This window comes from Rhineura floridana, chromosome 5 (genome assembly GCF_030035675.1).
Source record: "Rhineura floridana isolate rRhiFlo1 chromosome 5, rRhiFlo1.hap2, whole genome shotgun sequence".
NCBI lineage: Eukaryota > Metazoa > Chordata > Lepidosauria > Squamata > Rhineuridae > Rhineura > Rhineura floridana.
This window is the reverse complement of record NC_084484.1, coordinates 180,311,493-180,430,622: the sequence shown is the minus strand read 5'-3', so window position 1 is coordinate 180,430,622 and position 119,130 is coordinate 180,311,493. Positions and strand designations below refer to the sequence as shown.

Below are 119,130 nucleotides of genomic sequence, written 5' to 3'. Positions count from 1 at the left end.
TCAGTGGCAGAGCCTCTGCTTCGCACCCCAGGTTCACTCCCCGGCATCTCCGAGTAGGGCTGAGAGAGACCCCTGCCTGAAACCCTAGAGAGCTGCTGCCATTCAGTGTAGGAAGACTGCGCTCAATGGGCCGATGGTCTGACTCAGTAAAAGGCAGCTTCCTATGTTGATCATTCATTTCTGAATTCTACCCATCTGTGCCATCTAAAAAGAAGCAGGGATACCTAGCTGCTTGGTATTGTTCTGGGACTGAGGGTTGAGATAGATGGTTTCTGTGAGTCCCCTTCCAGCCTGTGATCTTGTATCTGAAGTTGGGATATGCAAACAAGAAACCTGCTCTACCGGTCAGACTAGTTTCCTTTGTTAAGCTAGCCAGAGAGTTGATGGACTTATTGAATGGTAAATCTGCATATCCGAAGGGATGTGGCCAAGAGAGATCCTGGGGCTACTAGAATTCTTTTCTGGAGAGGCCCCCTCCTCCCCCATCACCTGGCTGTAGGCCCCCCCTTCCTGGAGCCAAGGAGAGACTTGTGTGTTTTTTATTCTAGACTTGAGGAAAGGCTGGGAACTGGAGAGGCTTGCTTGCTCTCTGGACCCCCAAATGGGGTGCAAGTTCCAATAGACTGATAATGTTATGAACCCTTGCAATGTAAGCGCAGGTTGGATTGTGTGTAAATAAGAACCATATATCCTATAAGACACCATAGTTTCTGCTGACCTTTTTTCCAAGGAAACCAAACCCTGGGAAAGAGCAGGAACCATTGTAAGTCTTGCACCTCTCAGAGATTGGGGTGGTGCGCAAATGTAATTATATTCTATTTGCTTCCAGGAATCAGCTGCTGATGTTCATAGCTTTCAGTGTTTGAAGAAGTTCTCCTATTACCAAAAATTGCCCAGAGATCATTCCACCCCATGAAGCTGTAATGTCCAAGGAGCGTCCAGATGCCAATTTTCTGAGCTGTCTCCTTGCTCACAATGGACTGTTTGCTGCTGAGAACTGCCTGCTTCGAATCCTGGAATAAGCTGGTCATTTCTTGTTCCTTACCCGGAGAGCTATAGTGGGAGGGAGAGTTGCTGCCAAGGCTGGATCCCCAGGGTGGGGTGGGGGAGGGCAGCAACAAGAGGAAGCTTCTGTGCCCTTAAGAGTTGCTCAAATTGGGGGGGGAGAATCCCACTCTGGTCTGGTTTCTCCCCTCACTGCAGAAGTTCTGATCAGGAAAAGACACGCTCTGCAAAATACTCACTTCTTTGCAAAGGGCGTGTTGGACAGTGCTGCATTTGATTTGAATTGCTGGTTTTTTAAAATAATTATGATTCTCTTTGTTGTTTTAACCACCACCACCCCGTGCTCTGTTTTGGAGAAAGGCAAGATACAGATCTATCAAATCAGTGCAGTTTTTCCACATTAATAGGCTATGTCTCACATCCAGTAAAAGCAAGCTCTCTGCATCATGTCATACAGTGGCCCCAATTCTATGCAGGCTTACTTGGGAGCAAGCCTCAGCACTGAACCTATCTTAATAGTTAGTTTTAACTGATTTTATCATTACTGTATCTTTTTTAACCCTACTGTACACCACTTAGAGACTCTGGTATTAAACGGTATATAAATTGCTGAAATAAAAACAAAAAACTCTGGTTTCCTGAGTAAAGCACAGCCTCGCCTGTCCAGTGACACCAAAATGCTATTCACAAGGTTGCCAACTTCGTTACCATACCTTGCTCCTGTGCTTTTAACAGCAGATTTGTCTCCTGGTTTTAATCAGGTGATGGTGCTTGCTTACTTCCATGCCCTGAAAATACTTTGCTTGTCAATTTATCCTGATCAAGATATTCTTAAATGTAAAGGAGTCAACTGGCAACCATATTTGAAGAAAGGCCAAAAAACAGAACTGCCCAGGTTATGATCTGATTCCCTACAGTGTTTGCGTTTGTTGAAGGAAATGCTTTGCTGCGAACCCACAGTTGCACATTGGCCCATGCACTGAATTATTTCTGTATGTAGTTTTTCTCCCTGGCCTTGCAGATGAACTCTTGCAGTGCTTGTCTCTCCTACCATAAAGAGATCTGCCACATTCTAGCCATAAACACATGACCTCACCTCAAGGTCTTCTAGCACTGTTCTTCAGATGGATTATAAACCATGCATATATAACAAACGTTTAGCTCCCTGTTATTTATTATTTAATTTGTATCCCGCCCTTCCTCCCAGCAGGAGCCCAGGGCGGCAAGCAACGTGCTAAAAACACTTTAAAACATCATCAAAACAGATCTTAAAATACATTAAAACAAAACAGCGTTAAAAACATTTTAAAAACTTTTTTAAAGAGTTAAAGACATTATTAAAAAACATATTAAGCAATTCTAACACAGACGCAGACTGGGATAGGTCTCAACTTAAAAGGCTTGTTGAATGAGGAAAGTCTTCAAAAGGTGCCGAAAAGATAGCAGAGATGCTGTTTGCCTAATATTCAAAGGGAGGGAATTCCACAGGGTAGGTGCTGCCACACTAAAGGTCCGTTTCCTATATTGTGCAGAATGAACCTCCTGATAAGACGGTATCTGCAGGAGGCCCTCAGCTGCATAGCACAGTGATCGACTGAGTATATAAGGGGTGAGACGGTCTTTCAGGTATCCTGGTCCCAAGCTGTATAGGGCTTTGTACATCAAGACTAGAACCTTGAACTTGGCCCAGTAGCAAGTGGGCAGCCAGTTAGGAATTAAAACACACAAACTGAAGGAGAACTCTTCAGTTTGGAGGAAAGAAAATAACGTTGCCCAAACTCCAGTCTCTGAACAGTGCGAGACTTCCAAGGGTTATTGTGCTTACCTAGGGTTTGGTTTTCTTGGAATGATGCTCAGCGAAAACTGTGGTATCTTTAGAATATATGGTTTTATTTACACATATATACCACCTGGAAGGGCTCATAGCATTAACAGTCCAACAGATCCTGCTTCCCTATCATGCTTTTCGGGAGGTACCCAAAAGCCACGGCTTGAGATTCAGGCACAGAGAACAAGCCAGGCTCTCTGTCTGTTTTCAGTTCCCAGCTTTTCCCTCAGACTAACTCTAAATATGCAGAGAAACTGCTTACTTAGTGGGGTGGGGGGGATCACTTTCTTGCCAGAATTTCTATGACAAGCATTGCTCTCCTACTGAAAACCTTACACATGTTAATGGGAGCCACTTGACAAACTTGGCTGTACTCATTAGCTTAACAAAGGAAACTAGTATGACCCGTAGGGTTGCCAGGTTCATGGCCTGAGACTGAACCTGTATCTTTAGGAGAAGAGAAAGTCAGCCAAGTGCAGGTGTTCTTGCAACCCTGTAATGGGAAAAACCACAAGGTGGAATTCTCCCTTCCCCCTGCACAACTTTTAAAGATACAGAAGTCCTCTTGGAGGCTGGGCCTGGCAACCCACTGCAGATTCCAAATCAGAGGCTGGAAAGGGAACTCAAAGACACCATCCATCTCAACCCCCCAGTCCTATCACAATAACCTGTACTGGGGTGAATTACCATCCTAGTAAACAGGCTTGCCAACTGATCAGGGGAAAAGAACTGCCCTGGCCTGCTCCTGTGTCCTTAGCAGCAACTTGATCATCAGAAAAAAAGGTAAAACATTTCCATGGTTTGATCCCCTGCAGATCAAGCTGCTGTTTAAAGGCACAGAAGCAGACCCATTAAAAGAGGGGCGGGGGCAGGCAGCCTTAATGGTAGGGCTGTAGCCTGCTACCTTTGTGACTGGCTCTGCGCCTGTGTTTTAAGAGCAGCTTGATGTACACAAATTTAGAAGTGAGGTTTTTCCTCCCTCCACTCACATCTCTCCATGCCAGGAAAAGGCTTCATCTGGAGCAGCCTTTGCCAAGGTGGCGCCCTCACAGTTGTGCTGCCTGTGGCTGATGGGAGTTGTTGTCCAACTAGGGTTGCCAGGCTCAGGGCCTGAGACTGATCCTGTATCTTTAGGAGAAGAGAAAGTCAGCCAAGTGCAGGTGTTCTTGCAACGCTGTAATGGGAAAAACTACAAGGTGGAATTCTCCCTTCCCCCTGCACAACTTTTAAAGATACAGAAGACCTCTTGGTTGCCAGGCCTGGCCTCCAAGAGGATCTTTAAAAGTTATGCAGGGGGAAGGGAGAATTCCACCTTGTGGTTTTTCCCATTACACCTGCACTTGGCTGACCTTCTCTTCCCCTAAAGATACAGGATCAGTCTCAGGCCCTGAGCCTGGCAACCCTAAGTCCAGCACATCCAAAGGGCACCAAGGTGGCAAAGGCTAACCTACAGAATTTGTGTGTGTTCTGCTGTAGCCACAGGCACAAGAGAGGAAGAAGTCCCAAAAGATATGGCTGTATGATATCTTTGTTCATAGAATCAGAGTTGGAAGGGGCCTTGTAGGCCATCGAGTCCAACCCCCTGCTCACAGCAGGAAATCCACAGCTAGAGCATCTCCCGCAGATAGCTGTCCAGCCTCTGCTTGAAGACATCCACCGAAGGGGATCCCACTACCTCCCTAGGCAGTCGGTTCCATTGCCAAATTGCCCTTACTGTCAAGAAGTTCCTTCTAATGTCCAATCTGAATCTACACTCCTGCAACTTAAAACCATTAGACCTAGTCCTACCCTCTGGGGCAGCAGAGAACAAATCTGTACCCTCCTCTATGTGACAGCCCTTCAGGTACTTAAAGAGTGCAATCATGTCACCCCTCAACCTTCTCTTCACCAGACTGAACATGCCAAGTTCCTTCAACCTTTCCTCATAAGACTTGTTCTCCATACCGGCTATCATCCTCGTCACCCTCTTCTGAACCCGCTCCAACTTGTCTATATCTTTCTTAAAATGAGGCGCCCAGAACTGAATGCAGTATTCCAGATGAGGCCTGACTAATGCAGAATATAGTGGGACTATTACTTCCCTCAACCTGGAAACTATAGCTCTGTTTATGCATCCCAAAACCGCATTTGCCTTTTTTGCCACAGCATCACACTGCTGGGTCATGTTCAACTTGCGATCCACTACAATTCCAAGGTCCTTCTCACACGCACTACTGCTAAGCCGGGTATTTCCCATCCTGTACCCGTGCATTTTGTTTTTGTGGCATAAATGCAGAATCTTGCATTTGTCTTTATTGAATTTCATTTTATTAATTTCAGCCCAATTTTCTAGTCTATCCAGGTCCCTTTGGATTTTATTCCTGTCTTCCATTGTGTTAGCTATCCCTCCCAGTTTCGTATTATCCACAGACTTCATAAGGCTTCACTCCACCCCGTCATCTAAGTCATTGATAAAAATGTTGAAGAGTATCGGCCCCAGGACAGAACCCTGTGGCACTCCACTCGAAACCTCCTTCCAGTCCGAAGCAGAGCCACCGACGACCACTCTTTGAGTACGGTTTTCCAACCAGTTGTGAATCCACCTGACAGTATTTCCATCTAGTCTGCATTTGACCAGTTTGCTAATCAAAAGGTCGTGGGGGACTTTGTCAAACGCTTTGCTGAAATCTAGATAGATGACATCTACAGCATTTGCACCATCTACTAAGCTAGTGACCCGATCAAAAAAAGAGATGAGTTTGACAGGATTTTTTTTTGACAAACCCATGCTGGCTCCTACTAATCACAGCATTGTCATCTAGATAGTTGCCAATGGACTCTTTTATTATCCGTTCTAATATCTTTCCCAGTATTGAAGTCAGACTAACCGGCCTGGAATTCCCCGGATCTTCTTTTTTACCCTTTTTAAAGAGCGGGACGACGTTTGCCCGTCTCCAATCCTCCGGCACCTCTCCCATTCTCCAGGATTTCTCAAAGATGATGGCAAGAGGTTCCTGTTGGCAGGTTGCTTCAGAAAGTGATACGGTCATTTGAATCAATGCAATGAGGAAGAAAAAACCACTTCCTGGTGCATTACAAACAAAAGAAAGTCACTCAGTAGTATTAATATTAACCTGGCACTGTCTGGGACATCCAAGGGAGCATTTACCCTAGTAGTTTAGTGTTGGCACGTGTGATTTTTGTAAAAAAGAGTAGATTTAGTTTTTAAACTTAGCATTTATACAGCAGTTTTGAGCGTTCAACATGCTTCACTAAGGTAGGGTACGACTTTCATCCGCAAATTAGATCGGGGCTGAGAGACTGAAGGTCCCTCTAGAGTAGTTTGTCTGTATTTTATGGGAGGGATTCAAGTGCATACCGGATGTTCAGGTTTGCGCAAGTAAAGTGGATTAAAAGACTCTGCTCACTCTGGCGCAACAAATCCACTTGAAAACAACAGACTTTTTATGGTTTGGAAAGCAATGGGAATACGTTGAAAAGTGTGAATCACTAATGGGAAGACGTCTAAACACCCCACAAGCAATTCAGAATGAATGCTCATTATTGTATAACTTCCTTGTAAACCAATCAGAATGAATGGTCAATAAATAGATAACCTGGAGAAGTCCTGAGAGGATGGGGGTTTGCCTAAGATCAACTTCTGAATTCATGGCCTTAGGAATTGAAACTAGAATTTCGTGGCCCATCGCTTGTTTCTTTCTAAATTCATGCTGTGCATCAAGAAGGTAGTGCTATTTGGTTTGCTCTCTGAACTGACTTGCAGATGAACTCCTGCAGTCAGGTCCAGTGCCAAAGGGCGGCCAGGTTGGGTCCTGGCCAAGGGCCCCTGGGTTACAGGGGCCCCTGAGGGGTCTCTTGATAGGGTGGGGGAGGAGGAGCACTCCCCTTCCGCAATTCGCAGCAGAGTAGCCGCCTGTTCGCTGGCTCTACTGACCTGTCTCTCCTGTCTTTTGCGGCTGCGTGTGCTGAGCGCACAAGACCGCCATTATTTATTTATTTATTTATTTATTTCATTAAACTTATAGACCGCCCCATAGCCGAAGCTCTCTGGGCGGTTTACAAGAACAAGAACAGCATCAGAAATACAATATACATATGACATTAACCAAGATGGCGGCCATTCCCTAGGATGCTGATGCCCTTGCTGCCATCTTGGTTGATGGCAAGGATGCACGCACATAGCATGGATGTGTGCCATCTGCTAAGACGGAGGCAGAGGCTTCAGCCCCTTAAGGGAACCTCGGCCTCCACCTTGGTTAATGGCAGCCCTGCATGCACAGCACATGCAGCCACAAAAGACAGGAGAGACAGGTAGGTGGGGCATACGTGTGTGCATCTGGGGCGGGCTGGTGTCCAAGGGCCCTGGCATGCCTGGCGCCGGCCCTGCTTGCAGTGGTTATCTCTCCTCCTATAACTGGATTGCAGCTGGTATCTGTCATACTGATCTTGTTACCTAAACAATAGCAATATTTAAAAACCCTAGTAGAAAAATGGATTTCTACTCCGTTTCAGTTTTGATTGTAAATGTTAATCTTAAATGTTGTGCAAAGCCTGTCTGACTTATCTTAATTAGTTTGCAGCTTGATTTCAATAAGACCAGATTCCAAGTAAATATTTTCAGGATCGAATAGGTAAATCCTTGCAACAGTGGCAGAGCCTCAGTAGTTTTGCATGCAGAACGTTCCAGGTTCAATCCCCGGCATCTCCAGGTAGGACTAGGGGCCGGGGGGGGGCAGTAGGATCCTGAGCTCCTGCTGGGAGGAAGGGTGGGATATAAATCAAATAATAAATAAATAAATAAAATTCTGTCTGAAATCCTGGAGAGCTGCTGAGAGTCAATGTAGGCAATACTGAGCTAAATGGATGAATGGCCAGACTCAGTAGAAGGCAGCCTCCCTATGGTTTCATATTGGTCATTCTGTTTTATATCACCATATGCCTAGGCGGTCTTGAACTCTGAGATTCTGCAACAGTTGCAAAGTTCTTTATGTTTCTTGTGTAACCCACACAAACACAGCAATCTGGAAACCACACGAGTGACACTATAATTCAAAGTAAGCTGCTTTTCTACTGCCAAAGTCGACACAGCACAAATATTTTGGCTTAAGTGGTTTGTGGGCCACAGCCAAAATGACACTCTTGGATCCTAAAACATTTAATAGTCCAACAACCTGTCCAAACTGCTCAGATTTTACGATATACAAAAGGGGATTGAATGAACTACATTGTGCTAATATCAAGCAGGTGAAAGAATTTGACCTCTTCAGGGTCTGTTCAATAATATCCCAAAATCAAAGACTAGCCTTTTTTGTAAGCCTGAGGGCTACATTCTTCCTTAGCCAATCCTCTGGGACCAGTGTACACTATTGCCCTGTCTCCGACCATCAAGTGGTCATTCTCTCAACTAGGGAGGAAACTATTTGTATTCACATCAGAGATGCTGTGGTTGCATCCTGCATAGCAGCTTTTTGATTGGGTTGGACTAGATGACCTCTGAGGTTTGTTGCCTGGCGTCTCCAGGTAGGGCTAAGAATGTTCCCTGCCTGAATCCACAGAGAGCTGCTGCCAGTCAGTGTTGACAGTACTGAGTTAGATGGGCCAATGTTCTGACTTGGTAAAAGGCAGCTTACTACATTCCACGGCCGCCTCTCCTTTCTGGCAGGGGTCCTTTACCACAGGCACAAAGTATTGTACGACAAGCAGAAAATCAATGGGGAAAGCTATTCCGCAGCATGGAAAATGGATGCTGGATTTGATCTCTTCCAGTAAAACTCGTCTCGTGTCCCATACCAGAACAGATGAAGGCCACCATCTATTTTCCTACAATAGCCAACCACATGCCTCCAGGAAGTCTACCTAGGAAAGCTTCACCTACTGAATTTCTGTCTGTTGTGCAAGTGCAAAAAGCACAAAACGAGTCTTGCCAGGAACAATATGGAACGGGTAGAACCTATGTTCCTATGACCTGCAACAAAATGTTGCAGAGAGGAGTGCTGCTAATCAAGATCCTAACTACTCCATTCCATTCCCCGCTCCCCATCTTCGGTTTCTCCCTCAGGCCTTATTGGATTGTTTGGGGAGGGGGGTTGCCTCTTTGGATTTTCCCCAAAGATTTTGTAATTCTGCAAAAATTGAGCCCACCCCTCCTCCCAGTCTACTGATACCTGTTGTGGCTATTAACAACTGCACTTACAGCCTGAGCCCTGGAAATTCAAGGGAGTGACGATAAAGGTAGGGAGGCTGTACTATAGTCTAAGTCCAGGAACGGTGCAGTTTGTCTACACACTGAACATCAGACTCAGTGCAATTAATTCCTGAGTAATTACGTCTCAGTTTGCACTGTAAGCCACTAGATGTGCAAACCAGTTCCCTTAAGGCTGCACTCCTGTGTAGTTATTAGTGTTATTTATTTATTTTATTTATTATTATTAAATTTCTATCCCACCCTTTCTTCCAGAAGGAGGCCTCAGCAGCAAACAACAAAGTGTTAAAAGAATACAATAAAAAATTAAAATTCATAAACATTTAAAGACACAGCTAATAATTTCAAGGTTGCCAGGAACAGTCTCTTTCAGCCATCAAAGGAATAGAAATGTTTTACAGGCTTCCTGAACGTTAATAACGAGGGAGACTGATGCATCTCACCAGGGAGGGCATTCTACAAATGGAGAACCACCACCAAGAAGGCCCTGTCATGGGTCAACGCCAGCTGGGCACACACACCCCAGCAGTGGCGCCACCAACAGGGCCCTCCCCTGCTGAATGTAGAGCCCAAGATGGTTGATATGTTTCCCTGTGAGTAAGCCTCCCTTCTCTGAACACAACGGGCTTTACTCCTGAGAGTAAATATGTCTGGATCACAAGAGCACATTCTTTGGCTTTGGCTTGATGCTGAGGTCCCTATGTATGTTTACTGGGAAGCAAGTCTCACTGTGTTCAGTGAAGCTTCAGGAGGAAAGAGTTATCAAAGGGCCCTTCAGGAATCCTTTGTATTGTCAGTTCATGACCATTTGTGCTCATGATGGGGTCAGGAAGCTTATAGGAAATCCCACTTTCAATACTGTTTTCAATACTGCTGAAATCCTCCAGTTTTGCATGCCACAAATGTTCCTCTCCCTCCCCCTTTGGTTGCACTGTGCCACAAGTGTGCCCCTTCAGACAGCAACAATGTAATAACACTGGAGAAGCGTCAACCAACAACTAATAAAGTGGAATGATGTGTGGACAATCCAGTACAAATCCACCACTAATTCACCATTGTCAATGACACATTGCAGAAGACACCCGCAGTCAGGAGGGGTCCTAAGACTGCAGCTTTAATTTGACGGCAACCCCCTCTCCTCTTTCCAAGAGGTCAGATCCACTGGTCTAAGCGGGGCTTACTCCTGAGTAAAAACAGGATGAGAATCAGGCTGTTAAGAGTCACTGGCAGCCCACTCTCACATGGGTCTACTTGCTAGTAAAATCCCAGAGTGTCCAATGGGCAGGGATGTAGTCGTCCAGGGTCTCAGGAGGTCTTAGACACTTTACTTTTCTGGGAGCAGGGTCCCTATGTCTCCAGCATCCTGCAAGCCAATCAGCATGAAAGGGGAGTGTGCTAGCTACTGAGAAGAGTCTTCTAACACACTTCCTTGTCCTTTCCTGCTGATTGGAGCCAATCAGAGTGAAAGGAGGCGTGTCAGCCATTGAGAAGACTCTTTTTAGTAGCTAACGCTCTCCTCTTTCTTGGTTATTGGCTCCTAGGGACATATGTTGTTGTGGGAGAAGGCATTTTGGTATGTGACTAACATGACGGTACCCTGTTCTTCTGAATTTGCCACTACACGATTGCCAATGGGGCTTCCCTTCCAGGTAAAGGATCGCAACCAACAGACCCTTCCGCTCCCCGGAGACTCAGTGAGGGAAGTCTATGAATTTAAAAGAAAGGGTCTCTACGGTCCCCCTCCACAGCGGCGCCGTGCCTCAGGCGCATGCGCCCATTGTTGCCCCACCCCTGGCCTAAGCCCCGCCCCCGTTGCCTCCCGAAGCCCCGCCCCAATCAAGCAAAGTCCTGAAGAGCGGAGCAGGCTCCGAAGAGGGACCGAAGTCTGGAGCTGCATTCATATCCGTTGGAAGGTAAGCCGTGGAGCTGGGCAGGAGGGAGCGATGCGAAGCCGGTTTCTCTCTGGCGCCCGGAGCGTTCCAGAGCCCCGGGAGATGCCTTGCAGCTGGAGATCCAGCTGGAAAACCGCTGCTGCTTTTCCTCTGGTATCAGCTGGCTCTGCTGGAATTCGCGCGTCCCTCCTGCATCTGCAACCCGCTGCATGCTTGCTTGCTTGCTTGCATGCAGAGGAAGCGGATTAAAAGCCTATGGGGTTGGGAGGGTATCTGGCTGTTGCTTTCGGTTATTTAAAAGAGGGGGAATGCAGATGTTGGGCTCATGATCCTCCCTGTGGAGAGATTTCCTTGTCCTCAAAAACCTTCTTCCCTTTTTTCTGCCTTGTGACTAAGATGTCTGTGTATGTTTGTATTTCTCTTTTTTTGGGGGGGGGGGAGCCATCCTACTACTTGGAGTAAGCCCCACTGGGTGTAATAGAGCTTATTCCAAGTAAATGTGCAGGACAGCCTTAGGAAAAAGTCGATATTGTGGCACTAGGCTTGTTGTCGGTTTGCTCTCGTGCACCAATGCACACACCTGTGTTTTTGGAAGCAGCTTCCTTTCTCCCCCTCCCTGCGGCTCTCGGGACTGTTGCGTGCTCTGCGCTTCCTTGAAGCGTAAGGAGTTTTCAGGGTGAATTCACTTCCTCCCCAACAGAGAGAGTACTATAGTCTGGTGGTGCATTATGCAATAGTGATTTCCAGGTGGACAGGTTGAGTAGGTGGGCAGCAAGCACACATGTGGACGGTATTAGTCCCCAGGCAACTTCAGTTTTGTGTCATTTTATTGGAAAGCATTTTTGTACAACTTCTTATATGCAATATCCAAAGGGTGTGTGTGATATGATTAAGACACAACATAAACGATAAAATCATATCCTAGCAACTTCTGCTAGCTAGACAACTTTTAGCAATATTTTCTGTGCAAGCTTGCTTGCCTGTCCTCTGTACTTGTGCCACAAATTGTGTTTTTTGGGGGAAGGGGTAAGCCAGTACTTACTCAAGCGTATGAGTATGTGAACCAAATTTTTGTAGCCAGGGCTGTGGAGTCGGTATGTCAAACCTTTGACTCCGACTCCTCTGTTTTTCTGCTGTCCAACTCCGACTCCTTCATAAATGGTAAACGTATATTAATTTATTAATATTAATAAGTTAATATTAATTTTATTTTGAAGCCGGAGTTGGAGTTGGTACATTTCTGCTGACTCCGACTTAACCCAAAATTGCTTCCGACTCCAGGACTCCAATAGTGATCCCATTGTTTGCCCATTACTATGGGTTATGCAAAACCGTAGGAAACCAGTGGGTCACTTTTAGCATGGACAAAGGGTGTGTTTTGATAAGAACATGACTGAAGGGGGCTGAGATGATTGAATTCGCAGCATTAAGTCATAATGCTCCCTATTTAATAAATACTTCCTGTGGATCAAACCTCCTTGCTGTTCTTTACCAGTCCTGGCATTCAAGTGTCTAGTAGTCCATGGGATAAAGGTATTTTCATCTTTGCCCTGAACAGGGATTGTTTCCAGCCATTGTGTCTCTGGGACCCTTTCTCTAACAGCAGGACTCAGTCTCTGGCCATGAAGATAAAGGGAGTGTGTCTCTGAGTATGTATGCTATAGAAAGGAATCCTCCACACAGAGAGATGTGTTGATTTAAACTAAATGGTGGCTGGATTGTGGAAGGCTCTCCTGTAGGGCAAAAAGTGGAACTTCATAAAATTAAGCACTGGCGTTTACTGTGCCTTTCTGCTTAACAGCTGTTTGTGGTTTCTTAACAGCTCTTTGTGGCAATCTTGATCAATTACCAACTCCCTGCTTCCTTTCTCTTTTGATCAGTTATCAATTCCTTGCTTGGAGCTTTCTTGATGGTTTTCTCTAAAAACCATCAGGCCACTTCCTGTTCCTTCACATGACTCGAGTATGCAGTAAGTTTTGTTTCCAAAGCAAGTGGGGCCCTGGGGGAGGGCAGCTAGGAGAGAAGTAGAAAAGGTCCTCAAATGCAAAGATGTATCGCTGAACACCAAAGTCAGGATCATTCAGACCATGGTATTCCTGATCTCTATGTATGCATGTGAAAGTTGGACAGTGAAAAAAGCAGGTAAGAGAAAATCAACTCATTTGAAATGTGTTCTTGGAGGAGAGCTTTGCGCATACCATGGACCGTGAAACAGACAAATAATTGGGTGTTAGAACTTATTAAACCAGAACTGTCACTAGAAGCTAAAATGATGAAACTGAGGTTATCATACTTTGGACACATCATGAGAAGACATGATTCAATGGAAAAGACAATAATGCTGGGAAAAACAGAAGGGAGTAGAAAAAGAGGAAGGCCAAACAAGAGATGGATTGATTCCATCAAGGAATCCACAGATCTGAACTTACAAGATCTGAACAGGGTGGTTCATGACAGATGCTCTTGGAGGTCACTGATTCATAGGGTCGCCATAAGTCGTAATCGACTTGAAGGCACATAACACACACACACATGACTGCCATTTTGAAGGTCCCTTATGCCTTGCCAAAGAGGAGATCCATCACTGTAAGTTGCTGTCTACTTCATGCCTCCCCTTTAAATTAATTGTTGTGCCAGGCATCTGGGTCATTTTGGAAAATTAAGATGGCAGCCCCAATGGGTGTCTCGGAGCCATCATTTAAATTTCCCACAATCATTCAGAGAGTGATTCTACATCAGGAGGGTTATATGAAATTTAAAAGTGGCTCCTCTGGAGCACTGCTGCTGTGCAGTGATCTTACTACTTCAGATGAATGTGTGGTATGGGAGCCAGTGGGCGCAGTTCTGTTCCCCCCCATCCAGATCTTTACAGGGTGGTTCATGACAGATGCTACTGGAGGTCACTGATTCATAGGGTCGACTTGAAGGCATATAACTACTACAACAAAATACCTTTGGTAAAGCACCTAACATAAGAAGAGCCCAGCAGCAGGATGAGGCCAATGGCCCATCTAGTCCAGCATCCTGTTCTCAGTCCGGTTTCAGACTGTCTGCATTCTAAAACTGGGAGAAGCAATTGACACGACTCTTACCCTTGTCTCAGAAGACTGCATTCTAGTCAGGGAGGTTTTTACATTTGCACAATGCTCCATCTAATTCAGGCAAGCAGGAGGTGTCCCCGCAGCCCAAGGACTCGCTCCAGCCAGGCACAAGCACTTGTGGAGAGTGCAGAGCGGTCCCCGTGAGGGGGTGTGGCCTGAGGAGACTTCTCAGGGCCAGGAAGAGAGGAGGGGTTGCGTACGGCCCCCACCTTTGAGGCTTCCTACCCCTGCCCTAGAAAGCAGCTGCCAGTCGGAATAGGCAGTTTAGGTCTGGATGCACAAAAAAACTGACCTGGTATGGGGTAGATTTCTATGTCTGCTCTGTTCCATAGGAGGGTGTGGGAGCAATCTTCTGGCTGGTGGGTCACCTCCCCAACACACAGAGCATTCTGTGTGAGCTGAAACCGATGCGTGAAATCTGTGGTTGTAAATGTGCCCCTTCCACCTGTTTTTCTTTTTTATGGTGAATGGAAGGTGTGGACAGGGTCTCTTCATGCGTGACTGGGCACCTCTAAGACAGTGCTGGCTGGTGGCTCTGTGTCAGTGGGGCAGTGGAATCCGCTCTGGGTTTTAGTCCAAACTTTAGTCCAAGGTGCAGAATACCTTGAAAGTTTGGAGTAAAACACAGAACGGATTCCACTGCCTCACTGGCATGGAGCCACCACTGACTTTCAAAAAGCATTTGACAAGGTACCTCACCAAAGACTTCTGAGGAAGCTTAGCAGTCATGGAATAAGAGGAGAGGTCCTCTTGTGGATAAGGAATTGGTTAAGAAGCAGAAAGCAGAGAGTAGGAATCAACGGACAGTTCTCCCAATGGAGGGCTGTAGAAAGTGGAGTCCCTCAAGGATCGGTATTGGGACCTGTACTTTTCAACTTGTTCATTAATGACCTAGAATGAGGAGTGAGCAGTGAAGTGGCCAAGTTTGCTGATGACACTAAATTGTTCAGGGTTGTTAAAACAAAAAGGGATTGCGAAAAGCTCCAAAAAGACCTCTCCAAACTGAGTGAATGGGCAGAAAAATGGCAAATGCAATTCAATATAAACAAGTGTAAAATTATGCATATTGGAGCAAAAAATCTTAATTTCACATATACGCTTATGGGGTCTGAACTGGTGGTGACCGACCAGGAGAGAGACCTCGGGGTTGTAGTGGACAGCACGATGAAAATGTCGACCCAGTGTGCGGCAGCTGTGAAAAAGGCAAATTCCATGCTAGGGATAATTAGGGAGGGTATTGAAAATAAAACAGCCAATATCATAATGCCGTTGTATAAATCTATGGTGCGGCTGCATTTGGAATACTGTGTACAGTTCTGGTCGCCTCATCTCAAAAAGGATATTATAGAGTTGGAAAAGGTTCAGAAGAGGGCAACCAGAATGATCAAGGGGATGGAGCGACTCCCTTACGAGGAAAGGTTGCAGCATTTGGGGCTTTTTAGTTTAGAGAAAAGGCAGGTCAGAGGAGACATGATAGAAGTGTATAAAATTATGCATGGCATTGAGAAAGTGGATAGAGAAAAGTTCTTCTCCCTCTCTCATAATACTAGAACTCGTGGACATTCAAAGAAGCTGAATGTTGGAAGATTCAGGACAGACAAAAGGAAGTACTTCTTTACTCAGCGCATAGTTAAACTATGGAATTTGCTCCCACAAGATGCAGTCATGGCCACCAGCTTGGATGGCTTTAAAAGAAGATTAGACAAATTCATGGAGGACAGGGCTATCAATGGCTACTAGCCATGATGGCTGTGCTCTGTCATTCTAGTCAGAGGCAGCATGCTTCTGAAAACCAGTTGCCGGAAGCCTCAGGAGGGGAGAGTGTTCTTGCACTCGGGTCCTGCTTGCGGGCTTCCCCCAGGCACCTGGTTGGCCACTGTGAGAACAGGATGCTGGACTAGATGGGCCACTGGCCTGATCCAGCAGGCTCTTCTTACGTTCTTATGATAAGCCCTGGTTCCCTAGACAACACATGTGTATGTATACGTAACCCAGATTGCAACCTGTGACCCTTCAGATGTTGATTGTCTACAACCCCCATCATCCCTGACCATTGGCCGTGCTGGCCAGAGCTTGGAGCCCCGCAACATCTAGAGGGCCACAAGTTCTTCATCCCTGATGTGTGTGTGTATGTATGTGTGGGATATATGAACGCAGCTGGGTCTTCTTCCTCTCTCTGTCTTGCCCCATGTAAGTCACTAGACAGAGCCACGAGGGTGTTGTGAGACGTGGATCTAATTAAAGGCTCTTGGGGGATTATGTGAGCACTCCTGTTTCTACTCAGCCCTTATGAGTGCAAGTAATTGTGTTGGTAATGATGGATCCAATTGCAGCAATGACAGGAGTGCGCCAGATGACCTACTCTCAGAACTTGCTGTTCTGGGTATGTTTTTTTCCATCCTCTCTGAGAGTAAGTGTGCCTCCAATTTTAATTTGTAAACCCCTGCCTTGATGTACAGCTTTCAAATGGTTTTTTTTTTGAGGGGGCGGGAGGCGCCAGTCCCCAGTGTGGCTTCCACAGGGTCCTCTCCCCTTACTTTTGCCTCTCCCCTTACTTTTGCCTCTCCCCGCCTGCTGAAATTGGCCTTGAAAGAAGAGTTCAATTGTAGCCAACAGAATAGGTTTTTTGTGGCTATGTGGATATTCTCTGGATAGCAAATTTGTTCCTGCGCCCTAAACGTTTGGCAACCCCACTGCTAAAGCCGTCTCAAGGGGAAAAACCGGCAGACTCCTTGGTCCTTATGTTCGTAGCAGCTTTGCTATGTCAGAGGTGGAAAAACTATTGTGCCTCTAAAGTTCAACCGTTTTGCATTTTTTTGGTAATTGATGGACAAAAGATCAGGGCACTGGAAGGAGAACACTGTATGATGGGGATATGCAGTGTGTAGCTGAAACTAAGGCATTTTATTGCAGGGAATTAGGCAAGGGTGAAGGGTTTGGAAATGCTGCTTCCTGACTGCAGGAGATCCTTCTTGGCTACTTCTGAAATTTGGTGTGGGACTTAAGCTGCAATCCAATACATGTCTACTCAGGAGGAAGCTCCATTGGGTTCAATGGGACTTATTCCCAGGTAAGCGTGTATTGGATTGCAGCCTAGAAGCTTTGTCTCTGTTCATAAGGGCTAGAAACTTGTTGATCATGGAAACTTTCAGGATTCCAGATTCCATGTCATGGAATATTAATTGTCTCTGGCTGTGTCCTCCGGGGCAAAAGCAGAGACAAGGCATAGAATCATGGAATCATAGAATAGTAGAGTTGGAAGGGGCCTGTAAGGCCATCAAGTCCAACCCCCTGCTCAATGCAGGAATCCAAATCAAAGCATTCCTGACAGATGGCTGTCCAGCTGCCTCTTGAAGGCCTCCAGTGTCGGAGAGCCCACTACCTCTCTAGGTAATTTGTTCCATTGTTGTATGGCTCTAACAGGAAGTTTTTCTTGATGTCCAGTCGAAATCTGGCTTCCTGCAACTTGAGCCCATTATTCCATGTCCTACACTTTGGGACGATCGAGAAGAGATCCCGGCCCTCCTCTATGTGACAACCTTTCATGTACTTGAAGAGTGCTATCATATCTCCCCTCAGTCTTCTCTTTTCCAGGCTAAACATGCCCAGTTCTTTCAGTCTCTCCTCATAGGGCTTGGTTTCTAAAACACCTATTATTCTGTTATTATTTATCATACCCATCTTCATTAATTCATCACCTTATTCTACAAAAGGTCTCAAGCCAACTTGAGAAATACAAGGAATACCAAAATAAAATTACATACAGATTTGAAAATGGAAATGGACTGCCTTCAAGTTGATCCCGACTTATGGCGACCCTATGAATAGGGTGTTCATGGTAAGCGGTATTCAGAGGGGCTTTACCATTGCCTCCCTCTGAGGCTAGTCCTCCCCAGCTGGCTAGGGCTTGCTCAGCTTGCCACAGCTGCACAAGCCAGCCCCTTCCTTGTCCGCAAGTGCCAGCTGGGGGGAACTGGGCTCCTTGGGACTCTGCAGCTTGCCCACAGCTGCACAGGTGGCAGGGCACGTCACCCCTGAGCCACTCACTGGGGGGTGATCTTTAACTGGCCTTTGACACCCAGGAGACACGAGCGGGGATTTGAACTCACAGACTCTGGACTCTCAGCCAGACTCTCCTCCCCACTTTGCTATACCAGCTACATACAGATTTAAATGACATAAAAGGATACTGAAAGTGGTCATACAACAATTCCCAACCATGACTCTTCCCAACAGCATCAGCATGATCGCTATTAAGATACCAGACAGCAGGAAAAAGATTAATAATCAAATGCCTGGGAGAAAAGGAAAGGCTTTGCTTGGGGCTGAAAAGATGGTTATATATGTTTGTTTATTTATTAAATTTATATCCCACCGTTTTCCCAGTAGGAGCCCAGAGCTGCAAACAGAAACACTCTAAAACATCATAAAAACAGACTTTAAAATATATTGAAAAGAAAAGTCTTAAAAAATATATCAAAACAAAACATCTTTAAAGGCATCTTAAAAACAGCCCCAATACAGATGCAGACTGGGATAAGGTCTCTACCTAAAAGGCTTGTTGAAAGAGATGGCTCCTCTCTAATATTAAAAGGAAAGGGAATTCCAAAGGGTGGGTGCCACTACACTAAGTTGAGCTTCCCTTGGGACAGCATGTCGCATACAGGGAGCTACTAGTGGAAAAGCCCCTCCTTTTTTCATCATTGTCAGAACATCATAGCTTTAAAAATGCAAATATACTGCCTATTCCGACTTATGGCGACCCTATGAATAGGGTTTTCATGAGGCTGAGAGGCTGTGACTGGCCCAAGGTCACCCAGTGCGCATCATGGCTATGTGGGGCTTCGAACCCTGGTCTCCCAGGTCGTATTCCAACACCTTAACCACTGTACCACACTGGCTCTCATAAATTAAAAGCTACCTTAATACTAGGCGGGCCATTGATTCACCTAGCCTGGTACTATTCTTTCTGTCTGGCAGTCACTTTCCAGGATCTCAGAGAGGGGAGATGGCAGGGGACTGTCTGCATATAAAAAGAGGATAGTCAATGTGGTGGCCACCTGCCGTTGTTGGTCTGCAACTCCCATCAGCCACATGGTCAATTGTGATAGCTGATGAAAATTGTAGTCCGGCAACATCTGGAGGGTGCTGCATTGGCTATTTCTAATGTGCAGAATATGTGCTCTGCTCTTCAGAAGTCTCACCCAAAAGGATGTTGCTGAATCTCTGAGCTATCTTGGGTTGCCGAGTTCTGTTAAGTCTGCTACAATGTGCAAACTATGATCATGTTTATTTCCATGCCATGAAATGCCTCTCTTGCTTGTTCTGGCCTGCTACTCTGAAATCCAGGCTCTTGGAGGCTGGTGGGGTACCTTCTCTGCAGTTCACCTGCTCTGGACAGATGGGCTCCCTGGAGTCTGAACTGCACAGGCTGTGTTTTGGAGAGGGTGTGCGTTCAGGAGTTGCCAGCCTTCCTGGACCAGTGGGTGCCGCTTTTGATGCCAATCCAAGTGCTCAGAAATGTCTAGAAGCAAAGGCTGCAGTTACTGCGTGGACTTTTATTCTCACAAGGTGAAAAATTGAAAATGTTGTGGGCACCAGTCACAAAATGACTACTGTGGGGGCAATGCAAAAAGGCTGCCACATCTAAAAGATCGGAAAAAGAGACAGGGCTACAACTGGTAATGGGCATGCCCCCACATCAGCTTCCCCATCAGTGGAAAAAGGCACCTACATCAGTGGGAAAAAGGCACTGTTATCCTGCCTCTCAGAGAGAAGCTCTTTGCACCTCTCCTCTATTCAGAACAGAAGGGTTGATGGGTTTTCAATCCTGGCATCCAATGAAATGTGGCTTAAGAGGGCATGTTCAACATAGGAGAGGTTGAGCCAGTGCAAACAGGAACTGAGCAGGCAGAGCAGGCAGCCTCTCTGATGCACTGTGGATTTTTGAGGAGACATTTACTGAGACCTTTTGCGGGTGCCATAGGAGGTTGGTGGGCACCATGGCACCGGTGGGCACCACATTGGCAACCCCTGGTACCCCTTGTGCAAACCAAAGTAGCTTTGGATCCCAGTCCAAGTGCTCAGAACTTTCTAGAAGGAAGGGCCGCAGTTACTGGGCAGACCTTTATTCTCGCAAGGTGAAAGATAAATCTCTTGCGTTGTTGCCAGCGTCATAAATATTCATCACTTGCCACTATAATAAAATTCAGTACATGACCTGTTCTATTGTATTTTTAATGCTTGACTTCAAGTCAGATATCCCCTTCCCTTTCCAATAGTTTCAATCTTTTATGCAGGAAGGAGGCTTCAGCTAAATATCTTGATAGAAGGATCCTTGACTCAGTTTGAAAAGGTTGTGTGTGCACTCTAAAATAAATCCTCAATACAGTATAGACAAATGCAAATCAAAGTGTTTCTATGGGGGGGGGAGGAGTTGTTTTAAAGAGGCACTTAATGTAATTAACTTTTTTTTTTTTAAAAAAGGTTAATTTAAAAAATCCTATCCCCCTCCATCCCTATTGTAAATTCATCAGGAAAGATAGTTGCACCACAGGTTGCACACCAGGAAGCCTAGCCTACTGTTTATGGAAGTATAGCTTTGTTTTTTGGAAACATAGCCACCTCAGTGATTGCGGATTATGATTTGTTCAGCCTCCGCCAAAGTGATGGATCCCTACTTTGCATCATGTTCCTTTAAACTGAACACATTACCTTTGGCCATAGGTCAGTGTACATAATATTAAAGAAAAATCTGCCAAGATCAATACGCTATTGAGATATCCAGATGAGGAAACACATCCTGGACTGCCCGCACCTTTGCCAAACAGTTCTCTTGCTTTGTCCTTCTCCAGAAAACGTCACCACTTGGGCACGGCAGGGTTAGTTTCCAAGCTGGCTGGCAAGCCTCTTGCAGGACAGAAATGATGGGTTGCTGTCTTTTATGCCTAAACACAGAAATAAAACCAGCCTAAAACAGGTAAACTTTGTTCCCAGCTGAAAGATACAGTGATTTATTTATTTTTTTGCAGGGGCTTCAACTGGCAATTTCTCCCAGTTATGCACATGTTAAGAATACAGGGCTTCTGTTTCATAGAACAGGTCCCAATATAAGAAGTCCACAGTCTAGACTGCAATTGTTAGAGGGCAAACAATAAGGATCCTGAGCACCCGTATAGAACTGGTTCAGAAAGAGACAGTTTGGATGTAATGCTCAACCCTATCCCTTCTGGAAAATGGCTCTTTTAAGGACATAAGAGCCCTGCTGGACAGGTCAGTGGCCCATCCAGTCCAGCATCATGTTCTTACAGTGGCCAACCCGTTGCCCATTGGTAGCCCGCAAGCAGGACCTGAGCACAAAGATCACTCTCCCCTCCTGCGGTTTCCGGTAACTGGCATTCAGAAGTATACTGTCTCTGACTGTGGAGATAGCCTTATACCCCCCTCCCCGAAAATGTTGTTGCGCTATGTGGTGTCAAATACGCGGTTTGGCATTTGAGGCTCAGGCTGAATCTCTGCCTTGTTCTCAGTTTCAGGGGCAACATACTTCCCTTTTGCGACCAATTGGGCCCTCACGGAAGCCACATTGTGATTAGCTATACTCCTGTGACTGCCATAGCATTACGATGTCCGCAGCAGTTCTTTGAACTTTAAAAAGCATGTCCACGAGCCCAAAAGGGTTGGAGACCCCTGCATTAGCCCGTGGGACACCGATTCTCTGCCCCAAATACTCACTGCTTTTAAAATCTTATTTTCAAAAGTGGCTCATAGAATCATAAGAGTTGGGAGGGGGCTATAAGGCCATGGTGGAAGGGCACATTCCAACCAGTAAAAGGACTTGAAGGTGCAGAGCAAAGCCAGTGAAGGGTATGGCCTGGGGAAGAGATGTGGCCTTAAAGTTCTGAGGGTCAGACAGAGAGGTCTGGAGGGCCACATTTGACCCTCGGAGCTATTTTTTCCTGCCCAGGCATACAAGTGATAAAACACTAAGAACATCTTAAAAATCTCAAGGAACAATTCCAGTACAGATGCAGCCTCTCTACTTAAGGTCTCTACTTAAAAGGCTTGTTGAAAGAGGAAGGCCTTCTTCAGTAGGTGCTGAAATGACAACAGAGACGGCGTTTGTCTAATATTTGAGGGGAGTGATTATGAGCCAAACCTCTGCCATGAACTGCCGAGGTGGTGATGGACTAAGCCAGGGGTGGGGAACCTGTGGCCCTCCAGCTGTTGCCTGGAATACAGCTCCCACTGGCCTTGCTGACAGGGGTTGATGGAGTCGAATATCTAGAGGGCCACAGGTTTCCCATCTCTGGGCAAGGATCCTCTTTCATCTTCTGCCCTCTCCCACTCCAATAAAGTGGAAGTGGGTGTAACTGACTTACCTGAGAGGTGCCTCCCGCAACCTCCAGATGCTGCTGGACAATTTCTCCCATCTGTAATCAGAGTGGAAGTCCAAAACATCTGGACAGCACCACGTTGCAGAAAGCAACTTTTGAGTAACTGTGTAAGGATTGCTGAGTGTGAACTGTATTTTTGTGGACTCTTCTGCCTGGCTGAAATCTTTAGTTTTATTTCTCAAGCGTGCTGATTTGCCCTGGCAGGTCATGTGTGGGAATCGCTTCTGTGAGGACTTGATTTGAAGGTAACAGCTAGTTGCAATTATTGTCCAAACTCTGCTAAAAAGAAGAAGCAAAAACCTACTTTAGGATTTCAGGGGGAACTCTTAAGCTTATTCTGGGCTTTTTCGGAGACTTCTTTGATGAAGCTCATCGTTCTTTGATGAACATCCCGTTTTTAGCAACGAATGGGGGGGCCTTGGCGATTGGCTTCTGAAATCCAAGGGATCCCTTTGTGTATGTGTGCTTTGTTCTGTTTGGAAACAGGGTGATGCGAGTTTGTTCAGTGTAGTTTTTATTGCTCTGGAACCGCCCTGAGCTCTGTGTGCTTTTACGAATGTTGCATTTCCCATGAACAGGTGAGAGAATGTGGTGACTCACTGTTTTTCATTGTCCTGTGTTTTAAACTGGGGGGGGACACACATAGAAAACTAGTCCCTCTTTGTACACACTAGGTCTCCACCTTTGTTGACCTGGGTTTGGCTAGAAGGAGGGCACAGGGCTGCATGGTTTCAGCAATCCTGAGCAGTTTCTGCTTCAGCTGTGCAGATCAACGCAGTGATATTTGCAAGCGTGGCTGAGCATATCAATAAAAAAGAGGCTGCATTTCTCTCCCCCCCCCCCGTCAAACAGTGTCTCTTGGGGTGAGGCAGTGCAGGTATATTATGCAGGGAAAGGAACAGATATGTTGCATTGCAGAAGTCTTAGCTAGTTCCACTTATTTCTGTGGGACATGTTAGGACCAAAGCTGGTTTAGTTTGGATCCAGCCTGTAGACATCTTCCAAATCATCCCAGCCAAGACACAACTGTCTACAAATTCTCATGGAAAATCCTAGGATTCCTAACTTTTCTCTGCCAGAAAGTTCGGTGCTTTGCCCCCGAGATGTAAGGGTCTCTGAACATCTTCAGAATTTTTCTCTCCCTGGGAGCAAATTATTCCAGCAAATCACTCCGATCATATGCAGACTTTGGTTTGTCCAGTGTGGGGTGGTTTCTTCTTGATTAGCAGTTGTCTTGGATTTCAGGGGTTGCTTAATGTTTGAATCCATGGAACAAAGGAGAAAATTGGGAGTGCATTCTTAAGTGTGCAGTTCTGATTCTTTCCTTTTGAAGTTAGGTCACCTGATATCAACTCATTTGAAATGTGGTGCTGGAGGAGAGCTTTGCACATACCATGGACTGAGAAAAAGACCAATAATTGGGTGTTAGAACAAATTAAACCAGAACTGTCACTAGAAGCTAAAATGATGAAACTGAGGTTATCATACTTTGGACTCATCGTGAGAAGACATGATTCACTAGAAAAGACAATATTGCTGGGAAAAACAGCAGGGAGTAGAAAAAGAGGAAGGCCAAACAAGAGATGGATTGATTCCATCAAGGAAGCCACAGACCTGAACTTACAAGATCTGGACAGGGTGGTTCATGACAGATGCTCTTGGAGGTCGCTGCTTCATAGGGTCGCCATAAAAACAGATGCCAATGCAGGGTAAATTTATTTTGCAGAGATTACTGCCCAGGAAAGCAAGACAGGATGTTACACTAAAGAGAACCAAGAAGTCACTTTTGCACTCCTCTCCTGCTGTGTCACTTTTTTACAAAAAAAAAAAGGTTTCTTTTTAATTCAAGAAAATCTATACACCCTGACCTTCCGGTTTAAACACATTGTTCAAAATGGTGGCTTATGACACACTTGAAACAACCAATGCCATAAAACTTAGAAACAATAAAATAATAAACCTGACAACAGGCATAAAAGTTAAAAATAACCTTTTTTTAGAAAAGGGGGAGAGTCTATTTAAAAATTCCTCAACCCATCAAGTCAAACGCCTGCCAGAATAAAAACAGCTTAAGGAGGTGGCAGAAACCTTAGAAGATGGAAGCCACCCAGACTTCCCAGGGTAAGGTGTTCATAAGCTAGGTGCAGCCACAGAGAAGGCCCTGTCCTGCATCCTAATTGGTTGTGCCACTGACACCGTAGCTATGGCTTTCTCCACGGCCTAGATTCTTCTGTGTCTACTCACAAGGTCCCATCCACATCTTACATTAAAAGCACTTTTACGCCACTTTAGCAGTCATGGCTTCCCCCCAAAGAATCCTGGGAACTGTAGTTTGTTAAAGGTGCTGAGAGTTGTTAGGAAACCTCACAAAGCTACAATTCTCAGCATCTCCCAGGTAGAGGGAAGTGATGCTGCCTCTGAAGATGGTGGCTCTGTTTAGCTAGTGAGGCTAATAGCTTTTTCTGCGTGAGACCCTTTGGGTTCAAAAGCAGCATCTTTCAGAACAGTAGTTATTAGGGACGGGGGTGGTGGAAATCATTTAGCACTAGCATTACTTTGGGTGCCGCATAAGAAATAGAACTGATAGAAGACTTCGAGAGCAGATCCACACCATACATTTAAAAATGCATCCAATGCACATTCAAAGCACATGACTTTCCCAAAGAATCCTGGGAATTGTGGTTTGCCCCTTGCAGAGCTTATACATTCCCAGCACTCTTAGCATACTACTGTTCCCAGGATTCTTTGGAGGAAGCCATGTGCTTTAAAGGTGTTGCATGTGGTTTAAATGTATGGTGTGTGAATGTGCTACACACTCAAGAAAAATAACTTCTTGTTCTAAGAAAAGTAAAATTCTGTAGCTAGCATCGGCTTGAATCGACAGCTGTAAACCCCCCCCCCCCACGGCCTAGTATATTTGAGATTGCAAGCCAGCAACCCTGAGTGGAGAGTCTGCAATCCAAGGGCAGAAAAGTGAAGACGTAATCATGATGAGATGGTTAAAAAAAGAGAAAAGGGTCGGTGAACTTGATGTTTATTGTGGATCAGGGCTTGATGATGTTGTCATGGTCTCATCTGGTCCTACATAACTGTAGTTACAACAGATGGTCAATAAGTGAAGCTACTTAATGCTTCAAGCCATGACACTCTTATATTCTTAAGAGTAGAATGGCTTTATATTGATGGAGTAAAGACGGGGTGTTCTTTATTTTTCTGTTGATGTGAGCTGTGCTGGAATTAAGTTCAAGTCTGTGGGGGTATATGTTAAATAATAAAAATTGATACTTTTTTTGGCGGTTGTTGCAAACTGGGAGTTCTTTCCAATAGTTTTCTTCTTGGTTTTTGCAGTACTCATATGATCAGGAGCCTTCATAAAACAGGGAAGTGATTCTGGCCAGGGTTTTAAACTTTCTAGTTATTAAAATCTGTATTCACTTAATGCAACAGTTTAAGAAGTATCCAAGAGATTTTATCCAAGGGCTTTGCAGAACCATTTCTGCTGTTCTGTTGGCTCTCTCTCCCCGCACACACACTTCCCCATTTCTCCTTCAGAACTTGTGAACTTTTTGAATTTGCTGCATGGAGCCTGCACAGTCCTTCTTATTCTCTCAAATTTGCAATTCCGGTGTCGTCCCCCTTTTTTGTGAGGCAGAAATACATTCAGAGAGGACTTTTCATATCTGGAAATGGAAAGCAACTTATTTCTATGTAAATGAATGATGTTTGTAGTTTTTATGTACAACCTATTTTTATAGAGAGGAAGTCTAATACTTAAGACAGGATATTCACAGCAGGCGTTTGACTGGTTTGCTTCAAATCAGTGTGAGAATTTCAGATTCCTTGCATCAGCCCTCTTGCCCTCTTATCCTAAGGCTGTCTCCAAACCTCTTTGAGCATCCCCTCCTGCTGTTACCTCTTAGGTCTATGCTTCTCCCTCCTGTATCTTGAGCAATGCTTGCTTTACCCCTTTGCCCTTCAAAATGGGGGACTTTAATTTTTTTAATTTGGAACCAGAAAATTGCAGGTCTCATGTCAAACTGTCAAGTGTCTTGCCAGTAAAAATAGCAGTGATTTTTAAGCAGCTGGACTGGTGGCACAATCCAGATGATGATTTAGCTAAATTAACATTAAAATACCAGAAAGGATAGCCATGAAATCAGAAGAAGGCTAGGTCTGGGTAGAGCAGCTGGGAGAGAACTAGAAAAAGTCCTCAAATGCAAAGATGTATCACTGAACACCAAAGTCAGGATCATTCAGACCATGGTATTTCCAATCTCTATGTATGGATGTGAAAGTTGGACAGTGAAAAAAGCGGATAAGAGAAAAATCAACTCATTTGAAATGTGGTGCTGGAGGAGAGCTTTGCGCATACCATGGACTGCAAAAATGACAAATAATTGGGTGTTAGAACAAATTAAACCAGAACTGTCATTAGAAGCTAAAATGATGAAACTGAGGTTATCATACTTTGGACACATCATGACATGATTCACTAGAAAAGACAATAATGCTGGGAAAAACAGAAGGGAGTAGAAAAAGAGGAAGGCCAAACAAGAGATGGATTGATTCCAACAAGGAAGCCACAGACCTGAACTTACAAGATCTGAACAGGGTGGTTCATGACAGATGCTCTTGGAGGTCACTGATTCATAGGGTCGCCATAAGTTGTGATTGACTTGAGGGCACATAACAACAACAAACCAAAAAGGAACGGGAGGAAAAGGAAAATGCAGAATACCAAAGTATAGATATTTATACTATTTTCCTAAGTGGTTGGTCTGTTTGCTGTGCTTTTTGACACCGCATAAGATATTGTAACCAATTTTTACACAAATCGTTTCTTGGATCAAAGAGCGGGGTTTCATCTGTTTGGATACAGTTGGACGCCATTTTGAATCAAGATGGCAGACTGAACCTTTCAAAACTGCACTTTTGTGGGGTTCTTCCTGAATTCCTGAGCGACACTGGATACAAGACTGCTAATAATATTGTAAAAACAATTGAAAACAAAATTCACACGAATCAAGTGTTGTTTACACAACCAGGGCCGGCCCTAGCCTTAGACAGGGTGAGGCAGCCTCACAGAGTTGTATGTGGCTATTGGCCTGCCCTACTGCCCCCTACCCTACCCTGCTACCCTCGGGTCTGTTCCGTGGTATTTTATTTATTTATCTGTTAGATTTATATTCCACCCTTCCTCCCAGTAAGAGTCTAGGGTGGCAAGTATGATTCAACTGCCTGTCTAATCAGCCTCTCTATCTGGAAGAACACAGAAGGTGGCCTTTGCCTGCCGGCCCTGTACACAGCACAATGTAACTTTTATGCGTTGTTTTCTGGGTGCTACGTACAACACCCTTTGCCCAAAGCCAAGTGTAAACCTTTAAGGAGTTGTGGATGGAACTAGTTGAGGAGGAAGACCTAGTTCAGGGGTGGGGAGCCTTTTTCAGACCGAGGGCCACATACCCTCATGGATGACCTTCTGGGGGCCACATACAAGTTATGGGCGGGGGCAGAGGCAAAAGTGGGTGGAGAAATGTAGTCTTTTACCTTTGTACAGTAGACTATATTCCAGCCATGCGGTCAGAGGTTTCTACACACCCTCACTTACCCACATGTCTCCATCTGGGGAAGCAAGAGGCATTATTGCAATTCAGGGCAGAGCTTGGAAAAGTTACTTTTTTGAACTATAACTCCCACCAGCCCAATCCAGTGGCCATGCTGGCTGGGGCTGATGGGAGTTGTAGTTTTAAAAAAGTAACTTTTCCAAGCTCTGTGGTGAACAGTGGGGGGAGTCTTGAGGGCCAAATACAGTCTCAGAGGGCCACATTTGGTATCCAGGCCTGAAGTTCTCCATCCCGGCCTACAGCACCCATGTTCTTTATGTGCCTCTTTTTCTCTGTAACAAGGCCTTCAGAGGGGGGTGCCATTTTGTCCTTTGCCTCAGGCAGCAAAATATTTTGGGCCAGCCCTGCCATTTGAGCTAGAAACTATGCCTCTGCTTGTTCTTGCCAAAAAGAAATAAATGAATAAAAGCAACAGGAGGCCAGGTGAGGTCTGGGCTTCTTGGTATTGATAGAGAAACCACAGGCCTTTTGATTTCCTCTGTGCTGTGTAAGGTCCTGTCTGTGTCTGCAGTGCCAGCTGCTATTGAGAGAAAGTGATTAATCAGGCAGTCCTTGGCTCGAATCCAAGAAGCCTTTTTAATTAAATGGGGGGGGGGAAGAGCAGCTTGTTCAAGGACTGCCACTAAATCCTGGTGTCATCTGTGCAGAGCACAATGACTACATCTGGGGTCACAAAGTGGCATTTCTCTCTCTTGGTGGAAGAGACCCACTTTCCTTCTGTTTGTACTAAAGGCCTTTGATCCTTGCAGTTCCTCCATAAATCCTGTGCAGTTGGTCAGCAGGACCACGTGGTAGAACATAAGAAGAGCCTGGCTGCTGGATCAGGCCAGAAGTCCACCTAGTCCAGCATCCTGTTTTCACAAAATCCCCAAGCAGGCCCTGAGCGCAAAAGCACTCTACCCACCTGCCGTTCCCAGCAGCTGGAATTCCAAGGCAGACTGCCTCCAACATTGGGGGCAGAGCACAGCCGTCGTGTCTGGTAGCTGTTGATAGCCGTTATCCTCCATGAATTTGTCTGACCTTCTTTGAAAGCCATTCATGTTGGTGGCCATCTCGTGGGCATAATTTAGATATGCGCTGTGTGAAGAAAGTCCTTTTTTCTGTCCTGAATAATTTATTTATTTATTTGATTTATATCCTGCCTTTCCTCCCAGCCACGAGCCCAGGGTAGCAAACAAAAGCACTAAAAACACTTTGTTGTTGTTGTTATGTGCCTTAAAGTCAACTACGACTTATGGCGACCCTATGAATCAGTGATCTCCAAGAGCATCTGTCATGAAACACTCTGTTCAGATCTTGTAAGTTCAGGTCTGTGGCTTCCTTTATGGAATCAATCCATCTCTTGTTTGGTCTTCTGGTTTAATTTCTTCTAACACCCAATTATTTGTCTTTTTTGCAGTCCATGGTATGCACAAAGCTCTCCTCCGACACCACATTTCAAATGAGTTCATTTTTCTCTTATCCGTTTTTTCACTGTCCAACTTTTTTCACTGTCCAACTTTAAAAACACTTTAAAACATCATAAAAACAGACTTTAAAATATATTAAAACAAAACATCTTTTAAAACTTCTTTTAAAGAAAGCTTTCGAAACATCTTTTTAAAGGTTAAAAACATTTTTTTTAAAGGTTAAAAACATTTTTAAAAGGTTTAAAAACATATTAAAAAGCATATTAAAAATCTTCCAACACTTAGTTTCATTGGATGGCTCCAAGTTTTAGAATTATGAGAGGACACAGAGAAAAACCCCTCTCCCTATCCACTTTCTTTGCACCATGAATAATTTTATGCACCTCTCTCATGGCCCCTCCTTAATCACATTTTTTCTTAACTAAAGCCCCAAATATTCTTCATCATGACTTCATTTGTATGCTGCCTGTCCACAGACACACACGCGCACACAAATGCTCAAAGCAACGTACAATGAGAACAATACATCAGCAACAGTTTCAAGAATAATTTCAGAACGGCAATAATAAAATGGCAGTGTATAGGAAATGTAACAGCAGTGTAACCTTTCCTCATAGGGGAGTCACTCCAACCCCTTGAGCGTGGTAGCTATATGCCACTTTGAGGATCAGAAGCTCCCTGCCTCTGAATACCACGGTATTTTGGACTATGACCTGGGAGACCAGGGTTCGAATCCACTCACAGCCATGAAGCTCCCTGGGTTACCTTGGGCCAGTCACTGCCTCTCAGCATCATGAAAACCCTATTCATAGGGTCACCATGAGTCGGAATCGACTTGAAGGCAGTACATTTGCATTTGGGGAACAACAGCACCAGAGGGCGATTGTGCTCCCATTCTGCTATACGGAATTGGCCACTGTGGAAAGCACGAGAGGTGAGCCTTGTGGTGTGATCTAGCCTGCTTCCCTTGTGGATACACAGACACAAAAAGAAGAGGCAAAGGATGTGCCATTTTAGTGTAAGGTCCAACTTCTCAAGAATCTCAGCTTCTCTCCCTGGAAAACAACACAAAATCTCTCACTGGGCTTGTCAAAGCTTGTGGACTATTGCAGTCGTGGGAAAGATAACATATCAGTTTGAAAGTCTCCCAAGAACAAGAACCTCCAGATTCCTTTTATTTCATTTGGTCCCCTTTTATTACTTACACAATGAATACAACTTTTACACAGAAGCCATCACCTCATTACTAGGACATTTGGGCAACATCTTGTAATCTGGACGCCCTACTCCATATAACTGTTTACTAACTGCACATTGAAACTTCCTTTTTCCGATGCTTACTGCTGGTAATAATGTCTGCTTCTGAACTCTTTGGGGGGGGGATTCGTGGCTGGTAAAGTGGTATAAAAGTGCTTTAAATGGATGGTGTGGATGTGACCCCTGTGGAAGAGGGGGTTAAAGCGCCCTTTGTCTAGGTCTGGGCTCCTGATAAGCGGAGTCAGTGTTTTTGGCTCTCTGGACATAATTTGAACTAGTTGCTGATCAGGGCTCTACTCTGGCGCAGAGATGTGAAGGCTCAGGAAAAAAACAAAAAAATTGAAAAACAACCTGGATTTTTTCCAACCCCCCCCCCCCCGGCCTTCAGATCTTTACACCAGCTTTCCAACATCTTGGACAGATGCCTCTGTCACACTAACTATCAGAGTACATGCTTAACTGCAGCTGCTGGGAACTTCTGTTCCCTTCTGTATGCAAGACGTGTGCTGTACCACTGAGCTGTGACTGCTCCTTCATCTCTAACTAAACGGTGGTGTCTCTTTTCCTTCTGTCCCTCCAGAGGCTGCCAGGAAGGATGTTCTCGTCGGTGAAGCCATATGAAAACCAGCGGTACTCTGCCTTAAAGAGAGACTGCCAGCGGAGGAAAATACTTTTTGAGGACCCATTGTTCCCAGCCAATGATGACTCCCTCTTCTACAAATCACGGATTCAGGGTGTCCAGTGGAAACGACCCAAGGTAGGAGGAACCTCTGTGGCTGATTCTTTTCTTTTTTTGTAAATAGCTCCAAGGCCACATCCACACCATACATTTAAAGCACTATTATACCACTTTAACAGCCCTGGCTTTCCCCAGAGAATCTTGGGAATTGCAGTTTGCCCCTCACAGAGTTACAATTCCCAACACCTTTAACAACTACAGTTCCCAGGATTTTGGAGGGGGAAGTACCATGGGCAGTCCTGATCTCTTCTTCATCAAAAAATGCTCTGTCTCTGACCTTCATCACTTTGATAATATGCGCCCAAACATGGCCTCCAATTTTTTTGACCGAGTTTTTATTCCCCTATAAAGCGGAAAGCAGGATTGGACCAAGATGAAGGAAGTGTGAAACTTGGAGGGACAAATATCAATAATTTAAGATATATAGATGATACCATACTATTAGCAGAAACCAGTAATGAATTGAAACGATTGCTGGTGAAAGTTAAAGAGGAAAGCACAAAAGCAGGACTACAGCTGAACGTCAAGAAGACTAAAGTAATGATAACAGAAGATTTATGTAACTTTAAAGTTGACAATGAGGACATTGAACTTGTCAAGGATTATCAATACCTTGGCACAGTCATTAACCAAAATGGAGACAATAGTCAAGAAATTAGAAGAAGGCTAAGATTGGGGAGGGTAGCTATGAGAAAACTAGAAAAGGTCCTCAAATGCAAAGATGTATCACTGAACACTAAAGTCAGGATCATTCAGACCATGGTATTTCCAATCTGTATGTATGGATGTGAAAGTTGGACAGTGAAAAGGCGGATAAGAGAAAAATCAACTCATTTGAAATGTGGTGTTGAAGCAGAGCTTTGCGGATACCATGGACAGCAAAAAAGACAAATAATTGGGTGTTAGAACAGATTAACCTAGAACTCACACTAGAAGCTAAAATTATGAAACTGAGGTTATCATACTTTGAACATATAATGAGAAGACATGATTCACTAGAAAAGACAATAATGCTGGGAAAAACAGAAGGGAGTAGAAAAAGAGGAAGGCCAAACAAGAGATGGATTGATTCCACAAAGGAAGCCACAGACCTGAACTTACAAGATCTGAACAGGGTGGTTCATGACAGATGCTCTTGGAGGTCGCTGATTCACAGGGTCGCCATAAGTCGTAATTGACTTGAAGCTACATACCAACAAACAAAAGAGGGTTCCATTTTTCTACATCATTTGCTTCTAGTGGATGTAGAGTTGAGCTTATCCTATACAGTTGCAAGGTGGCTTTACTCAATCAGTGATGCAACTGGTGCAAGACCGCAGTGGGAAAGCTGATCTGGCCAGCCAGCCGTGTCCTTATCTCCCTTACCGCTTGCAGGCCAAGCCACTCACCTGTCAATCACCTGGCATCGCAGTGGAGTCCGATGGTTATCATTGGGACGTTGAAGCACCACACAAGGCACCGCTGACCCTATAGGCTTGAAGTCACCACCAGTCAGCTCATGCCAAGGCAATAGTGGCTGGCTGGGCAAACTGATTGTTGGAAAGGTGCAGTGGGCTCTGACCACCTCTTCCACACAGTAGTAGCCCTTTGGGGCCAAGTGGATGGTCTGCAAAAGATCAGGCTCTGTGTAAAAGGGAAAAAAACCCAGTTGCTTTTCTGGAAACTGGTGGGCCAAACCTGGGAAGGTTTCTTTTTTTTTCCCCCAGGCCCGCTTGGCAACTCTGGGCAATCTTGTTTCTACTTGGGCTGTGCAGTCCAGCTTCTTTCCTGCCATACAAGGAAGAGAGTCCTGCTTTGGTCTGTTGCATGTCCGATTTTTATCATTGTTGGCTGTACCTTACGTTCCACAAGTCTTTTTTTGGGGGGGGGGTAGGGGCTTGCATCTTGTCCTCATCGAGATGTCCTGTAATTAGTAAAAATGTGTTCGTTCCGATCTGATGGTCACTTGTCTTCACTGATATCCAAATTTAATACGCTGTGCTTAGGCACCAAGCTAGGGTGTGATGATGGCTTGTTAGGGCTCTCTCCCCCCCCCCCCGGCTCATGGCTTATGGGATAACTTTCTGCTTTCTTTCTGCTTAGACATGCAGGCTCTAAAGAGAGGGGAGAGAATCTCACGAGGCAGAGATCCACTATCTGGCACGAAGCTCCTGTTTCAATCCCCAGTAGTAGCTTTAGGCAAACTGTTGTTCTTTTGGCCTCAGTCTTGCAATCTGCAGTATGGGGGTAATTGGTGCTTTTTTATGATAGTACTCATGGTAAGGTGTACAGGCACCTTTTTTGTTTTTGTTTTGCTGCCCATGGCCTCATTTTTTTTACCAAAAAAAGCACTGGGGGTAATACTGACCTATCTTGCAAGGTTGTATGTATTACTGAGAATGTGAGAATGCATGTCGGTCTCTTCCAGCATTTTGCAGTGTGCTGTAGAGTTCTTCAACAATTGCTTTTGTCCACAATGTGGATATGATGATGCATCGTAACTATGACAACTCATAACCATAGAGCAGCCTTTCCTAACCCGGTGCCCTTCTGGTGTTTGGGTCTACAGCTTCCATCACCCCTGACCTTTGGCCATGCCCGAGGCTGATGGGAGTTGTTTTCCAAAATATGTGGTGGGCACCAAGTTGGGGAAGGCAGGGCTGCCATAGAAGATAATTTCTCACATTTGCAGGCAGTCTTTTAGGCCTAAGGGCAAAAACATTTTGCTATCCCTTGGGTGCCTCCAAACAAGCTTAGTGCTTTAATTTAATCTCTGAATTTCTGTGCTCTCTCTGGAGAACTATATAAATGTGCATTTCTGAGGAGAGACTCTATTTTCCCTTCCTCCTCCGCCCTCCTTCCTCGGCTGCAAAATTCATTCAGATAAAAAAAAAAAGCATTTGAATTTCAAGAAGGACAATGAAATAATTGTCTGGCTTGATCAAGGATGGGAGAGGGGCGAGAGTCAGCGCTGATGGAAGAGAAGGCTCTGAGTGAATGGATTCACTCTTGCCTCAGTGTTTACTGGAGGAGCTAATGCATCGGACCATTCCATGTGGCTGTAGAATAGCTTTTTTCTTTTTGCAAAGGATTATTTTCATTTCGGAGAGAGTTTACTGCATTGAGCTGCCCCCCCCCCCGGTCACAACATCTCCCCCTCCCTGGATGTTGCAAAAGTCTCGGAAAGGGTTCAGTGGGAGAACCATAGCGAAAGAGAGGCCTAGGTCAGCCTTCCCCATCCTCTGGCTTCCCCAGAGTTCAAGACTACAACTCCCATCAACCCCTGTCAGCGCAGGTGACTGATGGGAGTTGTAGTGCAGAATATCTGGAGGGCCTCAGGGTGCTGGGAAAGGCTAACCTAGAAGATAAATTAATGAGATTTTTTTTAAAGAGCCATGTGTTAGCCCAAAGACAAGAAGGTTATTATTTGAGGTTGGGGTGAGATTAAATATGATGGCAGTTCTGAAACATTTGATATCTGGACAAGGGGGTGAGGACAAATTGAAGCCAAATTGGTAGAACAATTTATTCCACTGTGGGCTTAATAACACTGTATTCTAAAGAGATGAGGAGGAAGTGAGGGTTTGTCTTCATTTCTCCCACACAACAGCACTGTGGGGTAGGTTATGCTAAGAGACAGCAAGTGGCTACAAGGTGATTTTTGAACCTGGTTTTCCAAGTCTGCCACTCTACTCATTCCACCATACTGGCTACAGTATTTTGTGACATTGCTGGGATTACTGATAATTTGCCTCCAAAAACTGGCATTCAGGGTGGAGTGCCTCTGAGCATGTGTTGAGAGTCAGAAGGCAGCACTCTGCAATGACAGGTATTCAGCAACATGGGATCTCTGATGCTGGAGGGTAATAGACAGCCGCTAGCAGCCATTGATAGCCTTCATGAATTTGTTTTAAAATTCAGCTGTGGCAGCCCAGGTAAAGAAGCCCTGCCTTCTGAGGGGACTTACTTTGGCTTCTCGGGGCCATCCGATGAAGCTGAACGTTGGAAGAATCAGGACAGACAAAAGAAAATGCTTGTTCATACATCACATAGTGAAACTATGGAATTTGCTTGCACAAGAGGCAGTGGTGGTCACCAACTTGGATGGCCTTAAAAAGAGGTTTAAACAAATCCATGGAAGGTAAGGCTATCGATGGCTACTAACCATGATGACTGTGTTCTACCCCTCCACTGTTGGAAGCAGGATGCTTCTGAGCACCAGTTGCTAGAAACCACAGGAGCGGGGAGTACCTCTTGCACTCGGGTCCTGCTTGCGGGCTTCCCATAATGGGCATCTGGTTGCAGGGCAGGATTTAAACGCGTTGTGGCCATTAGCTATAACATGAGTGAGGCCCTTCCCTCTTCAACAGATAATAAAAAAATTAAATGCAAAATACGGGCTGTACAATTAAACAGAATTTGACAGTTGTGTAATAAAATCAATTTCACGACAAAATTGCTTCAAAAACGGTGTAATAGGTACATGAGCATCGCAGTCACTGGTTTAATTTGTATAATAAGAATATAATACTAATTCTAACTACAAAAAATAAGATAAAGAATGTACCTTTTTACTTTTATTGGAAGATGCAAAGCTCGTCAATACTTCACAACAACAGTTCACGTTTGGAAATAAAGTAAATCGTTATCATAATGGATTCGGATTTTTTCTTTCTAACGCGAGGCCCCTCGTAATGTGAGGCCCTAAACGGTAGCTTGTTTAGCTTGTACGTAAATCTGGCCCTGTCTGGTTGGCCACTGTGAGAACAGGATACTGGACTAGATGGGCCATTGGTCCAATCCAGCAGGGCTGCTTTTACATATATTCTTACTCTCACAACCATTTCTGGGCCAGTGCTGGATCCTCTGAGATCTGCCATGGCCTACAGAGTCAAAAGCAGGGTAGCAGCGGGGTGGGTAGGTTGGGGACTGGGTCTGATGTATACTTTTGTTATGTTATGGTTTATTTCTAGGCCGCCTTTTGGCCAAAAAGGCCTCCAAGGCGAAGAATACACACAGATGCAAAATGCAAGCAAGGAAAAAAAGCTCACTTTACAAAAATTTAAGACAACAAAATCTTAACACTTTAAAAAGCAGCAACCTTTTTGCCCCTCCCTAGTGACTTTGTCTGTTGTGTCTTCAATATATTGTGAGAGGCCTTGAACTGTGGTTAATAGATAGGATTTAAAATACTCCCATTAAATAATTAAGGCCCTTGGCGATGCCTAAGCTTCCTTTGCACAGGACTCTGCATTAATTTAATTTTTTTTATATATTTATAAAGTACTTCTATACTGCCTTATAAAATTTCAGGGCAAAGTAAAATGTTAAAACATAAAGCACCATTTAAAAATAAAAATATAGGTAAATCATTAAGGCGACTGACTTATCAAAATTAGACATGGCTGTAAAGGCCTGCCAGCATAAACAGTTCTTCAAGAGATGCTTGAAAGTCAAAAGAGAGGGCGCCTGCCGAATCTCTGCTGGAGAAGTGTTCTACAGCATGAGACCAGTGACACTGAATGCCCAACTTCTACTTAAGGCCAGCCGGGCCTCTGTAACAGGGGTGTGGTGGGGACAACTAACAGCACTCCTCTGGATAGTGGGAGTGAAGACATAGCCCTGTAAAGCAAGGATGGGAACCTGTGGCCCTCCAGATGTTTATGAACTCCCTCTCCCATCATCCCAGAACATTGGCCATGCTGGCTGAAAATAATGTGAACTGGTGCCCAACAGCTTCTGGATGGCTGAAGCCTCAGGTTCCCACCCCTGCCCTAAACATTTGGCAAGTTTGCATGTCCCAGATGTGAACTATAGATTTTTGAGGCAATAAATGAATATTTTCAGTAGGACCAACCAATGCTTCAAATACAGACCATAAACTTTGCATGTTTCTCTCTCAGGCTGCATGTAAAAATGAGAAAGGAAAGAGGTTTCTAGGAACATAAGCTTATATTATTCCGTTGGTCTGTGTAGCTCAGCATTGCATGCACTGGCTGGCAGCGGCTCTCCAAGATGTCTGACTGGGGACAATTTCCAGCCTTTCTTGGCCCTTCTGCATGGAAGCCAGATGTGCTGCTATGGCCCATCACTTTCTTGAAGGTGATGCACTGTTTGGGACCGCTGGGCTCAGGGTGACAAGTGGACAGTAATGGAGGAAGTTCTTGGTGACTGATGTGGCTGGGCAAGAACTAAAATAGACACTTTCCATTTTTGGAATACAAAAAATATATAGATTAGCAGACCCACAGGGGTTCACTCCAACAAGAACGTTAGCACCTCCTTCAGGCCTCCTCACCCACAATGGTCATCTGGGAGTAGCCATTCCACCAGACCACCTCAGTGGAAGAGATGAGAAGCAGGCCTGATCCTATCGGCTTTCCCTAAACACCAGCTCCATCAGGCATGTCCTACCCCTGAACTTTTTCTGTGCCACCAGGTCATTATAAGAACGATTGAAGAATAGGTACCCGAGATTGCTTTTTTCCTCTTCCCTCCCTGACCTGACCGTTTCTCCTTGTGTGTCGTGTTCGTTAGGTTGTAAACCTGCAGGCAGGGACCATCTTGTATTAATTGATTGTATGTAAGCCACTCTGGGAGCCTTTTTGGCTGAAGAGTGGGGTACAAATACAATAAATAAATAAACAGAAGCTCCCTTCATACACCGTCCTCCACGTAACACATCCAAGGACTTTTTATAAATAAAGGAAAGCTGATTCCTGCAATAGACCTAGGCGTGGAAACCCTGTTTGTGGGCTTCTCACAATGGGCATCTGGTTGGCCACTGTGAGAACAGGAGTCTTGATTAGATGGGCCTTTGGCCTGGTTCAGCTTCAAGGTTCTTCTCATGTTCATAATCATGTTAGCAGTAGAGCAGAGTGTTTTCCTCCCTCTGTGACTACTTGTATTGATAGCAGTTTTGGTCACCGTGCTCTCAACTTTTAAAATTAATCTTCCAGGGTCAGTTGCGCAGCATGAGGTCTCCCAACAAAAGAAAGTCAACTGCTTTTGTGGTCCATAGCAACCCGCCCTCCTCCCACAGCTGTGGAAAACTTGAACTATGAAAAATGTGTTTTGCTCCTTGCCGCAGGGCAAAAGCAGTTTTTTGTTTGTCAGCTGAGTTTCCTAGGACGGCGTAGGCTCTATATTCTCAGGTATGTTGAAAATCCTGTTAAACCTGCAGCAAGATAGAATCAGCAAAGAGTGAGCATAATAAACTGACCCTTGAGATGCCCCATTTCCACCAGATGTGTTTCTGTGTTGTTTGTGTGTTTTGGTCGTTTTCTTCTTTGTTTCATCGCTTGCTGTTGTTGTTATGTGCCTTCAAGTCAACTACGACTTATGGCGACCCTATGAATCAGTGACCTCCAAGAGCATCTGTCGTGAATCACCCTGTTCAGATCGTGTAAGTTCAGGTCTGTGGCTTCCTTTATGGAATCAATCCATCTCTTGTTTGGCCTTCCTCTTTTTCTACTCCCTTCTGTTTTTCCCAGCATTATTGTCTTTTCTAGTGAATCATGTGTTCTCATTACATCGCTAGTATTGACAAAAGCAATAGAAAGTCAGACTGTGGATACATCTCAGTGTTTTCTCTTGACTAGCAGGGGCTGTCCAAGGTTTGGGGCAAAACAAGGGGTTTTTTTTGCATCACCTGCTACCTGACCCTTTTAATCTGGAGATGCCAAGGTTAAGATCCGAGGCATTCTGGATGAAAAGTATGGGCTCTACTACCCCTGACCTATGATCAGATGGTTTTTTATATATATAAAAAGATTTTGCAGAAGGATGGATTGTTTAAATGCCATTGGAAAATCTTTAGTGTTTACTTTAGGATCTCTGCTCCGTACTGGAAGCAGATGGATGACAAATTTTGGGGGAAACACATATTGCTGTTCCTTCACTTTTCAGGCCAGAGTGGGTTTTGGCTTCCTTCCTTCCAAAATAAGGTTAGCTGTACTAAAGGCAGCTCTCCACCCAGCCCAACTTGATTAGAAAAAACCTGGCTTTATATCCGCTCTGAACCACAGACTCAGAGAATCGACACTGAAATGTAAAGTGGTGAAAAGCAACATGGCATAGCATGCCAGAACTCTCTACATAGCTTTATCACAAGCACAATGAACTGTATTTAATCAATCATCATTATTTAAATATTAATAAGTAATTTAGAGTTGCCATCCTCTTGCTAGCATCAAGGTCTTGGAGGAACCGTTCTCATGGCGCGAAGACATGAGCGGGGAGTTACCTGGGCAATAAGGAACAAATTATTTCTTTCACCAAAGGTGATGTTTACTACAAATAGCCCCCCCTGGGGTCAAATAGTAGCAGGGAAATGGGACAGGGAGAGAAGGGTTACAACCCACACACCACCCTCCTGATGCACATCTGGGTCCTGTGCACCTACTGTTTCTATCCCCCCTCCCAAAAAAAGAAAGAAGGGGGGGGGAGGGAGAGAAAAAAGGCCAGCATTAAGCATGCTTCCAGAAGGCCTCCCTTACCAGATCTCTAGTTTGATCCTGGCTGTGTAGTTTTGTCTATATGCAAGTTGTGTGCTAGTTCAGCTTTTGGCAACCCGGTGCCCTCCAGTTGATTCAGACTGTGCCGGCTGGGAATGATGTGAGTCTGAATCAGCTGGGGGGCATTTTCATTCATTCATTCATTCATTGGCAATCACTCGTGGCCGAGTAAGATTGTCTTCCAAGATAAGGTCTTTAACGGTGGGTCCGTAAGTGACTGTGGAGGCCAATTCTGGATCCACACAGCCTCCCACAGTGAGGACATCGGTTTCCAGATGGAAGATGGTCACGATGAGGATTTGCTTGACGTGCCTTCCGCTTAACTCGTTTGTCCCTTTCGCCCTGTACTCGTGCTTCTTCAAAGTCCATAGCACCTTTGATAATGGCCGACCTCCAATTGGGATGCTCATGGGCCAAGGCTTCCCCGTTATTGATGGTTATGTTACATATTTTAGATTAGCTTTGAGAACATCTTTAAACCTGTTTTGCTGTCCACCGATATTCCGTTTTCCATCCTTAAGTTGGGAGTAAATTAGCTGCTTTGGAAAACGGTGATCAGGCATTCGAACAACATGGCCGGTCCAGCGAAGTTGATGTTGGAGGATCATTGTTTCAACACTGGTGGTCTATGCTTCTTCCAATACGCTAACATTAGTCCACCAGGTTGCTGAAAGATGTGGTAGGTAATTGGTGTTGTCCCCTGAGCTGCTCTTCTTTGCATCAGGCTCTGGCTGGTTGGTCTTGAGGTTCTAAAACAAACAGAAAACAAAAGTAGATTCTCACAAGCCTGACATCTGCCCATCTTGGCACCCCTGCATTCTGTGCTCCCACTGCCCTGTACAGCATGTACACACAGTTCGATTCTGCATTTATCATCTCTTTTATCTTTAGCAAAACATACCCAGTTCCTTTAAGCTCCCATCATAGGATTCATTGGCTAGGCCTCCTTACCATCCTTGTGGCTCTCTTATGAATGCTTTCCATCTTCGAGAACACTCTGTTATGTATGTGCGTGACTGAACCATGACCTGCAGAATTCTGGGACAGTTTCACCTTTTATAGACTGAGCTAGTTATTTTGCACAGCCAAAGGCACAACACAGGCTTGTTTGATGTTGCGAGGAGATAACTAGTTCATTTAAGGGACATATGGAAAACAGCTGCAAAAAACGGTTTAGATTGTATCCACTAACTAAGCAGTGTGGTTATATGCACACAAACAGAGTTTTCTTATTTTCTTTAAGTGTTCTTAACTCCCTTCTTTCCCTCCCATTAAAGGCATGCATCTTATAAGTCCCACCAGAGTTTTAGGATCGTTTGGGGTGCCACACATGCTAGTCTGATTTAGCTTTTAGTCCAGGGTTTCCCAAATGATTGAGTTTGCTGAGACCTTGATGAGCTTATAGAACCCTGGTCCAGTGCCTAGACGGTGGTGGGCTGGATGAGAGCCAATAAACTGAGTCTGAATCCTAGCAAGATGGAGATTCTGTGGGTTGATGGTTCCCTAGTGCGGGTAATTGGTCAATTGCCTGCTTTGGACGGAGTTGTATTCCCTCTGAAAGACCAGGTCTGTAGTCTGAGGGTGCTCCTGGATACATCTTTGTCGCTAGAGGCCCAGGTGACCTCAGTGGCTAGGAGTGCCTTTTACCAGCTTTGGTTGGTAAGATAACTGTGGCCATTTCTGGAGCAGGATAGCCTGACCACTGTTATCCATGCACTGGTAATCTCCAGGAGGGATTACTGTATTGCACTCTATGTGGGGCTGCCCTTGAGGTTGGTCCAGAAATTGCAGCTGGTGCAAAATGCGGCAGCTCACTGGGGCAGGGTATTGCCAACATGTCACCCCACTGCCCTTTAGCTACCAGGCCAAGTTCTAGTTTTGGTGTACAAAGCCCTATGCACCTTGGGACCAAGATGCCTGAAATATCATCTTACCCCTTATACCCAGTTGATCATTGCACTCCGCAGGTGAGGGCTTCTTGCAGATACCATCTTATCAGGAGGTCCATTCTGCACAACATAGGAAGCAGACCTTTAGTGTGGTGGCACCTACCCTGTGGAATTCCCTCCCCTTAAATATTAGACAGACACCATCTCTGTTATCTTTTCAGTTGATAGAGTCCTCTACTGTGCTATAGGCAGCAAACTAGTTCTGGGAGTCCAGAACAAGCTGTGTAGTATAAACACCTCCAAGAGAAAGGAGTAGTAGGGGGACTTAGGAGGGACAGCAAGTTGACTGCTATTGCTACCGCCCCACAGTGTCCGCTGCCTAAGGCAGGTGCCTCACTTTGCCTAATGGTAAGGCCGGCCCTCCTCGGGAAGCTTGGATCATACCGCACTTGACACTGGCCACATCTTTGTATTCCATAATTAAGATTCTCCTGCTCTTTAAACAAAAAAAAAAAAACTCGCAGCAGCCACAGGGGTTCTCCAACCCGGTGGAGGACTTTAACTGGGTCTTTTTTTTAATATAAATGTAACTTTTTTGCATAACTAGACATTAACAAACATGAATATATGTAGAGTGCAATCTTGTCCAAATCAAGTAATGGTTGCCTTTTAATATATTTTATTAACCTCTCCCCCATCCCAATTGGTTTCCTGCTGAAGATCCACCCCCCAATCCCGAATCTGCTGTGTTTGGTCCAAATAGTAGTTTGGGGAGGGAGTTTTGCGTGGGGGTGGTGCTGCTGATGGAAGATAGGAAACGCTTCCTGTGTGCTGTGGCCCCAGTCTGGATTTGAGACCCCTCCCTCCAGGTGGCTGCTGGCATTGTGTGTGTGTGTGTATGTGTGTTTAAAAATAGAGGAGGGTTATTCTGGTGATGGGGTTCAACGGGGTAGCCTTTGAGCTTGCAGATAAGATTGTTTTGAAGCAAAAAGCCCAGGACAGTTCAGATTTGTACCTCCTTGAGCTGCCCTTGCTGACCAGGAACAGCCTCTTACTTCTAGGTTGCCTATCGCCAATTTTTGGTTTTTTGTCTTCAAAAGTGTTTAGTGTATATGCACCCATGCACTAGATTTCTTCCAGTTCCAGCCCCGTTCCCTCTGGTCTCCAGAGCACATCCATGCACCTGGGGACACAATGTCAATTTACTGCTTCTTTTCCATAAGTAAATGTGCCTTAACCAAGACTCTGTCGGGACACAGGTAGCCTTGCAACAGTTATCTATATACTGGTAACTCCCCTGTTGGATTATTGCAATGTATAGGAGCACAGGAAGCTGCCTTATACTGGGTCAGACCCTTGCTGCATCTAGCTTAGTATTGCCTACACTGACTGGCAACATCCCTCTGGGGCTTCAGGCAGGGAGTCTTTCCCACCCTATCTGGAGATGGCGGGAATTGAACCGGAGACCTTCTGCATGCGAAGTAGATGCTCCACCATGGAGCTCTGTGAAGCTTCCTCTGAAGATGCTCTTGCACCCAGCAAAGACCTATTTATTTTCCCAAGCCTTCAAGTCTCCAATTTTAATTTTTTAGAAGTGTGTTTTAGAATGTTTCCACGATTCTCTATCTGCCATTGGTTTTACTCTGGTTTTATTCTATTGGTTTTAGATGTTATATTCTTATGTCCTCTTTTTACACAGCTGGTATAGTACAGTGAGGAGGAGAGCCTGGCTGGGAGTTCAGAGTCTGTGAGTTCAAATCCCCGCTCTTGTCTCCTGGGTGTGAAGGGCCAGCTAAAGATCACCCCACAGTGAGTGGCTCAGGGGTTACGTGCTCTGCCACCTGTGCAGCCGTGGGCAAGCTGCATAGTCCCAAGGAGCCCAGTTGCCCCCCAGCTGGCAGTTGCGGACAAGGCAGGGCCTGGTTTGTGCAGCTGTGGCAAGCTGAGCAGGCCGTAGCCAGCTGGGGAGGACTAGCCTCAGAGGGAGGCGATGGGAAACCCCCTCTGAATACCGCTCACCATGAAATCCCAATTCATAGGGTCGCCATAAGTTGGGAGAGACTTGAAGGCAGGCCATCCATATAGCTCCATCCATGTCCTCTTTTTATACCCTTATGCTCTTAATTTTACTTGTAAGCTGTCTGGACAACCTTTATAGTTGGGTGGTATATAAATATTTCAAATAAATAAGCTGATCAAAGCCATTGTGAGGTCAATAATTCTACTTTAAATGCCCATGCCCCCCCAATTTCCATGGAAGGGCAAAACAGGAAATAGTTGTGGCCAGTCTGCTGGCACCTACTGCTTCAGAAGCTAGTACGGGACAAGCTGTTACTGTATAAAATCAACTCGGCGGGCAGGGGACAGCCTTTTGTGTGGTGATTTGGCAGGAGTACAGAATGTGATAGTAGATGCAGCATTCAGATTTCTAAGAATCTTGGCTTTCATTTTCTTTTCATTTTTCATTTTAAAAAAGTTCCTAGCCTTCGTGATTGACGATGGGCTTAAGAGTGTTGTGTGGTCCCTGCCTGCTGAAAACTTGGGACCAAGCTAGAGAAGAACTTAGAGCTCTGTAAATCGGTTCTCTCTGTCTCTTAAATACGATCTTTTTTAGGGGGGCTGCAGGGAGGTGATTGTTTGTCAATCAAGACAACAGTGAGGGCAAGATTTGTTCATCTACAGCAGGTGTGGGGAACCATTGGCCCTCCAGATGTTGCTGAACGACAACTCCCATAATCCTTGGCAGGGCTGATGGGAGTTGTATTTCAGCAGCATCTGGAGGGTCAACGGTTCCCCACACCTGATCTAGAAACTTTAAATACGTTTTAATGTTGTTGGCAAAAACTCCTAAGCATTTTAGAGAAATTATTTTTATTGTATTGTGATTTTTATAAACATCAAAATACCATTGTTATATGCCTTCAAGTCTATTTCAACTTATGGTGAGCCTATGAATCAGCGACCTCCAATAGCATCTGTCATGAACCACCCTGTTCAGATCTTGGAAGTTCAGGTCTGTGGCTTCCTTTATGGAATCAATCCATCTCTTCTTTGGCCTTCCTCTTTTTTTACTCCCTTCTGTTTTTTCCAGCATTATTATCTTTTCCAGTGAATCAGGTCTTCTCATGATGTGTCCAAAGTATGATAACCTCAGTTTCATCATTTTGGCTTCTAGTGACAGTTCTGGTTTAATTTGTTCTAACACCCAATTATTGGTCTTTTTTGCAGTCCATGGTGTACGCAAAGCTCTCCTCCAACGCCATGTTTCAAATGAGTTGATTTTTCTCTTATCCGCTTTTTTCACTGTCCAACTTTCACATCCATACATAGAGATTGGAAATACCATGGTCTGAATGATCCTGACTTTAGTGTTCAGTGATGCATCTTTGCATTTGAGGACCTTTTCTAGTTCTCTCACAGCTGCCCTCCCCAGTCCTAGCCTTCTTCTGATTTCTTGAAGACTATTGTCTCCATTTTGGTTAATGACTGTGCCAAAGTACTGATAACCCTTGACAAGTTAAGTGTCCATATTGTCAACTTAAACGTTACATAAATCTTCTGTTGTCATTACTTTAGTCTTCCTGACATTCAACTGTAGTCCTGCTTTTGTGCTTTCCTCTTTAACTTTCATCAGCATTTGTTTCAAATCATTACTGGTTTCTGCTAGTAGTATGGTATCGTCTGCATATCTTAAATTATTGATATTTCTCCCTCCAATTTTCACACCTCCTTCATCTTGGTCCAATCCCGCTTTCCGTATGATATGTTTTGCGTATAGATTAAACAAATAGGGTGATAAAATACACCCATGTCTCTCACCCTTTCCAGTTGGAAACCAGTCGATTTCTCCTTATTCCGTCCTCACAGTAGGCTCTTGCCCAGAGTATAGGTTGCGCATCAGGGTAGTCAGATGCTTTGGCACCCCCATTTCTTTTAGAGCATTCCATAGTTTTTCATGATCTACACAATCAAAGTCTTTGCTGTAATCTATAAAGCACAGGGTGATTTTCTTCTGAAATTCCTTGGTCTGTTATCCAACGTATGTTTGCGATATAATCTCTGGTACCTCTTCCCTTTCTAAATCCAGCTTGGACATATGGCATTTCCCTCTCCATATATGGTAAGAGCCTTTGTTGTAGAGTCTTGAGCATTACTTTACTTGCATGGGATATTAAGGCAATAGTTCGATAATCACTGCATTCCCTGAGATCCCCTTTCTTTGGAATTGGGATATATATTGACCACTTCCAGTCTGTGGGCCATTGTTTAGTTTTCCATATTTCTTAACAAATGTTTGTCAAAATTTGGACAGATTCAGTCTCAGTAGCTTGTAGCAACTCTATTGGTATGCCATCTGTTCCTGGTGATTTGTTTCTTCCAAGTATTTTAAGAGCAGCATTCACCTCACATTCTAAAATTTCTGGTACTTCATCATACAGTTACACCATGAATGAATCTGTCATCCTTGCATCTGTCATCCTTACATAGAGTTCTTCAGTGTATAGCTTCCATCTTCCTTTCATTTTATCTTGGTCAGTCAGTGTGTTCTCTTGTTAATTATTCATCATCCCTACTCTTGGTTTAAATTTCCCTTTCATTTCTCTAATCTTTTGGAATAGGGCTCTTGTTCTTCCCATTTTGTTGTCCTTTTCTATTTCTATACAGTAACTATTGTAATAGTTCTCTTTGTCCCTACATACTATTATGATGTATTATTTCATTTAGGGTTCTAACCGTGTTTTTATCTCCTTTTGGTGTTGCTTTCCTTCTTTAACCAATTTAAGAGTTTCTTCAGTCATCCATTGAGGTCTTTCTCTTTTTTTAACTAGAGGTATTGCCTTTTTGCATTCTTTCCTGATAATGTCTCTGACTTCAATCCACGGTTCTTCTGGTTCACTCTCAACAAAGGTTAAAGCCTCAAATCTGCACCTTATTTGATCTTTATATTCTTCTGGGATGTTATTTAAATTGTATTTTGGCATTGTGATTGCTTTGTTGTTGTTCTTTAGCTTTACTCTGATTTTCAATATTATCAGTTCATGGTCTGTACCGCAGTCTGCTCCTGGTCTTGCTTTCACAGAAAGTGTGGAACTTCTCCATCTTCTGCTACCGGTTATATAATCAATTTGATTCCTATATTGACCATTTGGTGATGTCCATGTGTACAGTCGTCTTTTCGGTTGTTCAAAAAATGTGTTTGCAAGAAACAGATTATTGGCTTCACAGAATTCAGTAAGTCTTTCTCCTGCTTCGTTTCTGTCTCCTAGGTCCCATCTCCCCAGAATTCCTAATTCTTCTCTGTTCCCTACTTTTGGATTCCAGTCCCCCATGATTATCATAACATCTTGTTTTGGTGTGTGGTCAATTTCTTCCTGTACTTCTGCGTAAAATTTCTCCTCTTCTGTGTTCGCTGTTGGAGCATAGACTTGATGGTTATGTTCATAGATTTCCTATTAAATCTCATTGAAATCACTTGCTCAGACCTTGCATTGTAGCTCCTAATTGCTCTTGCTACATCACTTCTCACTATTAAAGCAACCCCATTTCTTCTTAATTTTTCATTTCCTGCATAAAATATTTTGTAGTTGCCGGATTGAAAGTGTCTCATTCCCATCCATTTTAATTCACTCACGCCAAGTATTGTAATATTGATGCGTTCCATTTCTTGCTTGACAATTTCTAACTTTCCCTGGTTCATGATTTTCTCATTCCATGTTCCTATTGTGTATGTTGTACAACTCCAGGCTCTCCTTTTGCATCTGTGCTCATCAGCCTCTGGGCTTCCATTTGGCTTTGACCCAGTGGCATCATTAGTCACAGCTCAACTTGTACTTGTCTGTTGTTCTTCCTCGGTAGCTTGGTGAATGCCATCTCACTTGGGGGTCTCATCTTCTAGCACTATCTCGTGTTGCATTTTAGATACTCTGTTCATAGGGTTCTCGTGGTAAGAGGTATTCAGAGATGACTTATCATTGCCTTCCTCTGAGTCTGGACGCATCTTAGTCTGGTGTCTCAGCGTTGACCATTCCACCTTCGGTGCCCCTGCTAGGAGTCTAGCCTCTTGGTCTAGACTCCTGATGTCATTGCTCTCAGCTTTTTCAACACACTAAAATCCCTCACTATGTTAAGGTGTGCGTCCTAGAGGAGGGAAAATATCAAATGGATTTAAAATCCATCATTTTAAAGCAGCAAGTCAGCAACTGAACAGGATAACACTCTCAAAGACCTGGGTAAAAAATTGAGTTTTTAGGAGATATTTGACACATCCAAAATAATGAGCTTCCAGAATCTCTTTTGGGAGAGTATTCCAGAGGACTGAAAAGACCATGACTCCCTCAGTTTAGTTGAAAAGAGTTTTTAAAAAGAATGGGAGGTCCAGTTTCAGATCTGCAGTGTCTTGCCATCCAGAAGCAAGAGATGTAGTTGAATAACATTATTTCAAGATTATTTTAAGATCTGTTTTTATGATGTTTTAAAGTGCTTTTAGCGCTTTGTTTGCCGCCCTGGGCTTCTGCTGGGACGAAGGGCGGGACACAAATTAAATAATTAATAAATAAATAAATTATGGGGAGATGTTCAGTGGTGTTTGCACCTTCTGGAAGTGGAATGTGTTGTACAAGGCAGCGCCCTTCCCAAAAAAAGATAGAATTAATGCTACAATTTACATGAAGTTTTAAAGAAGAGGTCAATTCAGTTCAGCCGTTCTTGGTGCAAGAGTTTAGAGTGCTTGTATGCCAAGTCTTTATGTTTGTTTAGAGCAAGATATACGCAGCACTGCCCATAAGACGGCGCTGTAATTTTGCTGCACTTCAGGGACAACTAGGTGCAAGCCCACTGGGTTGAACCTGATGTAAACCAGAGCCGGGTCAACAGCGGCTCGCACACCTGCTGCAGTTGCATTTACTGACAAGACGAGGTCTGTGTCCTGACCACGAAGGTCATCAGAGGGTCCCGGTGCAAGGAGGGACACTGCTGCTAATCGGTCTGTGTTGAACATCCTTTTGTTGTTCAGGTTGCCGTGCTTTACCTGCAAATGAGGAGCCAAGGTTAGGTTCACGAGCATCAAAGCAGAGCAACGTTATCAGCAAAGCCACACAGCTCAGCAGAGCAAAGGGACGCACAGGATGTTAATTTGACCGGTTTCATGCATGGATTAAAGCGAATAAGACGATCAGAGGCCTGAAGCAAAATGAGTTCCTGCATTTCACACCCACAGTGCATCTGACTTGATCGTGGGCAGAGGAGCACAATTACAGCAGATTAAGAAAGCATACCTTAAAATAAGACAGGTATTCATGGTTGGGGTGGGCAGAAATTGTGTGTTTGTGTGTGTGTGTATGTATATGTATATATATTTGCTAGGAGTGCCTTTCAGGTATGCCCTTCCTGGTCAGGGATAGCCTAACCACTTTAGTCCATGCATTGTTAACCTCCGGTCTGGATTACTGCAACTTGCTTTATGTGGGGCTCCTCCTGGGCCTTGTCTGGAAGATCCAGTTGGTGCAGAATGGGATGGCTAGTTTGCAGGTGGGGGCACATGGTTGACAACATGCAACGCCTTTGTTAAAACATCTGTATTGGCTGCCTGTCTACTACCAAGCCAGAAGCTCCTGGTATTAACTTACAAAGCCCTGAACAACTTAGGTCCAGGGTACGGTAAGGACTGCCTATATCCTTATACCCTAGCTCGATCGCTGAGATCAGCTGGAGGAGCATCATTGGCTCATTTGACAGCAACACGAAGCCAAGCCTTTAGAGTCATCGGCCCAGTATTGTAGGATATTCTTCCAACAGAGATTCAGCAGGTGCTTTCTGTTTTGACCTTTTAAGAGTCTGTTGAAACCTTTTCTGTGCCACCAGGCATATGCAGGCAATTAAGAAACCATCCTTCTGTAATAAATAAATACACCTGATATGAACCCACCCGTACAATACGTTCAAGATCAAAGGCCCTCCTCTGGGTGCCTACTCCGAGGGAAGCTGGGAGTCTGGCAACAAGGGAGAGGGCCTTCTCAGTGGTGGCCCCCAAATTATGGAATGATCTCCCTGATGAGGTGCACCTGGCACCAACACTGTTATCTTTTCGGCGCCAGGTCAAGACTTTCCTCTTCTCCCAGGCATTTTAGCATGTGTTTTCAAATTGTTTTAAAAATTTTAATTGTGTTTTAAATTGTTTTTAAAAGATGTGTTTTTAAATTTGTATATTTGTTTTTAATGTTTTTAGCTACTGTAAAACGCCCAGAGAGCTTTGGCTATGGGGCAGTATATAAATACAATAAATAAATGTTAGTTGATGATCTCTGATTTTAAATGTTTATGTGTTTTTTATCATGCACATATATGTGTGTGTGTGTGTGTGTGATTGTTGTAAACCACTTTGATTTTTTTTTAATGATAAAGCAGTACAGAAATATTTGCACGAATAAACTTGATTTGTAGCCTTGGAACAGGTCCTAAAAGCAGCTGCAACAGCCACTTCAGAAGACCGCTCTCCTAGCAAAACAAGATAAAAAAATCCTTTCGAAAGTCCCTTATCCTTTGCCAATGCAGTCACAAGAATGTAAGAAGAGCCTGCCGGATCAGACCACTAGCCAATCTAGTCCTCACAGTGGCCAGCTTATTGGCAACCCTGCAAGAAGGACGTGAGCCCAGCATTAAGCTGTTGGTAGTGCAGTGTGTGTTTGCAAACAACTCTGGCCAAAATCACCGAAGTATTTGGCTGGCAGAGCGGCTTGCATTGGTTTAACTTCAGATCGCTTCTTGGGCCTGCTTCAGCTTGGGCTGGCAGACAGCCATTTGCTAGGTCAGCTAGGGCAAGTGGGAATCTTCTCCCAACGGACCATGCATAGGAGCTGTTTGCAGACAGGGCAAAGGGTTGAGTCTCTCAGGCTGCTTATGACCTGAAAGGCCGAAGTAGGAGTTTGGCAGGCTGCCAGGCGAGAGAAAAGAAATAAAACGAAACCATGGGCTGGTTGCTTCGGAGGACTTGTGTGCGAGCAGAGAAATTATGAATGCAAAATGCCAGGACCGCTCTGTTCTTGTGAATACAGGGCCTGCGTGCCTCCCTCTCTGTAGGTCTCGGGACAGCTGTCAGACAGAGAGAGCTATCCATCTGATCTGTGTTGCTCTGCAGCGCCCATATAGTGGCCAGAAAGGAGTACTGCTCCTCTTCAGCCCAAGCAGATGGCGAAGAGGGAACCCAAAAGAGGTCAGAGGAATTTCTCTGCAGAGCCTTCTGCCTTGTCTGGGTCACTGCCTGCATTGAACTTTGCCATCTGCCCCTGGTGAACTTTTGCAGTCCTGGTATCTCCAGTTACAAGGGGCCTGGGTGGAACTGGGGATGGTTTCTGCATAAGGCAGCCCCCCCAGCCCAGGGCCACATTTTGGTAATCTGTCACTTATGCCCATTTCACAGAATTAAAACTGGTGATGCTCAGAAGTCTTCCCCCCATCCCCACCCCCCAAAAAAGAAGGCAGAAGACCTATATTCTCCCTCCCCCAAAAGGGCAGGCAACTATCCCAATCAAGGAACCCAGCCCCAAACACCCCACCCCTCATTCAAATGGGAGGGGTGCAGGGGGGCTGGTCACATGCCAAAGCCAGTATTTTGACAGTACTGTGGTGCTACATTGGGGGATCTTGGCAAGCTGGTATCAGTTAGCACTGCAGTAGATGGACTAATGCTTTGACTCCTGCCTTGAGCAGGGGGTTGGACTCGATGGCCTTATAGGCCCCTTCCAACTCTACTATTCTATGATTCTATGACTCTCTCTGCTTAAACCCACCACCAGTGGAATCTGTGATCAGTGGAACTGATGGGCAGCAGGTTCAGGAGAGAGGAAAGGAAGTTTGTCTTCGCAGAGCACATGCGGTTAACTCACGGAATTCACTGCCACAACAATTGGTAGTGCCCACTTGATCCCTTAAAAATAAAACCATGGAGATTTGTCAGTGGCTGTTGACCATGCCCAATGTGGTGCTCTCTAGATGTTCTTGGTAGCGACAGTTCCCAACACCCCTAGTCAGTGTGGACAGAGATTATGGGAGTTGTAATCCAAGAATGTTTGGAAGGGGTCATGTTGGCTGTCCCTGAAATAGAGCCTCCAGCTGCAGAGGTAGTATGCCTCTGAATACCAGTTGCTGGCTGGCAACTGTGGCAGAGAGCTCTTGCACATGGGCTTCCTGGTGGCATCTGGCTGGGACATGAGAGTTGGAGAGTTTGTTGGAGATGAGAGTCAAGACTTTTGGACTCACCCAGCTGGGCTGTTGTGTACCCATTAGTGCATGATATTTATTTATTACATTTATGTACTGCCCCATAGCCAAAGCTCTCTGGGCGGTTTACAGCATATTAGTAATAAGCAGCTCTTACCAGCCTCTACTTGACTCTGGGCCCCTTCAGATGGCTGGGGTTTGTTGGTTTTTTTGCAGGTATGTGCAACATGTCCTTGACACAATAATGTTGCATTAGTGCTGGATTTATACTGGACCGTCCACACATAAGTCCGGTTTATTAGTAGTTCTGCGACGCTTCCCCTATGTTACCACATTATTGCTGGCTGGAGGGACACTCTTTTACTACAGTGCAGCAAAAGCACAATATTTTTCCAGGCTATCAGTGGCTACTGGCCATGATGGCTGTGCTCCCTCTCTGCTGTCGGGGGCAATGTGCCCCTGAATGACAGCTGGTGGGCATCACAAGCGAGGAGAATGCTGTTGCGCTCAGGTCCTGCTTGGGGGCTTCCCACTGGGGCATCTTGTTGGCCCCTGTGAGATCAGGATCCAGCAAGTGGTTCTTACATTATTAAAAAATAAACTGGAACATTTGTGGTACAGCAGTATTTCAGCAGAAAGTTGCAGGACGTGCGCTGTTTGGAAATGAAGCAAGTTGTCTGCCCCAAAACCTTTGCAGGCAGAAACAGTATTGAAAGTGGGTTTGTGTATAACCACTGTGATATCATGAATGCAAAATAAAAGGGATGTCTGGAGGGGGCCCTGGGTAGAGACTTTAAAACTACAGGCACAAATGACTGGTAGGTCCCTAATGCACATCCTTTGGCATCGAGTAGGAGGAATTGGCTCTTGGCTTAAACATTTTTTTTCCTTCCCCCCCCCCACTTATTGCAGTTCCTCCACGTGGCTTTCCATTAACTTTAAAACTGATGTGGTCACTAGAGACACACATACACCCTTCAGCATCTTTTCCACATGCAATTACTTTAATGGATGTTTTCCAATACAAAATGAAAACAAAAAACCAAGGCATAATCTTTTCAGTTGCTTGCAGTGTTAAGTTACAGAGCGTGAACCAACCTCTGTGTGTGTGTGTGTGTGTGTGTGTGTGTGTGTGTGTGTGTGTGTGTGTGTGTGTGTGTGTGTGTGTGTGTGTGTGTGTGAGAGAGAGAGAGAGAGAGAGAGAGAGAGAGAGAAATCCTTTGCCAAATGAATTTTGGACCCTCTTTTATACAGAGCACATTTCTTCCAACCTGGTGCCCTCCAGATATTTAGGATGACAGGTCCTATCAGCCCTGGCCAGGACACTTGGTACAATAAACACATGAACAAGCAAACAAAATATCTGTTTTACATGCAGAAGGTCCCAGGTTGAGTCTTAGGCATCTTCAGGTTGGATTAGGAGAAGACTCCTGCCTGAAACCTTGGAGAGCTGCTGTCAGTCAGTGTAGGCAATACTGAGGTAGATGCACCAAGGGTCTGACTCTGTGTAAAGAAGCTTACATCTTTAAGGAACGATGGTAGCTCACTGGTATGCAGCTTCCAATTTACTGTATATATTCACTTCCTGTTTCAGTAGAAACCCCTAAGCAGTTGACAAAACCCAACAAAAAGGAATCAATGTAAGAAATATGATACAAATTTCACACTCAAAACCAAACAGTGCTGCTACTACTAGTAGTAATAATATTCCCACATTTTAAGTATCATAATTAAGTAACTCTAAATAGATGGATATGGTGTGAGGGGGAAGTGTAGGGGAGCAAGGTCATATGAATTTTTCATTTTTATCTTATTCTCTTATCCCCCATTCCCCAAATGCTTTATTAATGTTCAGTAGCCAGTGGGGGAATATTTCAGCCTTTCAGGATGTTCTGTCAGTGGCCTTAAGGTAGCTATCCGGGAGCAAAGGAACTTCAAAGGGAGTCTGAAAAGTGAAACCACTGAACTAAAATTAATCGGGGCTTTCAGTGTTATCACGCGTGGATTGAACCAAGACAAAGGAATTTCAGCACATTTGTATGTGTTAATTGGCGTACGTGATGCCAGGATGTCTGTGTCATCAAGAACTATTTTGAGAATTACCACTGCTAAGTACACAACTATCACTGTATGTCCTTTTCTATATTTCATTGCCCTCTGACCTCACTTTTTACAATCCTACCCAACCAACCGTGTGTGTGTGTGTATACATATCTTCCTATATATATATATATATATATATATATATATATACACACACACACATATATATACACACACACACATTATATCTACATCTATATGTACATCTATATTTGTTGTTATGTGCCTTCAAGTCGATTTCGACTTATGGCAACCCTATGAATCAGCGACCTCCAAGAGCATCTGTCATGAACCACCCTGTTCAGATCCTGTAAGTTCAGGTCTGTGGCTTCCTTTATGGAATCAATCCATCTCTTGTTTGGCCTTCCTCTTTTTCTACTCCCTTCTGTTTTTCCCAGCATTATTGTCTTTTCTAGTGAATCATGTCTTTTCATTATGTGTCCAAAGTATGATAACCTCAGTTTCATCATTTTAGCGTCTAGTGATAGTTCTGGTTTAATTTGTTCTAGCCCCCAATTATTTGTCTTTTTTGCAGTCCATGGTATGCACCAAGCTCTCTAATGCCACATTTCAAATGAGTTGATTTTGCTCTTACCCGCTTTTTTCACTGTCCAACTTTCACATTCATACATAGAGATCGGGAATACCATGGTCTGAATGATCCTGACTTTAGTGTTCAGTGATACATTTTTGCATTTGAGGACCTTTTCTAGTTCTCTCATAGCTGCCCTCCCCAGTCCTAGCCTTCTGTTTTCTTGACTAAGAACATAAGAACATAAGAAGAGCCTCCTGGATCAGGCCAGTGGCCCATCTAGTCCAGCATCCTGTTCTCACAGTGGCCCACCAGGTGCCTGGGGGGTATGGTAACCTGGCGACTGTGAAGTCACAAGTTAGCAAGCACGAGACGGAGTAGATTTCAGGGGCAGAAGATGGACAGGACAGACTCAGGAGGGGCAGAAAAGAACATGCTGCTTTGCATTGTGCCTGATTCACTTGTGGAATTCTCCGCCACAAGATGTTTGTCGGCTTAGATGGCTTTAAAAGGGGATCCTATGATTCAGAGAAGTCTGGTTTGTCCTCCAAGGAACCAATGCAACAGAGCCTGTCCTGGCTCCTAGCTGGCAAAAAGTACAACTACTACCCAAGAACATAAGAACATAAGAACATAAGAAGAGGCTGCTGGATCAGGCCAGTGGCCCATCTAGTCCAGCATCCTGTTCTCACAGTGGCCAACCAGGCGCCTGGGGGAAGCCCGCAAGCAGGACCCGAGTGCAAGAACACTCTCCCCTCCTGAGGCTTCCGGCAACTGGTTTTCAGAAGCATGCTGCCTCTGACTAGGGTGGCAGAGCACAGCCATCACAGCTAGTAGCCATTGATAGCCCTGTCCTCCATGAATTTGTCTAATCTTCTTTTAAAGCCGTCCAAGCTGGTGGCCATGACTGCATCTTGTGGGAGCAAATTCCATATTTTAACTATGCGCTGAGTAAAGAAGTACTTCCCTTTGTCTATCCTGAATCTTCCAACATTCAGCTTCTTTGAATGTCCACAAGTTCTAGTATTATGAGAGAGGGAGAAGAACTTTTCTCTATCCACTTTCTCAATGCCATGCATAATTTTATACACTTCTATCATGTCTCCTCTGACCCGCCTTTTCTCTAAACTAAAAAGCCGTAAATGCTGCAACCTTTCCTCATAAGGGAGTTGCTCCATCCCCTTGATCATTCTGGTTGCCCTCTTCTGAATCTTTTCCAACTCTATAATATCCTTTTTGAGATGAGGCGACCAGAACTGTACACAGTATTCCAAATGCGGCCGCACCATAGATTTATACAACAGCATTATGATATCGGCTGTTTTATTTTCAATACCTTTCCTAATTATCGCTAGCATGGAATTTGCCTTTTTCACAGCTGCCGCACACTGGGTCGACATTTTCATCGTGCTGTCCACTACAACCCCGAGGTCTCTCTCCTGGTCGGTCACCGCCAGTTCAGACCCCATGAGCGTATATGTGAAATTCAGATTTTTTGCTCCAATATGCATAATTTTACACTTGTTTATATTGAATTGCATTTGCCATTTTTCCGCCCATTCACTCAGTTTGGAAAGGTCTTTTTGGAGCTCTTCACAATCCCTTTTTGTTTTAACAACCCTGAACAATTTAGTGTCGTCAGCAAACTTGGCCACTTGACTGCTCACTCCTAATTCTAGGTCATTAATGAACAAGTTGAAAAGTACAGGTCCCAATACCGATCCTTGAGGGACTCCACTTTCTACAGCCCTCCATTGGGAGAACTGCCCGTTTATTCCTACTCTCTGCTTTCTGCTTCTTAACCAATTCCTTATCCACAAGAGGACCTCTCCTCTTATTCCATGACTGCTAAGCTTCCTCAGAAGTCTTTGGTGAGGTACCTTGTCAAACGCTTTTTGAAAGTCTAAGTACACTATGTCCACTGGATCACCTCTATCTATATGCTTGTTGACACTCTCAAAGAATTCTAATAGGTTACTGAGACAGGACTTGTTGCGCTGCAGCCAACTCAGAAGGGACAGGAAGGGGGGAGGCATGAGTTTCAGGCACCTCCGCAGCCAGAAGAAGCAGAGTTGGGGATTGTTGTGTCTGAGCAGGATCGTGCGGGAGGGGGGCAGCCTGCTCTCCAGCCAGTTTCCACGAGTAACGCCCTTTCCAAGCAGCCGAGCGCACCGCCCCCAGTTGATGCAGAGGACTTGTGGGGGGAAGCCTCAGAGTCAGTGCCAGCTCCTCCTTTACCAAGCAGTTCCCAGGAGGATTCCAGTGTGGCACCGCCCCCTGACCTCGAGCCCGTTGCTCGGGAGCAGGTGTCTTCAGATGAGCTGTTGGATGCACATCCCCTGTCTCCTCGTTCCCATCGCCGCGAGAAACGGACAGGGCAAAGACAGGAATTATGAAGGAGTCAGAGATTACGTTCAAAAACATTTCCTATATAAGCCTGCCGCTCCCAGTGGGGGGGTCGTTGAGTCAACTTCCTTCACACGCTGCAGAGCATGTCTAGAGTATAGTTAGGGACTCTAGTGAGTTAGTGTAGGGTTTCCTATGAAGCGCAATGCCTTTGATGTATCCATTACTCTAATAAAACGAGATTTACTTGCACACACACTCCGGCCTCATTCTTTCGGCTCTGGACGGGACAGGACTTTCCCTTGCAGAAGCCATGCTGGCTCTGCTTCAGCAAAGCTTGTTCTTCTATGTGCTTAGTTAATCTAGCTTTAATAATACTTTCTACCAGTTTGTCTCCATTTTGGTTAATGACTGTGCTAAGGTATTGATAATCCTTGACAAGTTCAATGTCCTTGTTGTCAGCTTTAAAGTTACGTAAATCTTCTGTTGTCATTACTTTAGTCTTTTTGACGTTCAGCTGTAGCCCTATATATATACGTAGTAAATGTCACACCTGCCGTGAACGCTTCAGTTCAGGGGTGTGGCTGCTGAACTGTTCAGAGCAAGTGGAGTGGGCAGGGCAGGCGGGTGGCTGAAGCGAGGGAACAGCAGAGTGAATGCTTCAGAGGCCTGTGTTGATTGCAGCCGTGGCAGCAGGTGAAGGGGGGACTGTGATGTTCCTGCTTATAGTGTAAATATGGTAAGTGCTGTTTATATAGAAGACATATGGTAAGTGGAGTGAAAGAGGAGGGGGGAGTACATGAGCAGTAGAATGCTGGATGATTGGCTGAGCGTTTGAATGGCTGAGAGTATAAATGGAAGAATGACAGTTGAATCGGGGTGGGTGTTAGTTGGTGGATGTGAGAGGAAGAAGGTATTTGGGGTTGGATGTCAGGAGAGTGTGGTGAAAGAGGGAGTGAGAGTTTGGATTAATAATAAGTCAAGTACCTCAGGAATAGATGAAACCATACGCTTATGTAACATTATAAAAGTAGTCTTGTTATTTCTGTTATTTAATAAATACTATTTTGGTTTACCGAAGGCCTGATCCTTGGCTGGGGAATGTACAGACCAGAAGGGAGGGCAAGGTAATTACCAAGGCTGAAGGGAAACAGTAACGAATGGTGGCAGCAGCGAAGGGAGGAATAATAACATAGCAAGTATCCAGAGCAACCCAGAGTTATATGTGTAATCTATATAGATACAAAAGGAGTTGGGGACAGCATATGCACGCAGTCATAAGAGTAACCAGATAGAGAGAGACTCAGGCAAAGTCTCTGGGAATATTGGTTACAGGACGTGACTGGTGGTGCTGCCTATCAGGGGGATCTGGTGAGATCTGTGCTAGAGCGGAGAGAGAAACCATATAAAGGACAGTCCGGACTGGTGGAGTCCCTGGTGGTGCCTAGTGAAAGGCAGTAGCCACGAGCAGGTAGGAACCTGACAGGGAGAGCCAGGGAAGGGCGTCACAGGGACCAGAGGCAAACTGCAGCTGCACTGGGCTCATGGCAGGGGGCAAGAGGGAAGGAAGGAAGGAAGGCTGAGCCATGCTGGGCTCAGGGGCAGGGGGAGAGGCTGGTAAGTGGCTCATGTGGTGGGGGTAACAGCAGCACCAACAGCCGCCTCAGTAAGAGGCCGGTAAGTGGCTCAGGTGGTGTAGCAGTGGGTTCTGCCCGTGTGTGTGTGTGTGTGTGTGTGTGTGTGTGTGTGTGTGTGTGTGTGTGTGTGTGTGTGTGTGTGTGTGTGTGTGTGTGTGTGTGTGTGTGTGTGTGTGTGTGTGTGTGTGTGTGTGTGTGTGTGTGTGTGTGTGTGTGTGTGTGTGTGTGTGTGTGTGTGTGTGTGTGTGTGTGTGTGTGTGTGTGTGTGTGTGTGTGTGTGTGTGTGTGTGTGTGTGTGTGTGTGTGTGTGTGTGTGTGTGTGTGTGTGTGTGTGTGTGTGTGTGTGTGTGTGTGTGTGTACCCTTGTGCTGTCACAACACCATAGCATGGGGGCAGGGCAAGCTGGTGAGTTGCCTGGCCTGGGCCTGCAGCCACAACCTAGGCTAGACGCCAAGTGTAAAAGGCTGGGCAGGTCAGTGGCGGTGTCTGCACCCTGGGCAGGAGGCCGGGTGGGACCAGCAGTGGCGGCAGCAGCAGCCTGTGGGGGGAGGGGGACTTTGGCGATGGTAGGCGGGAGGGGGACTTTGGCGATGGTAGGCGAGTGAAGCGAGCCGCAGCAGAGCCCCTAGTGCATGCGTGCGCGCGCACGCGTGTACCCATGCCGCCCACTCAGGATAACACTTTGTGCTTTGCTGAAGTGGACTGTTCTCCACGAAACTTATACTTTTGTTAATTTTAAACATGGCTCAAGATGCTTTGTTGTTTTTGCTGCAAAAGTCTAACATGGCTACTTCTCTGAAAATATTGATGCTATTATTAATAATGCCTGTTGTAGATTTAGCATCCCCACTCATTGACTTGGGCTTGCAAAGCACGGGTATGGGCTAATAAGTAAATTTTGGAGACATGGTCCCTTCTTCCCAGGCTGTACAACTCTGCTGCTGCGAGATAATAACATCTCTCCTTTAAGCTGTCTGATTTATGTGGCTCCAGGGAGATCCAGCTTGGCTGTGGTGCATGAACAGTTTGTGTCTTATAATGCCTGCTTAATGCAAAACAGGCCTGTCGTTCCGAGCATCCCAAACTTAATATACCGACTGCTCTCTCTGTGTTCATCTTCTGCTGTGACTTGTGGCTTTGACACGAACCAGCAAGCCCCTGATTGAATGGGACTGGGGGTGTTTTCTGCTTGAAGGGAATATCCCAGAGGGGTACATTTGCTCCTCTGCTATTCACAGTGCTTGTCTGGGTTGTGGCAATAGCTATTGTTGCATTCAAAAAGAGCCTTTTCTGGCATGGCAAGCCAGTGTGGCCTAGAGTGGGATTTAATTCATCCCATTTGCTCTCCTGGACTTACTGTGTGGCCTTGGAATCAACATACGCTCCCAGCCTCAGTTTTCCATCTGTAAGACAGGGGAAACAGTGACCCATCTTGCAGGTTCATTGTAAGTTGAACACTGCTAAGAGGTGTGTCCGTTATTAGGGGCTGCGAGTTTTAATTGGTGGGGAAATGCTCTTTAATGCTACAAAATGAGCCTGGGGTGGCTCCCTTGATGTTGAGCCTCTGCTTGCTTATGTGATTTGTCAAAGCGGAGCATTGTTCGGAAAGTGGAGGAGGAGAGGTCAAAATGGTGACTCCAGTTCCCTCGCCGGCATTTTCCTAAGCAGATGTTCCCTGCTCCGTGCCGAGAAGATACTTTTTACTGCACACAAATCTGGCTTTTGGCACAGAATTTTTCAGGGTCTTCCAAATATTTTTTGGGATGTTTATAGGGATGCTCAGGCAATTTAGGTTGGAGGGGATGGATAAGCTGATCCTTGGCACTTGACAGAGTTTGTACTGTAAGCGGTATCAGTAGTATTTTATTTATTTACTTATTTACTTACTTAGTCCATTTATATCCCACCCTTCGTCCCAGAATGAGCCCAGGGTGGCAAACAAAAACACTAAAAGCCCATTAAAACATATTAAAAACAAAACATCTTTAAAAACATATTAAAATAAAACATCTTAAACATATCTTTTAAAAAAAACACTTTATAAACATCTTAAAAAGCAACCCCAGCACCAACGCAGACTGGGATGAGGCCCCTATTTAAAAGGCTTGTTGAAAGAGGAAGGTGTCCAAATGCACAGAGAACAAACAACTTCCCAAAATATGTAGTGGATCAACCCTCTCTCTCACTTCCTCCGCTCCACTTACTTGAGTGCCCATCTTCATTTTCATCAAGAGTTTTGCTTTTCTCTCTCTCTCCATGCAGGACATCTGTGAAGATCCCCACCTCTTTGTGGATGGAATCAGCTCTCACGACTTGCACCAGGGCCAAGTGGGAAACTGCTGGTTTGTGGCTGCCTGCTCCTCCCTAGCATCGAGAGAAGCCTTGTGGCAAAAGGTAAAGACGGCCCTTGGAAAAATTGGTTTCCTTTCCCCGCTCCCGTTGTGGCCATTTACTTTATGAGCATCGTCAAGATGTATTTCACTCTTTGCAAAGCTGACCCAGCTTAAGTAAAATGGTGTAAAATAGTCATTAAAAGTAGCAATAAAAAAAAGACTTTTTTTAACAAGAGATCTATCTATAGATAAAATCAACAGATTTTTAAGGACAAATGGGACAAAGGACGTTTTCATGCAACCTTGGCCAGCCTGGGGCTGATGGGAGTTGTAGTCCCAAATATTTGGAGGATACCAGGCTGACAGAGGCTGTTTTAATGGGAACAAGAACACAGATGCAAAGGGTTTAGCCTTCCTTCCTCCTTGCCATGGTCCCAATCGGATTCAGACTCTGCTGTGGTTTCAGTTAAATTTCTATAGTTCCTACCCTTCTTGCAATGCTATCCAAGCCAGGATTTCTGCTTTGTCCTTGCTCTGCAATATCTGCCTGAATCCCATCAGTTAGATTATGCTGGCTAGCTGTTGGCTGTCTGCCCAGCCCTGCCCTGTATGCATGCAAGAGCCGTGTGCAGGGTGGAAAGGTGGGCGGACACACACGCATGCATGCTTTCCCATTGCTATAGATAACCATCAGCTAATGAACATTGAAGGAGACCCCAAATACCACAGCTGTGGACGACTAGAAGTCACAATGGCTATATTTCCAGTATCAGTAGTAGTATGCTTCTGAATGCCACTTGCTGAGGATCACAGGTGGGGGAGAGTGTCGTGCGCACAGCTTCTGCTTGTGGGCTTCCCAGAAGAATCTGACTAGCCACTGTAGGAACTGGGATGTTGGACTAGGTGGGCCTTTGGTCTGAACCAGCAGGACAATGTTCTTATGAAATGACGATGGACCTGGAGTCATAGGTCCATTGCACTAGAATAATTTTCCATTTTGGTGTCTTCTTTTCAAGAGAAGCAGGAAGGTTGGTGGAGGGGAGAGATTCAGAGGAGCTCCTTCTTACCTTTTGAGTAGAGGAGGGAATTCCCTCAGATGCACCTTCTCATTGTCTATGTGACAAGTGTAGATTCCAGAATGCTCTTCTCTAGAAAACTAGGGAGGTCCAAGAAATTGTACACCCAATCGAACATAAGTACACCTGAAAGTAATGAATCTCCCATTCTCTCTTTCTGTGTATGTATATATACACGCACATACACACACACATGTAATTGTAATTAACAAAACAGAGGTGTGTTTTTTACTGGCAAAATGTTTCAGCTTCCGCCTTCATCAGCTGTTAACATACAGATGCTGTTACTAAGGTGGCAGTTATAGAGCTTTGAGGGTGGAAAGCTCAGAGGGGCGTCATTTGCAGGAGCTAAGTGATGCTGGTACTGTCCTCCAGGTTTAGGCCATGTGGTGCCAATGTGTCCAGGGAGTATATCCATACGTTCTCCCTCTTAGTCACTGCTATTGGATCTGTTCTCCCTCTTAGTCACTGCTATTGGATCTGTTCTCCCTCTTAGTCACTGCTATTGGATCTGTTGGCATCTCTATAGCTGTTACGTATAAGTCCAACAGGCTGTGGTCCTCAGTGTTAAAATGTTTTGCAACTGGCTACTCCACTTTTTTAGTCAATATTGCTGATTTGTGGTTTGTGAAGTGTGTGCATAGGTCAGCTGTAGTTCATAGAATCATAGAATTGCACAGTTGGAAGGGGCCTACAAGGCCATCGAATCCAACCCCTTGCTCAATACAGGAATCTGAATTTTTCCTACATATTGGATATGACATCCTCTTTTTTTATTTGATGACATAAATTATATTACAGGACCTTCAGGTGATGTTCTGTTTGATGTAGTATGTTCTGCCTGTCCTAGTGCTTTTGAAAGTAGTTGTCTTCATGCACGCAGGTGATACAGCATTTGGAATGACAAGGATGAGATCCAGGATTAGGGATCGGGTGCAGTCTCAGGGATGGGGAACTGGATTGGGTGGGATTGGGTTAACCCTTTCCTCATATCACTTTCCTAAAATTATGTGCATTTATGTGTACACATGCACACCAAAGCCCCCGTTCACCCCATGGGGTCGGGTAGGAAACTTAAAGGTACCCAAATGATAGGTATCCAAACGGCATGTATGCATTTATTTGTATACAAAATTCATGCTGGTCATTAACTGTGACAATAAAGATAACTGAATATATACAAAATTAAAAACATTAAAAGAATGACTAACAAATATAATCAATAACGGCATAAATAATATTTCAAAGCAACAGATACAAAAAAATTAAAACCCACACACTGAAAATTCACCAAAAAAATGGAAAATGGACTGCCTTCAAGTCAATCCCAACTTAAGCGACCCTACGAATAGGGATTTCATGGTAAGCAGTATTCAGAGGAGGTTTACTATTGCCTCCCTCTGAGGCTAGTCCTCCCCAGCTGGCTAGGGCCTACTCAGCTTGCCACAGCAGCACAAGCCAGCCCCTTCCTTGTCCGCAACTGCCAGCTGAGGGGCAGCTGGGCTCCTGGGGACTATGCAGCTTGCCCACGGCTGCACAGGTGGCAGGGCACGTCACCCCTGAGCCACTCACTTCTCCTCTGAGCAACATGTGGCTGTAAGGATACTGGCCATTCTCTCCCTTATAACCCACCCCCTTAGCCTCACACCATCCACTTCCAACAGCAATGAAGGGCTACAAGAACACTGGGCTGCATTGCAGGGTTGTTGTAACCCCCCTCTTTCTCAGCAGTTGAAGAGGGGGGCAGAAACCTGCCCACCAAGGACAGGAGGAGTGTGGAGGACATGGATGGAGCTATATGGATGGCCTGCCTTCAAGTCTATCCCAACTTATGGCGACCCTATGAATTGGGATTTCATGGTGAGCGGTATTCAGAGGGGGTTTCCCATTGCCTACCTCTGAGGCTAGTCCTCCCCAGCTGGCTAGGGCCTACTCAGCTTGCCACAGCAGCACAAGCCAGCCCCTTCCTTGTCCGCAACTGCCAGCTGAGGGGCAACTGGGCTCCTGGGGACTATGCAGCTTGCCCACGGCTGCACAGGTGGCAGGGCACATCACCCCTGAGCCACTCACTGTGGGGTGTTTAGCTGGCCCTTGACACCCAGGAGACACGAGCAGGGATTTGAACTCACAGACTCTGGACTCTCAGCCAGGCTCTTCTCCCCACTGTGCTATACCATCTCCTTCACCAAAAACAAAAAAGCATTTAAAATATGCCTAAAATGATGGAGTCCAACCTTGTTACCACTACTATGAAGGCCCTGCGTAATACTAGGATCTTTGGGTTTTTCTCCTTTGTACAGGGGCAAGTAGCAACTACTTGAGAGGGTGGGAATCTTCATAGGGAAACCAGTGCAATGAGAAAGGACTGAAAAGTTTACCCACACACACATACACACATGTGAGTAGATTTAAACATTTCAAAAATTAGAGTAGCTTGGCCATGAGGAAGAAAAGTGCATATAGATTGCAAAATCAAATGCTGGTTACAAGTTGCAGATAGATCCTAAGCGCAACAAAGACTGAATGTATGTATTAAAAATATTTTATGTCCTGCCCTTCTAAGTTCATAAACTGAGCTGCTCTGGATGGCTAAGAATAAATAATAAAAGTCTGTTACTATTCATGATTTTTCTTCCCACCGGCACAAAAGAGACGCTAGTGGCAGTTGCTGCTCTCTAGTGGGGGATCGCTGAATTTCTGCCTGTCCACACAGCGAATTCTGATCCTGATGTACTTGTCTAGATCAGCCTTTGCTAACCTGGTGCTCTCTAGTTAGGGCTAGGAATGTCCTCTGCCTTGAAACCCTTGAGAGCTGCTGCTGCCAACCAGTATAGACAGTACTGAGCAAGATGGACCAATGGCCTGAATCAGTACAAGGCGGCTTCCTATGATCGTTGGCCACCCTTGGAGTAGATCATGGTCTAACTGTACAAGGCAGCTCCTTGCGTTAATGTCTGGCTGACATTTAGTAGGGTTACTTGAGGAATTAGCTGCTCTTCCTACGCTGGCTGCCAGTCAGTGCCAGCCTGCTGCTCTTCCTTCCCCTAGCTTGATTTCCTTCTTGGGAAGTCTTCAGCTCTGCTGAGCAAAATTGCTTCCCTCTCTGCCCCTGACTCAGTCCTAGGAGGCTCCATTCAGAGAGAAGAGGCCCACGAGAGCCTCATTATTTCAGATCTCGCGGTTCCTCCCTCGGCAACCTGGTTCTTTTGTTTTTTGGTTTGCTCAGTACTAATTTTCCAAACACTTCGCTTTCCCGGGGGGTAACAGGAAATGCAGAGAGCTTTACCTGCTTTTGGGGAGCCTTTTCTATTTATAAAAGAGTGTGTGTTTTATGGACAGGATTGAAGCTGAAAACCTTGTTGCTCTGAGTTAGCATTTTCAAGATTTGTTGCCTGCTTCCTGAACAGGATCTGCTGGGCAAGGCAGTTGCTGCAGGAATTCATTCGGTGGTGTTGCAGGGGTAACTCAGGAGAGTGCAGCTTTGGGTCTTTTATCAGAGCAGGGGTGATGATGTCATCTGCTGGAGTGCCAGAGTAATCGACAGACCCTCCTTGCTCCTGCAAGTGAATGAGGTGATAAAGAGGCTTTCAAGTTTGTTGGTTTGACAGATTAAGCTATAGGAAATCAGAGAATGAGGAAAATAGACAAGCAGAGGATGGATACTTCTTTACTTTTCTTTAATGGGGTTCCTACTTCATGACAGCCCTTTTAAATGATAACACTTCTTAGCAAGATTGTCTGCATTTCTAATTAAAAGCAGCTCTGCGGGTTTCGATATGTGTAAAATGACTTTCAGGAGGAATAAAGCCATCTTTCTGACCTAGGGATGGCTTTATAGGGACATAGTGCAAGAATCCAAATTAAAGCATACCCAACAGGTGGCTGTGCAGTTGCCTATTGAATGCCTCCAGTGTTCCATTGTCGTAGCGCTCTAACATTTAGGAAGTTTTTTCTGATGTTAGTTGAAATCTGGAAATCTGGTTCAGTCCCTGGTATCTCCAATTAAAGCATCTCGAGCAACAGGACAATAAAAAAAACTCTGCCCTTTGCCCCCATCATCCCTGACCATTGGCCATGCTGGCTAGGGCTGATGGAAACTGAGAGTCCAACAACATCTGCAGGGCCTTGCTCTATCTAGCCATTACACCAGAGGTGAGGAACCTTTTCAGCCTGGCTGGCTGGATCCTGAGGTTCTCCAACCCCAGCAGGCCACTTTGGCAGGTGGGCGGGCCATCTGCCTGTCAGTCACGTGGCATAAGTGTAAGATCAGATGACTAGTTTTCCTTTGCAGCGTAGCTTGAGTTCAAGCCACGCTGCAAAGGAAGATCCGAGCAGAGCTTGAAATCAGCATTGATCAGGAGAAAGTGGTTTTTTCCCCTGGGTTTATCCTGCTAGGTCACTGAGCAGTTAATCAGCCCTGTCCCTCCTGTCCTGTGCAGAGATGAACCAAGGGTGAGGTTGTGTGTATCTGAGACATTTTTTTCCAAAGCTGTTGGACTTGCATGACATACCCCACAGGGGTGCAAGCTTCCTAATCTCATAGCCGTTGCCCGGGTCTCCAGAGACATGTGAGATGGGTGTAATTCAGAGGCAGTTTCCACTCTGAGGGCCTTTTTCCCCACCTTGCAGGATCGTCTTGCAGTGCAATGTTGCCGGAAGTTCCCAAATCTTTGCTCTTGGAGTGAATCTGATCCTGGGGCAACCAGGACATGTGAGCAAGCACCTTGATTTACTTTGGAGGCTTTGATCTGTTTACTTCCTTTATGTTTTCCAGACATTGCCATATGGTGCAGGAATTTATTTTGGTTGGGTGACTGCTTTTCAGTCTTTCTCTTGAATTGTCACCCCAGGTCTCTGGCTGTGATTGCATCAGCATCTCTGCCTAATCTCTGGATGTCTCTTCAGAGCTTTTTTAAAAAAGGAATTTTCACTGGTGGGAAATGAACCCAAAGGGGCACTTTTAACTATGCAAAAAGGCACTCTTAAACATTCATTACATTCATTCATTGGCGATCACCCGTGGCCGAGTAAGATTGTCTTCCAGAGTAAAGTCTCTAACAGTGGGTCCGTAAGTGACTGTGGAGGCCAATTCTGGATCCACACAGCCTCCCTCAGTGAGGACATAGGTTTCCAGATGGAAGATGGTCAAGATGAGGATTTGCTTGACGTGCCTTCCGCTTAGCTCGTTTGTCCCTTTCGCCCTGTACTCGTGCTTCTTCAAAGTCCACAGCACCTTTGATAATGGCCAACCTCCAATTGGGACGTGCATGGGCCTCTTAAACATAAAGGATCCTAGGCAAAAGGGCAATAAAATACCCCTAGGTGATGCTCTCATCATCCTTGACCATTCACAAAATACAAAATGCATAAGAAAGCAATACTACAAAAACTCAAAAACTTCCTAACGTAGAGTGGTACGACAATGTAACCAATGATCTAGAGAGGTGTTGGGCTCACTGGAGGCCTTCAAAAGGCAGCTGGACAGCCACCTGTCGGGAATGCTTTAATTTGGATTCCTGCATCAAGCAGAGAGTTGGACTTGATGGTCTTATAGGCCCCTTCCAACTCTATGATTCTATAATTCTGTGATTGTAAACTGGCTGTTCAGGTCTTGCACACAGCACTTTGGCAACAAGTGGGGTTTTTTTGTGTTCCCCCCCCCGAAAGATTAAATCTGGATTAAATGGGGTGGGGGCAGGGTGCCTTTGTTGTACTGTTTTCAATGCCTGCTTAAAACCTTTCAGTTTAGGCAAGCCCATCCAGACATGTAATCTTATTACGTACATAGTTTTTAAAACAAAAATCAACAGTTTTAAAAATCATCTAAATTTTGACATGTAACCTTATTATGTACGTAGTTTTAAAAACTGTTGATTTTTAATCTAAATTTTGACAATTGTATGATGTCTACTTGTTTTTAAAGTCTGTTAATTTTTATTGGTATTTTCTTCTGAATATTTTGTATTTTCTGTAAAATATGTTGAGGGTTTGTTTTTAAATTACATGGTATACACAACTTCTTAAATAACTAATGAGAGCCTGTTGCTATAGGGCGGTTTAAAAGTGTAATAAAATAATAATAATAATAATAATAATAATAATAATAATAATAATAATAAATAAAACAAAACAAATTCCTGTCATCGATGTAAGGTTCAACTGCCAGTCCTTTCAGCTGTTGCAGGAGAGGGCGGTTGCCATCTTGTCCATATTGGGCCAGCCCTGAGACTGAGTGAGAGGAGTGATGCAGGAGGAACAATACCATTTGCTGCCCAAAAGCTGCTACACAGCATGACCTCTGCCCGAATTGCCAGCTACCAGCCTCACTATGGCTCCATCATGCAGCATAATGATGTTGCCCCCCCAAGTATCTAAAAGCCTGCCTCCTTCCCTTACAGATGCTCTCAGGGTGTTAAGGTCGGGAGAGGGATTCCCGTTGGCACTTCTGCCACCCTCAGAAGTTCAGGGGCAGGCGGCCCAGGAGAGGGCTTTTTCTGTGGTAGCCCCTAAGCTGTGAAAAGTCTGGCACCATCGCTGTATAGCGTTCATCGTGCACCTCTTCATCCTGGTCTTTGACCTCATGGTGAATGGTGGGCAAGAAATCCAAGTAATAATAATTCATTCATTCATTAATAACATGAAACAGCAGGAATCGTAGAATAGTAGAGTTGGAAGGGGGCTGTAAAGCCATCAAGACCTGCTCAATGCAGGAATCCAGCTGCACAGAACAACACATCTCTACGGTTTTGGTGGGGATACTGACTCAGTTTGAGAAGGAGATGAAGACTCTTGGTTTGTCTCTTTCCCTGTGAGTTGGCTTAATTCAGAAAAGCTTAGCTCCTGCCTGTTTGTTAGTGTCCATGTGTATGTGTGTCTTTCCCTCTTTCCTCTCTCCGGGGTATTGAGATACATTTTTAACTTCTTAAAAGCCCCAGGGCTGGGTGACTCTGTTTCCATAGGCCCTTGGCAAGCTAACTGGTTGAAGTAAACACACAAACATGCACAGGATGGTAGCAAATGTGCTTTGGGTTTCTGGCATATGAAGAGCAGCAGCCAACAGCATGAGAAGCTTATGGAGGGTGGTTGTTGTTGGTTTTTTAAAAACATAGGAGCCTCCCAGCTCACGTCTGCAGGATCAGATAAGAGGTCCATCCATTTGTCAAGAGTGCTGAGAGTTATTAGGAGACTCCTCCATTCACCTCGCAGAGCTGCAATTCCCAGAGTGGTGTTAACAATCAGTCCCTCTTCCGAGGGAACCCCTGAAGTCATAGCTCTGCGAATAGCAGAATAGGAGTCTCCTTACAATTCTCAGCACCTTTAACAAACTACAGTTCCCAGGATGCTTCTGGGGGAAGCCCTGACTGTTTACAGTGGTATGATACTGCTTGAAATGTACACAGCAGATGAGGCCTCAGTTTGTGTAGGATAGGCAGAGGGATGGCAGTGTGACAGCTGTTGAGCCCAATTCCTTATATCTAGTCCAGCATCCTTTTCTCACAGTGGCCAACCAGTATCTTTGCCTCATCTCTGGGGGCACCTCTTTTAGTGGTCCCCCATGGCTCAGATGCCCAGTTTTAGCCCAACAACAGCCGTGCATTCAGTATTGTGAGCCTGATTCTGTAGAGCTCCCTTCCAGCTGAGATCAGGCAGGCTCTCTCCCTGTTGAACTTCAGGCACTTGACAAAGACATTTCTATTTCAGCAGGCATTTTGAGCAAGTTGTACTGTGCCTCTTTATGGAACCCGTGTTTTTAGCGGTTTAGTTTTTGTTTGTTTGTTTAAAATACTGTATTATTTGATTATTTGATTGATGAATTGGTTCCCTGATTGCTGTCTAAACCCTTTTGTGACTGTCTATGGTGAAAAGTAGTCTATAAATATTGGAGATATTTGTTTATTTATTTATTTATTTTTATTATTTGATTTATATTCCACCCTCCCTCCCAGCAGGAGCCCAATAATAATAATAATAATAATAATAATAATAATAGTGAGTCAGGATCCAATTTTTTGGAGGGCTTCAGTTCTGCTTTTAATGGCCCTGGTAGACCTGAAATGGGGGTGGCAGTTTCCAAATGCTGCCCATTCCAAAATTGGGTACCATCACTAACAAGGAGGCTTGCTTTCAGGGGAGTCGCGGGAGAGGAGCGTATCTCAAAAATACTCTGCTCTTAGGAACATAGGAAGCTGCCTTTATACTGAGTCAGGCTGTTGGTCCATCCAACTCAGTATTATCTACACTGACTGGCAGCGGCTCTCCGGGGTTTCAGGCAAGGGGTCTCTCCTATCCCTTCTTGCTGAACCTGCTGAAGGTAGAACTGAAGTCTACTGCTTAAAAAGCTGGAGTTGCTGGGATTGAACCACTACCTGGTATGCATACAATTGCTACATAAAAAAATACAAAGCATTTTTTCTCCTTCATAGCATCAAAAGATACTTTTCTCAGGGGAAACGGTTGTAGCTCAGTGGTAGCGGTATGCATGCAACTCGAGAGCCAGTGTGGTGTAGTGGTTAGAGTGTTGGATTACAACCTGGGAGACCAGGGTTCAAATCCCCCCATAGCCAGGAAGCTCATTGGGTGACCCTGGGCCAGTCACTGGCTCTCAGCCTCAGAAGAAGGCAATGGTAAACCACCTCTGAATACCGCTTACCATGAAAACCCTATTCATAGGGTCGCCATAAGTCGGGATCGACTTGAAGGCAGTCCATTTCCATTTTCCATGCATGCAACTATACGGAGTGCAAGAGGGTGGTTCTCTGCCCTCAAGGAGCTTACAGTCTAAAATTTAGCACTGGGGAAGCAACAGATGAAGGAAGGCAAGGCAAGCGGGAGGATACGTGATTGACTGTAACGTGTCTTTAGCCTTGGTTACAGGCAGGGATGGAAGGATCTGACCGGATTGGTTCTCTTAGTTTCTTGTTTTTCCAATATGAAATTCAGTTCTCAATGTTTCTGCAGCATTTTCAAGAACTGTCATGAAAATTCTTTAGCATTTTAGTGTGGTTTTTTTCCTAATAAATACATCTTTGTATGCAGTTTTGACTAAGGTACAAACAGCAAATCTCCTAAATCCTTATAATGAGTTTCTGTATGTTATTTTTACTAAGATATTCATTTCCCTGCACTTTTCCTGCACTTTTGTAAGCATTCTTTGGTTGGAGAACTGCATTGCAAAATTCAGATAAGTGTGAATTTTGAAAGACGGCTGTGTTTTATTTTTCATGCTGTTTTGGAAAGTGCAGATTTGATAGATCTGGCTTTAAACGCAAACGGGATCCAATTTCTCCCCGCTCCTCCTTACAGGATTAGATGCAGTCAGGAATGGGGAGGGAGGAAGTCTCCCCACTTGTGGCCGTTGCTCCTGCTTCTTCTCAAGAGGCAGGTCCTTCCCCCCTCCGGACGCAGCATCCCTTCACTTAGGAGACCTCATTTAAACCTAAACAAGAGTGCCATTTGTCTTGTTTGGACATTGTCGTCAGGCGGGTTGTCAGGGAGGCTGACATCAGAGTTTGCATCCCTATAGATTTATTGCAGAGCATCAGGATCTGTCCTCATCTGCAAATGAGACGAGGGCACCCAGAGGAAATCCCCCGAGGGTGCTCCGCGTCACTGCACCAGGTTGCCTAGCACCACTGGGACAGGGGAGGGGAAGCCGGAGAGCGAGAGAGGCAGAGTTTGCAAGTGTTGTTATTCCCCACACACCCCCTTTGACACATTGGCCGGTTGGAGAGCCAGACGGTGCTGCAGAACCTCACCGAGGAGAAGGAAGAGAGGAGGCAAAGCGCGAGCAGCGATGGATTTGGAGGCCGGTGAGCTGGAGCTCCATTTGGTGCAGGATGTCCAGCTGACCAAGTGCATGCGGCTGCGGGTGCAGAGCCTCCAGCAGAAGAATGAGAAGCCTCAGGACGGCGAGAAGCTCCTGCAGGCCAACGAGTTTGTCTACCGGGTGGACTTCTCTCGCCAGCACGGCCTCCGCTTCCTGCGCTGGGACGTCGCGCTGCAGAAACCAGGGAAGGTGACCATCATCGGCACCTCCCAGCACTGGACCCCGGACCTCACCAACCTCATGCGGAGGCAGCTGCTGGAGCCGGTGGGGGTCTTCTGGAAGAAGCCAGGCTCCCAGGAGTTGGAGTGGAACGAGGCCGATGCCCTGGAATTCGGGGAGAGGCTGGTGGAGTTAGCCAGGATCCGGAAGGTGATGTACTTTCTCCTGGCTTACACCGACGGTCTCGAACCGGCCCATCTCAAGTGCTCGGTGGTGTTCAAAGCCTGACCCATCCTGGCCTCCTGGCCTGTCTCGCCCGCAGCTGCTTAAGGTTTCCTGTTTCCATCTCCTCCTCTTGGCTCTGTGGCTCTTGTTTGTTTGAAGCCAGAAAAGACAGCACTGCTGAAAGGCACAGTTGATTTCCTCCTCCTCCTCAGGCGCCTGCTCAGTTCCAGGACCAGCTCCGATGACTGCAAAAGTTCCTTTATCTTGCAGGACCGGCAAGCCTGGTTATTTTATTTTATTTTATTGCTTCTGTAATGTAGAAGACCAGACTTGCACATGAGCAGCTTTTGACACTCTTACATGACATGTCCTGCAGAATTCAGAGAAACAGCAAGTGATGCAGCTTATGTGGCAAAGTTTCCTGCTGAGAGGGGAGATGTGTCCCCCTCACCCCACCCTGACCACTGACTCAAAAAAATCCTTATAATCCTGATACAAAAGGCCCCAAGACAATCTCAGAAGCCTACACAGCAAGGTTGGATTCAGTGACCAAGAGCACCCGGAGTGGCTGACACCCTCTCTCCCAGAGCCTGGGAACCTGCACAGCTCTGAATGCCCTCCTGAGTCTGGAGTATATCTGCCATAATGGAATCCAGGACCCCATGTGGGACCCTGAGGATTTTAATTTTCTTTTGCCTCTTTCAAAGCAAGCCTCTAGTCCTCATGTGTGCTGGGAGAAAAGTGGGGGGAAATAGCTTGATTCTAGGGATCAGGACCTATTGGCTCTGTTACCTGTGTTCCCCATATCCACATCCTTCAAGAGTACCATTTTCAATGCTGCCACCACTCAATTAGAGCACTTCCATCACACAAAGTGTTACAAATATATGCCCCAACACTGCTTAGCATCCTTGTGAAGTAGATACCATTTCACAAATTAGGAACTGAGGCTCAAGGAGAACAACCTGGTCTCCCGGTGAATCTGTGGCTGGGGTTGGATTTGAACGCAGCTCTCCCAGGATTAAGTCCATCCTCCAAATCATATCAGCGCTGTTTTCCCTCTCTTGTATCAAGGAGAATAAATTCTTCGCTGCTTTTGGAAAACAAAAGAACTTTTCCCAGTTGTACAAGGTGTATAAAAATTCTATAGATGTAAAGCTATTTTAAAAAATATATTTATTTATAAATTGGAGCCATTGAGACTTAATGGATTTTATTTTTCTTGCTGAACCTGCTGGAGGAAGAACCAAAGTCTGCTGCTTAAAAACCTATGCATAATATATATTTATTTTTGCATGTGTCTGAGAATCCTTCTGTACATAGGCCTGTGCATCTGAATTTTATTGATTTATTTCCTATGGCTGTAGCTCCATGGTAGAGAATCTGTGTTGCATGCAGAAGGCCCTAGGTTCAATCCATAGCATCTCCAAGTTGAGCTGGGATAAAGACCCCTGCCTGAAAACCTTCAGTGCTGCTGGCAGTCAGTATAGACAATGCTGAGCAAGGAATTCCCATATACATCTGGTTGGCCATTATGAGAACCGGATGCTGGACTTGCTGAGCCGCTGGCCTGACCCAGCAGGGTCATAAGGCGGACCAGCGGTCTGACTTGGGGTAAAGCAGCTTCCTACCCTCTTACGTCTTACTGGTAGGACACCTTCATTTAATGCAGAAGGCCTCTGGTTCAATCCCCAGCTAGATGGACCAGTGGTCTGATTCAGTATAAGACAGCTTCCTATGTGAAACAGCTTTTTTCCCCTTACCCGACTGTCCTGGCTTAGGCGTTCAGCATCTGCTGCTCAGAGCCTTTGAGAATCCCAGCAAAGAAACTGGAATATGAGACCCTGCCAACTGGAGAAGCAGAAAATAGCATGCATTGCCTCTTTATTATTTGTTAAATCGAAGATCTTTAGCAGTCCCCTAAGAACTCGGTGGCGGTTTGTTTTTCAGTAGGGCTTCTGTGGTTGCATTTTGCTGGTGCCCAGCGATTCTGGACCCAGAGCGCATGAATTAGTGCATGAATGCAGGCGAGTGACGGTTCATGTTGGATTTCTAACCCTTAACCCTATTGGGAAGGAATAGGGGAGCCCTTGTGCCTATTGGGGAGGGCACTGCTAAGCAGTGGAGATTGTGGGGAGGAAGGAGAAGCATCCCACAGAGTCCTTACTGCAGTGTATTGTTTGGGAAATGGACATCAGCCCTCCGTGTGGATGCAGTTGGATGATGTATTGAGCAGGGGGTTGGACTAGATGGCCTTATAGGCCCCTTCCAACTCTACTGTTCTATGATGTCTTCAGCTGCACTGGGTACTGTTTGTGAGTGCTTCCTTAAGCACTATTTTGCACCAGGTATACTGTGGAGCGCTGAGCCCACCCCCATTCCCCTAGTGCCCGTAGATGGGTGATGATGACTGATTGTGTTGCTTCCCTGCATGTCTGCCTGCTCTCAGATATGCAGGGAAGTGGTGGCATTGAAAAAAGCATGTGAGCATCCTCTGCAAGGCAAATGGAAGCTAATCCATGCTGCTCTGCCGCCTGCTAGGTTGTGTGAGAGCCCTTGCTCCTCGTAGTGCTTTCCTTCTTCCTTTGGGAAATCTAAACTAGATTTTTGCCAAACCTGACCCACCAGGTCTAAGCAAGGTAAGGTGCATGCCGCCACACCTGAGCTGCTATAGGTGACAATTACTTGAAAACAAAACAAAGCTATTCCCAAAAGCTAAGCTGGTTAACATTCATCAGACAGCACGAAACATCTCAATGAAAGCATGTCAGGGCTTTGGTGTGTTTGTTTTGGCTTTCAGCATGCGTGCATTTGTGTCCCAGTATTAATCCCTGACTCTTGCAGCATGGTTCAGGTTGCTTTTTACAGCATGGAATTCTCAAACATGCAAACAGATGTGAGGAGAGAGGGTTAGCTTTTCATGATGACCTTTATCCCTGCATTGGGAGAGCCTTTGCCTTAATGCAGCTCTTGAGCATGTCTCTCCCAGGTGAAAAATGTCTGGGTTTCCCAAAATACAGTCACTGCCCTCCCTGTCCTGTTTTCTGATGGTCCTTCTCCTGTGCATGCTAATGAAGAGCTTCAGGAGCAGGAGGCCACAGTCCCCCTATATAGGTGCCCTCAGGCATATGGAATATTCTAGACACATGCCTGCTCAGATTTCCTTCAATGCTCAGCGGGTCGAATAGTAAGGACAGGGGATGGAGCATGGACATTGTTAGGGGGTGGCCAGGCGGGAGGGGAAGAGCCCCAGAGCCCCTGCTCAATTCCCTCCCTTTTAAAAATTATTATTAACATAGGAAGCTGCCTTATACCAAGTCAGCTCATTGGTCCACCTAGCAAAGTATTGTCTACACTGACTGGCAGCAGCTCCTTAGGGTCTCCTACTGGGGATGCTCCCAGCCCTACCTGGAGGTGCCGGGGATTGAAGTTGGTCCCTTCTGCATGCAACGCAGGCACTCCACCAGTGAATTACAGCCTTATTATTGAGCTACGGCCATTACTACTACTACTACTACTACTATTGACTATGCTTAGAAATACAAAGTGTGATGCTGGTGATCCCCAGCCACTAGCCACCTTCATTTGTTCCTGTAAATTAGCATATGCAAATATTCCACACATTTGTTTCAGGGGCCTGTAATCCAAGTCCTTTTAGCAATGCCTCCTGGGTGGAGTCTTCCAAGGCCAGGGGGAGGAGCCCAAACCTTTCTCCTTTTAAAAAAAAAACAATACAAAAGTTGGTATGAACAAACTCTTGTTGCTCTTCATCCTTGGTTGCTTTGTAGTGCGGTGAAATGCAATACTGTCAGCAGCAGCCCGTGCAGCCAAATTTATACACTCATTTTCCGGTGCAGTGGCTGATAAGTCCAAGTTATTAGATTCACATTGATTGTAGAATGTGGTCCCTCCTAGATCTATGGCTTTCTGCAGATCAGCCATCGATTTAAACTTCTTGGTTACTGCCGGTGTCTTTGTGAACTCGCACAGCACTTTATAAGCAATGGCATTTTAGAAATCTGCCTTTGTTCCACCACCCTAGAATGCGGCAGAGTGCTTTTGCGTTCCTGCTTGTGGACTCCCCAGAAGAGGCATCTGGTTGGGCACTGTGAGAACAGGATGCTGGATGAGATAGGCCTTTGGCCTGATCCAGCAGCCAGGCTCTTCTTGAGTTTCCAGGAGAGCTTCGGAAGGGAAGGGAAAATGGGAGTCACCATGCCCCAATTCAAGGAAGGAGTTCTAGGCATTGTGGGCAATAAAGGAGAATGGCTGGAGTGGTCAAGATCAAGGGATCTTCTGTCAACTGATGGTGGCAGTGCTGGAAGAGTGAAGGTCAGCGATGTCATGGGAAATAAGGGCAGAAATGTAGCGCAAAGAATATTCCTCAATGCATCTTGTTTGCTGCTGATCTGGGCAACTGGAACGTGTTGCTGGAAAGGTAGGGTGAACCCAAGTAGGGGATTGGTTCAATGGTAGGCACCTGCTTTGCATGCAAAAGGGCCCAGGTTCAGTCTCCACAAAAGGGCTGGGAGAGATCCCTCCCTGAAGCCCTGGAGAGTTGCTGCTTCTCGGTGTAGAATTACTGAGCTTGGTGGAGCGGTCGTGTGCAAGGCAGCTTCTTAAGCAGAGGAGTCCAGAACAACAACTCTGAGCCACTTTACTTCCCAGCTGAACAGCTCTTCTACTGTAGGCAAGTTAAAACTCAGGAAAAAAGAGTGTTTGGGGGGGGAGGAGAGAGAGGAAAAAAACAGCCTTTTTTCCGGCTTACACAGAGCCCAGGAGGGCTTGCAGAAACCTGTGGCAGCCGGTACGTGTTACATATATTGACTTGTGGAGGTGCCGTCTGGCCACACCTGAGGAAAAAAGGCTGACTTCTACCGCCCTTGATTTGTGGATATGGCCACTGCAGTGGAGCATGGCCCATTAAGGCAAATGGGGCCCTGCCTTGCCAACCTCAGCCAGCCCTTAGCCAGCCCCAGGGCCAGATTATCCATTACGCTTAGTAGGCTGAAGCCTAGGGGCCCGGAGCTCTTGGGGGCCCGTGGGGCACTGGCCTGAGGGCCCCTGGAGCCACGGACCGCCATCCTCCCACTATCCCCCCACTTTACCTACCTTTCCGTTATTTTTTGCGGCACGCAGATTTGCCATCAGTAAAGATGGCGGCAGAGGCTTCAGCTCCTTAGGGAAACCTCGGCCGCCATCTTGATTGATGGCAAACCTGCGCGCGCTGCAAGAAACAACAGAAAGGTAGGTGAAGCGTGGGGATGGGGGGCCTAGACACCAATCAGCCTAGGGGCCCTCCTCAGCTTAATCCGGCCCTGGCCAGCCCTCACTGGGCCTGCCTTCTTACGTCCATTCAGCCCAGGCATTGTGGCACTGCTTGTTGAGCTCAGTGGCAGAGCATCTGCCTTGCAAGCAGAAGTTCCCAGGTTCAGTCCCCGCCATCTCTAGGTTGGGCTGGAAGAGACGTCCTGCTTGGAACCCTGGAGAGCCGCTGCCAGTCAGTGTAGACAAATACTGAGCTAGATGGACCAATGGTTTGACCCAGGATAAAGGCAGCTTCCTACATCTCTCCTATTTAGTCTCAGTGTTGCTGCCCTTGCAGAACTCAGCAGGGAGGAGGATGGGGCCAAAAGTAGAATTAGTTGGCTGCGTCAGTCATTGGCTCTGGCTCCAAGTACAGTTTGGGCCCCCTGCCCTCTGCCCCACCAGTCTCAACAGGCACCAGCCATCACAGGACCACAGTGAGAGAGGGCAGTCTGATCCATGCTGGTCTGCGTGGTGAGCCAGCAGTTATCTCCTTGACAGTGACTGCCTTTTTCACCAGCAGGGATGCGGCCTTGGAGCTCTCCACCTCTACATCCTGTTAATAACCTTGCATTTCCCATACCTGTGGGTGCAGATGTATGGAGACGTTCAGCAATCTGAGCTGGCCCTTGTTAGTTTGTCTGAGAAACCATCAGCCTGGTAGAGAAGAATGCTGGGTTTCTGGTCTCTGTGGACCTCTGCTGTGCTAACATCTGCAATGAGAATCCCGCAGGGAGTGGCTTGCAGCTGGTTCAAACACACACTCAAACACGCAGCCTGTTCTTCCCGTCCAGTCTATGGTCATTTCTCCTCTTTGGCATGCTTCAATTGAATATATACATTCGCCTGTACTATGGCAACTTGTACTCCCAAAGCTTCTTACAGAGTAACCTTCTGTGTAATAAGTCTTGTAATAAAAGAGAGATATACGTTGTCTGGAATGTGTTTTCCAGCCTGTGATCTTTGTATTGGGCTCCTGCTGGGAGGAAGGGCGGGAGATGTATATGTAATAATAATAATAATAATATTGCAACGGTGGGGACTTCTTGAATATCTTCCATTTATTACAGATATTGGTATCCTGCCTTTCCATTGGGAAAAAAAACAAACACCTGAAGTATATTGTGGTTTAAAAGTAACTATAGCTATAACTTCGTTGTTAGTATTCTGTTAACCCTGGAGAGCTGCTGACTGTCAGTGTAGGCAATACTATGTTAGATGGGCCAGTGGTCTGCCTCAGTATAAGGCAGCTTTCAAATGTCTTTCTCCCCTTATTCAACAGACTGGCAGCAGTGCTTTGGGTTTCAGGCAAAGGAGCCTTTCCCAGCCCTGTTTGGAGTAGAGTTGAAAGGGACCTCAGAGGTCATCTAGTTTAGCCCACTGCTTAATGCGGGATTTGCATTACCGGATGAAAGTACAGCATACCTGACAGATGCTTAAAGGTCTCCAGTAAAAGGGAGCCTGTCCCCTCTCAAGACAGCTGGTTCCACTGTCAAACAGCTCTTTCCACTGGGGAGCTTGTCCTGATATTCAGTTGAATCTGCTTCCCTGCGGTCAGTCTCCACCCATTGACTCTAGTCCTGCCGTCTGGAGCAACAGGAAGCAGATCTGCTCCAACATCTATTGGCACCCTTACAGATGGTTTTCATGTCTTCCTTTAATCTTCTTATGCAGGAGACTTGTTTGATTCCCTGATGCAGAGGCTTAGGTTTAGGGGAAGAAGCCCAGCTCAGTAGGAGATCATATGCTTTGCATGCAAAAAGTTCTGAGGTCACATCTCCGCCATACATTTAAAGCACTCGGGTACCTGCTAGCACCGTGATGGCTTCCCCCAAAGAATCCTGGGGACCTTAGGTTGTTAAGAGTGCTGTGAATTGTAGCTCTAACCGTTTTTAGCACCCTTAACAAACTATAACTCCCAGGATTCTTTGGCGGAATCCTTGACTGTTAGAGTGGTATAAGAATGCTTTAATGTAATCCAGTCAGCAGCTTCCAAATGATGCATTTTGGTGCCACCTGCAGGCAGTTCTCAGGGTGGTGATGGAAGAATGATTATCTTTTTTAAAGAAGTTGATTTGAGGTATTGCTGCACCTCAATCTAAAGCGGTAGGTAAATGGTAAACTGGACCACTGGCCCTCCCCTTGCCAGTCACTTGGGGAATCTGAACTGGCATATTGGTGCTTGCATTGCCCTCCTTAGGACTACATAGTGGTTTGCTTTAAAAAGTTTGTATTAAACTCATCTTTCATTTTAAATAGGGTTCTTTCTAAAAGTGAACCTTTCCATATCTTATTTTTTTTACATTAAATATTATCTAAATTAATATCTGGACTTTAAAAAAAAATGACTCTAGTTTCACCCTGTTAGATTGCCTTTTGACCTACCCATTTCTACATCTTATGAGGGATGCAGGAGGCTAGACCTTTGTGTTTAAGTGAGAAGAGGACAAGTCTCTCTCCTCCACCTCCCAATTACTTTTGGGGTTTTGCATTTAAGAGCAAATCTTAATAGCTCTATTTCGACACTTTCCAATTTACTGTGTCTTTCCTCCCTTTTATTAATATACAGCTCTCAGAGGCAGAGAGCCGCATAAATATTAAACACCTTTCTGTTTTATGTACCACTCTGTATTGAGTAGGCATATTTCATCTGTTTTTATGATGCGTCAGTTGCTAATGGACTGATGGGACTTTCAGGATTATGTTTGTGATGAATTTGCCCTCTCTCTTTGACCACAAAAAGCTATTACCGGTTTCTGGGCTTGCTCTTATCTAGACCTTGCAAGGAGAATGCTGGGGATCTTAACAGCCAGCCTGTGGTAGTACATCTGTCAATACCAAGAGCAAAGCATTTTTATCCTGCTCTTCAACCAGAATGACTCACAGATCAGTAAAAATGAGACTGCAAGCCTTGAAGCCAGGAGCACGGCACAAAAGGAAAAAGGGGTGAGGAGGGAAGAGGAAAACCAGCAAACTCAGGCACCTAATTTTTGGTGTGCCAAGATTCTTACAAGAAAACGCTTGGCAGACCCCTCTGAAATAAGTCTACTGCTGCACCCTTCCTGAGTGCAATGCAGCCAGCAATTATTGATTTTATAGGGTGCGGCTTCTGCCTTGTGGGGCTGGCTGGAATTTGCTGGTTTATTTTATTTTATTTTTAAAATTTCTATCCCATCCTCCCAAAGGAGCGTAGGACGGCAAACGTCAAAACGTTAAAACAATGCAATTTAAAATTAAATAAAGCATATTTATAGCATTTCAAAACAATTTAAAAACCATCTAAAAGCACTCCAAAACCTTTAGAGCATCTAAAAGGATTCAGAACCATTGGTCTGATCCCCTCAACATTAGTCAGGGGACATGCCTGAAACATTTTCCAAGGGCCAGCCAATAGCGATTGTTTGATTTTATGTCCTGCCTTTCTGGGTCTAAGGCAGCTTGTGACAGCAATGTAAACATGATCTGGCTCAAAAGAGGAGCCAAAACTAATAACTACAGTGTGCCAGACAGAAGATATCGAACAGATCACAATCAGGAGCTGCCAAGATCAGATCAGGCCAAAATCTTGGCAAACCTAAAAGGTCTTCAACTTACTGTGAAATGTTATTTGGGGGGGGGGTCAAACAGATCTCCCAGGACAGAGTGTGAGTCCAGTGTAGCACTGTGGAAATTGTTCCATCAACGCAAGGACGTCTGCTTGAGCAACTGAACAGTCGCCCCATCTCTTCCCCTGCACACCCCCTAAATCTGTTCTAGGGGTCCCCCCAACTGTCTGCAGCAGATTTGGAGTGGGGTGTAGGGAGAGAAGAGGCGGGGAAGAGTCGCATTGCTCCAGTGGAAATCCTTGCACTAATGGGATGCTGTGGTTGAGTCCCCGCCAGAGAGTCCCACAGGGTCGGTGCAGCAGTGAAGAAGTCCCGTTCCCGCATTCTGACCGGCTTCACCTCCGATGATGGTGACATGTGCAGCAGCTAGTCTGAGTGGGTGGGCAGACTAAAGTGGAAAACGGCCCTTTCGTATCCTGGTCCTATCTTTGGACGTTCAGAGCAGGGGTGGAGATACGTTTTCAGCCCCAGGGCTGCCGTTCCCTTTTGCGCAACCTTCCGGGGGCCATGTGCCTGTGGTGAGCAGGGCCAAGGGCAAATGTGGGTGGAGCAACAGTTGCAAATGTTTCCTTTGTACATCAGGCTGGTTTCTGCACACAGTCTGATGCACCCCTCTCTGTCCTCTATCCAGGCACGCAAGGGACGTTGTCAGAGCTCAAGGACACCTCCCAGCTAGGCAAAAACACTCAAAGAGGTGCAGAGCAGGGCCAGTGAGGGGTGTGGCCTGGGGAGAGAGGGTGTGGCCTGGGGAGAGAGGGTGTAGTATGGGGAAAAGTCTCAAGGGCCAGATAAAGAGGTTTGGAGGGCCACATTCAACCCACAAGCCTGAAGTTCCCTACCCCTGATTTAGGGCTTCAAGGCCCTTATCCTGAAATGGACTAAAGCCAGCAAAGCTGGTAAAAAAGAAGAGGCAAGCAGAGACAGACCCTTTTAGTCCTTTTATTTCTGGTGCTCAGAGGTGAGCGTTGCTGCCTCTCTAGCACCATCCATGAGAAGGAGGCATTATCAGAGTTGGTGGAAACCCGAGGTTTTCAGGAATGCAAAAACACAAAAAACGTTAGGGAAAAAGGAGGGCTGAGTGTGCTCGATGCCCAGAGAATGCTGACTGACTGTGGGTGGGGGTGGAATGGAGTATCCTGAGCAGGAACACTCCACACTGCAACATTTTGTTGCCGATCGCACTTGCTTTTCATCAGCTCCATAAGAATTGTATCCACTGGCCAAACAGCCTCCAAATGATGCTTTTTGGCACCATCAGCACGCAGCTCTCAGGATGGAGATGGAAGAAAATAACAAGTGAAAAAACACTTGATTTTTTTAAAAAAAGATTAACATGGAAGTTGATTTGAGGTGTTGCGGCACTTCAGTCTAAAGCAGTAGGTGGGTGGCAAACTGGAGCTCTGAAAAACAAGAGGGGGATGTATTCGCATCTGCGGGGGAATGCTGAGGTTTGCAAAGACCGAAAAGAAAAATACCAAAAGGGAGCAAACACACACACACAAAATTGCTCATCGTGTCCCAGAGGAACGAACCCTGAACAGGAATCAGGGTGAGGATATACTGCAGCATTTTGTTGCGGGTCCCTCTTGTGGACAGCTAATGAAACTGTAAAACCTACCGTCTCCCCCAGCTTGGTGATCTCCAGCTGTCATTGTAGTCCAGCACCATGGCCAGTGGTCAGGGGTGATGGAAGTCGTCATCTGAAAACATCCAGAGGGCACCAGCTTGCTGAAGGCTAAGACATTGCCGTTCACTGGTGTCAGCTCTACACTGCCTCAACAGTGTCAGGGGGGGCTGGAAATTCCTGGGTCTTTGGCAGGGAAGGAAAGTCCTTAGCCAGCAGTCAGGTTGTAAATCTGCCAGGCCTATCCGAAGCATACTTGCCGAGTCAGAAGTCCAGAAGCGAGGTCAGTGGAGGTCCGGGATCAATTGCCAAGGAGGTCAGTCAAAGAGATGCTGCAGGGAAGCTAGGTCTATACAAAGCCACGCCTGACGTTGCAGTCAGCAACAAGCTGCAGCCAAGGTGTGCCTTATAAAGAACAGGATGGACAGCAGGTGTGAGCCCTCAGCGTTTGGGCCTTAAGGAGACAGGCCTGCCTCTCTTCTGCCTGACCTTCTGCTGTCTACGTTCTGCAGGTGAGGGGGGAGTATCCTGTTCACTGTCTGTGTCTGGCTGCAGGGCCTCTGCTGTCCCTGGGGTGCTCTGCAGCTGAGGGGCAGAAGGAGCTGGATTCTCAGGAGGCTCCTCCGTGTCTCCTGCTGCTCCTGGGTCTGCTGCTGTTACTCCCGAGTCGTCCTCATCTGAGGAGTCCTCTGACGGGGCCATGACACTATACCCCGTCCCACGACCAACCCTCTGCCTCCCGCCGGGGCCCGGCTTATCCGGGTAGCGCTGGTGGAAGCGCCGGACCAGACGAGGGGCATGCACCTGCGCCGCATCTTCCCATGAGTGTTCCTCAGGGCCGTACCCCTGCCAGTCTATGAGGTACTGGAGGCGGCCCCGATGCCTCCGGGAGTCCAGGATCTGCGCCACTTCGAATTCCTCTTCCCCGTTGACTTGTATCGGCGGTGGGGGCCGTGGTTGACTACCCAAGGGGTGAGGCGGGAGAGCAGGAGTCAGCAGTGATCTATGGAAGACAGGGTGAATGTGGAAGGAGGCAGGGAGTTGGAGCCGGAACGCCACCGGGTTAATTTGCTGGGTGATCCGGAAGGGACCTGCATTCCGAGCCTCCAGCTTGTGAGACGGCCATTGCGAACACAGGAATTTGGTTGAGAGCCATACCCGGTCGCCTACCTTCAGCGTTGGGCCTGGTTGGCGGTGGCGGTCAGCAAAGCGCTTATACGCGTCCTTGGCCTGCTCCAGCTGCTCCTTCAGGACTGCCTGCAGGGCTTGCAACTCCTGCAGCATGACATCCGCAGCGGGGATCGGCGACGGGGGTCGCACTGAGGGGAAGAATTGGGGGTGGTAGCCGTAGGAGGCAAAGAACGGGGTCTGGCGCGTGGAGGCGTGCACGGAGTTATTATACGCGAACTCCGCCAGCGGAAGCAGGTGTAACACCGCAGGTATTGTTCGACGGTGGCGTTGGTACATTCTGTTTGTCCATCTGATTGAGGGTGGTGGGCGGAGGACAAGCGGATCTGGACGTTCAGGGCCCGAAACAGGGCCTGCCAGAACCAGGCGGTGAACTGGGCTCCTCGGTCAGAGATCAGGTGGTCGGGGAGGCCGTGTAACCGGAAAACCTGGGTCAAGAACAGTTGCGCAGTTTCTGGGGCAGAGGGTAGGCCGGCACAGGGGAGGAAATGGGCCATCTTGGTGAACAGGTCTACGACTACGAGGATGGTGGTCATTCCCCGGGAGGCCGGTAAGTCCGTGATAAAATCCAGGGAGACCGAGCGCCAGGGCCCAGGGGGGGGGTAGGCAGTGGGAACAGGAGCCCCAGGGGCTTGCCGGGGTGGCTCTTGGCTCGCTGGCAGGTATCACAGGCCGCTACATAGTCCTTGACGTCCGCTTGGACCCGGGGCCACCAGAAATCCCGTAGGACCAGGTGGAGGGTTTTATACGTTCCAAAATGCCCTGCCGGCTGGCTGTCATGGCAGAGGTGGAGCACCTCTTCCCGCAGAGCTCCCGGGGGAACGTACAACCGGTTCCGGTGATACAAGAGGCCCTGCTGCAAGGAAAAGGGGCTGTCCCGGGCGGGCATCCCTGACTGGAGCTCTCGCTGCTGGGCCAGGGCGTAGGGGTTCTTTTGCTGCTGTTCCTGCACCCGGTCCAGGAGGGGTTGCGGCTGGTGGGTAGCGGCGAAGTTCTCTGGGCGAAGAATTGGGCGAAGGGGGCGATCGACCTGCTCGGCTCGGTATTCTGGCTTGCGAGAGAGCGCGTCTGCTAGGGTGTTTCGGCGGCCAGGGAGGTAGGTGACCGTGAACTGGAACCGGGAGAAAAACAGGGACCACCGGATCTGGCGTTGGTTCAGCCGTCGGGCGCTTTGCAGGTGCTCCAGGTTTCGGTGGTCTGTTCGTACCTGGACCGGATGGCGTGCCCCTTCCAGGAGATGACGCCAGGTCTCGAAGGCTACTTTGATGGCCAGTAACTCCTTCTCCCAAATGGTGTAGTTCTGTTCCAAAGCGTTGAGTTTCCGGGAGTGGAACGCACAGGGGAGCAGGGACTGCTTGCTCCCCACCGGCTGAAGTAGGACCGCTGCCACTGCCTTATCCGATGCATCGGCCTCCACTATGTAAGGTCGGGTAGGGTCGGGTTGCTGGAGGATGGGTTCAGATGTAAAGGCGTGTTGGAGGCGCCGGAAGGCCTGTTGAGCGGCCTCGGTCCAAACAAACTTCTCTTTGCCTCGAAGCAGGTCTGATATGGGCGTGGTGAGTTCGGAGAAGTGGGAGATGAACCGGCGGTAATAGTTGGCGAAGCCCAAGAAGTGCTGCACATCTTTGGGGCTTCGCGGAGCTGCCCAGTGGAGGATGGTCTCAATTTTGGCGGGGTCCATCTGGATACCCGAGGGCGAGATCCGATGGCCTAGGAAATCCATGGTCGTGAGGTCAAAGGCGCATTTTTCGAGCTTGGCGAAGAGGCGGTGCTCCCGCAGGCGCTGCAGCACTGCTCGAACGTGCTGCTTATGTTCCGAGGGGTTCCGCGAGTAGATCACCAGGAAGCGGTCTAGGAGGTCCCGGAAGATGTCGTTCATGAAGTGCTGGAAGACGGCAGGGGCATTGCACAAGCCAAACGGCATCACGGTGTACTCAGAGTGCCCATAACGGGTGCGGAAGGCCATCTTCCACTCATCGCCCTCCCGCATAGGCACCAGGTTGTAGGCCCCTCTCAGGTCTAGTTTGGTGAAAATGCGAGCGCCCCGCAGCCGCTCTAACAGTTCTTGGATCAGGGGCAAAGGGTAGCGATTCCGAACTGTAATCTGGTTGAGGGCGCGGTAGTCATTGCACAGCTGGAGTTCCCCACATTTCTTTCTGACAAAGAGGACAGGAGCGGCTGCAGGGGACGTGGAAGGGCGAATGAACCCTCGGCGCAGGTTCTTGTCGAGGAACTGTTGGAAGGCAGAGCTGGGGTCCCAATCCCGGGGAGCTGGATCCCGGAGAGTTGGGAGAAGAGTATTCGGATGGATGGCAGAGGGAAGGGGGAGGAACTTCCCCCCTTTGGAGCGAAGACGAAACAGAGGAACTGCCAGTGATAAGGTCGCTTAGCAACGGGGAGCCTGAGCCCTCCCTGGACATTCTCATGCCTCCCCCTCTTTCAGGCTCAGAGCAAGAGGGGAAAGAGGGAGGGCTGCTCACAGCCGAAAAGCGGGGAGGCAGTTTACCATCAGCTCCTCCCCTATCCCCCATCCTGGAATCGGAAACTTCAGAAGAGGAGGGGGTGATGCTTCCCCCCTCACCGCGCACACGCAGACAGCTGAAAAGACAGGAGAGAAGGGGGGGAAGGCAGGCAGTACCTGAGGGGCAGTTAAGGAGGAGCGGAAGATTGCGCACCCGTTTGGCCCCTTCTTAAAGAACAGGCGGGAAGAAGTCCCTTGCTCTGTCAACTTTCTCCCAATGCCGCAGGACCTGTATCCCTGTATTGCTTCATGAGAAAACGCAGTCTTTGTTTGGACATTACCCTAATAAAACACGAATTAACTACAGCCATTGGTCTGGTTCCTGAGTCACATCCTGGGCCTGACAGGAACTCTCTGAGGGCTGCCAGTTCGGGTTCTGACAGGGAATAAAGCCGGCCCATGGGAATCTTGGCTCCGGGGAGCAGGGCAATGGGACAGTCGTAAGGACGATGGGGCGGCAACTGGTCTGCCTCTTGCTTCCCAAACACATCCGCGAACTCCCGGTACTGTTCCGGTAAGGCCTCGGGCACGGAGCTTGCCTCCTGGGTCATCAGGATGCGCTCCTTCGGCCTCCAGCAGTTGGCTTGGCAATAGGGGGATCCGAAGGTCAGTCGGCCCGTGGACCACTGGATGATGGGGTCATGCCGCTGGAGCCATGCCAGGCCCAGCACGACCGGGAAGTGGGGTGCGGCAGCCAGGTAGAACTCGAGGCTTTCCTCGTGCTCCCCCAGGGCCATGTCGAGCGGCACTGTCTCCTGTACTACAGGGCCCGAGGCGAGAAGCCGGCCATCAATAGTCTCCACCAGGAGGGGGCGGTGAATGGGTTGACTAGGAACCCGGTGGAGCTTGGCAAAGGACACGTCCATAAAATTGCTGGTGGATCCTGAGTCCAGCATGGCGGGTACTTGTAGGGTCCCCCTTCCGGGGACTGTCAGTGCGATCAACACGGTCAGATGCTTGGGCGGTGAGGAATTGAGGTGGCAGGCCCCTTGAACCATGAGGGTGCCCCGGCTCAGGGGCCTGTGAAGGCCGGGGCATGGGCGTTTCCCGAGGCAGGGGCTGTGGGTCGTTTCACGGAACACTGGGCTGCAAAATGTCCCAGGGCCCCGCAATACAGGCAGAGGCCCTGTTGCCGGCGTCGCAGCTTTTCGGCCGCAGAGAGACGTGGCCGAGCCCCTCCCAGCTGCATCGGTTCTGCCAGGGGTGTAGGGTCCTTGCCGACAGGTTCCAAGGGCCCAGCCACTGGGGCTGATGCTCTGTAGACTGGCCGGGGTCGGTTGGCAGCACGCCTGCTTTCCAGCCTCCCGTCAATCTGGAGACACAGGCGTATGAGGGCTTGCAGGGTTCCAGGGCGCTCCAGCCTAGCTAGCTCATCCAGGAGCTCATCCGACAGCCCCTCCTGAAACTGGTCCATGAGAGCGGCTTCGTTCCAGCCCAGGGTTTGTTGCAATAGACAAAAGTCTGTTACATATTCCCCCAAGGGGCGTCGGCCTTGACGCAGCCTGCGTATCCGGCGGTTGGCTGTGGCAGATTGGACTGGGTCCTCGAACATAGCCTTCAGTTCTCTGGTGAAGGCGGCTAGGTCGTTGAGCACGGGGCTCTGCTCGAGGAGCAGGGGCGTGGCCCATCTAGCTGCCGCCCCGGTGCAGAGGTTAATCAAGAATCCCACCCGGGTCTTATCATCTGGGAAGGCCTCTGGGCGTAACTCCATGAAGAGCTGGGCCTGGGCCAAGAAGGCTGAGAGCTGGTCGGAAGCCCCAGTAAATTTCTCTGGGAGAGTCACAGGGCACTTGGCTCTCCCTGTAGGGAGAGGGGGTGGGGCTGCTGCTAGCTGGGTTTGCAAGCCTTGGACAGCCAACAGCAGCTGGTCTACTTGTGAGTGCAGGAGCAAGTTTTCCTGCTGGAGTTGCTCCATGGTCAGCACTTCCCCCACTCCTTTGTTGCCTGCTTTGTTTGGGCTGACTGCAAACTGTCAGCTCTACACTGCCTCAGCAGTGTCAGGGGGGGCTGGAAATTCCTGGGTCTTTGGCAGGGAAGGAAAGTCCTTAGCCAGCAGTCGGGTTGTAAATCTGCCAGGCCTATCCAAAGCGTACTTGCCGAGTCAGAAGTCCAGAAGCGAGGTCAGTGGAGGTCTGGGATCAATTGCCAAGGAGGTTAGTCAAAGAGATGCTGCAGGGAAACTAGGTCTACACAAAGCCACACCTGACGTTGCAGTCAGCAACAAGCTGCAGCCAAGGTGTGCCTTATAAAGAGCAGGATGGACAGCAGGTGTGAGCCCTCAGCGTTTGGGCCTTAAGGAGACAGGCCTGCCTCTCTTCTGCCTGACCTTCTGCTGTCTACGTTCTGCAGGTGAGGGGGGAGTATCCTGTGCACTGTCTGTGTCTGGCTGCAGGGCCTCTGCTGTCCCTGGGGTGCTCTGCAGCTGAGGGGCAGAAGGAGCTGGATTCTCAGGAGGCTCCTCCGTGTCTCCTGCTGCTCCTGGGTCTGCTGCTGTTACTCCCGAGTCGTCCTCATCTGAGGAGTCCTCTAACGGGGCCATGACAACTGGGTGGATTTCACCCCAACTTCTAAGGTGGCTTTTTCCAGCTGTACTGCTCCTATTTTCATGTTTTTTGTGTGTGATGTGATTTTTTTTTTAGGGGGAAAGGTGGAGTAAGTGTGCCAGGCCCCTTGTTTTGTGGGCCCACCTGGGCAGCTTCCAAAGAGAGGGAACTGCTACCTTGCCTAATAAGTATCATTATTGTAACTGGCGCAATGTGCTGCTGCCACATACTTGTTTGTTTATTGAATTTATATCCCGCCCTTCCTCCCAAACGAGCCCAGGGCAGCAAATGTAAACAAAACAATTTGACAAGAAAATTGAAAACATGCTAAAAATAGTTCAAAGAGCATTCCAACACACAATTACAATTAAAAACTTTCTTCTTGTTGTTGTTATGTGCCTTCAAGGCGATTTTGACTTATGGCGACCCTATGAACCAGTGACCTCCAATAGCATCTGTCATGAACCACCCTGTTCAGATTTTCAGTTCAGGTCTGTGGTGTCCTTGATGGAATCCATCCATCTCTTGTTTGGTCTTCTCCTTTTTCTGTTCCCTTCTGTTTTTCCCAGCAATATTGTCTTTTCCAATGAATCATGTCTTCTCATGATGTGTCCAAAGTATGATAACCTCAGTTTCTCATGGTTTAATTTGTTCTAACCCCCAATTTTTGTCTTTTTCGCAGTCCATGGTATCCGCAAAGCTCTCCTCTAACACCACATTTGAGGTGATTTTTCTCTTACCCACTTTTTTCACTGTCCAGTTTTCACATCCATACATAGAGATTGGGAATCCCATGGTCTGAATTATCCTGACTTTAGTGTTCAGTGATACATCTTTGCATTTCAGAAAAACTTTCTAAAACACAGTTAAAAACATACCAAAGCACAGCTTCAGTTCTTCAACGATCTTCAGGTTGCCAGGGACAGTCCCCTTTAGCCATCAAATACCTGGGTAATGTTTTTAAATTCCTTCCGAAAGTCAGTACTGAGGGAAACAGATGATAGGCAGGATGTTAAGCGGTCCACTTTGTTCTGGTGGGTGATTAACTGAGGTTGCAATAGAGGCTGAAAAATATGCTCTCTTTGCTTCTGCCATGGCTGTCGCAGGAATGACCATGGACTCCTATCTCTGTTTGGTCAGATTTGTGCCGGGACTTTCACCACCTACGCTCTAGCCGATGTCTGGCCTGGTTCATTGCCCGGAACTCCTCAATAAACCAAGGAACCTTCTGCGTTTCCCATGGCCAGAGAGGGTACTTAGGAGTGATCATGTCAATAGCGCTTTCCATTTCACTGTTCCAGAGTGAAACGAGGGCCTCACCATGAGCACCATCCGGATTACCTTGGAAAATCCTCCAGAGCGTTCTGAAATCCCTCAGGTTTCATCAGTCTCCAAGGGGCAAGCCAATCTTAACTGGTCCTCCACCTCTGCAGATGGGAGGGGGTATCAGTCACAGCTAATCCAAACCTCACCAGAGTTTGATCCATCCATGACACTGGGCCAATATTCACTCCCTACTGATCACCGGATCCTTCCCAAAGCCCTTGATAGCAAACCCCAGATCTAGGGTATGACTTGCAATGTATGTTGGGTGCACGGTGTATTGTGACAGCCCTACAGTTGTCACAGCAGCCCTGAAGCCCTGAGTTGGCTCAGACAAGGCAGTGTTGACAGTAGAACTGAAGGCTAATGCCCTGGGATTTTCTGACACCACAGCAGAGGCTGGCTCTGGGGGCTGGCCAGCAGGGTGGATGGTGCACCAGCAAGATCCCTGTTCTGTCTCTGATTCCCAACACCAAGCACAAACCCTCACACCCAGCTCCTAGGTGAGCTGGCATCCTGGTGAGAACGGTGGAATTTGTATCAATCACTGCCATGCCTTATCCCTGCCCCTCCAACCTTGGCTGATGCGACCTTGACTGACTTGACAGGAGAGCAAAGCTGGGTAAGTTCAGGACACACACACACACCTCACCCATCCAGGTCCCTGCAATACGCATCAGATCAGCCACCTGTTGTTGCCTCAACACAATCGGCTGAGACAATTGGCTGAGAGTCTGGTGTATAGTTTGTCTCATTAATTTTGTGATCGCTCTTTTGCTTGATTTGTTTTTAATTTGTTTGCGAATTCCCTTAAGGTTTGTCTGTTTTTAAATAAAGGGAGAAAGATGGGATGCACATTTTAAAAATAATGAATGAATAAAGTCATTCACCCTTGTAGGTGTTGCTGAAGCTGTCAGCCCAGTATATATCAGGTGACACGAGGAACTCATCAGGTCCCCTCTGGCCCTATACAGTTAACATAACAGCAGCCTGATGGATCTAGCCAGTGGCCTATCTAGTCCAACATCCTACTGTCACAGTGGCCAACTAGATGGCTATGGGAAGCCTGCAAGCTGGACCTGAGCACAACAGCACTCTCCCCTCCCTCTGTTTCCAGCAGCTGGTATTCAGAAGCATCCTGCCTCTGATTATGGAGGCAGAGCACAGCCATCGTGGCTAGTAGCCACTGGTAGCCTTATCCTCCATGAATTTGTCTAATCTCTTTTTAAAATCCATCTCAGTTGGAGACTTTTACTGCTTCCTATGGGAGCGAATTCCATAGTTTTAGTCTGTGCTTTGTGATGAAGTACTTTCTTTTGTCTGCCCTGAATCTTCCAATGTTCAGCTTCATTGGATATCCCCAACTTTTAGTGTTATGAAAGAGGGAGAACTTTTCCCCCCTCTGTCTGCTTTCTGGTTGCTGACTGTGGCCTAGATTCTGTAGCTTAGTTGGACTCTTGAGTTCTTCGTAGACTGTGTGTGTGTGTGTGTTGGACTGCCTTCAAGCCGATCCCGACTTGTGGCGACCGTATGAATCGGGTTTTCATGGTAAGCGGTATTCAGAGGTGGTTCGCCATTGCCTTCCTCTGAGGCTGAGAGGCAGTGACTGGCCCAAGGTCACCCAGTGAGCTTCATGGCCGTGTGGGGATTCGAACCCTGGTCTCCCAGGTCGTAGTCCAACACCTCAACCACTACAGCACACTGGCTCTCTTAATAATAATAATAATAATATGCTGAATAGGTTTCAGTGTTGCCTGCAGGACTAAATGTGGTTCTTGGCTCTGGGAAGTTCAAAGGCGCATGAGCCACAAAGACGGTTCCCTTAAATGTGGCTGCCTTGCACTTTCTATCCCATATTAACCATACTCTGTGCACAAGCTTTGAACTCCTGTTGACAGGAATGTTTGGAAGCCACAGAAAATCAATCTCTTCCCTTGCTCCTTACTCCCCTCTTATCAAAAATTTTAATTTTGATTCTTAAAAATCCCCAGCAGAAGCTCTCAAAGAGATTGACATTAAAAATAAATCAAATGGCAGTATCCTCCTGTATGTAACGTAGCTTTCTCCTTCTCGTCGCCGCAGGTCATCCCGGACTGGAAGGAGCAAGAGTGGTCAACCGAGAAGCCAGAGAACTACACCGGGATTTTCCACTTCGAGTTCTGGCGGTTTGGTGACTGGGTGGACGTGGTGATTGACGACCGGCTGCCAACGCTCCACAACCAGCTTATCTATTGCCACTCCAACTCCAGGAATGAATTGTGGTGCGCGCTGGTGGAAAAAGCCTATGCCAAGTGAGTGAGACAGCATGGTGTAGCAGTTAGAGTGCTGGACTAAGACCTGGGAGGCCGGGGTTCAAATCCCCACTCAGCCGTTAAGCTCGCTGTGTGGGTGACCTTAGGCCAATCACAGTCTCCCAGCGTAACCTACCTCACAGGATTGTTGTGAGGATACAGCAGTGCGAAGGAGGGGAACTATGTATGCCCTCTTGAGCTCCTTGGAGGTGGGATATAAATTCTATAATAAGATAAAACCAAGAAAACCATGCAGGGTTCAGAGCAGCAGGACAGGAAGGGGCTGGGTGCTATTTCATTAGAACCCTCTAGTTGGTAGAAGTCCCTTGCTCTTACTCTCCCTTTCCACAGAACTATAATTCCCAGGGTTGCCTGGGAAGATGGAATGCCTGTTAAGCCTCTCTAAGTCTGAAGCATAGATATCGGCACAGTCCCTGAATTAATAATAATAATAATAAACTTTATTTCTACCCCGCCCTTTTTCCAATAGCACTCAGAGCGGCTTACAACTGAAAACAACACCATTAAAACATACAGAGGTATACTATTAAAAAAGAATTAAACTATGAGAAAAATTAAAACCATAAAATATAGGTTAAAAACAGTGGACAATTTAAAATAATAAAATCATATAATGTAGTCACCAAACCTATGACACTTAATCCTGGTCGTTCTCTATCCCAAATGCCCGTTGAAATAAAACAGTCTTTACTTGTCGCCGGAAAGACGGCAAGGAGGGAGCTGATCGCACCTCACTCGGAAGGGAGTTCCACAGCCTAGGGGCGGCCACCAAAAAGGCCCTATCAGCTAAGATTACTTTCACTGTATGAGTATCTTTGTTGTTGTCATTTTTACGTGCCTTCAAGTCTATATCGTCTTATGGCGACCCTATGAATCAATGACTTCCAATAGCATCTGTTATAAACCAACCCTGTTCAGATCTTGTAAGTTCAGGTCTGTGGCTTCCTTTATGGAATCAATCCATCTCTTGTTTGGCCTTCCTCTTTTTCTACTCCCTTCTGTTTTTCCCAGCATTATTGTCTTTTCAAGTGAATCAGGTCTTCTCATGATGTGTCCAAAGTATGATAACCTCAGTTTCATCATTTTAGCTTCTAGTGATCGTTCTGGTTTAATTTGTTCTAACCCCCAATTATTTGTCTTTTTCGCGGTCCATGGTACCCACAAAGCTCTCCTCCAACACCGCATTTCAAATGAGCAGATTTTTCTCTTATCTGCTTTTTTACTATGAACCCTATGAGTATCTTACGAGTCTTGGTTTTTTTAAAACAAGTATTCGGCAGTAGGGTGTTCACTTTCAGGCAGGGTTGGGAAATCCCTTTTCCATCTGAGGGCCGCATTTCCTTCTGGACAAGCTTCTAGGGGCCACGTGCCAGTGGTGGGTGGGGCCAGTGGCAAATGTGGACGGAGCAACAAATGTGAACTTTGCCTTTGTACATACAGCAGGCTAATTTCTACACCTCATCTCACCCTCCTCTCTGCCCTCCATCCAGACACACAAGAGGCATTATCAGAGTCCACCGACACTTCCCAACGTTCCAGGCAAAAACATTCAGGGTGTGAAGCGGAGCCAGTGAGGGGTGTGGCCTAGGGAAAACTCCAAAGGCCATCTAGAGGGGCCTGGTGAGCTGCATTTGACACCCCCCCCCTGGCCTGAGGTTCCACACCCCTGCTTTAAGGAGTGTGCTTTTGGGGGGAGGTTAGCGGGGGGAGGTTGTCCAGATCAGACATGTACACAGTATTACTGTTCACAGCTTAAATTAAAGGTGAGCCTCAAAATGCCATCACACCTCCTCAGCCTTCTTCTCTGGGACAACTGGTACCACCATCTTCCCCCCCCCCCTGCAAATCATTTAGTTATTTAGTGGCGACTGTTGCCCTTGTCTTGGTGGCCTGTCCAGGCACCATAATTCCTCAATTTCAGCATCAGGACCATAGTGTCCTTATGTAGCATCTTCCCAGAGGCACCGTTGGTTAAAAATAAATAAACATGCCCCCTCCCGTACCTGGACAGGCACAATTGTATACGTTGTGGACCAACAAAAACAACTGGGACCTGCAGTAAAATGTTCTGCAAAACTTGGGGTGCCTCCCACAAGATGATAATAATACCTCCCTCTTCCTCCAAAGTAGCCCTGTTTTAGTTACAATCCTATTGGCACGCACCAGCTGTGTTTGCTATTGGAGTGATATGTGCATTTGCATGGGGGCCAGTAAAGCCTTTACTTTACTCCATGCTATCTTCTGTTGTTGTTAACTTGTTTCCCAAAGGTCTCAAAGTGACTTATATCAAAACATAAATGTAAATAGAATAGAATAACGTTGAATCCATTAGTCCATGGACCATAGCAAAGTAAAACAAGATCCCAAACAGAGCTTGGAAAAGTTAGTTTTTTGAACTACAACTCCCATCAGCCCCAGCCAGGCTGGGGCTGATGGGAGTTGTAGTTCAAAAAAGTAACTTTTCCAAGCTCTGATCCCAAACACTTAAACCTTTCATAAAAAGCAAAGGTTGCTATTAAAATGAATACATAACATATATACATTTGGAGCTAACGTCGGGATACATTTTATGCTGTCTTTGATCTATCATAGAGTCCAAGAACCTTTTCCTTGCGTCTAGCAGCCTTTACTGCCAACAAAGCGACCCTCCAAATCACATACGGGTTTCTTCTTCACTTCCCAGTACCTCATTTTCTTTTTAAAACAGGTTGTAAATAGAGTTCTCTGATATCAGTATATAGCTGACACTTGAGGATATAATGTCCCAAATCCTCTAGCACTGGTTCCCCACATTGTTTGGTATGTTGTTAAATCTCCCCATTTGCATCATTGATTCCATTTTGTTCAAAATGTACTTGTGTACATGCCTTCTGGTATTCAATTGTCATGGGGAATGACAAATGTCTTTCGTACTGATGCTGTCGTTTTACACTTGCAAACCATTTCGCTGTTCTTGAGGATGTGAGGGCAGTTATGTCAATTTGTGCTCCGAAACTCTTTGTTTGAAAATATTTCTAGTAACGTTTTCCTGTAGATCCAACGCTTGAATAGAGAATATAAACACAACCCCCATGACAGCCTAAGAAGCCTGACAGCACAATCATCTCAGTCTAGCAAATGCCTGCGAAAAAAGCCTTTACCTGGTGCTAAAAAGATTTCAGCAAAGGCACCAGGTGGACTTCACTGCAGAGTGCATTCCACAAATGGGGAGCCACAACTGAAAAGGCCCTGTCCCTTATCACCACCTCACCATCCAAGCCTCCCTCAGAGCTAGGTGGTATGATGATGATGATATAGTAGTAGTAGTAGTAATAATAATAATAATAATGCCTTCCACATATATATAACTCAAGATGATGTACAAAATATATGATGTTTTTATGATGTTTTAAATTGTTTTTAGTGCTTTTGTTTGCTGCCCTGGGCTCCTGCTGGGAGGAAGGGCAGGATATAAATCAAATAGTAAATAAACAAAATATAAATAAAAACAAGTTAAAAACAATTAAGCAAGATTTAAAAAAAAGAAACCCAGCCGAATGCACATCCCTGACAGAGACCTAAAGATGACACACGTCACTCCTCAGACAGAGGGGGAGGTCTGTGTTGCAGCCCTTGTTAAAATCCTTCTCTTCTTCTATGTGTAGACTCTCGGGATGCTATGAAGCCCTCGATGGAGGCAACACAGCTGATGCCTTAGTGGATTTCACTGGCGGTGTCTCAGAACCCATTGACCTGTTAGAAGGAGGCTATGCAAACGACGAAGCCAAGCGAAGTGCCCTCTTCGAGCGGGTTTTGAAGGTCTATAACCGGGGAGGTCTCATCAGCTGTTCCATAAAAGTAAGGAAGCAACAGTGTTGATATAACTGGAGGAGGCGATTAAAGTGGTCCTGATATTGTCCTTAACCTTATGTTGCACCCAGGACCCGGTGCAAGGCGTAAGTCTAGTGGAACCGATTGGGAGCCGTGACCATAGTGCTATAAAATTCAACATACAGTGGCTTTCAAAAGTAATCAGACCCCTGACCAGTGTTCTCATATTACTGAATTACAAATGGTACATTGCAGTTTTGTTCTGTATGATGTTTTATTTTGAAACACTGAAACTCAAAATTAATCAATGACTGTAAGTTGACATTGGTTTTATGTTGGGAAATGTATCATACATTGGTCAGGGGTCTGATTACTTTTGCATGGTACTGTATATGTAAATGGACAACTGCCAAGGAAGTCCAACGCCGTCACATTTGACTTCAAAAGGGGCAATTGCCCAAAATGACAGAATTGATAAAAAAGAAATTGCAAGGGGAAATGGAGCAGTTCAAAGCAGAGTTCTTAGAGGTTGAAAACCACAGTGATAGAAGCTCCTTTAAAAAAGGAGTAGACAAATTCATGGAGGATAAGCCTCTCAGTGGTCACTAACGGCTATGTTCTGCCTCCGCACTCAAGGGCTGTATGCTTTTGAGTACCAGCTACTGGAAACCGCAGGAGGGGAGAGTGCTGTTGCACTCAGGCCCTTCTGCGGGCATCCTATAGGCATCTGGTTGGCCGCTGTGAGAACAGGATGCTGGACTAGATGGACCACTGGTCTGATCCAGTAGGGCTCTTTTCATATTCTCGGCTATATACCGCAGATTATGAAAGGTACCCACCAGGGCCAAGAGGATGCCAGCGTGGTTAACTAGCCTAGTCAAATAAGCTGTTAGAGGCAAGAAGGTTTCCTTCAGAAAATGGAAGTCTTGTCCAAATGAGAAGAAAAAGGAACACAAACTTTGGCAAAAAAAAAAGCAGACAATAAGAGACACAAAAAAAGAATTTGAGTAGTACATTGCTAAAGACATAAAAACCAACAACAACAAAATATTTAAATATGTTAGAAGCAGGAGACGGGCTACGTCTTCACCAGGCACCAGAAGGCAAGAGACCTTCTCTTGGGAAGGCACTCTGTAGTTTTTGTGCCACAACGGATCAGGCCCTGCTTTGTCTCCCTCGCTTATTTTGTGGCCTCAGTCCTAACACAAAGAACTTGGTGCTCAGCCACTAGTGAAGGTCCACAGGTGTTTTTATCCTTGCCAGCATTCCTATTACAGACTTCCCTGGGTCAACAGTTCTAACTACTCTTTAATTCTTCTCATAAACACCATTTTGTAAACTTCATTTGTTCCCTTGGCAAGGCCACCTCAGCCACCGACATGGAAGCCCGCCTGGATTGCGGCCTGGTCAAAGGGCATGCCTACGCAGTCACAGATGTGAGGAAAGTCCGCATAGGCCACGGGCTGTTGGCCTTCTTCAAGTCAGAAAAGCTGGATATGATCAGGTTGAGGAACCCCTGGGGGGAGAGAGAATGGAACGGCCCATGGAGTGACACGTGAGTAAGGTCTGGAGGAGAGTCCATTGAAAATGGGGGTCAAGGCAAGCAGCTGACGCTTGTCCACAATGACTGTGTGGCTTTGGCCTCACTAATATGGCAAATCTGCTTCTGGACTGTGACGGGGAATTTTTATAGTTCATTGGACTGGGGGTCCTTGAGGGAACTGAAGACACAGGCTTGCAGCAAAAAGGTAGGCCTTTATTGGATGACAGCATACGCTTGGTCAGTCTCCCTCTGAGTGAGTGGAGAACTGCCCCATGGCACTGTTTGCCTGGAGTTTTTATACACTTCAGGACAAAGAAATTAGCATTAACGAATCAGGAGCTTACACATCAGTATTACCTAGGCATTACAGTATTATATAGGCATTGCACAGACACTGCATTTAAATTGCATTGGCACTGCATTATGTCCTAGTCAATCTGGCAATGTTTAAAACTTCACATTCCAGTACATTTTCGCCATGAGCTGAGTACTCCAGCTAATGAGCTAAGCATTTTAGTTAATGCAATCCTTCCTACATTTTGGAGAGGACAGAGATGTTCAGAGATGTTCAGTGTCTGTTCAGTGTTATCTAATTTTGTAGTGTTCTAGCTGTTCTATACAAACCAAAACAGGGAAGACAACTCCAAGAAGAAAAGGGTTCTAGCTGGCTACTAAACTTATTAAAATATTACAGGCATACCCCGCTTAACGTTGCCCCGCTTAACGTTGCCTCGCTATAACGTACATGCTCCATTCGTCCCTATACCCCGCTTAACATTCGCGCGCTTCGCAATAACGTACACTTTATTGGCACGACGCCGCTGCCATCTAGTGGTGATTGCGTGCAGTACAAGTGAAGACAATTGCTTCACTTAAAGTTTATTTTCACTTAAAGTATACTCTCCGGTCCCATTGCGAACGTTAAAGCGGGGTATGCCTGTATAAACTTTTATAGCTTTACAAAAGAATATATTTTGCTTATTGTTTGAAGATAAAAATTCTCCATCAACTGTGCCAGTTCAGATTGCAGCATAATGTTTTTCCATAAAACAGAAAAGGTCCCCGCACGGAGAAAACTGTCAGGGAGAAGACTTCTGAACCAACTCTCCTCCCTGGCAGCTAGTTTTTTATGTGGAAGGAAGGGTGTGTGTTGTGTGTAGCACATTGTGGACTCCTTGTGGCTCTCTGACCATAGCTGAAGATTCGCCCACTTATGCAAACCTCACCATTCCTCAGACAGATAATGTAATTGCAGTGCATATATGCTGGGTTTGTTTGCATGTGGATTCACTGAAATCAATAAATATTAATATGCATTAAAAGAATGGCCCCAAACCATTTACTTAATAATTACTTTAATACGCCCTCCACATTTTCCCACTGCTTAATGTCTCCTCCTGTTCATTCCTGCAGCTCTGAGGAATGGCAGAAAGTGAGCAGTAGTGAGCGGGAGAAGCTGGGAATGACTGTGCAAGATGATGGGGAATTTTGGTGAGTACATTGTGTGTGTTTATAAAATAAAAATAGAGATTTCTTTACGTCCCTCCTTCCGTGGCCCTGTGAATATATTCAGGGCTTTGTCTTGGTACAAAAGTTGCCAGTCCCACAACAAGGGCCTGCAGGTTTCAGCTTGTTACGGGGCAAGGTTTTGAACGGTGTTGGGAAAAATACTGAAACGGAGAGGATGAATGGATATTGCAGAGCTGGGAAAGGTTCAGAGAAGGGCAATCAAAATGATCAAGGGGCTGGAGCGATTCCCCGACAAGGTAAAGCCGGGCCAAGTTCAAGGTTCTAGTTTTGGCGTACAAAGCCCTGTGGAGCTCGGGACCAGGATACCGTCTTACCCCTTATATGCCCAGCCGAGCACTGCGCTCTGCAGGTAAGGGCGTCCTGCCAGTACCATCTTATCAGAAGGTTTGTTCTGCACAATATAGGAAACGGGCCTTCAGTGGGGCGGCACCTACCCTGTGGAATTCCCTCCCTTGGAATATTAGACAGGCGCCATCTCTATCTTTTCGGCGCCTTTTGAAGACTTTCCTCTTTCAACAAGCCTTTTAAGTTGAGACCTATCCCAGTCTGCGTCTGTGTCAGAATTGCTTAATATGTTTTTTAATAATGTTTTTAACCCTTTTTTAAGGTTGGTTTTTTAAAATATTTTTAACTCTGTTTTGTTTTAATGTATTTTAAGATCTGTTTTTATGATGTTTTAGTGTTTTTGGTATTTTGTTTGCCGCCCTGGGCTCCTGCTGGGAGGAAGTGCGGGATACGAATTAAATAATAAATAAATAAATAAATAAAGTTACAACGGTCAAGGCTTTTTCATTTAGACTAAATGGGGCTAAAGGGAGACACGATGTGTTAAATTATTTTATTTATTTATTTATATTTTATTTATATCCCGCCCTTCCTCCCAGCAGGAGCCCAGGGCGGCAAACAAAAGCTCTAAAAACACTTTAAAACATCATCAAAACAGACTGTAAAATACATTAAAACAAAACATCTTTAAAGTATGCATGGAGAAAGTGGATAGAGAGAAGTTTCCGTCTCTCTTAATATTAGAACCCAGTGGGGCCATCCAATGAAGTTGAACGCTGGAGGATTCAGGGTCAGGCAAAAGAAAGTACTTCACGCAGCATGTAGCTAAACTATGGAATTTGCTGGACAGGATGCAGTAGTGGCCACTCAAAAGAGGTTAGCCAAATTCATGGAGGATATTGATGACTACTGGCCACGATGGCTATGTTCTTCCTTCGCCGTAGAGGCCCATCTCATCCAGCAACCCGCCCTCACAGTGGCCAACCTGATGCTTCTGGAAAGCCTACAAGCATAACCCGAGTGCAACAGCCCTGTCTGCACTGACGATTCTCAGCTGCTGGTATTCAGAGGCACACTGTCTCTGGCAGTAGAGGAGGAGCAGAGCCATCATCTGTCTATCTGTTCATTTGCTTCTGGATAACTCTGCAGATTCCCCAGATTTGTTTTCATATAGAAAATGCAGGTCAGCTGTGCATTTAAAATGAATCCAACGTTGGTGCTGATTCAGGCTAGCAATGTAGAGAAGGGCTCACCCATCCCTGTATATCAGAGAGGAGGAACCTGTGACCATCCAGGTTTTATTAGACTCCCATCAGCCCCAACAAGCATGGCCAATGGTCAGGGATGATAGGAGTTGTAGTCCAGCAACACCTGGAGGGTCACAGGTCCCCCATCCTTGCTATATGCTGTCGAACCACAGGAAACGCAGGTTATGCATAGTATCTTAAAGATGGTACCCACGCTGGTGTAGCATCAGAAGAGAAGACTACAAGGCACCATTTTACGTGGCCTGGTTTTGAGTCAAGTTGATCTTCTCCCTACCCTAGGATGACATTTGAAGACTTCTGCAAATACTTCACTGACATCATCAAGTGCCGTCTCATCAACACGTCTTACCTGAGCATCCATAAGACCTGGGAGGAGGTGGTCTTGCGGGGTGTGTGGATGAAACATGAGGATCCCTTGAAGAACCGCTGCGGAGGCTGTATCAATAACAGAGAGACCTTCTTGCAGAACCCACAGGTGAGACGTCAAAGGACGGCAGCTTGGGTGAAGCCAAAGGCAGCATTTCTCTCTACCTTTCTGAGTGCGTATTGGCTTTAAAAAGTCTCCATTTACAGTGGACAAAAAAGGTTGCATGCATACTAGTAGCTTTCTGACATGGATTTGGAAGTGGTTCCCGCTCTGTGTGCAGCAGACAGGGAACCTCCAGAATGTGTACACATCACTTCCAATCTAATCAAACTTCGCAGCACACTTACTCATTGGGCCCTCTAAGTGAAACCCACTACTTTAAATGCATACTTTTTATTTTATTTATTTATTTAAATTTATATCTCACCCTTCCTTCCAAAGGAACCCAGGGCAGCAAAGGCTGCAGTAATAACATTAACACTTAAAAATAAAATAATTTAGAAACAATAAATATCTGAAGCAAATGTGAAAACGGATACAAGCAAATCACGCATCTGGATAGGCCCATTGAAACAGAAATGTATTCAGCAGGCATCTAAAGACGTTTAGTGATGGTGCCTGCCTAATGTCGGTAGGCAGGGAGTTCCAAAGTACAAGTGCTTCCAGTAGCACCCATTAAAGTGAGGAACCCACACCGAAAATATGCACATGACTCCATTTTGCCCCCTGCATCTTGTCTATGCAGTACCCCAGTGAAAAGGATGATCTCCCAGTTCACAGCAGGCCCTTGAGAAGATCCCCTTCCACCCCCTTCTCCTTGGGTTAGCTAATATTTGTCCTCTGGTTTCCTTTCCCTCTGGCATCATGTTTCTTCTTCTGCCTTTCTCCTTTTCTGAATGGTGTATAAAATTATGGCTGGTATGTAGAAAGTGGATACAGGAAAGTGTTTTTCCCTCTTTCCAAATCCTAGAACTCAGGGTCATCCAACGAAGCTGAATGTTGGAAGATTTGGGACAGACAAAAGAAAGTCCTTTGCACAGCCCAGACCTAAAACTATGGAACTCACTTGCACAAGAGGCAGTGATGGCCACCGACTTGGATGGCTTTAAAAGAGTGTCAGTCAAATTCATGGAAGGATAAGGCTATCTGGGACTACTAGCTGTGATGGCCATCTTCTACCCTCCTCTGTTGGAGGCAGTGTTGCTTCTGAATCCCAGTTGCTGGGAACCGCAGGAGGGAAGAGCACTGTTGCATTTGGGTCCTGCTTACGGGCTTCCTGTGGGCATCTGGTTGGCCATTGTGAGACCAGGATGCTGGACTAGATGGGCCTTCTTTGGCCTGATCCAGCAGACCTGCTCTTGCATATGTTCTTATGTCCCTGTGTCACCTCAGGCAAGGGGCTGTTTACCTCATGGTGCCTTCTCCCTAACCCAGTTTGGCATTCCTCATCCCTGTCTTAGTCCTCGTGGCCTCCTGTCTCCTTATTTGGTGTTAGTTTCCCCTCCCCATCCTTCTTCTATCATTTGCATGCTACTCCATCTCTCCTGATGTTCTCCATCTCTTGCCTCTTCTATTCGTTGTTGTTGTTATGTGCCTTCAAGTCGATTACAACTCATGGCAACCATGTGAGTAAGAGACCTCCAATAGCATCTGTTATCAAGCACCCTGTTCAGATCTTGTAAGTTCAGGTCTGTGGCTTCCTTGATGGAATCAGTCCATCTCTTGTTTGGCCTTCCTCTTTTTCTACTCCTTTTAGTTTTTTGCTGGTTCCATCTGAATGCTGCCAATCTACTTATCCTGTCTTATTTTTGTAGTAAACGGTGTATTCAGGCTTCCTGGATTCAGGCCTGTTGTCTTATTGGTCCATCGGTGCCCCCCCCCCCGCTTCTTCCCCTCCCAATGAAAAAATATGGTTTTGCTGCTGTGCTATATGACTCTGGGTTAAGGTGCTGACACTCCTTCCTTGGGTGTATGCGTGTAGCACTATATTCACATGTAGGGAAGGGCATCTGCTAAGAAAGATATCTGCCAGGTTCCGTGCACTTTTTAAAACTGTCCACAGCCATCGGCCTCCGCGCGTAAGGTCCAATGCATTTTTTAAAATGTTATTTCTGTGTTTCATCTGCCATTAATACACTGTTTAACATCATAGGGACATAGGAAACTGTCTTATACTGAGTCAGACCATCTAGCTCAGTACTGTCAACACTGACTGGCAGCGTCTCTCTAGGATTTCAAGCAGGATTCTCTCCCTGCCCTTTCTGGAGATGCCATTGGGGACTGCACTTCTGCATGCAAGATGGATGCCCTACCAATGAGCTTAGGGTTTCAAAGCAGCGTAAACGAGGTTACAAAAGTTTAAAACAGTTAAAATGAACCATAAAAATCAGAAAAGCTTACTCAAAAGGCCTGCTGAATTTTTTAAAAAAACAACCTTCACTGAAGATTTCAACAAGCCTTTGGAACTGAAAGCTGTTAAGGACAGGACTTGAAGGGTGCTGCGTTGCTATTGTCTAATTGTATTATTTTAAACTGAGTTTGAATTATTTTAACTGTATATGTGAATGGTTTTAATACTGTAAATAGCTTAATTCGATTTTAATCTAGACTTTTGTATGTTTTTAATTATATGTGTGCTTTTATCTGGAAGCCGCCGTGAGTTCCAGTTTTGGAAAAAGGGCGGGGTAAAAATAATGATAATAAATAAAATAAATAAATAAGTGGGCCTTTTTTGGCTAAAATTCCATGGGCACTTAGCACCTACCTTTGCTATTAGAGGAAGTGACACTTTAGCACTTATATAGTGCTTTCAGGTATTCAAAGTATTGTATACATAATCTTCTAAAGCAACCTTTGCCAACCCTGGTCCCTTCCAGATGCTTTGGCCTGCAACTCCCATCAGTGTGCTGTTGGGTGCCGATGGGAGTTGTAGTCCAAACCTTCTGGAGGACATCAGGTTGGTGAAGGCTTTTCTGAGGATTACAGCTTCTGTCCTCCAAACATGCTTATATTAGTACCTGCATATTGCAGGTCAAGGTGCAACGAGTGGGAGACTGCAGCAAGCCTAAGTGAGTTCTTGGCTATGGAGAACCTGTGCATTTCTTGATTTGAAACTCAGCCGACTTTCCTGATTTGTAGCTCAACCTCTTAGCCACTTACGTTACACCACAAAAAGATGCCTGCTGGAGTTCCTGGCTTGCAGGGCGCCAGCCATATGCCTCCCCTGCCCCACAACTACTCCTATAGAATCATAGAGTTGGAAGGGGCCTATAAGGTCATCAAGTCCAACCCCCTGTTAAATGCAGGGATCCAAATTAAACAGACTTTAAAAACAAGTAGACATCATACAATTGTCAAAAATTAGATGATTTTTAAACTGTTGATTTTTGTTTTTAAAACCATGTACATAATAAAATTACATGTCTGGATGGGCCTGCTTAAACAGAAAGATTTTAAGCAGGCATTGAAAACAGTACAACAAAGGCACCCTGCCCCCACTCCATTTAATCCAGATTTAATCTGGGGGGGGAACAATCTGTTAAAAAAACCTGCCTCTTACCAATGTTCCGTGTGCAAGACCTGAACAGCCAGTTTACAATAATAGAATCATAGAATTGGAAGGGGCCTATAAGGCCATTGAGTCCAACCTCCTGCTCGATGCAGGAATCCATACCCGACAGGTTCATTGGGCCCTGGGGATTTGAACTTGTTCAAAGTGATTAGGTATTTGTCTATCAGTCTCAAGCTGCAATCCTGTGCCTTCAGTTTCACATTTCCCAGGTGGGTCATAGACCCCCTTTTGGGAGAAGACTGAGCCAAAGTAGGAATTGAGCATTTCTGCCTTTTCTTTGTCATCTGTTATAATTTTGCCACCCTCATTGAGTAGCTGTACCACCGTTTCTTTTCTCTGTCCTTTACTATGAATGAACCTGAAGAAAGCTTTTTTGTTGCTTTTGGCATCTTCACTAACCTCAACTCATTCTCAGCTTTAGCCTTCCTGACGCCATCCCTGCAATTCCGTGATACCTACGTGTACTCTTCCTTTGTGGCCTGGCCTTCTTTCCACTTCCTGTATGTGTCTTTTTTTTGTTTTCAGGTTATCTCTAGGTTTTCTGTGAAGCCACATTGGCTTCTTCTGCTGTCTTCCCTCTTTTTTTCTTCATGGAATTGTTTGGCATTGTGCCTTTAGAATTTCCTCTTTTAGAAACTCCCACCCATCTTGGACTCCTTTTCTCACTAGGGTCACTCGCTACAGGACCTTACTTGCTATTGTTCTGAGATTATTAAAATCGGCTTTCCTGAAGTCCAGGATACACATAAGCTTTTTCTTCCTTTAAAATCAAGAACCCTAGTAGAGAGTGGTCACTTTCTCCCAGAGTTCCCATAACTGCCACTTCATCCACCAAGTAGTTAGAATCAAGTCCAGGATAGCTGATCCTCTGGTTGCTTCCTCCACTTTCTATAGAAGAAAGTTATCTCCAACACAAGTCGGGAATTTCTTGGAGGGGCCACGTCTGGAAGAATTTGTCTCCCAACAGATAGCAGGGTAATTGAAATCCCTCGTTACTACTACATCATGCCTCCTCGAAACATTGGCAGTTTGCTTTTCAAAAGTTTCATCCTCATCTTTTCCTTGACTGGGTGGTCGGTAGTAGACTCCAAGCACCACGTTCCTTTTATTCCTTGCACCATTTATTTTAACCTAGATACTCTCGGTGGAGCTACCAAGCTCATCCTCCTGTATTTCTGTGCAGGGATATATATTTTTAACATAGAGTGTGACTCCACCTCCCTTCCTATTCCTTCTGTTCTTTTTGAACAAGTTATATCCTTCAATCGCTGTGTTCCAGTCGTGGGAGTCATCCCACCAAGTTTCAGGTATACCTATCAAGTGGTATTTACTGTCCTATATTTAAGTTCATCCTGTTTGTTTCCCATACTCTGGGCATTAGCACACAGACATTGAAGACCATGTGATTTACGGCCTGATTTCCTTCCTACATTTTTATGAAGAATATTATTGGGCCCCATTAGAGCCATTCCCTCAGTTCCTCTTACTGGGCACAAGCCTTTGTTAGTTGCTACTGCCACATTTACGTCTCCCTCTCACTCAGGATTCAGTTTAAAGCTCTCCTTTTTATCCTGTTTTTCTTGTTCTGCCAGTATGTTTTTGATGTGAAGAAAACAGAAGACGAAGTCCTCTTTTGCATCCAACAGAAGCCCAAAAAGACCAATCGAAAGGAAGGCAAGGGGGAGAACTTAGCGATCGGATTTGACATCTTTAAGGTAAGGCAAGGTTGGGTAGATGACTGTCAGTTGCTGGCTCATCTCTGAGGCCTGCTTCTCCAAATTATGGATGTAAAAAGGCATTGTCTTCCATTCCACTCTCTGTTCATCGCATGCAGCACTGTTTCTGTTCTGCTGCAGCTGATCTTCTACCAAAAACTATGTTATTTGTCTCACTGTCTGCTGTGGTGAAATTATATAACTTTACATAATTAAACATGTAAATTATGTTGTCATCCTTTATTTATTTATAAATACATTGGTATACCACTATTTCATTTTACAAAAAACATCAAAGTGGTTTGCAACAAATAAAAAACGTATAATAACCATTAAAAATATGGTAAAAACAAAGGCCAACTACTGCCAGGAGGCATCTTCTTAACTGCCTGCATAAGCCTGACGGAACAGAAAGGTTTTCAGTAGGCATTTCAAGGTTAAAACAGAAGACGCCTGCAGAATCTTTGATGGCAGAGCGTTCCAGAGAACTGGGCTGGTAACGCTGAAGGCTCAATGTGATGTCGATGTTAAATGAGCCTCGCCAATTTGGGGAATGACCATCCTGCAGATGAACTGTGTGATGGAGCTGAGATAGAAGGGTTCAGGTTTATATTATTTCATTCATTTCAGTGCAAAGGAATCACAGTGCCGATTGGGGTGAGGAAACGTAATCAATTAGATACTGTTTGTGGATTGAAAGCACCACCACAGTGAATACTGATCATATTTGCTGGATTGATTTCCATTCTGGGCATGGGAAGAATAAGCCACTCCCATTTATTTTTTCTTTGGCATCCTCCAACATCCCAACAGTTAGGACTCAGCAGAAATTGTGCAGAAGGGCCAAATGCAGCCTTCCTCCAAGGAACTCCATGCAGCATACGTGGGGGATATTCCCATTTTCTCCTCACAACAATCCTGTGAGGTGGGCTAGGCTGAGAGATGGTGTCTGACCCAAGGTCATGCACTGAGTGCCATGGTTTAGTCAGGGCTTTGAATTCAGGTCCACCACTCTGTGATTGCGTTGAGTGCACTCGCATTCCAGGGTGTGTAGTGGTAAGACCATAGTTTGTTTCAAAGAACTATATGTTGCAGAATATCCTTGCCCCTTAACATGAACGCAACAATTAGGCTATTTACCGGAGGAAATACGCCTGGCGCCTACAGTTCTTTCTTTTAGGCGCCAGGTTAAGACCTGGCTGTACTCCCAGGCATTTTAATGTTCAATGTTTTATGTTTAATGTTTTAGTTTAATGTGTTCCTTTCTGTTACTGATTTTATTCTATATTGTATTTTAATCTCGTTTTGTACGCCGCCCAGAGAGCTATTAGCTATGGGCGGTCTAGAAATGAAATAAATAAATAAAAATAAATAAAATAAAAAAGCCTTCTGTTGGAGCCAATAGAAGGGGTGGTATTCAACACTAGTCTTGCTCAGAGTAGACCCATTGAAGTTAATGGACATGGTCAACTTAGATTCATTTCAATCGGTTTACTCTTGAGTAGGACTTAGCTGACTACAACCCAAGTCTAATTGTGGAGGGTGATTTTTTTTGGAGGGGGAGGGAACCCACAGCTGGAGATAGAAGGGTTAATGCACACACACAATTCCCTCCCCCCAGTTAAGCTTTAAAGCAGCCTTCTTTCAAACCTAATTTCAGTGGAGGCAGAATGCTTCCGGATGCCAGTTGCCGGAAACCACAGGAGGGGAGAGTGCTCTTGCGCTCAGGTCCTGCTTGCGGGCATCCCATAAGCATCTGGTTGACCGCTGTGAGGACAGGATGCTGGACTCGATGAGCCTTTGGCCAGATCTAGCAGGGCTCCTCCTATGTCCTTGTGGGGGGGGGTGCACCAGGGGAAGGCGAGGACCCTGTGGGTGCCAGGGAAGGCCTCTGTGGGGGTATGCTCACCACAGGCGTTGCAATGGCAATCCACATGTTTACGGCGCAAACAAACCAGTTCCCTGCCCCCCCCCCCCGGTTTGGTGATTCTCTTTTTCAGCTGACACTCAGCGTTCCATGGCTTCTGGTGTCCACTGACACCTTGTGCACAGTTGTCCCCTTTGGGGTTGTTGCTTTTTTTAAAAGACTTTTTGTGTTTTGTTTGCAAATCCCTGGGTTCCCCCGGCTCCCTGAGTATGTGCTGATACATTTCTCAGTGTCCCTGCCTTGGCTCTATTTCTGTCGGCACAGGGGCGTAGAGTTCGCTATTAGAGGGACTGGGGCCAAAGGTTCCAGGCTCAGTCCCTGGCATCTCCGTGCTTTGCATGCGGGAGTTCTTGAGTTCTGCTGCTGACATCCCCAGCTCAAGGATCTCGGGTAGCAAACGCAGATGGCCAGTCAGAACAGACCATGTTGGATGTGGCTCCACTTGAGGTCCCTTAATTTTTATTTATTTAATTAATTTGTATCCCGCCCTTTCTCCCAGCAGGAGCCCAGGGCGGCAAACAAAGCACTAAAACACTTTAAAACTTCATAGAAACAGATATTAAAATACATTAAAACAAAACAGCATTAAAAACATTTAACAACAACTTTAAAAAAGGGTTAAAAACATTATTAAAAAACATATTAAGCAATTCTGACACAGACGCAGACTGGGTCAAGGTCTCAACTTAAAAGGCTTGTTGAAAGAGGAAAGTCTTCAAAAGGCGCTGAAAAGATAGCAGAGATGGCGCCTGCCTGATATTCAAGGGGAGGGAATTCCACAGGGTAGGTGTCGCCACACTAAAGGTCCGCTTCCTATATTGTGCAAAACGAACCTCCTAATAAGATGGTATCTGCAGGAGGCCCTCACCTGCAGAGTGCAGTGATCGGCTGGGCATATAAGGGGTAAGACGGTCTTTCAGGTATCCAGGTCCCGAACTGTACAGGGCTTTGTACGCCAAAACTAGAACCTTGAACTTGGCCTGGTAGCAAATGGGCAGAGCGTATCTGCGGTGGTGGCGGTGGGGCGAACCCACGTTCTAGAACTGGAGCAAAACAATTCTGGAGTCAGAACAAATAAAGGAAATGAATTACATTGGACATCAGCTCCTTCCCACCCAGCCACCCTGTTGCTTTTGTGCTTTACTCCGCCCAGGTGGAACTGAATCGGATCTTCCGGATGCACACTCTGCAGTCCAAAGTAGCCAGCTCCATCTACATTAATTCCCGCATTGTCTTCCTGAGGACGGACCTGAAAGAAGGGCGCTATGTCATCATCCCAACCACCTTTGAGGCTGGCCATGTGGGCGAATTCCTTCTCAGGGTGTTCACAGACGTGCCTTCTGATTGCCAGTAAGGGACTGCCCTTCCATGCTTTCCTTAGGAGCACAGGAGGAGCCAGGCCAGGTAGCTCAGTATTGCCTGCACTGACTGGCAGCAGCTCCCCGAGGTGTCAGAGAGGGAGTCTTTCCCAGGCCTTTCTGGAAATGCCGGGGATTGAACCATACTCTACCACTGAGCTAAGGGCCTCTTGCACAGGTGAACCTTGCTGGCTCTGGCTCTACTTAGCTGGAACTCGTAACCAGTGCTGCTGCCTGCCTGCCTGTGCCCCAGCTCCTCAGGGATGATGGGACCCTGAGAGGAGAGAAAGACCAGAAGTTCTGGGGTGAAGCTGCTGATGTGTTTGGGGTGTTTCCCCCCCCTCTTTCCAGAGAGCTGATCCTGGATGAACCCCCTCACACCTGCTGGAGTGGGATGTGCGGCTATCCACAGCTGGTGTCGCAAGTCCACGTCATCTCGGCTTCTGGGTTGAAGAACCAGGACTCCCAAGAAGGTGCTGGAGCCTCCCTGTGCCTAAACGGAAGCACGTCAAAAAACAGCAGGGGGGGATTGTTTAAGAAAGCAGGGGACCTTTTGGCTGACGGTGGTCGAAACCGCAGAGGTTCAGCTGCCTTTTTATTTATTATTTATTTAATTATTTAATTTGTATCCCGCCCTTCCTCCCATCTTCTCCCCTTAGGAGTGGATCCGTACGTGATCATTAAATGTGAAGGGGAGAAAATTCGTTCGCCAGTGGTGAAGAATGCCTTGGCGCCAGAATTTGACGTGAAAGGCGTGTTCTACCGCAAGAAGCCAGGGCAACTGATCATCATCCAGGTGAGGCTGCCTTTAGCTGGAAGACACTTTGCCAATGTGAACTGCAAGACTACAGAAGAGATGCTTTGCAATTAGGACGCTGCCAAAGCTTCCTGTAGCGGGGTGGGTGTTGCTGTTTGTTTTGTTTCTGGTATGGTGTGTTTATTTTTCTTTTTAACAATGTTGCAAGTTCCGTGGAGATGTTTGGGTAATGACTTACTAATCTAATCAATAATGATCAAAAACCAGTAATCAATAATAATAATAATAAGGATAGAACACATTAAACAGGCACATTGTTACACTTACCCACTTGTCTTTTCTGCATGGATGCACCCTGAATTGTTAAAGCACATTTAAAGCCTATCCCCCCCCCCCCGAAAGAATCCTGGGAACTGTTGTTTACCCCTCAGAGAACTACAATTCCCAGCACCCTTTAAAAACTACAGTTTCCAGGATTTTTTGGTGGGGAAAGTGTGCTTTAAATATATGGTATGTACACTTCCGTATTCTCATGAGGTTACAGCTGCGTCTGTGCCATGATTTCACCGAAGTGGAGACAAGCTGCAGAGTTAATTCAGCTTCTTAAATATTTCATTGTTCACTCTTCCCCCGCTCCCCTGGGCTTCTTCAAAACGGTGGTTTCCCAGAGTGCCATAGTACTTTTTGCTGCTGCAGAGTGAGATGGCTGTTCCTTTTATCACTCCCTAGCATTGCAACTTCTCTCTTAGATCGCAAGGGCTAGAAACTTGGTTTTCAACCAAATCTAAAAACCGAGGTCTCGGAGGTCTGCTAGGGATACCTCATTCATGGATGCGTATTGAATGTGTGCATCTTTGGTCTGTGTGTGTACTCGATTGCACTGAGAACACGTCTCTCACTTGTTTGTCTGCCACCTTCCACTTCTCTCTCCTTCCAGGTGTGGAATCACAACATTATAACTGACGAGTTTCTGGGCCAGGTGGGACTTGCAGGCGACCCCAACGACCTTCAGTCAATGCACATCCTCCACCTTGAAGACAAAGGGAACAAACGAGCCAACGAACTCCCAGGAACTCTCAAGGTGCAGCTGCTCACTAGCAGTGTCCTCACTAACATCTAAACGTCACAAGGACAATTTCTTCCGTGCCACATGTACATATAATCTCGCAATATGCAGTATATATGTATAACTACACACACACACATATATATGCCTGCCACTGTACATGTACTGTGCATGCATTCACTTTTAAAAGGGGACCAGCTCTCCTATGTTCATTTTTTAAAAATTTTTATACAAATGTGCCTTCTCAAGAAGTGAAAATGTTTTGGTTTTAAAATACGCGCCTCAGGCATAATTTGTAGCCAATGACAGACTGCTGGTTAGGATGCCAAGACCTCCAAGCCAATCCTGCTTTTTCTCAGTGGCCGCAGTCCAAGTGCTTCTCCTCGAGGCTATATGTTTACACAGAGAAATCCATCTCTCGCGCACACACGTGTGTGACTGGGGGTGCGTTTTCTCCCCAGCCCAGAAAACCACATTGCCAATTTCATCGAAGGGCTCATTCATAACTCATACATCCGTGGTAGTGTTGTTGCTAAGATAGGAAAAGGCAGAAGGAAGATGAGCCCTTGGTTGCAGAAGGCTCAGGAGGAAGTAGCAGAAATGTTGCTTGAATGTCCCCCCTCCTTGCACAAATTATTGGCGTGCAAGGACTTACGCTTGTGTTCTGATTTTGCGGCAGGTCAAGGAAAGCATGGAATATTCTGCTGAGTGTGGAAATCACTGTCCTACAGATTTTGATTTATTTTTAAAGAGGTCAAGATTCTAGCCCTCATGGTTGCAAAGATAGGCTTGAAGGAGTCTGAGCGATGCCTGTTTGAAATCTCAGAATGCTATGGGCTGTATTCATACTAGTAGCGCTAAGGTGAACATTAATGCAAGGATTTATCCTTGCACAACAGAATGTTCTCCCCTCTCCTCCCCTCCCCCTTCATGCACCCTAAATCTTCTCTTGGGGGGTCTCCTCCAACCCTCCAGAGCAGATTTGGGCACGGTGCAGGGCACACGCGGTGGGAGGAGAAACACCGTTGTACTAGCGCTAATCCTTGCACTACCACAAGGATTTAGTTGAATCCAGTGACAGAAAGTATCGGCTTTAGTGGCCCATGTGACTCGCTCCTTCTCCCCTTGTCTAGCAAAGCCAGAACACAATTGCACAAAGTAAGAGAAGTTGGACACATTTGCCCAGCTTCTGCGAATGCCAGAGGTTGTAAAACTAATGCAGAATTTCAGTTGCCTGGCTGCAGAAGCATCTCTGTTGCCCCATCCCATTCTGACCCTTGACTGATCCAGCAAAGGGGTTTTCGGATCTGTTTTGGATTTGCAAGGGGAAAGCCTGCTTATTTGTGTGTGTGTGTGTGAGGGGGGGGTATGAAGTTATGCAGAGTGTGGAGAAAGTGGACAGAGAAAGTTTTTCTCCGTCTCTCATAATACTAGAACATGGGGGCATCCAGCAAAACTGAATGTTGGAAGATTCAGGATTATTATTATTTAAGAATTTATAAACCACTTTTTAGCATAGGGTAGACAAAAGAAGCAACTTCTTCAAACAGCACGTAGTTAAAACTGTGGGGCTTGGACAGCTTGAAAAGGGGATCAGACAGATTCATGTAGGACAAGTGTGTGAGAGGCTACTAGGTACAAACGGCTCTGTTCTACCTCCACGGCTGGAGGCAGTGTGCCTGGGAATACCAGTTGCTGGGAATCCCAAGTGGGGAGACTGCCCTTGCGCTGAGGTCCTCCCTGTGGGCTTCCCAGAAGAGGCAACTGGTTGGCCACTGTGAGAACAGGGTGCTGGACTAGATGGACCTTTGCTCTTGTCTAGCCAAGCTGTGCATATATTCTTAAGAGAGTGTCATGTCCTTAAGAGAGTTGGGATCAGGGACTCCAGTTTCCAAATCCTCATTTAGCCTTGTGAAAGTCACTGTCCCCAAAAAACATCATAAAATGTGATAAAGATAGGTTCGGAGCTCTGTGCGTTTTCTGCTACAAAATTTAATACTTTGCATCGAGGTAGCGCTTGTCTGCATCATGTATAATTTATGCAAATTGAGTTGATTTACATTTCTGTATTTTGCATCATTCTGTATTTATTTTTCTTATTAATTTGTGTGATTTATTCTGCTTTAGATTATAAATGGGGGGTGAGCTCTGTGGGGGCTTTAAATTCTCCACCCCCCAATTCCTGGAAAAAAATCTATTGCAGTGACGTCTTTTGTATCTGAGGCATGGCCCACTTACTTTCAAGCATATCTTCTCAGCCATAAGGGCTAGAAACTTGTTCTTAAAGGCAACTGTGAAAGCTAAGATTCACAGTGCACTCCTATTCCTGTCTACTCAGAAGTAAGCTTCATTGAGTTCAATGGGACTTAACTCCCATGAACAGGAGCGTGAATAGCAGTGCAGGCTATTATTAACATGTTTGGTAATGAGCTGATGGGATGTCTTTTGGAATAGCAGAGGTGTGGATCACTCTTGATCTCAGCCCTTTTATATTGTGCTTTTGTGCCATAGAGAAAAACCCAAATTAAGTAGGTTGGGGAGGGGGCATTTTGCAACAGCCCGGTTAATTACGGAGACCTCCCACACAATCTTCCGTATGCAAGTCTTTGAGGTGCCATCGGACTCCTTGCTGTTAACAGTCTCCCACAGAGATCTTCTGTGCAAAGCTGTTGGATGGAGAAGCCCTGCAGCCCCACCCCCCAAGCTATGGGTCTGTGAGACCCTCACAGGGATTGATAATTTACAGCCGTGTACAAGATGGCTGAGATGGAAAGGACAAGACGTACCTCAGTTGCACCGCCTTTGTTTTGGGTGCAGAAGGTCCCACATTCCGTCCCTTGCATCTCCAGAGTACGTCTGGGAAGGACCTCTGCTTTAGACCCGGGCAAATCTCTGCCAGTCAGAGGAGGCATCACTAAACCAGATGGGCCTGTCATCTGACTCCATATAAGGAAGCTTATTGCATCAGAAGTAGCCTACTGCACTGTGGCATTTCCAGAAGTGAGCCTCAGAAACCTCTGGGAAAATGTGTGCTCTGGTGTGAGGGAGTCCAGAGCAGACTGCCCTGTGTTTGCATGTTCTGAACCATTTTCAAGTCCAGAGCAAAATCTGCCCTTTGTTTCCATTTTCAACTAATGTAGGGCATTGGGACTGAGGTACAGCTGACCCACGTCAACTATTTATGATAATAAAATAGCTGTTTGCAGGGAGGGGCTGGCAATGTACCCAGCCTGACACCCCGGAGAGCTGTTCCCAGTCAGTGCAAACAATACTAAGCTAGATAATGCCCTGAATAAGGCAACCAAATGGAATATGCATGTTCACTCAGTCTTGCCTAGATATTGGGTTTTTTAGATTGGTGTTGTGTACATTCAGCAAAATCAGGACAGCAGAGTCTGTTCTGGAATTGTCGGGGGTGGGGAATCATATTTGCAATGTTTTCTCCATATAAGACATACTCCCTGCTTGCAGAAAACTAGCCTAATAAGCAGGGAGGCTCTGTCCTTGTCAGTCCCCTGATTTTCTGTGTGCTACTTTTCAGTATGCAAGGAAGGTTTAATTTTTTTTAAAAAAAAAATTATAAGGATTTTGGAGAGCATTAACAAAATGGACTTCTCCCACCTCCAATGTGAAGGACTCGATCACATGATGCTACTGAATGTATAACTCTACCCCTTGTAGCAATGGGTATATACATTGCATGGGAACACAGTTAGTCAATATACCTGTGTCTGCATGGGTGATTTAACTAGCACTAACTGTATCCCCCTTGCATATGTATTTCACTCACTCCTCCAAGGGTGGAACAATAGGAGTGGTATTCAACAAAAGTCCTACTCAGATTGGTGTTGTGTACATTCAGCAAAATCAGCATAGTAGAGTCTGTTCTGGAATTGTGGGGGACCTGGCTAACTTAGGTTCATAGGACTTAGTTGAATACAACCCATTCATTCCTCAGCACTAAGTTCACTCGTTCTATCAGTGCAAATGTTTGCGCTTGCACAATGGCATTTCCTCCCTGTTCCCTGTGTGGCCCTTAAATCTGTTCTGGGGTTTCCCCCAACCCTCCAGAGCAGGTTTTGGGGGCGGGGGAGTTCTGTTGTGCAAGCATAAATCCTTGTGCTGATAGGACACATTTGTTGGATCCCACCCAGAATATCTTCTTTGGGTTATACGCAACCTTTCTCAACGTTGGGGTCCCCAGACGCTGCTAGACTACAACTCCCAGTATGGCCAGTGGTCAGGAATTACGGGAACTATAGTCCACCTGGGGACCCAAAGGTTGGGAAAGGTTGGATTTACTCCAGAGTCAAGTGGGAAGGAATTCCATTTGTAATGTGCATCCATCAAATTAATACATGCTCTGCATTTCTGTGTGTGTGTGTGTGTGAGAGAGAGAGAGAGAGAGAGAGAGAGAGAGAGAGATTACCCATGAGAAATAAGCCATAACAACAAAAGACAGAGGGCTTTTCAATTTCATTCTGGTTTATTGGGACCAAAATACCTTCAGTCGTTTTGCTTACTTCACTTTTTTAAAACAGCTCAGATGCTTAACGTTCTAGCCAAACGTTCTTTCCCTCCTTCCTACCACTGTTTTGGGATGCAGTGCTGGGCTAGGCTCCCAAGTTGCCATTTCTTAGTAAAACTGAGATTGTCGAAGAGAGGAATGACAATCAACATCCGGAGTGTTACATAGGTGATGTTTTTGATTTAAGGTCTGCTGGGTCCATCCGTCGTTTTGTGTCTTTATGAAGTCTCATCACTCGCACTTTATCCAAGAAATGCTTCATGACATGCATGAATGCAGACTGGGGAAATGTCTTGAAGATTCGCAGTTTTAAAAGTGTTGAAATTACTGGCTGTATGAGATTTGCAGTTAAAAGCCAAAATGGATCAGCTGCTCAGTCTTTATCAATAAATATTGACTCTGGACTTTTTTCATGTCCCCCTGCTCTGTCTGCAAGATATTGTGTTCACACACCTTTTTACACACACAGAAGAAGGTTGCCTAGAGGTGGATGCAATAGTAGAGCTGAGCTGAAACCACCACTCCTCCTCAGCTTTACAGCCCCAATTTGTGAGGGTGGCTCCAAACACTTGCAGTGGCAACCATCTTCTGTTTCTTTTCCACCCTTCACATACCTGCTCCCCCTGCTTATCCAGATTGATGGTAATCGACGGAAACAATGCCCTCCTTCTGATTTGGCTATATTTCATCTCGTTATTGTCACATAGCCAAATATGCCTGGCTATTTGGCACTGAGACATCTTCACATATGGAATGTGGTCCCTGACTGGCTAGGATCACATTATGAAGTCTAAAAAATAAACTTTTGCATGGGGAGTTTCAGGAACTATTGCAAGGGGAGGGAAGCTCCCTTTGGACACTGAATATGTTTACCTGAGAACATTTGGCACAGTCCTAAAACTGCTGGATCAGGCCAAATACCCATAAAGTCAGCATCCAGTTTTCCACAATGGCCAGCCAGGTGCCTGTGGGAAGCCTGCAAGCCGGACGTGAACGAGACACCCTTCTCCTTTCTGTTGCTGTTCAAGATTTCGGCTGCTACATTCCATTTTCCTACACTTCTAATTTTCTATTTGTTCCCCCAGCAGTCAGTCAACATTCTTGGTCACTGAGCATGCTTAGTCCTCAGTAGGATGTTTGGCGTGTCCTCCCATTATGCCCACCCCAAGGTATTCTGTACATATGCAGTCCTTGCCACCATTTATGCACAAAAGTTTGGTATTAACAGATTTGGGGAAACCCTAAAGTTTGCAGGAAATGCAAAGGACCTTTAGCAGGGAAAATCCTAAAAGGAAGGAAACTCTAAAAACAGCCCAATGAGGACTGAGGATTGGGCTTCCCAGAGGCATCTAGATGTGCCATTGGCATGATCCAGCAGGGCTATTATGTTCAGTTGCCACAAAATGCTGACTGGCAATTGGTAAGAAAATGGGAAAGCGGGGGAAGGAAGAATGGAACAGGAGTGTCTGGAATACTGAACAGAAGCCCTTCACACTGCAACTAAACAGGTGTAAGTCTGGCTTTTAGAACACTGCCAGTTGGTTCTTACTGAGCATGCCTGTGCTATCATAGACTCCAGTATTAATTCTGAACAGAAGCCCTTCACACTGCAACATTTTGTTTCAGACTCCACTTGTCATTTCATGGCTGTTTGTGGAAGGTAAGGTTACAAGAAATAAGACCGCATGATCTAATGTATTTATTTCTTGGAGAGCGCTTGGATTCTGGGTGAATCTTTGCAAAAAGCTCCAATAAATGGGCCAAAGGTGGCAAAAAAAAATTACCTTTACATTGCTAAGTAGCAAACATTCAACTAAAGATTCAAACTTTCTTTTTAAAAATGGTCTTGAAGCATAACATTTTGCTTTTGTGTTTTTTTCAAACTTGTCAATTTACATTGTGTATTTATATCCTTATATTAATAACCTTCCTGTCTATTCAAAAATGTACAGAAGCAGAGCTTGGAAGATTACTTTTAAAAAGTAATAAATTACAGTTACAGTTACATGGCCCCCCAGAAATAGTAATTACCGTTACAATTACAATTGCTCTGAAAGTGACTGATTACTTTTTCTCAAAAGTAATCACTACAGTTACATTTCAGTAACTTTTTTAAAAAAACGCCTACAAGGTGCTGGCCTTGGCTGCTGCACATCCAAGTAGCTTAAAACAACATTAAAAATAAGCAAACACATACAGAGGTAGTAGAATAATTATTTTTATTCATAAGATAGCAATGGTGGTCTCTCTGCTGGTAAGGGTGGTGGGGAGGGAGGCTGAGGCCACTACTCAGATCTTTGCACGTCAAACCAAGTGCAACCCCCCCCCAATCAGCCAGCCAGTCAGCATAATCTCTCTCATTTAACCACCTCCCAGACCCTGCCCTTCCACCAACTAAGGGACACACACTCAAGCAAACATTTTCCCCAGAGATGCAAACAGTAGCCAGAGAGGATGGTGGAGGCCACTTTGTGTGCCAAGTGCAAGCACAGTATTTTCTCTCTCTCTGTCTCTCTCACACACACACACACGCACATGTTGTCATCTTTCACCTCCACAGTTCTTTATCTCCATACTGCTGCTGCCTCCTTCTCCTCCTTTATCCATGTTCTTGACCTCCGGATCCTTTTCCCCTCCACTCCATTCTTCACCACCACTATCCATTTTTTAAAATAATTGTTTTCTCCACTCCA

At 45.9% G+C, this 119,130-nt stretch overlaps 2 protein-coding genes across 3 annotated transcripts; both read left to right on the top strand.

Moving 5' to 3' along the window:
* Positions 1-10,747: 10,747 nt before the first annotated feature.
* On the top strand, positions 10,748-116,831 carry CAPN5 (calpain 5). Of its 2 annotated transcripts, XM_061629025.1 has the most exons (14): positions 10,748-10,948; positions 31,295-31,471; positions 60,933-61,064; positions 92,483-92,691; positions 96,357-96,549; positions 97,884-98,077; positions 99,479-99,556; positions 101,428-101,623; positions 106,679-106,801; positions 109,882-110,078; positions 110,438-110,559; positions 110,746-110,882; positions 111,781-111,924; positions 116,625-116,831. In XM_061629025.1, the coding sequence occupies exons 2-14, from the start codon at positions 31,310-31,312 to the stop codon at positions 116,748-116,750; spliced, it is 2,013 nt and encodes a 670-aa protein (XP_061485009.1). In that variant the 5' UTR covers positions 10,748-10,948; positions 31,295-31,309; the 3' UTR covers positions 116,751-116,831. The 2 variants fall into 2 exon arrangements, with proteins under 2 accessions (XP_061485009.1, XP_061485010.1); XM_061629026.1 differs by lacking the exon at positions 116,625-116,831 and having other exon boundaries at positions 10,751-10,948; positions 111,781-112,144.
* On the top strand, positions 71,650-73,554 carry OMP (olfactory marker protein). Its single transcript, XM_061629028.1, has one exon. It carries the CDS (start codon positions 71,873-71,875, stop codon positions 72,350-72,352), a length of 480 nt encoding a protein of 159 aa, XP_061485012.1. The 5' UTR covers positions 71,650-71,872; the 3' UTR covers positions 72,353-73,554.
* Positions 116,832-119,130: the final 2,299 nt, after the last annotated feature.

Excerpts from the sequence above, each read along its gene's own strand:
- OMP (XM_061629028.1), top strand. The coding sequence starts at position 71,873 with ATGGATTTGGAGGCCGGTGAGCTGGAGCTCCATTTGGTGCAGGATGTC.
- CAPN5 (XM_061629025.1), top strand. The coding sequence starts at position 31,310 with ATGTTCTCGTCGGTGAAGCCATATGAAAACCAGCGGTACTCTGCCTTA. Across the intron at positions 110,883-111,780 it reads GGCAACTGATCATCATCCAG|GTGTGGAATCACAACATTAT; the intron begins GTGAGGCTGCCT and ends CTCTCCTTCCAG. Across the intron at positions 111,925-116,624 it reads AACTCCCAGGAACTCTCAAG|GTCTGCTGGGTCCATCCGTC; the intron begins GTGCAGCTGCTC and ends TTTTGATTTAAG.